The following is a 113,368-nucleotide window of genomic DNA, read 5'->3' on the forward strand; positions in this document are numbered from 1 at the left end:
TGAATGGTATAGCTAACACCCCAGCCCAGGGGTGTTGTTAGGGGGGTGCCCAGAGGTGCCCAAGCCCCCCCTAAATGTTTGAGGAGCCCCACCTTAAATCCCAAATGGCCCTACCTCCATAGATAATGGCAATGGAGGGCCCCCCTGTGATGCCACATAGCAAAGCCATCCCCCCCCTGGAAATTGGAAAGTCTATGCCCTTGGTAGGGAATCTTTTATACTAAAAAAACTCTCCCCCCCCCTCTTCAGTCTGAAATGGTATACACCAGGATTGGCTTTATCATTTGATTTGGCTCTGCACAGCACAAGTTTCTACATTCTTAATTGCATTCAAGCAAGCGGTGTGTTTTATAAGGAGAGCTCTTTAAGCAGGTTCCAATACCCAAGAACAAAATGCATGCAAATAATGCCATGAAAGATGTACTCAAAACAACATTTTCTTTCAAAATACATGTTAATAGAAAGAAAAACCCATGATTTATACCATTAGTAAATGAAGAAAGTGGTATCAGAACTCAAGTGCCAAATTCTTATAAGTACCAGCATTTACATGTTGCAGGAATGTATTGGCAGTTGTGTTGAGTTCTGCACATAGCAAAATGTCTGTTTGTTGCACACAGTGATGTACTTGCAAGCCACGCAGTGTCTCATACCAGAGTGATATGCACAGAGGAAAACTGGTCTTTTACTACATTGCTCTAAAGTATTCATATGTTAGGGTTACCAACCTCCAGCTAGTGACTGGAGATCTGGAATTACAGCTGATCAACCTACAGAAATCAGTTTCCCTGGGGGAAATGGCTGCTTTGGAGGGTGGACGTTAGGGCTTTATACTTTGCTGAACCTCCCCCTCCCCAACCCTTCCCTCCCTTAGCTTCACCTTCAAAATCTCCAGAAATTTCACAGCCTGGAGCTGGCAACCCAGAATGTAGCAAGTACACACATGTATGATATAAACACCCATATTTCCCTTAATAGCTCAAAACTATACTAATAGTGCAATCCCTAACAGAGTTAAACCCTTTTAAACCCACAGACTGCAATGGACTCAGAAGGCCGTATCTCTAGAAATGTAATGCATTTAAATGATAAGGATTCCTTTACAGTTTATACACTGCTTTAAAGGGTTGGGAAACTGGCAAAGGATTACCTGTGTGTTCCAGGATTGTCTGTGTCTGCAGAATGTGTTTTTCAGTGCAGGCCTTACTGTTAATTATCTGTGCACAGAGCATGTTTGTGTTAATTTTTTTTAAAAGACAAATCAGTAGCGGAGCCAGGGCTTTTTTTCAGCTGGAACGTGGTGGAACGGAGTTCCGGAACCTCTTGAAAATGGTCACATGGCTGGTGGCCCCGTCCCCTGATCTCCAGACAGAAGGGAGTTTAGATTGCCCTCCGTGCTGCCGAGTGGAGGGCAATCTAAACTCCCCTGTCTGGAGATCAGGGGGCGTGGCCACCAGCCATGTGACCATTTTCTCCGAGGGCAACCCACTGAGTTCCACCACCTCTTTTCCCAGAAAAAAAGCCCTGAGCAGAGGTGATAGTATGCAATAACATGTATTTGAATTAGATAGACTGTGAGCTTGTTGATGTTTAAATGATACAGTTTCTGGTGGTTTAAACAGTTGCTTTATTAAACAAAATTTATATCCTTGTATAAATGTAGTGAAAAAGGACTAGTATATTTTGTGAAGATTTTGTGGAAGAGGCCTGGAGTACTTTTCACATCTTATGAAGAATTATTACTGGTTCACACAATATACATAAATGTACTTCCTGTAATTTCCCCCCTAAGTTTTCATTAAACATGCAAAATATACAAAGTTTTATTAAACATACCAAGGTCACTAGGGCCGGGGGGCGGCAGCTTTTCTCATTTAAAAGTATCCTACAGGGTCTTCCACAGGAGACAAATTGCTTCCAGTCCTGGTTAAAGGCAATTATCTTAATCTCTGTACACTAAGTAGAGAGTAAGCTTTATTAAACTCAGGGGAATTTCTGAAGTAACTTGTAAATGATTGGGCTGCACAACCTAGTTCCTAAGCATAAGGAAAATGAGTTTAAGATCGGGACCTAAAACTATGATTTTAAGAACATTTACTTTGAAATAAGCTACATTTGTTTGCATTAAGGTGGATGTCCTAATAGGGATGTGATAAGGCAGATAAAAATGCTAAAAGGCCCAAAGAATGAATGCAGGTATATGGAACCTGCACACATGGTTAGAAATACAACTGAGTGGAAGGGCAGGACTTGGGAAGGAACAAACACATTCCTACCTTAAAGAAGAAACTTATATACAGCGTGGCTGTTATCTGAGGATACTTAAATCTGGAGACTGGAGCCATGAACAGACAAGACAGATCTTTCTACACACCTGTAAAAAGCCTCAGATTTGCAGAAAAATTTGAAATCTAAAAAAAAAAAGTTAAAAAAAACCATAATGAAAAAGGAGCCCCTATAGTTTTAATCAGATGCACTCAGTGGCTGTTGCTAGGCAGCCATAACGGTTAAGTATTCCAGGTTGGTTTCTGTCAGTAAAAGACAGGTGGAAGGGGCAAGGCAGTTTACATGGCTTTGGCCTTTGAGGGAGGAGTTATGGGAGCAAAGTGCAGAAGCAACTACAGGGTAAGTTGATACCACATGACTTGCATGACATACCCAGGTCTGGCTGCTTGCTACTGCTCAACAGCACCCCCAAGCCAGTGTAGTGGTTAAGAGTTTCAGAGTAGAATCTAGGAGACTCAGGTTTGAATCACCATTCTGTGGTGGAAGCTCACTGGGTAACTTTGATCTACTCACACACTCTCAGCCTAACCTTCCTCTCAGGGTTGTTGTGAGGATAATATAGAAGAAAGGAGAGTTATGTGAGCTGTTTTGGGTCCCCGCTGGGAAAAAAGGTAGCATATAAATAAAGTAAATTAAGAAATGCAGGTGAAGATGGGGGGCATTTTGCTTCCTACAAAATGTTTTGCTATGTACTTGACTGCAGATGATCTGGGAAAAATATAAGCATGTAGTGCTTGAGTTATGGAGAGTATATGCATTATTAATATGGCATTCTACTTTAAAGTACACGTGGCTGGTGACCAGGATAGGATCACTTCTCCACTCTATATTTTATAAAGAAAAGCTGCACCTTCATAACTCTTGCATTTGTTTTGTACTCATATATCTGTACATGCTTGAGTGAAAACAGTCTCATAAAATATGGGTATCAAAAAGTCAGACATTCTGACTTTACTATAAGTCATTCCAGAAGAAAAGGTGTGTTTCACAGGAGATCTTCTTCCGCTTGTCATAACAAATTTCACACTGGAAAACCCAGGATGGCAAAACCCTGGCAAAACCCAGGATGAATCAAACAACCAAGGAAAAACAGTCTCCTACAGGAAAAGTGTTTTTGCTATATATCAAAGGAATTACTGATCAGATGGGAAAGCTTATGAAAAAGCATAACCTTCAAGCAGTATTCAGACCCACCAGAAAAATACAACAGACGCTACGATCAGCAAAAGACAGTAGAGACCCCCTCACCTCTGCAGGAGTATACCGTATACCCTGCAGCTGTGGACAAGTGTACATCGGGACCACAAAGCGTAGCATCCAGACAAGAATAAAAGAACATGAAAGACACTGCAGACTTGGACAACCTGAAAAATCAGCAGTGGCTGAACATAGCCTAACTCAAACAGGGCACAGTATCTTATTCCAGGACACCAAAATACTGGACAACACTTCCAACTACTTTGTCAGACTGCACAGGGAAGCCATTGAAATTCACAAGCATAAGCAAAACTTCAATAGGAAAGAAGAAACCGTAAGAATGAACAGAGCATGGTTTCCAGTTCTGAAAAACACCAGGCTAACAAAACACTCTATACCCGACAATAGCCCTGCAGAGAAGATTAGCACATCAAGTACCAGTCCATATGCAAAAGAACCTCCTCAGGATACAGTGAAACCTCCTGCCATTAGCATTCCACACCCTGGGAAACTCTTACAGGATGACTCAGCTCAACCCCACCCCTCCGGAGTAAATATAAATGACCTGCCAACACCTTTTCCACACTGTGACACTGGGAGATCTCTGTCTTTTGGTGCTACACCTCTGAAGATGCCAGCCACAGCTGCTGGCGAAACATCAGGAACTACAATGCCAAGACCACGGCAATACAGCCCGGAAAACCCACAACAACCATCTTTGCTAAAAAGCTCAACAGAAGTCTGATTGCAGGGGAGACTTCACGATGGGGAAACGCAGAGTATGACACATTTGTGGTTGAACCCCCCCCCCCAACCATTCCATTGGCAATTATAAAATCTCACTATGGCCAATGGGGCTTACTCCCAGAATTGCAACCTCACGTTCCATTAGGCGTATCTTGTCTACAAAGGATTAGTCTGTAAGGCTGCAGTCTTATGCTTGCTTAGCAGTAAACCATTTTCTCTAATGTGCTTCTGAAAAAATATTCTAAGAGGCACTCCTAAACATTCAGGGAAATGTACAGAAGAGCCCTGATAGGCTATGTCTTTGACTCATAAGTAAAATCTAGTCTATGGGGCAGAATGGTTGAAGAAAGCCTGGCAGTTAGTAGGACTGAGCCAGTTTGGTGTAGTGGTTAAGAGCGCAGGAGTCTAATCTGGAGAGCTGGGACTGATTCCCCACTCTTCTGCTTGAAGCCCAGCTGGGTGACCTTGGGCTAGTCACAGCTCTCTCAGAGTTCTCTCAGCCCCACCCACCTCACAGGGTGTTTGTTGTGGGGATAATCGTAACATACTTTGTAAACTGCTCTGAGTGGGCATTAAGTTGTCCTGAAGGGTGGTATATAAATCGAATGTTATTATTATATTATTATTATATTAGTTCAGTCGAAAAGAGCAAGCGTCCAGTAGCACTATTAATTCAGGAGAGAAGTAGAGGATCACCTTTTAAATATGCAATCACTCCCTGGAGGTAAAAAAAAAACTAACCCAGGCAGGGAGTAGATGTAGACCAGACTACATCCTGCTGTCTACGGCCAAGAACATGCATAGGCAGGGCCAGATTCAGATGCGGGGCAGGGGCTATCCTGTGCCCTTTCTTTGTAGGGATCATGACGACTCTTCCTGGTAAACAAGCGTGGGAGAGATCTACTCTCATTTCCGCTAGCCATTTATTGAGAATCTCTTTTCTTCACAGGAAAGGCTTCTCTTTGCTCGGAGAAAGCGGAAGGCCCTTGTCTTGCCTGGCTTTTGCACGGCCTTTCCCGGCAGCATCTCCTTCCCGCTCCTCCCGCATCTTTCCCGGCCGCTTCCTTCTCCTCCCCGCGGCCGGACTCCTCCCGCTTCTGCTCCGCCCGCCGCCGCCTCTTGCTTTGTTGATGTTTCACTTTGTTTTAATTCCTGGCTCCCAAGATGGAGGCGGCGCGGCGGCCACGCGAAGTCCTTCGGACGCTCCCTGGGGTCCTTCTTCTGGTGCTTCTGCCCTCCTACCTGGCTTTTCCAGAGCCTCCAGCCGGCTTGTCCCAAATCGTTAGCCAGGTAGGGAAAGGAAAAGCCTTCTGCCAGTACGGGGAAGGGGCAGAAAAGGATTGATCGTGACTTGCGAGCAGAGCGAGAGATACGTTGGGAATGAGCGGGAGGACCTGAAGGCTTGCTGGGCACCTAAGGCGGCCTGAGGATTTGGCCGTGGCTGTTTGCAACCAACGTGTGTAGATACAGCGTTGCGGGGTGTCTTTTGTGAAGTCCCAAGTATGTTTGATTCAAGTATTATGTGCTCGAGGAACTATATAGGGCCATCATGGCATGTCATTATGGGGCATGTGTGTGTGAGAGTGAGTGAGAGAAATGCCAAGGTTTGTAAGGCTAGATGGGGAGTTGTGTTTTTTTTAACAAATAGACCGTTTATATATTAATACACATGCAGAATTAATAACATCCGGCCTTGTGCAGTTCAGATATATAAATGTTTGTACGAAGAAGAATGTATATGCAAGTGACTGAATGAGGATGGTATATGTATATTTCCAAAGCAGCAGACCTCTTCCTATAGATCTGTCTATATATTTAGATGCAGATATATTTTAGTAATTTATTTGTAAAATGATTTGGGATTGAATGTTTGATGTAACAAATCTCTTCTGTATTAAGAGAATGACACCCACCCTTCTATTTCTGTATCCAAATATTTACAGATAAGGTAATAAACAATAGCAAAAGAGTTTTCAGATGGGAAACAGAGACTGGCAGATAGAAAGCTTGTCATTGCATTATGTGATTTGTGGATGTTATCCTGAAGTGTTTTGTGTTACATTTGTGTTAGTTTTGAAGTTTAAAGCTACAGTGATGATTTTGGAGCACCATAATTTACAGGCACTTATGACTGCTTTCGATCTCCTAGCTAATGCCTATGGGAGTTCTTGAATACAGCCTCTGTCATGAACAGCTGAAAAGTATACTCTTACATTTGATTAATTTATCCCTTGGTTTTGAATGGTGTGTATTTAGGTATAGTTCTGCACAAAATAGATCTCAAAGGTGCATTTACTAGCTTCATTCCTTTTTTGTTTTTTTATATTGTTTTTTTGAGAATCTAGTTTCACATGTAGTTTGGATAAGACATTGCAACAATTTTCTTTCCCAGAGCAACAAAGCAGGTTTCCTTAAAAATTAGGGAAAGTTAGAATAAGAATCTGAAGCATTCTTGATTTATTTGTTCTTGCTTACATACTGCACCTGGTCCCATTTTTATTGTAGAAAGGATAGTTGAGAGCCAGTTTGGTGTAGTGGTTAAGAGCACGGGACTCTAATCTGGAGAGCCGGGTTTGATTCCTCACTCCTCCTCTTGAAGCCAGCTGGGTGACCTTGGGCCAGTCACAGTTCTCTGGAGCGCTCTCAGCCCCAATCACCTCACAAGGTGTTTTGTTGTGGGGATAATAGTAGCATACTTTGTAAACCGCTCTGAGTGGGCATTAAGTTTTCCTGAAGGGCGGTATTTAAATTGAATGTTGTTGTTGTTGTTGTTATAGTTGCTTTCAAGAAATACAGGATTCTGAGATACTTCCCCTGGCTATGCAGAATGTGATCTTCAGAAGAAGGGGAACATATATATAACACTCATCATAGTACTGGCATGAGAGCTGTAAAGGAAGTGTTTATTCCTGCACAGCCCCAACCAGATGTTGTTGGCATGAACATAGGAGGCAAAAAGAATAACTAGCAGTCATGAATTGGTATAGCTTTGGCTTGCCAGGAGCCAGACATAGGACTTGAGGTATTTTGTTTTCCTGAAGAAGTGCTTTATTGGGCCCATAGGCCTTATATTGAGAAAGGTGAACTGTTAAGCATCCTAGAAAAGGCACATTTTTTAGGCAAGGCAAGAAGCAGCAGGTGGCCTCAGTCCCCCTGCTTTGCTCCTGATCTGAGTAATTCTGCCAGTGTGCAGCACCTCCAAGCTCTCTCTCCCCCCCACATTCCCTGAAAGTATGCCAACTGAACTGATCTTGCTCCACTTGACCCTTTTGTCCTGCCTGTATTCTGCCTGGCTTAATATGCTACCTAGCTCCTTGTTGGTGTGACCTTGTCAGGTTTACCTGAAGGGTCACTTTGAAAGGTATGGTGAAAGAATGGATTGCTGGCAAATTCTGGTGACAGGTGCCATCTTTCTACACACTTCCCTTTCATGTAGGGCCAACAACAGGAGGGTCAGTTGTCATCATTCAGGCAGCTTGATTTGACCCAGAGTCTCTAGTTGCTGACCCCTGCTGCACAGAAAAGAATTCCTTAAGATAGAATGAGTTCTGTTAATTGATTGCAGCCAAAATAAACAGGACTGTTGTGGCATTTGAAAGATGAACACTTTTATTCTGGCATAAGCTTTTGTGAACTAGAGCTCCCTTCGTCAGATCTCCTCTTTATTATTATGCTTCTGACTACAATTATTTTTGAACTTTTCTTCTTGAAAACTGCTAGCTGAAAGCTTAAAAGACCCTTGAAAGATACCAGAAACTGTGTATGCAATTATTCACTTTTGATGGACTACTCATACATGGCCATTGTGCAATCCCTGTCTTTCCAAATAGTTACTCAAGGCAGACTTTCCCTTTTTGCAATGGCCATGAACTGTCAAATGCTCCACAGCTGCTCCCTTTCCCTTTTGATGCATTTATCTGAGTCAGTCATTCTGTACATTCATCACAAAGAGAATTCTGCAGCATCTAATATTGTTACCCATGCAATGATGATGAGAGGGCACAGGGAGTTTTCAGATGAAAGTAAATTAAGAACTACCAGGTTTACTTCTCTCCAGTCATGCAGCAGATGTGCTTATCAAAGCAAGAAATGCTAGGGGACAGTACCGGTAGTCATTGCGATGTAAATATTGCATGTAACATTACTTACTAGTTAAGGCAAGAGATTTGGAGTTACAATCCAGATCCTCACATTTTCATTTTCTCCTACCCTGCTTGTGACTTCTCACTGAAATGAAAGAGGCTGCAAGTTAGCCATATGTTTGACTTTTGCCAGTTTTTGGGCAAGGAGTTAAGCCAAAGTTGCCGTAATACTGAATGGATTGAAATCATTTGCATACTGCTCTGTACGTATAAGAATAATCAGGTAGAAATCTCATAATGTTTCTGTTTATTTACAATAAATTTCTTACATCTATAAAGAGATTCTCTTTAGGTCTAATACATGGGAATGTGCATTAAGTGTCTGTCTGCTGGGGTGTGTCATGTTATACGATGTACTTCCTTGGTATAGTAAATACTAGAAACAAATTATATTTTGTAATATATATATAATGCTTCCCAGTATAAAGGAAAAATGGAGAGTCTCATTATAAATGCGGACAAATACTTGTATCATAATTTTAAAATTATAATAAAGTGGTTATACTTTGGATTATACTTCTTTCTGAAAGATTGACTTGAGGAAATAAATAGGTTCTTGATCTGCACCTGTCACTTTCGGGCTTAAAGCAAGAATGCAGCCTATGTGCCAAGTGACTTCTGTACTGAGGAATCTGGGGCACACTTCTTTCCTTTGCAGTTCTTTCTTCTCTTTACTATCTTGCAGGAGAGCATCAAGGTCCACGTTACTATGTTGCAGAACAGTGGAGACCATCAGGAAAGACAGGTAATGTCACTATTACTTTACTTGCCATAGGGTGGTTAGAGTGCTGGCCAGGAACCAAGAAACCGAACTGCAAATTCTCACTCAGTCGTGAAGCTTGCTGGATGACCTCTGGTCAGTCACGCTTTCTCAGCCTCATCTACCTCTCAGGATTGTTGTGCAGATGTAATAAAGAGGAGTGAAGAACACACACATCAACCACTCTGATCTCTTTGTAAGAAGGTGGAATAACAGTGTAGTGAAAACACTTTTTCCTTTACTGTGATACATCAGGAGAAATTGTGCATGTGTATGCTTTTAATACTGTTGCAGATTTGCCAAACACTTTACAAGAGTATATGAACAGTCCAAGGGACAATTCATTACAACAAATTGCCTCCCCCCCAGTTAGTAAGGATTTTTTATTCGTCAGCAAGGTTATAAGTTTATTTATCTTCAGAGTTCTGAAAATTAAGTGATGACAACTGAGGCTGAGAAATTGTGGCTACCTGCTCTGTTCCAGGCAGAGCTGGAATCTGAGCTGAGGTGCCACTAGAGCTTTGTCCACTTGACCTCTCTGCCTCTCATATAGGTTTTATAGTCATACTGGCCTATATTATTTTCATAGAAGGATCTTGATGTTTCATGGGATATATTCTTAGAGTACAGCCCACATCCAGTGTGACATGGATTTCAACCTTTTAAATGAATGATTTTTTTCTAGCTATTATTGTGGTAGATATCAGCCTTTTAGTAGATATCAACATACATTTTTAAAAATCAGTTAAATGTTTAGTTTCTTTAATTTATGTCTGATCACTGCTATTGTGACATTTATTCTAATTTATGTCTGATTGCTGCTCTCATGACTTACTTATTTTACTTCCCCCATCTGGTGTTGGCAAATGTGTACATTGAATGTATGTATGCCTCTGTTGTTTTCTTTAGGTTGTCCTTAATATCACCTATGTTAACGGCCACGTGTATGTAAATGACTTTCCACTGAAGAGTGGGGTTACCAGGATAAAGTGCCAGACTTTAATAGGTGAGTATTGCTTAATCCTTTATCTGAACTGTGCACTTCAATGTGACCCACAACTAATGAAAATGCTGTAATGAATAAGTGGTGTTATACTCTTTACATGTCTGATGCCAGAGGGCTATCCATGTCGGTGTGCTGCAGTTAAAACAACAAAGAACCTTCATAGAAGATTTTATGGTGTTATAAGCTTTCGTGAGACAGAGTCCACTATGTCAGATACTTCTGACGCAGTGGGCTGTGGCTGACAAAAGAATATTCCATAATAAATTATTTAGTCTGTAAGGTTCCACAAAACTCCATTAGATTCACAAATCAGGTATATTTAAAATTTATAAAAGACAAAATCTGATATCCTATCTATGTCCTGTCTCATAGTACTGATGTGTTCTTTCTGAGGGGGAGACACACATACTCAAACTGAGACCAAATTTTGATTTTATGAAAAGCCACTACATTTGTTTGTGGAAGACAAAGAATTTGTGCCACAGACTGAGCAGTCTAAATTCAAGGATGTGACTCCACCCTGATAAGGCTTGTCTGCCGCCTCCTTTTAAGCTGGCATGTATCCAAATGAATGGGCGTAGGAGAAATAACATATATAAAATAGTAAGTGTCTTTCTGATAATCTTTGAACATTACTTTTCAGATGTTTTCTTAGTTAACATTCTATTCTGGGGTTGGAAATTTTTCTTAAAAGGTAGTGTTGCCCAGTAATGGCAAAATGAATATTGCATCTGGGATAAAGATGAAACACTGCTGTTTGTGTTGCACAGAAACATCGTGATTGGGAGCTATACACAATGCCTTATATATTTAATAAAACCTGAGCAGTTACTTGCCATTGAACTGTTTTGTTTTTTTTGCACAGAGCTGTCTCTTGATGCACTGGTTATTGCCAGCCTCAAGGTTAGCTTCTGAGATCATCTATCCTTTATGATCAGCTTTTGTGTTAAGGGTGTGCTAATGTGTTTTTAAAATTGGCTTTTGAAAGTCTAAAACATTATACATTAATAACTAAGCACAATTTCGTTTAGAGAGACCTGCAGTTGTTCCATATGACTTGATGCAACTATACTTTATAATGTGAGTGTAGATTGTAAGGCTGCAATCCTAACAGTATTTCTAAGTAAGTTCTCTTGGGACTTACATTCATGTTTAGGGCTAGGCTATAAGTGTATTTCCTTCAGGTTCGAGCAATACAATCAGAAGATACCATGGAATTAATATAATGGGGGGATTATTGGGGTTTTTACTTATTCTGTATTTTTAAAATTAGGATTACTAAAACTCCTTGAGAAAAGGTGAGATATGAAGATTTAAATAAATGTGGGGTCTAGCTCTTCACCTTTGTTGGCTTTGCCTTCCAGGGGATGTCCCTGGCAGATTACACAATCCCGGGGAGGAGCACTCCTCAAAGCATGCACACCTTTGACTGCACTTTCTACTCTAACCCCCACCCCCACCCTTCTGGTAACGAGGGGATTGCTCCTTTGCTGCCGAATGATTCCTGGGATCTGGACTTGGAAGATGTGCTTCTTCTGAGACCAGCCCCCCCTCCATATTTAATAATGATTTTGCAAACTAGTAATATAGGTCATTACCTAGGAAAACAGTGACTTTTTTCGAGTATATTTTTTCGAGATTATGCTTTTCTGCATGACCGCTCTGTGATATGCAATTTTATTGTTGATAGTGGAGAGTGGGAATGCTGACAACCTACTGAATCAGAAGCGATTAGGAATTGTTAGTGTTCGCATTATGATCCATGAGTGGCCATTGTCATCCAACTCCAACTTGCAGTTGATTGTGGTTCAGGAAGAAGTGACAGAAATTGATGGGAAACAGGTGAATATCTCTTTGAATGATTTTATTTGCTAGCATGCTTTGAATCCCCAGGAGCATGTTTATGCTCCAACTTGAGTATGTAGTTTGTTGTTGATCTTCTGTGCAGTCCCACACTGGGAACTGTGCAGGTGCAGGCCAGCCACAGAGAAAGATTCTCAGGCTCCCAAAGTATAGGAAGTGCTCCCTTACTCAGTGCACATGCACAGGCTTTTCCTGCTGAAAAACAGCATTGTGTGGTGGAGCAACCTCCTCTTCCTCATTTCCTTTTCGCTGCTGCTGAGAAAGGTTCTTCTCTTGATTGCTCGTCATTGTTGCTCTTCAGACTCGACTTACATCTGCTGTAAAGCAAAATAAAGCTTTGTAAAAACAAACATGTCTCAGAGAGCATTCTTTAAAAAGTGTGCCAAATGTGACACAAAAATTCCACATACGAATGGGCATGAACTCTGTCTTCTCTATCTGGGGGAATTGCATAACATTTCCACTAGTCAGCACTGCCAGCAATTCACCCCAAAGGCCAGAACTGATTGGACCTCCCGTTGGAAGGGAGTGATGTGGGAAATGGTGTTGTTGAGCTCCAACAAGCCGGTAGCAAAGCCATCTGCCAAGCATGGACCCGACCCCTGACCCAAACAACCTTCCTCAGTTCCAAAGGCTCATACACTCAAACCGTTCATGGGCTCCGAGTCCAACTACACCGCACGCTGAGTCCTGCCCATCCCAGGCATCAAAACACCTGGGATCCAAGTATATTGTTTCCATCAACATCGTTTCCATTTTTCTCGGTTCTGATGATCCCTGCTGCAAGTACAGGTGCCATCCACTCAACTAGAGTTTAGTTTATTCAGCTTAACAGCCCATAGGTCATACACTATAACAAAGTTTAAGAATTAAGTATGCACATAAATGACTTGGAATTAAGGGCAATCCATTACTCCCTTGCTTTCTTTGCAGGTCTCCTACACTACAAAAGAGTTCAGGTACACACTGACAACACAACCACACTTTACTACCTGAACAAGCAACGGAAAAAGGCTTTGCTGATTTTGTGTGCCGAGGCTTCAGAACTATAGCAATGGGCCATATGGAACAACGTCCTCCCACAGGCAATACACACAGCAGGCACCACATACGACAAGGTAGACTCTCTAAGCAGAGTATTCAAACCATGCCAGGATTGTCGATCGACAACTACATACTACTTCCAGCTACATACTACTTCCAACTACTTAGTCAGATTGCACAGGGAAGCCAATGAAATTCATAAGCATAAGCACAATTTCAACAGGAAAGAAGAGACTTTAAGAATGAATAGAGCATGGTTTCCAGTCCTGAAAAACACTAGGCTAACAAAATACTCTATACCCAACAATAGCTCTGCAGAGAAGATTAGCATATCAAGCACCAATCCAGATGCAAAAGAACCTCCTCAGGATACACTGAAGCCTCCCTCCATTAGCATTCCACATCCTGGGAAACTCTTACAGGATGACTCAGCCCAACCCTACCTTCCTGAGTAGATATAAATTACCTGCCAACTTCTTTTCCACACTGTGACACTGAGAGATCTCTGTCTTTTGGTGCTACACCTCTGAAGATGCCAGTCACAGCTGCTGGCGAAACGGCAGGAACTACAATGCCAAGACCACGGCTATATAGCCCGAAAAATCCACAACAACTGACAACTACATACCCCCATATTCCAGAATTGGGATTTCTGGATGTGAACCTCTTTGCAACCTTTGGTCGATCAACAACAACTACATACCCCCCATATTCCAGAATTGGGGTTTCTGGATGTGGACCTTTTTGCAACCTCGTCCAACACCAAGGCCAGAACCTTTTGCTCCTTGCCAGGCATGAATCCCAATTCCCTGGGGGGATGGCTTCCAAATTCCCTGGAACCAAGGTCTATTCTAAGCTTTCCCACTGACAGTGCTAATACCCAGGGTGCTGTGCAGAACCTGCCATTTCCAGACACCATGTATCCTCATCATACCTTTCTGGCCACACAGAGACTGGTTCCCGACCTGGTGGGTCATGTCCCTGGGCTGATTGATACTCTTACTAGATGTTTCAGATCTCATACACAGAGGCCAGATCCATATACAGAGGCCAGACTCAGAGCATGGTTACTATTCCCCAGACCACTTCCTTCTTGAAGGAGGTAGCCCAAATCATATTAAATGCTTGTAAACCCTCCACAAGGTCCTCTTATGGGCATAAATGGAACCATTTTAGTGCCTAGATAGCACACACTACATTCTATCTCTTTTCATGTCCACTAACTCTTGTCTTTGAATATTTGCTATCACTACTAAGAAAGGCGCTGGCTGCCTCTTCCCTTAAGGTACACTGGCAGCCATTTCTGCTTTTCCTGAAACCAGAGATGACAAGAGAGTTTTCTCACACCATGCATCTAAGCAATTTCTTAGGGGTGTAGTTAACACTTCCCCCCCCCCCTAGAAAGTCTCCAGTACCTCAGTGGAGCCTCTCACTTGCACTAGCACAGCTCATGCTGCCCCTGTTTGAACCATTGGCCCATTGTGCCCTCTCATTACTTCCCTGGAAAGTAGACTTCCTGACAGCTATCATTTCTGTTAGAAGAGCTGGGGAGTTGACTACCCTCCACACAGATCCTTGCTTTACACAAGTTTTTCCTCAAAGAGGTGATCCTATACCCAAGTTCGGAATGCCTTCCTAAGATAGTTTCCAGGTTCCATCTACAGCAAAAGTTCATCCTGCTCGTACTTTTTCCAAACCCAACCTCTGAATTAGAATGTTCCAATTTGTGAAACTGGATGTAAAGAGAGCTTTATTATATTATCTACACAGAACAAAGCTTTTCAGAAAGTCCAAGGCTCTTTTCATCTGTTATGCAGGCTCTCAAAAGGGCCATCCCACTGCTAACCAATCCCTTTCCAGGTGAATAGTAGTAGCTATTAGAATGTGCTACAACCAGGCCAAGGTATCTTGTCCAGTGATGAGCAAGGCTCAGTCTACCAGAGCACAGTCATCATTGACTGTTTTTCTCTGAGAGAAAACCCCACTGAGAGATAGCTGTCAAGCCGCCATGTGGTCCTCAGCAGACACCTTCATCTGACACTACTCAGTGGACATGCATGCGAGAATGGATGCTGCAGTTGGGACAGTTGTCCTCCATTTGCTGTTCAGCCATACCTCTCACACCCTCATCTATTGGTAGCTTGCTATACTCCCAATGTGGGGCTGCACAGAAGATCAATGACAAACACAGGGTTGCACTTACCTGTAACTGTTGTTCGTCTGGTGTTTTCTGTGCAAGCACGCATCTGCTCCCTTCTACCCCACTGTGAGGGTCTCAGGTTTGACCTGGGCGGCTTAGGGGAACTGAGGGATGGGGGCAGGGGTCACTCCACCCCACAACACTTGTTTGGTGGAAAAAGCCTGTGCATGCTCATTGAACAAGGGGAGTGCCCCCTATACTTTGAGAGCTTGAGAATCTCCATGACTGGCTTGCACCTGTGCAATCCCAATGTGTATCTGTACAAGACACTAGATGAACAATAGTTACAGGTAAGTTCAGCCCTATTGTCTGTGGCACATCCTGTCCAACCAAACCATTCTGCATGCCTGTTTTCCTGCTCCAAGGGTGGCATACATGATTCTCCTCTCCATGATAAGCAGGTGAGAGGTGACTTGCCAAATATGAGCTTCATGGAGAGTGGTCTCCCCAGGCCTGCGCTTCAGTTAACATACCACATATGGTCGTGCTGCTGCCTGCAGCTCAGACTACTATGTATCCTCTTTGTTCAGCAAATGTGGGTCCTTTCATTACTTCATATTTACTGCAAGTCTTTCTGGAAGTACATACCCTCCAAGGAAGATAAATATGTATATTCGGAAGTATGTGGCTCTTGTGTGTGGCATTTTGTTTTAATGTAGAGATTTTTTTAACAATCCTTTTTGTTTATAGATTTGCCTATTTTTTTAAGCTCTTCACCTATTACATGGGTCCAGAACTGAATATTGTGCATTCTCATTCTTGATTTAGGCTGTAGATGGCAGTTATTCTTAGTAAGTGTTGAAGGATCAATGGCTTATGCCATTGAGCAAGCCGCTATTATGCACTTTAGAGGCTGTGACATTTTTTGACTTGCTGCTTTATTTATGGAGATTGCATATCCTTTTGAATTGTGGTTTTTGTAACTGCTTTGAGAAAGGGGCATCCGGAAACGGGAACCTCTTGCTGGCAAACTTGTCAGCAGTTACATGATGTACTTTAGAAACATTGTTAAAAATTGATGTCTGGTGGAGTTGATTGTATCTTTGCAAGTCTTGAATTATTTATATTAGTATTAGACCCTTGATGGTCTCTTTTTGAATTTCTTCACGCCTTTTGAGATTGTTTCAATTTGTTGTTGCCTGTATGCAACGTATATGATTCTGCTTACTCCGGGAGCAGCCTTGTGTGGAGCTGAAATAGCTAGCTGCTACATTTAGAGTAACATAACGAAATTAAATAAAGTTTTGTTCATTTCACTTTTCATATATTTGGGTTATAGTATGTTTCACTGAATTTCAATAAGCTGGTCACGGTTTGGTATTCAGTTTGATAGGATCAATGGCAATGGGCAAGTAAATATGTAAATAAGGTAGCTTCACCTCACGTTGTGGGCAAATTCTCGTATGTCTCTTGCTAGCTCATTCTCTTTCAACATTGAGATGGCATTGAGAACAGGGATGCCTGCAAGAAAAGGCCTTAAAATCTGTTTTGTAAGATCTAGCCTGTGTTTTGTGTCATCTTCATTGCAGGTATCATGAATCACAGATTGTCATTTTAGCCCCATTGGCTTTTACAAATTGCATCATAAGGTTGCAAGTCATACATCACACAAAGACTCAACAGCTGAGTGGCAGATGAGATTCATTTTAAGTGCAAAGTGGCATAAAATGTTTTAAATAAACGTTTGTTAACTGTTGTCTTTTGCAGGTTAAGCAAGATGAAGTGACTGAAATTGACATATTAGTGAAGGATTTAAGAGTACTTAGGCACTCAAATTACACTGTTCCTTTGAAGGAAAGCATGCTGTTTTCCATCCCTAGAGACAACGATGTTTTATTCACACTTCCTAACATTGCAAGAAAAGGTACACAGTGTTTAGTTCTGCTGTTTTTGCTTTGGTTTTCCATTCCTGAGGATGTTTCTGCAATTCATGTTTTTGAATGCTTTTTCATTGCCTCCTTTTTTTTAGCATTATTATTTGCTGTTTTGTTTTATAATTTTATCTTATGTTGTTGGTTAAAGTAGCTTACAACTTGTATGTTGGAAAACGAACCTATAAATGCTATGTTATATGGATTCTGAACAATATTCTTGGAATATTAAAAGAGGAGAGTTAAAAGCAGCATCTTGAATTGGGCCATGAAACCCACAGACAGCCATGGAGTCTGTGCAACAGTGGTTGGATATGCTTCCACTTTCTTGTGTTTGTTAAAAGGTGGGCAACAATATTCTGAGTTGTCTGTAAAGGCAGTCCCACATACAATACATTGCATAGTCGAGTTTCTCTCTTCAGATCCTGAATTAATATCTTGAGAGAATCTCATTTCCTTCTATCATACTAGGCATCGTCCTTACTTGAAGTGATCTATTCATCTGAGCAGAGAAGTTTTAAAAATTATTTGTAAAGCAATGCAAGAACCAGAGGGATGTGGAATGATTCATTTGAGAGGGACAGCTTCTTTCTCTTTGTCTCTCCAGTCCCTGCACGGGAATAGAACAGTGTAGATAGTGTCTACTGTCCAGTCTCTTATCCTGTGTTAAACAAGCCCTTAGAAGCGTCATGCTGGCATCATACTGCTAGTGTCACTCTCACTTTTTTATTGTGCACTTTTATTGTAAAATAAAACATATACCAAAACATTTTCAAATGTAGTGCTGCTTTATAATTTTGTCCACAGTCTGCTTCTCTCTCTCTAGTAGCAGTGGTGTAGTTCAACAAAAAAGCCAGAGGCAGTTAATACGTTAAGCCAATCTGTTCCTTATATTTTTTGTAAGTAGATGTTGGAAGTCCACTGCAAACAACTAGTCACTATCTTCTCAGGCAAGTAGAAACCACAGTAGATGAAGAGACATTGCCTGGCAAATTACCAGAGACTCCTCTCAGAACAGATCCTACATCCTCTTACAAGGTATGTCTTCTCTTATTACCCAAAAACCTAACTCAGTTCTTTACAGATGCTGTCATTGTGGAAGACACTGGGTAGAGACTCACATCTGAGTTGTTTGTGGGGAAGGCATCTTAAAAGCTGTGTTCAATACAAGTGACAAAGTATGAAGTTCTAAAGCTAACAAACACATTACCAATTAACAACTCACGGGTCAGGTAGTATGAATCTGAGAACTCAAATGTTAAAATGTGGCTTTTAATAAAAATATGAGAGTTAAAATTTCCCTCCTCATTTGAGAATTCAAAGATAACCAATGCAAAATCCATTTTTTTTTAAAAAAAGGACCCATTGAGAGGTCTGGAAAATGACTGAACTGTCAGCTTAAATCTTGTCCTAGGAAATACCAGAAAATACTATTTAAGGTAAAATTGTTACTTCCTTGTTGAGGAAGAACCAGCAAGGAAGTCCTGCACCAACTTTTTGGAACTGAGAATTTCATTAAGCATGTAGACAAACTGTATGACAAACATCATATACTTGCATTTCAAAAACTTTTTGACAAAGTACCTCACCAAAGGTATAAACTTATTAGTCATATACAAGGAGGGCAGGTCCTCTTATGAACTGTAATATAATCACATCAAATTACTTGTTTTGTTTTAGCAATGTCTGGTCTCTGTATTCATATACTTGAATTTTATGCTTCTTTTCAAGTTTTTGCTTTGCATACCCTATAGTATGGTATTGAATTTTACACTTTTGTTTATTGAATGTCCCAGCTGTTGATTACATGTACTTAACACTGTAATCCATCTTGGGTCTCAGAGATAAAGGTGAACTATAAAATATAAAAATAACATTAAAAATAGGAAGCAGATACGAATAAATGGGTTCCCTGTTTAAAGAAATAAGCACTGACCTCCCTTAAGGAGATAGTGCTGTTTAACATTCCTAAACGAACGAGTCAGAGAGGTCAGTAACGAATTAGTCAAGTTTATGAATGACATCAGATTATCAAGAGTGGTGAAATCTAAGCCAACTGTGAAGAACTCCAGGGGGTCTCCAAACTATATTGAATAGATAACAAAATGGAGAATGGGAAGGGGTAATGTAAATAGAGATACATTAAGGCAAAAAAAAAATTAAATGTACGCTGATGGGGCTCAACAGGCAGTGGCTAAAAATGGAGGATCTCAGGATCATGGCTCCCTGAATTTATTTATTTATAAATGTATAAATATAAATGTAATTCCATTTGGAGTCTTATTTATAGTTCTGGTTTCTTAATCTCAGAAAGATTATTGTAGTAATGAAGGTGGTACAGGGAAATGCAGCTAAAATTATTGCTAAAGCACATTTCCTATGAAGAAAGGCCGAATGAGGATTTGAGACACAAAGCAGGAGGAAATGTGATTCAGCAAGGTGGGACAACGGCTGGCAATTCCACCTTTTGACTAAAGCCCACCCCCTCCATTCTACTCCCAAGAGCTCCCTGTCCCTTAGGAATGTCTTTTCAGTGCAGGATGCATTCTGATAGTATGGTGGTAAAAAATCTCACTGTGAATTTACTCTATTCACAAGTCTTTAAGATCTAAACCACTTCATGTTTTGTGGATCAGTTGTCAGAGGATTCATATGCACTGTTGCTACATTTGCAGGTGATGTGTCAGTGGGTGGAAGACTTGAGAAAAGAGCTTTGCAAGTTCTGGCTTCGGTCATTTCCTGTATTCTTTAATTTGATGGAAGTCATTGTGGTTGGAGTTATAGGAGCAGCTTTAATAATAAAAGTATTAAAAGTGTTTTGCCCATGTGAGCCCAAGTAAGTGCTACTTATATTTCATCCTGTAAAAGCAAACGTATCTTAGTTTTTAAATTAGTTTTTCCTTTCCCCCCCTCCCTGCTTTATAATCACATTATGTTCTGTCAAATGTCATACATGTAATATAATGTTGCACACTTTCAAAATAACTTTTATTTCACATTTGGCTGTAGTGATTTTAAGAATTAAAACTTCTTCACATGTGTATTACCCAGCCTAATAATAAGTTTTCCTCTAGGTCAGTGGTATTCCCTTATTCTCTTCTTGGTCAACTAGACTTTACTTGAGGGTTATTTTGAGAATGATAGGTCATACCTGTCTAAGATAACAGTGAGCATTCTGCTCTAGTACCCGTCTCTTCATGTTCACGCTTTCTTCCATCTGCAACATCAACTAATTTTCAAAGGGAATAAGAACTAGGTTTGGTAACATGCAAGACCAGAGCCAAAAGTAGCTGATCTTAATTTTGTATCTATTTAAAGCCCTCCCCCCAGTTGTTTTCAGTAGAAAAGCTGAAACACAGTTAAAAGTACAACAAAAATCTTAAATGTCAGACATCTGTTCTAATAACTTGTTCTTTTTCCAGAGGAATCCTCCATCTTGATTTCAACGTTATACCTGTGGTTGCAATCAACTTACTTCCAGATATGCCAGAGAAAAAGGACAGTATAGAAGAAAAATGTATTTGAAATGTTCACCTCAGTGTGTGTATGAGTTTGATCCAATATTTGGCATGAGTCTTAATATATTGTGTAATGTTAACTATTAAGAAAAGGCTACAGATTATAAGTGTTTTAAAGGACACCTAACATTGAGGTCCAGAAGAGTTCATCTGGTTTTACTTCAACCACCTTAATATCTTCACACACACAAAGCACAGCACTTTCCTTATAGAAGGGCTGCAGTAAATTCTAACTTCTATGAAGTAATTTTTCGATATACAGTTTAATCAGTCCAAGCACACCAGCTGTATAAACCTACCATGCTAATCCAAATAACCTCTACCTTCAAATATTTTTTACAAATTTTAGTGGGACATGTTTCCAAGTAAATACTGAGATTATAGCTTTAAGCACTACATAGTAATAAAGAATCTAAGTGATTAGTCCCTATTAACAAGGAATGGAATTTTGTAGGCTGTACTGTATACATCTGTAACAAAAAGAAAGCCAGTTTAAGTTGGATACCCTTAAGTGTGCCTTGGGGGAGAAATGGGTGGAAAGGATCCTTTGTTTCGTTCTTAGAATAAATAGGCTGGTGGTGTAATGCTTCATTGAGTGTACAAAATGCAATCTGACATTACAAGCACTTTATTTGGTCCATAAAAATAAGGCCTCCTAAAAGGTGTAAGCACTTTTAAAACTGTGCTTTTTGAAGCTGCAGTAAACTTCTCAAACAAGAGCACAAATGCCTTTAAAATGGTGATTTACAAAGCAGTTTTCCAAAAAATTGTGTATCACAGCTTTTCAATAAATCTTTACATGTTGAAAGAAATTAGAGATCATTTATATTTCTTTATGTAGGAGTTGTCTGACCATTTCATATTTTCTTATGATACCTTAAAAAACATCACCATGTATTTATTTGAGAGGCTGTATTCTATGATCCAGTGTAACTAAGCAGCAGCTGAAGCCAGGTGTATAACTCTGCTTTCGAAGAAATGTGTTCCATGGTTCTAAACAAAGGACAAGATTCCTCAAATATGCTGTTCTTCATTTTTTCCCTAGCTAACTGCAATACTAGAATCCAAAATTCTACCTATTTATAATACTGAAATTGTGTTTCTGTTCAGTCAAGACAAGGCAACCATTTATTCTTATGCTGTATTATGCCTGTTGGTTACTGAATGTAACTTGGCACCCCACACCTAAACACTGAATATTTATCCAGCATTTAAATACCTTTGTAAAGAAATTCTGTGTACACACTCAGTAACATTATGGCTGGGAACGGGAATTGATGCAAGGGTGGAGGAGAGAAGAGCGGAAGTTTAAGAAACAAACTTTATTTAAGTATTGCTTGTGTAATTATAAAAGTTAAAAAAATAACACACAGTGCCCTAGAGCACTACTTTTTAATTACTTCTGGAATTGTTTGAAGACTTACAGCAGATTTCTTAAGACAGGAAGGCTTAGCATGATCCAAATTCAAGTATCCATTTCTCATATTTTTCAATGTCCGCAGCAGAGACTGACTTGGAAACTTTCTTTAAAGCCATTTCAAAATCTTCCATTGTTGTTGGCATATGCATTTCATCTCTGGAAAGATTTCTGATTTCTTCAGGTGTCAAGCCTTCAATACGCCTTCTCATAGCCATCAGTGAAGCATCCCTGTTTAGATGCAAGAGTGAAGTTTAGTTAGAATATACAGATCCCAACTGGAACTAAACAAATATGAAACAGCAGTAGATGAAAACTGGATAGCTTAAATGATCAGATGGATCCATTTAGAAAACTTTCAGTACAAGTTTGGAAATACTTCCACTATTTATGTAGTGTTAACAGATTCTTAGGGTAAAGGATAGGTTGCCAAAAAGCAAACACATACATGGTGTGAACTAAGAGTTGTTTTAGTGAAGCAATTTACAATTACACTACCTATTACAGCCAGTTGATCTTGGAGGTAAATAGACTGGCTAGGCATAATTACCCCTCAGGACAGCATTCTTGACCCTTGTAAGTTATATTTATACTGCTTTTAAAAAGCAACAGCTTTAAGCATACTTCCTTTTGGATTATGTATCTCCTACACTCTGTACTAAGCACAAGACATTCTTTTCACCAGGCAGGTGATACATCAATCTTTTAACTATAAAGTACAAGAGGTGTGCCATCTTTGCTCACTCAGTGTTGATGACTCTTTGCTCCAGTTGAGCTTAAAGTGGTCTAGGTTAAAATAACAGTGAACCTCTTTCAGTACACCAATTGATCTTTTGCAGCAATCCAGGTTCTGTATTCAGTAAAAATTTCCAAATTTTGCCTGATTTGGTAAAAATTCGGTATTACCATGCTTAGATCTGTATTCCCAAATAAATTTGGTAATATCAAACTCAAGCTTTCCAAAATAATTTGGTAAAATTCGGTAGAATTCATAAGCGCAGTTGTGCTGTTCCTTGCTGTTCCTTTGCTAAGAAAGAACAGTAAAGAAACACTGCTTCCCACCTTTTTGAACCAGATGGGGGAGTGAGGCAGAGGCAAAAGGGAGGGGGAAAGGAGGGAGAGTGAGTGGCTAATCCTTGCAGCAGCTCTTTCTCTGGCCAATTGGATTTTCAAGAGAGCCAGCTTGGTGTAATAGCAAAGAGCACGGGACTCTAATCTGGAGACTCAAGTTTGATTCCTCACTCCTCCACTTGGAGCCAGCGGCGTGACCTTGGGTCAGGCAGCTTCTAGCTCTCTCAGCCCCACCCACCTCACAGGGTGTTTTGTTGTGGGGATAATAACATACTTTGTAAACCGCTCTGAGTGGGTGTTAAGTTATCCTGAAGGGCAGTATATAAATCAATTATTATTAAGAAGAAGAGTAACTTTTTTAAACTGCTGGAGATTGAGACACATTGCCTGTCATGGATCAGTGAGGCACAGCCAGCCCTGACGAACCACACAGTTCAGAGGAAGAACACAAAACAACCACCCTCCGCCAGTCAACAGCAGCCCGTCTGTCTCGTCCCAGGACACACCAACTAGTTTCCTACAACCTACCGTGCCTCTGCTGGAGCGCAAGCGGAAGAGGGTCTGGTGTGAACTACTGGAGGGGGGGGGATGTGCGTGATTAGTAATTCAAAGGCACATGGAGCTGATCAAGGGCATGGGGAGCGCACATGGTGCAGCTCAGCAGCAAAACATACACCTTGGTGATAAAAGACAGAAGGGAGGGAACAACTGGTTGTGGAAGCCACAAGTTGAATCACTCTTGACCCCATCGCTACGGAACCTGACTGCCTAGCCCCTGCCACCTCAGACTGCTTTAGACTGCAACTGGATCCTGCCGCCTATTTAGTGGATTCCTGGCTGCTGCTGCCAGCACTGAAACCTGCACTAAGGACTTCTGGTGGTGCTTGGTTTGAGTGTTGTAGATTCACTGGGGGTTTTCTTCTATTTGCAGGGAGAGAGGAAGGGAAAAGGTTTTTTTTTTAAACTTTGCGTTTTAAGAACTGATTTTTTCTTGTGTGTGGTGCATGCTTCGGTTGGGTTTTTTGTACAAGAGGGCCTTTGATTTCCGGCTTTTGAAGTTATGTTTACTGTTCATTTTGCTGCTTGTTCTTCTGGGGAGGGGGGCGGTTGTTTCATCCTGTTGTGGGTAATTTGTTGTTTGGTGTTTTATAGCTTCTGTAAATTTTATTAAATTCACTTATTCTTCGGGGGGGGGGGGGAGATGTGCTTTCCTTAGCTGTTGGGACTTGTTCTTTCTTTACAGAAGTTTGGTTGGTGTTTTGCTGGGTTCTGTTTTCTGTTGGTATAGAAGTTGGGTTGGCATTCAATAGTTGTTGTTGGTTGTTCTTGGGGGAGGAGTATTTGTTGGGGTGCTTGGTCCATGTGTTTCTGCAGTGGGAGTCAGCTTGGAGTTTTTTCTCCATGATAGGAATAGGCTGGGGGCACCTTGTTCAAGAATTGGACCTCAATGTCCAATATCCCTGAAACTTGGGGAGCCTTTAGAGGACAGTCAGGAGTAGGTCTGCTGAAAATTTGGTGGACTTTGCTTTCATAATTCAACCCTCAGCCTCCTGGATAGCTCCCATGGTTTTCCCTGTAGAGAACAATGGAGATTGGAGGTAGCTGGGGACACCTTCTTGGGGGAAGGGGGGCTATAAAATGGCCTCTGGGGTCCAGTCTTTTTGAAACTTGAGGGGGTTGTCAGAGGACAGTTAGGACTAGGTCCCCTGCAAATTTGGTGAAATTTGTTCAAAAAATGACACTCCCACAGGCCACCGGATAGCCCCGAATTGAGTCTCCCATAGGAAACGATTGGATTTTACCTTTTTTTTTTTTTTTTTGCCAAACCAAACTGGAGAATGAATTTGGTATTGGCGGATGCTGAATTTTTAAAAATTCAGTATTACCAAACTGAATCAACTGATTTTTCCCCCTGTGCACACCCTTATCATAGGAGTTCTTTGAGCGAAGAGTGTTGTATGAATTCAAGTTATGCAGCTGAAAAATGTTAGGAGAGGGAATGAATGGGTATGTAAACATAATGGAGATGAATAAAATAAATGGAAAAAAATGTAAGACAGAAAAAGGAAGATATGACTGGGATGGAATAGAAAACATAGAAGGAAATGAAAATTGTGACAGTGGTACAAGCACCAGGTGAACACTGATGGTATAACATTTCTGCAATGATAGTATTAGGACTGTGATAGAAGGCCCATTTAAATGAAAATTTCAAGTATTGTGCTCCAGACTGTGGCCTTCATAGAAATGATTTTTTAAAAAGTTTAAACACACCTGCACACATTGGTAATATCAGCACCAGAATAACCTTCCATATTCTGTGCTATAGTTCCAAGGTCAACATCATTAGCAAGCTCCAACTCTCTCAGGTTTATTTTTAAAAGTTCTTCTCTTCCTTTAGCTAGACAGAACAAAAACGAAACAAAATGTTAACAAAATACAACATCAGGCATATACTGTGAATTTTAATTAAAATCTTGAGTTTTTAAAAAAAGGTCCCCTAAACATTACTTTGGTCCTTGCCATTCTGAAACTGCTATATGAATCCAAATTCCCCTGCTGTTTTGAGACGTTTGAATGTAAACTCTATGAGTGGTGGTCGAGTGCTCTCAAGTCATAGCTGACGTATGGCGGCCCCAGGTGGGGTTTTCATGGCAAGAGACTAACAGAGGTGGTTTGCCATTGCCTGCCTCTGCAACCCTGCTCTTCGTTGGAGGTCTCCCATCCACTAAAGCTGACCCTGCTTAGCTTCTGAGATCTGACAAGATCAGGCTCACCTGGGCTATCCAGGTCAGTGCAGGCTCTATGGGACACAGTAGTAATTCCACTGTAATGGGGAAAGTGTTTTGTGTGAATTGTAGTATTTCTCAAACAGTCTCCTTCATGTACAGCAGCTACAGCTATAACTCAGAATGCTTAGAGACTGTGTTTTCCTAATATAAGATCTTTATACCTGATGGCAAAGGAATGTAAATTCTCTTCTCTAGCCGTCGTCTTAAAGCCTCATCAATATCCCATGGAAAGTTAGTTGCGGCCAATACCATAACCATTTTTGAAGGGTCATCATTTTCAAAAGCCCCTCCAACACCTATATTAGTGAAAATTAAAAGCAGCATACTGGATTAAAAATTTAATTTCATAATACATGAAGTCATAAAGTCAATTCATATGAAGTCAATACATGAAGTCATACATGGTAGATAGTGCTGGGGAGGAGTCAGCGGTCGTGGTCCATGTTGGAACCAACGATGTTGGGAAATGCAGTTGTGAGGTCTTGGAACAAAAATTTAGGCTGTTAGGCAGGAGACTCAAGGCCAGGACCTCCAAGGTAGCCTTCTCAGAAGTGCTACCTGTTCCACGCGCAGGGCCAGAGAGACAAACGCAGATCAGGAGTCTCAATGCGTGGATGAGACAATGGTGTAGGGAGGAAGGGTTCAAGTTTGTTAGGCACTGGGATTCTTTTTGGGACAAGCGGGAGCTGTACAAGAGAGACGGTCTCCACTTGTCCCGAGAAGGAACCCGGCTGCTGGCACTTAAAATCAAAAAGGTGGCAGAGCAGTTTTTAAACTAAATGCTAGGGGAAAGCCGACAAGAGATAAAGTGTCTCTGGTTCAGGATGGTTCATCTCAGAGAGATGAAGGGCTAGGTATAACACTTCTACAGGGAGATAGATTAGAGTTGTCAACTGAGATGGAGACAAACAGTGCAGATGACCTAACTACGTCTCGAGGCAAAGTGTGCCGGGGAAGTTACAGGTGTTTATATACAAATGCTAGAAGTGTCCGAGGTAAAATTGGGGAGCTGGAATGTTTAGTGTTGGGCGAATCCATAGACATTGTGGGCATATCAGAAACTTGGTGGGATGAGGAAAATCAGTGGGACACGGTGATTCCTGGATATAAATTATATCGGAAGGATAGGGAGGGAAGGGTTGGTGGTGGGGTGGCTCTATATGTCAGAGAAGGTATACATTCCAGTAAGATTGAGAAGGTAACTGAATTAGATTCGCTTCTGGAAATGCTATGGGTTGAAATTACGGGCCCAAATGGAAACTTAACTGTGGGAGTTTGTTATCGCCCTCCAGATCAGAAAATAGAGGAGGATTATAAAATGATGACAGGATTAAAGATGGCTGCTAAACAAAAAAACTGTGTTGTAATGGGTGATTTTAACTACCCACACATTGACTGGGCCAATGGGTGTTCGAATCGGGGGAGAGAAAGTGAGTTTCTAGACTGTCTCAATGACTGTGCTATGGAACAGATGGTTACAGAACCTACTAGGGGAGAGGTGATCCTGGATTTGGTCCTCAGTAATGCTGAAGACCTGGTGAGAGATGTAAATGTGATTGCACCACTTGGGAACAGTGACCATAATGTTATTGAGTACAACATATGTATAAATAGGAAATTGCCAAATAAGACCAACACAGCCATGTTTAACTTCAAAAGGGGTAACTTTTCTGAGATGAGGGGGTACGTGAAGAAGAAACTGAAAGGGAAAGTAAAAAAGGTCAAAACACTTGGGGAATCTTGGAGACTATTTAAAACTACAATCCTGGAAGCTCAAATTAAATATATACCGCTGGTTAGGAAAGGCACAAATAGGTTTAGGAAAAGGCCAGCATGGTTAACAAGCAATGTAATAGAAGCTGTAAAAGGTAAAAAGGATTCTTTTAGGCAGTGGAAAACTAGTCGGAGTGAGGTTGATAAAAAGGAGCATAAGCTGTGGCAAAAAAAGTGCAAGTCTGTGATCAGACAGGCAAAAAGGGAATATGAGGAGCATATTGCAAAGAACATAAAGAAAAACAATAAACAATTCTTTAAATATATTAGAAGTAGGAAACCAGCTAGGGAGGCAGCAGGGCCCTTGGATGACCAAGGCGTAAAAGGATTACTAAAGGGTGATAGGGAAATGGCCGAGAAGCTGAATGCGTTCTTTGCTTCTGTCTTCACTGTGGAAGATAAGAAGTGCATGCCCACTCCGGAAGCACTGACTTTGGGAGGGGTTTTGAAAGACCTGAGTCACATTGAGGTGACGAGAGAGGAGGTTATGCGACTGCTAGATAATTTAAAAACTGATAAATCACCGGGCCCAGATGGCATACATCCAAGAGTTCTGAAAGAACTCAAGTGTGAACTTGTAGATCTCCTCACAAAAATATGTAATCTGTCATTAAACTCTGCATCTGTTCCTGAGGACTGGAAGGTAGCTAATGTTGTCCCCATCTTTAAAAAAGGTTCCAGGGGAGATCCGGGAAATTACAGGCCAGTCAGCCTGACGTCAATACCGGGTAAGTTGGTGGAAACTATTATCAAAAATAAAATTAGTGGGCACATTGATGACCAAAAGCTGATGAGGAAAACTCAGCAAGGGTTCTGTAAGGGAAGATCTTGTCTCACCAATCTGTTAGAGTTCTTTGAGGGAGTGAACAAACAAGTGGACAAGGGAGACCCGATAGATATTGTTTATCTTGACTTCCAGAAAGCTTTTGACAAAGTTCCTCATCAAAGGCTCCTAAGTAAGCTCAGTAGCTATGGGATAAAGGGCCAAGTCCTCTTGTGGATCGAAAACTGGCTAATTAATAGGAAACAGAGAGTGAGTATAAACGGGCACTTCTCACAGTGGAGGGTGGTGAGCAGTGGGGTGCCACAGGGGTCGGTATTGGGTCCAATGCTTTTTAACTTGTTTATTAATGATTTGGAATTGGGATTAAGCAGTGAAGTGGCTAAATTTGCAGATGACACGAAATTGTTCAGGGTGGTGAAAGCCAGAGAGGATTGTGAGGCACTCCAAAGGGATCTGTCGAGGCTAGAAGAGTGGGCATCCATGTGGCAAATGAGGTTCAATGTAGCCAAGTGCAAAGTAATGCACATTGGAACCAAAAATCCAAAATATAAATACAAGTTGATGGGGTCTGAACTGGCGGAGACTGACCAAGAGAGAGATCTTGGAGTCATGATAGATAACTCACTAAAAACGTCAGCACAGTGTGCGACTGCCATAAAAAAAGCTAATGCTATGCTAGGGGTTATTAGGAAAGGGATTGAAAACAAATCAGCCGGTATCATAATGCCTCTGTATAAATCGATGGTGAGGCCTCATTTGGAGTACTGTGTACAGTTCTGGTCGCCACACCTTAAAAAAGATATCATAGCACTGGAAAAAGTACAGAGAAGGGCAACTAAAATGATTAAAGGGTTGGAACACTTTCCCTATGAGGAAAGATTGAGGCGCTTGGGGCTCTTTAGCCTGGAGAAAAGACGACTGAGGGGAGACATGATAGAGGTTTACAAGATAATGCACGGGTTAGAGAAGGTAGAGAAAGATGTGTTTTTCTCCCTTTCTCACAATACAAGAACTCGTGGGCACTCTATGAAATTATTGAGCAGTCGGGTTAGAACAGATAGAAGAAAATACTACTTTACACAAAGGGTGATAAACACATGGAATTCGTTGCCACAGGAGGTGGTGGCAGCTACTAGCATTGCCAGCTTCAAGAGGGGACTGGACAAATATATGGAGCAGAGGTCCATCAGTGGCTATTAGCCACAGGAGATAGATGGTATTCTCTTTGTGGGGAGGTGGTGCTCTGTTGTCTTGGTGCTGGAAGGAAGGCAGTGGGAGGGCTTCTGGTGTCCTGGCCTCACTGACAGTCCTTTAGATGGCACTGGATTTCTAGCCACTGTGTGTGACAGAATGTTGGACTGGATGGGCCACTGGCCTGATCCAACATGGCTTTGCTTATGTTCTTATGTTCATCCAAAGCAATTAATTTCAGTATAAGATGTCTTCCAACAGCAACAGAACTGCATCACATTTAATTGTTTGACCACCATCTTAAATACCACCGAACTATAAACAGGCAGCAAGTAACGCTTGGCTACCAGCCTAACAGCAGTGTTTGTATGAAGTATCCTTTGGCTACTGAGGCACTTTTAACTACTTTTCAAAAGGAGGAACAGAACTAGGACAACTTTGTAAGGAGGTAAATACTTTAAAAAAGCCTGGTTTGTAAATTCAGATTGCTTAATTATTCAAAGAACAGAACTAAATGTTATTCAGACACTGAATGTTTATTTAGAAAATTTATATATAGCCAAAAAAGGGAGGACCCACACCACCACACCTTGCCTAGGTGACAAGCAGTTGGGAGATGCATAACCCGCAGAATGCTGAACAGGCAGTGTAGAAATCTCCTAAATAACCTACAGAGTGGCCCTTAGGCTTCTGCATGCTGAATAAATGCCTCAGGAGTTGTGAAAGAAGGCAGCAAAGAACAAAAGTGCAGTTGGATTCATTTTCATAACGTAAGAAAATATGTGATGTGACTCTTAGATAAGGGATCTAGAAAACTGAGAAAGTATGAATTCTAGTATCTCACAGAAACCTGAGAAAAAACTTACCACCTACAAAAAAATAATCTGCATACTAAATCTGGCTTCAGAGTCCACTTTGGGATGGAAAACTAGTATCCCATAGTGATGGCCTTTACTAGAAGAGAGAAGGGGGAATGTATCCTAGCTTTACTTTCTTGGATCTCTCAGCAGTGTTCAGTGGGGTAGATCCTACCACTCTCAAAGTAGCCTCTCCACTTAAAAATGGTTCCTCCAATAGAAGAGCCACATATTTGAGGAAGGCTCCAAACTTGAGACAAAAGGAAAGGTGAGGCATAAATATTTTAATTAATAAACAAATAAACCAACTTTTGCTCACTGGGATGGTAGGATCCGCCACTGTATCACCAACCATTATACTGTGGAAAGTGAATTTAATGGACTAAGATATTTTATGTGATTCTCTATTTTCATGTAATTGAACTGTATTTTTACTGTACAAAGCAGAGAGTGTATACTGTAGCAAAACACTAAGGCAAAAGACATATGAATGTATGCCAGTGACTGTGAAATGCTTGCTGTTGTAGTTTAAAGAATGGCAATCCGCCTATGTGTATTGGAGTGGCGCATAGATAGTCAGATGCACCTGATAAGAGAAATCTCCTTTTGAATTAACCATGCCAGAGGTAGCTGTCGAGCAGGACAGACAGAAAAGAAGCCAGCTGCGAGTAGGAGAACCAGGGAACATAGCTTCAACTATGTTGGATTGCTTCCCTCCCACAGTATCTAAAAAGGAATAATCTCTAAAGCACAAGGTTGCTAAAGCGACATTTAGACGCCAAAGGACAGGAAATAATGTGACCTTTATGAAAGGGAAAGTGTGAGAAAGACAGAAGATGTTCCTTGAGCATCCTTGAAAAGATGAGCAATGTTCTAAATTGCTAAGCAAAGCTAATGCAAGAAGATGATCCTTGTAAGATATTGAGAAGTATGCATATTGTAATGATGTCTGGAATTGTTCTACCAACGTGAGACAGGCCATTGGGGCTGGTCATTTACTTGACCAATGCAGTTTCAAGATTGTGACTTACATAAACGTATGTTAATTAACCTAAGGGTATAAATCCTTGGATTGTAGCATTATAGCTCCAAAGAACATATTAATTCAAGGAGCCTTTATCCTGGTAACGGTATTGTTCTTCCTTTGCTTGTGAGCAAATAAAAGGCCTATGTTTATTTCCCTCAGTAGGACTCCTGTGTATTCTTCTTTACCAATTGGGCTAAAACAAGATAAGGCACAGAATATGCACAACAGTAGCATTTCAAATTGCTTTTCAAACTTGGGACTAAGTGACACCTATGCTTCCTGAGAGATAATTTCCAGAAGGTTATGCTGGAAAACTATTGTTCCCTTCCATAGGAGTTGTCTTATGAGGTTTCCTCAGAGCTGAATTTGTTCTCAAGCTTTTTAACATCTAACTGAAGCTGCCAGAAGAACATGCTCAGATCTCTCTCTTTTTTCCACATCAGCTGAACATAGCAGAAATGTCCTCGAATGGATGCCTGGAAACATTAACTGAATGTCTGAGGGTAAACAAAGTTAAAGTTAATCCAAATAAACTAGAGCTCATGATGACGAGGGACTCAGGCTGGGAAATGGGTTATTCTTGATGGGATTGTTCTCTCCCTAAAGGATCGGGTTAGCTGCTTTGGGGTGCTACTGGATTATTCTTTATCATCATCATCATCATCATCATCACCACCACCACCACCACCACCACCACCACCACCACCACCACCACCACCACATTCAATTTATATACTGCCCTTCAGAACAACTTAACACCCACTCAGAGCTGTTTACAAAGTATGTTATTATCATCCCCACAACTATCACCCAGCTAGCTTCAAGTGGAGGAGTGGGGAATCAAGCCCAGTTCTCCAGATTAAGAGTCCTGTTGCTCTTAACCACTTCACCAAACTGGCTCTCAGCTTTGCTTCTAGAATTCCAAGTAGTGGTTGTGCCCCAAAGTGCCTTTATTTAGCTTCAACTGATTTATATCTGTGCTCACTACTGGACCATAGAGACTTGGCCATTGGCACTCATGTTCTGATAACTTTCAGACTGAATTATTGTAATGCATTCTACAGCTAACAGAGCTTAAAGATCATCCATAAACTTCAGTTAGTTCAAAATGCTCTGGGATCTTTTTTGGCTGGACAACTCCTCAGCTGCAAATGTGTTTCTGAGTTCAGTTGAAGATGGTGCATTGATTTTGTCCTTTAGAGCCCTACGGTCTCTGCTATCAACAAGGCTCTCTTGCAGATACTACCTTCTGCAAACACAAGGCTAGCATCCTTTAGGAACAGAACCATTTCTGTAGTTGCCTGATGTCACAGAATGCTTTTCAGTAGTTGCAACCAGCTACGTCCCTAGCCTCTTTTACAAGTCAACAAAAGTCTCTATCCATCAAACTTTTGAGAGGCCTTTATTTGAATGCTGCATATAAATGTGCTATTTGCTTAAGAGATCAATAAAACAACCTCAGTATAATTTGCACTGCTGAAATAATAAATAGCTCTGAATATTAATATTCAAAGGCAGTAAATAAATATATTTACCATCCATTTGAACAAGTAATTCTGCCTTCACCCTTCGGCTGGCTTCATGCTCTTCAGAAGTTCCTCTGCGGCTACAGATAGAGTCTATCTCATCAATAAATATTGTTGTTGGTGCATAGAATCGAGCCTGGAGATAAAAAGAAAATAAAGGGACACCAACTTATCCTAAGCTTCATTAATGACATTTATGTTGTTCTATACTGCACAATTTACTTCATAAAAAACAACCAGTCTTGACCTGAAGAAACTGGCTTTGGGAAGAACTCTCAGCTGTCAACAATTGACTATGCATAACAATTTGGATCTATAATCCTGTACAAACAACGTAATGGGTATGCCTATTCAAGCAGAATTTTCAGCATATGTTTGGAACTCCATTTTACACAAAAAGGAGTAACAATATTAAAGTTTCCAGACTAGTTCAGAAAAGACTAAATCATAATACAATAAAAAAAATGGCCAAATGATAAGTAGCGCCTTCAAAACACTCGCAGTGTTGGACAAAACTCTATATAAAATGCTGAAGAGACAGCACAGTGGCATTTGGAGGGGAAGCATTCAATTTTGAGCCAAAAGTCTACCTGTATCTATCCAATGCAACTTTCAGAAAACCAAAATGCTGACTACTTTAAACCAGGGCATATATTGCCATGCATTTCAAGTTAACTGGCTAAAAAGCATATTGTGCATGAGAAGGGAAGGTTTGCTGAATATCAGAAGCAGGTTTCATCACATAAGTTATTTTGCAGTGCAGGGCTCTTAAATGTCTACATTACTGTGAACAGTTGTCCTACAGCCACAAACTAGGAGAGGCCATTATTATGTTCACCATTCCCTAAGGCCAATGCTGCAAAAACCTAATATAAAATCAAAAGTTCTAGAACATTTTAGTATTTCACTATTTGCCAGTTATAAGCTACTAGTAGTACTCTAAAACTATTACAATGAATTGCTAGTGAGTTCTAAAAATCACCATTTCAAATAGTAGGCGAACCAGTTTTTCAGATTCTCCCCTATATTTTGAAGTGAGTGTTGATGAGGATATATTGAAAAAAGTTGTCTTGCATTCAGTAGCTACAGCTTTCGCAAGAAGGGTTTTTCCAGTACCAGGAGGTCCAACCATCAATACACCCTATTAAAAAAAGAAGTGTTTAGAATAAAAATAATGTGAAGGCTAGCTTTTTAAACTATCTAGAATACATTTGACAGCACACTGTAGTATTTTGCACCATCAGCTTCAATGCTTAACAGTGGAATAAGAAAACACTTCTTTGAATTCTGCATGCTCTTACATGATTTGTATTTAATTATTGAGATTCAACTAAATTAAGCGGAATATTCAATTTATTTTATTCAGGGTCATAGTTAAAACAAAATTACACACAAATAAAATCGAGGTTGTTCATTACAGAAAAACACTGGGTTGGATTAAGCAGAACAACTGACATTAGAATACGAATAGGTCTTTTCCCACTTGATCCTTCTTCAGGAACCTACTGCTTGAACTGAAAATCCTTGGAGGGGAGGGTGTCATAAAAATGCAGCGCAATATGGGGGAAGGAGCTGCAGAGAAGCAGTCTCCTTTACTAGCACAAGCTACCAGCAGAAGAGGAAACAGCAATTTTGCCTGCTTCTCCCTCCTCACTGCAGCTAGCCACCCCTCTCCTGGTACTGTACTGAATTTTGTTCGTAAAGATCTCTTGACCCTCAGAAGGTTTTAAAATGAGAAAGATGCTACTAGGAAAGAGAAAGATAGGAAAATACCTAAACTGTCAATTCTGTAAGTAGCGGTCAGGAATAATTTTCTTTTTGTAGTCACTAAGCAAATAATCTTTAACTAGGATATATATATACACACATCCCAGTTAGGAGGACACATCTTAAAATTGCAGTAATGTTTCTAAACTATAAAGTTATTTTACCTTCCAAGGCCTTCTAATCCCCTTAAAGAATTCTGGCATCCACATAGGTAGGACTACAGCTTCTTTAAGCAACTTTTTAGCTTCTACTAAGTCAGCAATATCATCCCTAATTTACAAAAAAAAAAAAAAAAGTAAAAATGTATGACAATGTACCAAACACAGTAATTACTATTCAATTCAAAATTCAATATCATGGTTCCTAGAGTATTTGGGGTTTGTCTACAACAATATGGGTTGTTGTTCTACAGCTAAAATAGTAGCCATTTACAGCAGATTATCAAATTCTCTTCACATTTAAGAACAAATTCCCATGTGCCAGTATTGTCTTAGGTATGCTTGTACGTTGTTCTGTAATTGTTTTGTAGGCAGAGGACATTGGTAAACCAAGAAAACCATAGTTACACTTCCATGTTTTTTTAAAAAAAATACAGAAGTAACTAATCTTACAGGTGGGGGCCTGTGAAAATGGTGGGAGGGATTCCCCCATTGCAAATACCTGCCTATTCAACTATCCCTTCCCATCTTGAGTTCAACTTGACTGTTCAACTATCTCCTCCCATCTTGATGTATCCTTTCCAAAGTATCTTTCTCCCTCCTCCCCCTCCCAAAAGACTTCTCAGTTTCCCCACCACCACCTTCCCAAGTCCCACCTGCCAACCTTCTCGCTCCTCATTCTGGTCTTGTTAGGCGCATCACTGCCTCCTTGCCCGGGCCACATAGTGGCTCGCCACTCCCGCTCTTGAGTTTGAGTCAGCTCACCAAGGCCTGGGTGATGAAACAGCAACCTGATCCAAGCCCTAGCTTGAGGCAGCTTGCCACCTACACAGCAGTACCAGGAACAGCTCACCATCTCATCACCTGGGCCTCACAGTGGCTCACCAACTAGGAGTTGGCTCTAGTACAATCACCTCATGGTGACAGGAAAAAGAGAGGGAGCAACTGCAATGTTTCTTTCTCTACCTTTTGGTCCTTCTCACAAGGGGGAAGAGAGTTTCAGGCTGCTACCTTCTGAGTGTTCCATCTACAGGCTTACTGACCAAAACAGGCCAAGGGTGGTGGTGGTGGTTACAGGCACAAAAGACTATGCCTGTTATTTCTAAGACCCACACATCCTGCAGCTGGGGTCAAACCAAGTCTCCCACCTACAGCACTAGGACTGACATGCTCTGGCTGCCTGAAGCACAGGAGGCAACCAGTGGACCCTAGACCTGCCACCTCACAGGTATGCGCTGCTACTGGATGAGTCTAAGCTGAGCTCCAGTGGCAATGCTGGCAACTTCTTCAGCCCAACTGACCTAACTGAGTTGTTGTGATACAAAATGAAGATGAAAGAATGAGGTATATTGTCCTGAATTCTTTTGGATGAAGGGTATGATAAAAGTGACCAAATGGTCAGTGATAGCCTATGTGTTGCTCAAGCAAGCCAGCCCACATATCCTTCTCTCCAATACTGGCCAGGCATAAGCAGATGAAATGTCCAGCCAGCTTCCCACTTAGGGGCAAATCACACTTCCCTCTGTCCTCCATCTTTCCTGCAAAATCCTGTTTCTTCAACTAAGAAAATAAGAGGCATTTCACTCATTATATTTTTACGTGTGTGACTAAAAATGTGGTTTGAGTTCACAAACTTGCAAGTGAACACTGGACAACATGATCAGCAGGAAAGCGTGAATGGCTGCAGTTCCTACCAGGGATGTGCAACAAAAAAAGATTCAGGGTTCCAGCTTCGAAATTTCTAAAGCGGGAAAGAGCTGAAAATAAGCAATTTCCAAAGTGGCAAGCTACTTCAGAAATCGCTTAATAGCCTGCTTCAGAATGCTCCGTAATGATTCAGAGCACACCAACAAAGTTCCCGCCTGCCACTTACTTCACCCGATGGGAGGGGGACGAGAGGTTCCCTCGTCCCCCTCCCATCTGGTAAGGGGGAGGAGGAGATTTCCTCTTTCCCCTCCCATCACGTGAAATAAGTGCCAGGGTGGGAAGTTTGCCCCGCCACATGCTTCAGCTGACTGGAGGAGGAGGAGGTTCCTCCGCCGGTCAGTGGAAACAAGCCATGAGGCGCTTTAAATTCAAACCCCGCATCTTGCTTCAGCTGATCAGCGGAGGAGCCTCCTTCTCCACCTGTCAGCTGAAGCAAGCTGCAGGGTTTGAAAGAACCCCTTTCTGACCTGAAGCCTTCCAAAATGATCTGAATCACTTTGGAAAGCTTTGATTCGGTATTTTTGAATCAGAACCACAATGCTGGGCCCGATTCAGGAATCCGAATTTGGGCCCGATTTGGTTTTTTTTCTGAATCGGAATCCTGAATCACACACCTCTAGTTCCTACCAAGCATATACTCAGTGGTAAATTTGGATTTTCTTCTGTATAGTCTGCAAATGGCCATGAAATACACCCTGTTCAATACGGCTATATTTATTTATTTTATTTCATTTATACCCTGCCTTTCTCCCCAGTAGGGACCCAAAGCAGCTTACATTATTCTCTCCTCCATTTTATCCTCACAACAACCTGTGAGGTAGACTAGGATGAGAGTGTGTGACTGGTCCAAGGTCACCCATTGTGCTTCCATGATAGAGCAGAGATTAGAACCTGGGTCTCCTAGATCATAGGCTGACACTCTAACCACTACACCCCACACTATAGATTTATAAGTATTCAAAATGAAAAATATCTTGTTCGGTATAAACTGATTAGAGATTCTTGTATTTTATGACAGACAAACACAAAGTAGCATGAACTTACCTTACCTTCCAATTTAATCTCAGAGAAAGTTTTACAAGTGGATCGAGTTTGAGAAACAATGATCTAATAATTTCACTGAGCTGATATACCAAGTTAGTATATCAACTCAAATATAAAGTTGATAAATTGAACTGGATTTCTTTTTATTTGTAAAACTTCAGTCACATTAAGTGCTCGTTAAAAATACTCTACATTAAAATAGTATCTGAATGTAATAAAATATGTATTAAAGCTGAGTTTACATTCAACCTCATAAATTTAAAACCAAGACTCTCTATCAAACAGACTGATCATGGTGATCCTATGAAGTTCCATCTCATGAGATTTACAAGGCAAGAAATGAAGCAGAGATGGTTTGCCACTACCTTCCTCTGCATAGCAGCCCCAGTATTCCTTGGTGGTCCCCCATTCAAGTACTGGCTCTGCTTAGCTTCCAAGCTCAGAAAAGATCAGGTTACCCTGGGTTCTTAGGGCTGCTAAATGTGAACACCACTGCAGTCTTAATCATGAAATTGGTAGTCTTGCTCAATGGCTTTATATGTATAGAGACAAACAACCCATTGATTTCCTCTAAACAAGTAGATAACCTGACATGCAAAAGTCACGTAGGTTGCATGACCTGAGGTTTTGAATTATTTTCCTGGGTAGTACAAAGGTTCTATTTAACTGTAAACAGATTATTTTAAGCAACCAGTTCACATTCATGCTTGTTCAAGAAATACAATATAGAAAGCCATGTATGTGATTGAGAACTGGTCACTTTACTTAGTTATCTGAATTAATCCATCCTACCTTTGGAGATTCCCATTAAGATGTGAACAGTCTAAAACCATAGATTTGGCTTCAATATCAAAAGCCTAATTGCCTTTTTCTGTATCACACATCTTCCTTCTCCTGCCCCCAATGCTTCAGGCAAACTGTCTGCCCTTCCCTCAGTTGAAAAGCTGAGGTAGACCAGATGGCTTTGTGACTGAAACAAGGGTGAGCTAATTAGCACTGCATAAATCCAGTTTCTGCTGCAAACCAGGAGGACAGGTTTTACTGAGCTCAACTGGAGGAGAGAAGGCTATGTTGTCCAAAATGTGCTTAAACAGTAGGTTCACTACCAAAGTGATATACTTTGGCAGGGTTTTGCAAAATTCTACTAAGGCGATTCATTATTCTTTCCAGAGGCTGAACTTCAATACTAGCTACAACAACCAAGTGTCTTCAGAGAGTTTTCATTCCGGGTGTACAAATGTGTATGTGGGAAGGCAGGTTGGTTAAAAAAAAAAAGATTTTTGCATACTATCACACACTTCTTCACAAACTTGCTCTACACTCTTCAAAAGAGTGGTGTGCTGCAGGGTTGATAAACAATTCATAAGATGTGCTGATACTAGACCAGTTCATGTTACCGCCACAGCCTGAACCCTGCTTCTGGGTCCAGTGAGTTGTCAGATTCCAACAAACAAGATGACCCCATAGTACTGACTCTCTTATACTGCACTGAATCTTTTGGTCTGAGTTGCCTTATCATCTTGCTGTAAAGTGACTGGGAAAAAACTCAATGAAAGACATACAATTCCATATCAGAATTAATTTACTCACAGACAGCAGATATGTTTTAAAAAGAGAAATTGCTCATGCTTACCATCGAATGTTGGGATTTTGAGAAATGATATCTTTTTCCAAAGCCTCTACTAAGTCTTTATCATATCCAGTGCTATCAAATTTCTTTGGCTCAGGTTCTGAAATGTCAGATGAAGACTTACTCTGCATGACAAACAAAATGTGCATATTGGTTAAAGGATTTTTTAGACTTCTTTCCATAAAATCTTGTTGTGAGCATATGTCCCAGCTAAAAGCACAAATATTACAGTAGCCTTACTCTAGTGTTACAATTCTTCCTGCTGTGATATCCTGCAGGTCAGCTAGGTCTTGGGTAGGTGAGAAGGGTCAATGAGCAAAGTATAAACATCTTCTTGTTATGATACCTTGAATGAGCTTCTTCCCAGAAGTATTAACAAAAATATGGCTCCAGCATTTCAAATGTTTGTATAATTCATTTGTCACTTAAACTTGTCAGATGTCATGCATTCTGGGAAATGCATCATTTTGTGTCATTCTGATAAATTGTTTATATTAACCTTTTTGATCTTTTACTCTGTATACAAATAGCAATTATTCTGTAAACAATCAGTATGAAGGTATATAACATGCTCTGATGTAACTGGTCTTTATGCATATGTGGAAAAACACCATTCTGTTGGTGGAGTCAACTTTCTATGGGCTGCAGAGGGGAGGGGCCAGTTCTGGAATAGAATTTGATTGGAGGGAGAGCTAGTCATTTGGTGGAGGGGAGTTGGAAGTTGACAGTTGGTGGCTAGAGTTGAGGGAGTGATGGCTCTGAGGGGAGACGTAGATCTAATGTAACCCCAGGTATCAAAGGATCGTGCCTGACCTACACAACATCTAATTAGAGCATGAGGGAGATAGAGTAGGGGTTTCTGTTTATATTTTATTAGTCTGTCCATTCACTGCATATTTGCCTGTGTATAGTTAGAAGTTAAATAAATGATTTTTTTTGGAATTTATGAAGGAAGAAAGATTTTCTGTTCCACTTAGTCCCCCAACCGCTTGGCCCCGTTTCGCCACAGCATATATTCTAGAAAGGATACGCATCTGAGGTTTCTTGGGAAATAAAGCTCATAGCTCTTTATATCACTGTGATTGGTGTCTTGAATATATTTGGGTAAGTGGAACGTAAGTAGGAGAACATAATTTGCAGCAGAGTACTATTACAAAAATTCCCCTATCAATATCAAGCACACAAAATTATTTTAATGCTGCTTGTATTTAATATAGACACTCCTTGATTTAACACCTGTACATTACTGTAAAGGTATGTAAACATGGATAGTATTTACATGGTTTACAGCCATACAAAAAGAATGAAAATTCAAAAAAAGCTTATTGATGAGTAGCATTTGTGCATAATTGCATAAACACATGTTCCCCGCATAGAAAGGAAGCATCCTAAATATTCCTCATGGTAATATAACAGTAAAGAAACACAAATATTTATGTTTATGTTTATTATTAGACTTATATCCCGCCCTCCCTGCATGCAGGTTCAGGGCGGCTCACAAAAAAAACCCCAGTTAGCTAAAGAGTTTAAAATAGACATTAAAACAAACAGGCCTGCAGTAATCAGAGATGTGCAATGAACAACAGTTTGCAGTTACTCCATGCTCCAGAAACACAGTTTAGAAGGGCAACAGGTCACTAACTCTTTAGATGTCAAATAGGGATCCTGGCTCTATAGCAGGTTACACTAGGGTAACATTATATGATCTCATACAACAACACAGGACCAATTTAAAAGTTCTTGTCTGAAAAGCATTCTGGTCAAAGCAACAAATGCACAAAATCATCAACACATATTCTAGAAGACAGCCAGCCCAGAAGACCAAGTCAACAAAGCAGTAACTGCAACAGTGAAGACCAGTGTTCAAATCCTGACACTGCCATGAAGCTTCAAATCAGTCACAGTCTAATCTATCTCCTATTACTGTTGAGATGATAAAATGAGAAAGGGAGAAACAGAAATGCCACGCTAAGCTTCTTTGAAGCAGGGATAAAATATGATAGATTATGATAGCACTTATCTGGGTTTCACCTACAGGCACTGGTATAAGAGCGTGCTACACAGTATAAAGCTATGTAGTATAAAGTCTTCTGCAGTCTACTTTCTGTAATATACTTCCCACTACAGCACACTAATCTATCACAAAAGCTAGTCTTTGGTTTAAACTCTACATACCATTTTCCAGCTTGGAACCATTGTAGGAAGAGTTTGTTCTTTGCAATATAATGGTTATATAACTCCTAGTTTTGAGGAGCTTTAATTATTATTATTGTTCATCTCTTGGAGCATTATACAGAAGTGTCCAGCTTGCGGCCATACAAATGGATCAAATTTGGATCCAAAGACCTCCCATTATTTTTTGTAAAGCAAACTCATAGGCTGCAATCAGCAAATATTGCTTCTCCCACTCATGCCCCCTCCCCAAGCTTCATTCCTGCAGTACAGAAGAAATTTATCTGCTATTCGAGCCCAGTCTCATGACATAATCCCTTTCTTGCCCTGCAAGTAATATGACTACACTTGAGAAATCGGAATCCATGGTGTGTCTTGTAATAAATAGATCCTCTCTCTACCTTTGCTAGTTCTGTACTGTAAAACAACTAGTCATTACATGTTAGATTAAAGTTCCCTCAACTTAGTTACATGTTCCTATACACTAATACATAAGAACTAATTTTTCAGTCACTCAGCTTTCTTCCATTCCCTCAATTAAGTAAAAAGTTCAGTAGCACCTTTAAGACTAACCAACTTCATTGAGGCATAAGCTTTCAAGAAGTCCAATTGCTGTGGGGGTGAGTGGGGGTGAAGAGGCAGCGGCGCTCCAGCTGCATCGCTCTGTGGGGGCCGGGCCATGGAGGGGGAGGCAGTCACGATGCTCTGGCCCACCCTGTCTGCCACAGCGCAGCCTGGAGCAGCCAGGTGTGCCTGCTCGGCCAGGCTGAGCTCATTGTAAAGCCGCGGTACAGAGAGGGAGGGGGGAGCAAGGGGCAAACGCTCCTGCCGCCTGATGTGCTGCCCTGACGGGGAAGGGGAAGTGCTCCCCACCATGCCATCAGCAGCACTGGGAATGCGTCCCTGGTTTGGCAGGAGAGGGGCCCTGAAAACCCCACACACCCAGTGGAGGGGAAGGGGGGGCACCCGGTGAGAGCCCAATGCCTGCACTCCCCTCCTGACCCCATGTTCTCTCTCCCATAGACTGCCACTCTGCAAACTTCAATTAAATGGGCTTAAGGAGAGCCAGGCTGCAAGACCAGGATGCCTACACTTCCCATCAAAACTTGAGGGAAACTGACACGTGTCCCAACTCATGTCAGGCGTCACTTGTACCTTGGCTCTAAGGTGCCACTGGACTCAAAATTCTGTTGGGCTACTTTATGTTTTCTAAAATAACTTCCATGAAGCAACTGGACTTCACTCTCCTATTTCTCAAATCCAGCCTACAAAGCCTCCTGGAACAGGCAACGTAACTTGGATTTGGAAGACTGCATTTGAATCCAGCTGAACCATATATTCACTCAGGCCATTTATTTGTAAATTAAAAAATATTACCTACTTTAAAGTAGGTAAAGCTTGCATAGCAGTTTGCAATGTAAAAGTTCCATTAAAGTCTCATATAATATATATAGCTGGTATCTACAAATACCAGAACTTCCAGACTCTCTGGAAAGTAACTTTCTCAAAAAAATGATGATACTTTCCTTAATTTAGCTCTCATAACTAAATTATATTCACAACACTTACTTTTTCCTCTTTTCCTTTATTTTGAGGATCCTTCTTTTCTCGGCCACGAACTATTTTGCCTTTATCATTAGTGTTTCGTGAGGAGGGACGATGGGGGACTCTGGCTGCTGCGCTTGCTCGGTTATTATGACCCCTACAATCACTGCATTGGGTAGACTGGCGTTTCCGTGGTCCTGGTGAAGACCTGCTTAGTTAGAAAGCAAGAAGGGAAATTAAAATTTAAAGTTTTAAGATATTTATCATCAAACCTAAAAGCAGAAGTTTCTTGCACATGTTCAAGTACACAACCATTTTCTTCAAGCCCTCAAATATCTGCTTGTTAGGAGGAGCATTCTGTGCATTCTAGGGCTCCCAAAAATAGTTTGTACATCTCAACAGAGTTCTGTGGCTCCATATAGCTTTAAACTCGTTTCCTACAGAAGAACCTACCAATTATTTACAACACAGATACCTAAGTTATGATTCAAAGAGACACTACTAGGTTGTGATTCTTTCATGTAAGAACTAAAAAACAGTGTTCATGAGTGACAGGGGAGATGGGTTTGGAATTGGAAGTAATATGTGGGCCCACATATATAATATTAAACTAGCAGAAACTTTTCAGTAATGTCTATGTACCCCTGATCTACTTTACCATCTCAGTATTTCTTACCTGCGTTCAGCAGGTACAGGCAACGACCAGACTTCTCCATCATGAGCTGGTAATTCTTGCTGTGCAGCTTTCAAGGGGGTGCTGTCTAATTTAAAGCTTTCTAGTGTTTTCATGATATCCTTCACATGCTTAGCTTCTACACTTATCTCCTGCCTAACCTGATCGAAAACATGAAATACAAATAAACAGTCAACATGTATAAACGTGTTACTTTAAGAGGTGATACTCCTCATCCAACTACATTATACATATAAAAAATGTGTTGTAAAGAACAGATACATTGCCATACTCTTATCCTTTAAATAAATAGAACTTTTAAGCAAACTTGTAACCTGGTAATATTTATAAAATTCAAATTCTTGTATTAATTAGCTTGATGGTCTGTTTGTACATATCAACTCATACTAAAAATTAATTATTCTATTAGTCATTGCTCAAGATCATTTGAGCATAGCAGCTCTGGAAAGGAAATTGCCTCGTATCAAAACAACAGCATTACTTCTTTGCGACAGCTACTCTTCCAAGATTTATTCATGTCCTATGTCTCCTTCAATGGAGACACTACAGGACAGAGCTCTGAAATCTAACATTCACAGCAACAGTGAAAACACATCTGAGAAATAATCAGACTAGTGTTTACCATAGGCCTTCTAAATCCATAGACAGACCTATGGATTCAATGGGAATGGGATAGCTCACCTGTTGCCATTTCTGCTGGAGATATGCATCTTTGACAGAGGAAAGGTATTTGTTTATTTGGTCAAGTACTCCCTGGTAGTAGACCATAGCAGAATCATAATTTCCTAGCAAGGCATATTCACGGGCCAGCTTGACATTCTCGCTTATCATGACAAGACTCATGCTCAACATAAACTGGGGAAAAAAGAGATTAACATTCTGCAATTGCAAGATACAAAACAAATGTCAAATATAGAACTGATAAAATAATGGAAAAATAAAACAGATAAAGTGTGTTTCATACATAAATAATTATTTGGAGAGAACAGTTTTAATTTAGTACATTCCAGCTCTCATGCTCCATTTCTGATTTTTTAAAAAAATTATGTTAAAGGAAGAGACAAGACATGTATTCTGTACACATCATCACCATACAATTAACAGTATGTACATAATCAAACTGCATGGGAGAAGCTGAAAGTAGGTACTTACACACCCTCCTCCTTTTCCTTCCCCATTTTATTGTCTTCTTCTTCAAAGGGAGGATTTAAAAATTCATGTAATCCCTTCCTTCATTACTTTGTCTATTGAAAAATTTCAGACACCTAGCTATGTTAGTCTTCAACAGTAGAACACACTCAAATATTCTGGAACATATCAGACACAGTGAACTTTGACTCACAAAAGCTTATACCTTAGGAAATTTTGTTCATCCTTAAGGTGCTTACTGGACTCACATTTGTTATCATGAAAAGCTTTTCTCTTTTGCTTAGATCTTCCAGTCCTATCTTGAAGTATGCCATTTCTTTAATCATAGAATAACTGCTACATACTAGTGACTTATACTGATATAACACACTGCCAGCAACTTTCAAAGTGTCGTTTTCCTGATGCCAGCTTGGTTTCCCACTGCCCTACTTCTCAAAATTTTCCACATTTCATGAAGACTGCCAAAGAGGGGGAAACCATCACATCCCTAGGCAGCCAATTCCACTGCTGAATTACTCTTAACGAATTGGAATCTGAAAACCAACAGCTACTTTGTAACCTGCCATTATGAATTTAATTATCATCATCTTGCTAACCTTGTAATTTTAAGATGGCTTAGTCATCAAACTAGCAAACAGGTGTATCAGGTATGAGAACCTCACTTACCTACCCTCAACTTTCATAGGGGGAGAGGTGGCCATACAGATATGAGGGTCAAGGCCATAAAGGGCTATGAATATGATATTCATGACCTTTTATTGAGCCCAGTAACTGACAGGAAGCAAATGGGAGTGGCTGCAGAATGGGCATGATATGCATGCTCCATCTAGTTCCTGAGAATAAGCGAGCTGCAGCATTCTGCACCAGCCAGAGTCTGCGGTGTACCAAAATTCAAGACATGTCACACTACAGAACCTGAAATAAGCTGGAGGTTTAATTAACATCTTTCTGCTCAAACGTCATGCCTCCTATGCCAACTGACCCTCTTAAAAAGCTAGAAACCCTAATTTAGTCTTCCCTCCATGCAGAATCCAGGATGGAGTCAAGGGCTAAAAAGACACAGGCCCACTGTTCCTACAGGTCCATCATTTTAATGACAGACCCTCCTGCTTTTAAGAGCGCTTTAGAAGACGAGCCCATTCATTTCCCTTCCAAAGGATGCATGGGGATACTGCTCACACAAGCCCACTGTTTTAGGCAAGCAAATGTTCAAAACAGCTCCCCAAACGCGCACAAACACGGCCGTCTTCCGAACAAGCACTGTACTGAACGCGCGCAGTCTCGACGCTACATCACCCCTACGGAAGCGTGTGCAACGCTCACAACTTACCACAGTTACTATACCACCCCCACCCCACCCCCGGCGCTCACCTTTACGGGAAACAGCCGAGCAAGCCTTGGCCACTACCTAGTCCAACTGCCCCCCCCCCCACCACTTGAAAGCTGCGATCCTCAACGACTCGGGGCACTTAACGGCACTCATTCCAGCGAGCCGCAGGATACCGACGGGCCTGGAGCTGAGCCACAAGCGCTGTTGAGACAGGCGCTTAGAACCCAACGTCAAACCTAAAGGCGCTTGGTCGCAACAGAGCCTGCCCCGCCTCTCAAAATAAGCCGTGCGTATTTCCACCGCCTTTTTATCAAGGCCAACGGGACGCTACAGCCGCGGGCCGAAGAGCCGGGGGAAGCAAAGCACTCTTCCCGGCGCAAGCCATCTTCCCTTCGCGGCTGGGCGCTCCATCAGCGGAGCCTCTGAGGCCGGGCAGCGCACCTGTCCCACTGCCGCTCACCCCCACGGCAGCCCACGACCCCTCGCCGCAACGTCTGCAGACGCGAGCGCGTGGGACGCGGGGCAGGAGGCAAGAGGGCAAGGGCCTCCCGTCCCTCTCTCACAGGCCCCGGCGGCCATTGGGAACACCTCGCCCCCCCCGCCCCGCCTCTCAGCGCCGTCGACGCGACGCGAGGACCCCCAAAGCCCGCTCGGGGACGGGCAGCTGCTGCGCTCTCCCAGGGCTCCCTGCGTCGCGCGGGCGAGCTGCCCGCCCGCCCCCGGGGACCTGCTGCTCCAGAGACAGGCCGTCGCGGCGAAGCTCCAGCCGCGGAGACAGCAGAGGGACCCGCCCTGCGGCGGCCGGGCGGGCGGGCGCCCCTCGCGGGTACGCTCCCGGCTGGCGCACAGGCCCGTCCCGGCGCCGAGGGAGAGTTGGCCTCAGCGCGGAGCGCCACGCGGGGGCTGGCGAGTAACGGCCCCTCCCACCCGGCGGCCAGGACAGGGCGCGGGGCAGGGGGCGCGCACAAGGGGCTGCGCGCGCCCCGGCCCCTCCTCTGGCCTCTTCCCTCCCTCCCTGGCACAGGCACAGGCACAGGCACACTCACTGCGGAGGTTGTGGATGAGCTCGGAGTGGCTGGCGCCTCCTGACTTCCAGGCCATCGCTAGACAGACTCTGCGGAGCAGGTAGAGAGCCGCCTTCAGCGCCGCGACTGCGCACAGGAGTTTCCCCAGGAAGGACACAACCTCCAGCGCCGACACAGGCGCCGCCTCCTCCCCTCCCGCAGCGGCAGCGGCCGACGCGCGCCCGCCGGAGGGAGGGACTGCTCGGCCGCCCCCCTGCGCGCTAGACATTCTGAACGGCCGCCGCCGCCGCCGCCGCCGGGCAACCCAGGCCGCTGCGCGCAGGCGCGCTCCACGGAATAAAGGGGCTGTGAGGCGGGGGGGGCGCCTTGGTGATGGGGGCTGCCGGGGGGGGGGGCTGCCAGCCTACTGCGACGGCTTTAAGCAGAGCCACGTGACCGCTTCCTCTGCCTCCCTGTGGAGAACGGGGGTGCCGGACCCAGGCGAGAGGCGCGGGCGAGCGCTTAAGATCAGAGCGAGGCCTTCAGAGGCAGCTTTTTAGAGGGCCGCAGGGGCCATGCTCGAGAGGCCCCGCCCCGGACAGTGCTTTTAGAGGCTGGGAAGTTTCCTAGCTTACTGGCAACACCGGTATTTTGCCGCGGGGTTCTAAAGCATCCAAGTGGACTCGGATGTGCGGGGACGTCCAAGGCTGCTTTCTTCGTTAGGTGGGAAACGTTAACGCTTCCTCCCCTCGCTGGCGGTTCCTTCTTTTGCCCGCAGCTAGAGTGCCATTCCAGGGGTCTTGTGCAATGTAACAAGCACGCTTCTATTGCTCTCCCACCCATGGACGTACTCCGTTTTAAAGGATCTTCTATTTTTATTTGCTATATTTCATCTGCAAGAGAGTATAGCATTCATAAAAGGGTTTGGTAAACTCTGGTACATGCTTCAGTAGGAGCACATAGGACCGTTTGCTTGGCACCCAGGACTACGTTTCTACTAAAGTAACCAGCAGCGTGGGAGAACTCAACAGCCCTTCTTGGTCTGAGCTACACAAGGCAAATTCCTAAGAAGCTGGCAGCACCACTAGGATCACGTTTGCGCCAAGCGTCTCCAAATAAAAGCACCCCTTACCTCATTTTGCTTAGGCCTAACAACATCTCAAATAAATGCACTTTTTCAGCACTAGAGATAAAAAGTTGCCTACCTATGCTTCACCTAGCCTTTAAAAAAAAGAGTAGCTAATACTAGCAAGAAAAACCTCTGCGTCCTTTTAACTTCTGTCAGAGCTAGAGTGCCTAAATTCCTAGAAGGCTGAAAAAAAGATTGTGAAGTAGTAACCATGTTAGTCTGGTCTAGCAAAATAAAACAAAAGTGCAGTGTTGTCAGTCTTTAAAATGCCACTGGACTTTTCCCCACTCCTCCAGCCAGCTGGGTAACTTTGGGCTTGTCACTGCTCTCTGGAGCTCTCTCAGACCCGCCCACCTCACAGGTGTTTTGTTGTGGGGATAATAATGGCATACTTTGTAAATGGCTCTGAGTGGGCATTATGTTGTCCTGAAGGGAAGTATATAAATCAAATATTATTTCGTTTTATAGAAAAAATATATCTATTCCATTGCAGCAATGCTTGCTGCCTTTGGTTGGAGACAGACTATTGTATTATTGGTGCTGCAATGGCACTAAACAAAAAGTGTTTTTAAAATCATCTTCAAAGGTCCTTGATCCAGGCTTTTCAACCAAGCCAATTAAAAAAATCATTTCCAGCTTCTACATAGGCCTAGCTACCAAAATGTGTGCCTTTTGAGAGAAAACAAAATACTAACATAGCACCTATTACTGTACCAACCTAAGTGTTGGAAATTAAAATTCATCACTTCACCACATAGAAAAGCAAATGGGCTCATGTACTATGTTAACTAAGCATTTGCAATTTTAGCACATGGTGCATTAGGAAGGTTTCTTTTACAGGTAAGATATTTCCTGTTCAGTTTTATATATGACAAGATTCTTTTTTAATCAAAGCATTACACAAGATAAAGAAATTTAAAAGACAAGCAATGCTAACCTGTATGTTCTGTTGACTTTTCCTTCATACCATCTGTGAATGTGAATACACAGAAATAAATATTTAATTTATAGTTTCTATGTAAGATGAGCAATCTTACCATCATGCTAACAACAATTAGTACTCTAGGGATGCAGTCCTAGGCAGAGTATAGCACACTAAGACCATTGATTTCACTACACTTTTATGCATTTGATCACATGCTTAAGTCTATTGATTTAAATGGGTTTAGGTGTGTTTACCTTTTCCTTAGGATAGGAACTGCATCCCTGTGCCTTTCATTGCCCTGTTTTCCCTATAGTGCTATTTTCACAGGAAGTGCAAGGCAGGGGAAGTATAGAAGAATAGCTGTAATGGCAGACAGTGACTGCATATAAGTATAGCTGCACCATGTAGCTTTTGCACAGAACAAAGTAGCTGTCAGAAAGCTATGTAACAACAACTGGCTATTTTACATGTTAGTGTTAGGCACTGAGGTATGCCTAAGCACAATGGGCAAATCCATTGTTGGACATGAGATCCATCATTACCTCTAACTATAGACCAAGTTTGTCGTTTAAGGACTTAGTCCAATGCATGCCAACTAGAAAAGTGCCTAAATAGCAGGATCCATGTTTTCCATATGTGTAGTTTTCCTGTTGCAGCTGCCAGTACAATGCAATGGCCACAGAGCTTCCACATGGCAAGTTTTCCAATAGTTTCCATGTCCCGGTCCTCCAGCAGCCATCCTGCACTACCGTAGCCTTTTCATTTTTTTAAATTGGCAATATTGCTGTATCAGTATAATGTTCTAGCAATATGTATAACATATTGTCTTTTCATCTTTTAAAAAGTAAGTTTCTTATACCCCTGCAACATAAGATAGTAAAGATTTTCTTTTCTGAAATGAAAGCTGAAGATTCAGAGAACCTGTTACACAATGATGTTTCATCTGGCATTTGGACACTGATTCAGATATTTTTATTGACTCCATATGATTTATTTATTATAGACAATGGGCACGAGTAGGATTTAGTGATAGCACTGTTCTTTTAGATGTATGGGTTTTAATGTTTGTATTCTACTGCATTGTTGGTTTTTAATGTTTGCATTCCTATTTTAATCATGTATTGATTTTAATGTTTGTATTTATATTATTTTAATCACATTTTTATATGTATGCTGTAAACCACCTCAAGCACTAAATATGGAGAGGTGGTTAAATAACGTTAAATAAATAAATGAAATAAAAATAACATTGTTATAACATTATAGCAACATAACAATATTCAGTGGCCAATTAAAACAAAAAAGCCCCCTCCTAGTGGCAAGAAAGAGGAAATGGCTGCTGTAAAAATCCAAACTTTCCTGTCCACACAGTAGCCGTCCAGACTTTGCTGCAATCTATACCACAACTTTGGAGTAAAGCAGGTTTGAGAAGGAACAGGGATAAGCCAGGGAAACCTGAGAAGTGCACAAATGCACCAGGATGCTATGGGGAAGTAGGGGAGGAGCACCCCCGGCTTCTCCAAAGCCTTGAACCTTCCTCAAATCATCTTTGTGGAAATGGTCATATATGCCCAAGCACACTAGTTTGAAATAAGGTTCACTGAACTGCTTGCAAATCAACTCCCTTATCACATTTAGTATCAATTCTGGCCCTTGCTGATAAGTACCATTTTCATGTTTTCCATTTATACATACATATATGCTTTGTTCTTTCTCCCAGAACCGTGGATCAGTTTTAATTACTTTAAAAGAATAATGCTGAATTTGTACTACTGCATATATTCGTTCCAGCACCCACACACTCCAGTACATGTGATGCCATATGCTAAAGAAGGGAACCATTGATCTTAACTATCCAGGTTTCGCTTTTTCTTAAAATCAGAATATATCAGAATACAAAGTGCCTAAATGAATAGCGCAAATTCATTATCCGAGTCCTGTTTACTAGCTAAGCAGAAGCACAGTGTTAAACGCTCCACTGATAGTGGAGAGTGATGGTAAAACACTCCCGAGGTATTTCACGTCCAGTTTCCACATTCTATATCCTTCTAGTTTCTGAGAAACGTATTAGAAATGAAAGGTCTAATCCTACCACCTCGTCCCACCGGCACTCGCGTGTTTCTCCTTATGCAAAGCTTCTTCCGCTGACGCAAAAACTTCGCGCTGGAATGTAATCCCTCTATCAACCAGCAGCGCCGTCCATTGAGCGAAGCCGTGTTTCGTACATATTTGATCCCATGCGAGCGCCGTCTCTTGTGGCTGTTGTAAGCCAATCAGAGGAGCACGTGTGAATAGCGGCGGAGGCGGGGAAGCTGAAGGCGGGAGCGTCTCAGTCCCTGCAGGGCCTCCTAAGCATGGAGGACGTGGTGGCTAAGTATGTCTCTCAGAAAGTCAGTAAGACCCGCTGGCGGCCCGTCTCTGCTACGGCCCTGCAGCCTCCCGAGGTCTTCGTTACCGGCTCGTGGGACAACGAGGTAATATGTGAATGCTCGCTCTCGTTTCCTTTGGGGTTTCCGAGTCAAGCCTCTTTCGGTTTCCTTGTTACAGGAAGAGCCGTCAGCTCGCTTTTGCCGTCTCTTCAAGAGGTTTTAAGCACGCTGTGCACGGCCTTTGCTGGCTTCGGTGCTACGGTTTCGTTTTCGGTGGCTGTCTCGTAGCTGTGGCACGCATTTCTCACGGAGGTCCCTTGGTCGGACTCCGTAGTGGCTCAGACTAGAAGAAACTGAATTACTTTTAATGTAGCTGGGTCATTTGTTTTGGTTTTGTGTGTTTGTTTTACTGATGATAATTTCCTGCCCCGTCGGCAATGGGCAGGATAGAGAAATTGCGATGTATGGCTCACAAAGTAAATTGCGATGTTGGCTCACAAAGTAAAAACAACATAAAATTGTTAAAAACAGAAACCCGCCGAGTGCATACACGTTTAGCAGTGTAAAATAAGTCTCCTAAAGCTGTTCTGAAGCTAGAAGCAGACTGTAAAAACAATTTTAAAAGTTTAAACTCTTAACTTAAAGCCTGGTGTCTAAAAGAGAGTTGGGTACATGCCGGGCATGCCTTAAGGGACATTCTTCAGGTGAGGTGTGACAGTTGGAAAAAGCCCTGTCTTTGGTCACTGCCTGATTCTTCTCTGCAGGGGAGGGCTTGGAGAGGAAAGTTTCTGAGGAAGATCATAATTATAGAGCTGGACAGTATCGGAGGAAAGTTTGGGTGTTATGAGGCTTTTGGATTGGGATGGACTAGGAATGATGAATATGAACTGACAAGCCTTCTCTTTAGTTTTCATTGGGCAGCACAACTTCATTGAAGTTTCCTGATTCTGTTTCCCCCCCCCCCTTTATTTCAGTCTCTCAAAGATTTCTGGGCTCTTATTGTTGTATGATAATTCAGTATTTCTATCTTTAGCCAAAAATTGACTCATAGAAAAACCACAGAAATCAGACAAAACATATTACAATTAGAAATCAATGTAAAATGTTTCCTGGAAAGGGGATTCTCTGCCCTTTTTCTTAGGGTCTCATCTAAGGCAGGTGGAACAAATCTAGAAAGTTTGTGTTTATATTCTTTTCAATGGCTATGTGATGTTTAGACAATATTCCATACTTTGAACCCTATGAATATGGTGAATTTGAGATGATAGCATCTGTTAAATGGTCTTGAGCCCTCTTAAACTTGGCTGGTTAAAAAAATAAAGGCATGGCTAGTATATATGATTGTAAACCTGGGAAGTGATGTATAGCTTTCTATACAATATCATGATTTTAAATAAAGATGGGGGTGTGTACTCTTTTAGGAAAACACTGTTTCCATTTGGTCTGTTGGAGATTTTGAAGGCTTGGGCTCAAGCGGAGACTATCACGGAGAGCCGCACCTGCTATGTGATATCCAGCATAGTGGTGACATTACAGATTTGCAGGTAAAAAGTACAAAACAATGGTTTTTAAGTGACTGAAAGTCACTTAAGTAAGATGCAGGGTAAGTGCAATTATTCAAGTAAGAAAAGGGGCTCCTTATTTTTATTGTTTGGGAAACTTCCCCCATGGGATACTTGCAACTGAGTTAGTTGTGAACTAGTAAAGTAAGATGGGAATCTTTAACATGCCTGAGATTTGTGTTTTATTAGTTCTTGGATCAGGAGAGAATTGTGGCTGCTTCATCCACTGGAAGTGTGACTATATTCAGGCATCATCAAAATAATGAGGTAACATTTCTTTTTAGCTGTTCTGGCAGTTGTGCCAGTAATTGTATGTTTTTGTAGTTCCTAGAATAATTAAGACATATAGGGAAGTTAAACTTGAAAATTTTACATGGTAAGAATGTATATTTTAAAATGTATTGTTGGATAGGACCTAGACATTCTTCGATTATTACTTTCCAATTGCTTTCAGATTTTTAAATGAGTAGCAGAAACAAGTATCTTGGTCACAACTGTTAGCTGACACTAAATTATTACATTCCTGAATTTTAGGGAGGATTTACTGAATGTATTCCTTCTGTGGGGCGGGGGATTGATACAAGCTTGCAGTCATGCACTTATCTTTGTATAAATTTCACTGACCAGGATTTTCTTCTGAGTAAGAATGCTTTGATTTGAATTGCAGAGACAAAGTACTGAAAAGTTGCTACTCTGTAAGCTAGTTGCTCAGTAGTTGTTGAATTTAAGATGGAGTAGAATGTGTGTGATGGTTCAGCTGACTATTAAATGACCTGAGGCTTTTGGTGGTTTTTATTGGGGGGGGGTGAGGGGGTTAGTGTTTTGGACTTGGTAAAATGGTAAGGTTTCTCATCAGTGTTCCTGAATATGGCAGCTGTTTTGATTCTTTCTCATTTGTTTCATAGACTCTGTCTCTAAACCGTAAATGGGAGAAGGCACATTACTATAATCCATCGTGTAGTAGAGCATCATGCACTGGAATCATCTGTAATAGCCCTGAAATCTTTACTGTTGGTGAAGATGGCAAAATAAATTTGTTCACAGCTGACCGTATGGATGCTATTCGTACAATAGGTAGATAGTTAAGATTCCTGCACTCATCTTAAATACTTGTTCTGCCATGTTGTAAGCTTCTTTGTTCATCTTAAAGGTAGGGATGAAAGTGCCATCAGTTGCATTTTTCTGCATTTTTCATTGTCATCCCTGAAGTGCTTGAGTATCATTGTCTATGTTCAAGTTAACAGAAAAATGACGCCCATAACACTGTATGAAGTTATAAAACATTTTAGAATCATCCATCACAATCTGCATAAGCTATCCACTGAGGCCTGAGAGACTATGAAATGAGCAGTGCAATCTGGTAGCTCTCCGTCTTTCAGATTCATATCTTAATCCAAGTGCAGGTAGGCTTTTGGAGAAGAGTACTCACAGATCAAAGAATATTGTAGACAAACACTTTTCACTGATGTATCCTAAGAACTCTTCAATGCTGATGCAACAGATCTTAAAGAGTGAGATCTTTGTGGATTTGTTGGTTAAAAGTGTGTTTCTGTAGTTGTCAAAATGAAGATGAATGCAAAACTTAAAATGGCTTCACTGGAAGAGATATTTTAGATGCAAATGTAATAATGTTAAAATTTAAATTGGCTGCCTGATAGTTAATGTGTCTCTGGAATAAGTCTTTGTTTACTACAGCAGTTGACACACAGAGTCTTACATATCGAATGATTTGGCTGCTGAACTAAAAAGGTTTCTTGATCTTTTCCCCCCACTTGCTGAAGTAACTGACCATCTTGCATGTCCCACATTAGTACTTATAAGAGGCCTTATCCCTTTTTTATAATTTTCTGGTATTTTTTCTTGAGTGACTTTATATTTGAATAAATACATATTGTACAGGATTTTAAGAGGCATAACAAAAAAATAACCACAGAAAGTAAAGGGCAATAGATGAAGAAAGTATTTCTTTATTCAATATTAATGAAACACCTTCCTGTTTGTGAATAGTATAATCTTTCCCTGTACTGTGATATAAAATAAAGTTGGAGATAGAAGAACTAGACAGCTGGTACTAGACAGTCTATTATAATAGGCCCACCATTATATATGGAATGCAAGACTTTTTGACAGAAGAGGACTTGCTTATTCTTGATGGCCCAACCTTGCTTGTCCTGAGTGAAAGTCTCCATACGCAACATTGCACAAAGACACCTTCCCCACAGGTAGCTAGATATGTTGCTTGGGAAAGGAGTGCTTTATATGTGTGTTCAGCAGTTATTTGGATTTTCTTGAATATCTGAAGGAAACATTTTTCTGATGTCTTAAATAGAGCATGATATGATTCAGGAGGGCTTTTTTTTGCACAGGTTGGAAGGCTACACTGTAAGTAAATAGTCAAAGAGATGCATTGGTAAAGGGATAGGGACTGTAGACTAGTACTATGTTCTGCCTGTTGCTGTAAGTATTTTTTTAATTTATTTATAGTCCACCTTTCTCACTGAGACTTAAGGTGGATTACACAGTATGAGGTTAAGGTAGGGGTATCAAGTACATTTCAATACAGTACCATAAGGTAAACAGATACAAGTTTAAAAGACATAGCATTAGCAAGGATCCAGGACAGAGTAGAAAAAATACTGGAGCAGAACAATCAATTCTAGAACTAACATTAGACAACATGGAGTGCTGGTTGTACTTAGGAGTACATATTTAAAGCAGCAGATAATATATAAGGCAAAAACAGTGATGAAGTCTATGAAGTATGTTCCTACTGTGTCATTTCTGCTTCGTTTGATGTTTCATGTTTAAATGCTTATGTTTTGTTTCAGGTTCATTTAGGCTCTGTTTTAGATTTTTGCATTCCAAACCCTATTGCACTGTTCATTGCATGTCCCATCCTGTTGACTGTCTTACACTGTGTAATCCCCTTTGAGTCTCAGTGAGAAAGGCAGACTTTAAATGACATAAATATTGAAGAAAAGCTCCAAAGGCACTGAAAACTGTTCACAGAGTAATTTTAGTACACCCCAAAAATGTATTGTATGCCATGATCATAGTTTATCCACCCATCCATTTCAATATTATTTCTCTCTTCCATGGAGGTCACTAGGGCATCTCTGTTTTTCTGTTACTCTTTAGCTTTACTGGTTGGTAATTCTACCATTTGGGAAGTGACCTATAAATATTCTAACTTTGGTTTTGGTTTGTCCTGAATCAGATTAATTCATAACTGGTTTTTATTTGGATTATTATCTTCATTTGAAGTTTTATTTTTCTATCACTCCCCTGGCAGAAAAATCAATAAAGCATAAATGTACCGTCTCATTCAATTACAAGGGATAATCACCTGAAAAACATTAATTACAACTTTGAAACTGCCAAGTGTGCCTAATACTGTATTGGCAGTGACATCCATTTGTTGTTAATTATATGAAACAGTCTTTAGAAAGGATAAATTTCTACCTCATGTATATGGTGTTGAGTATATTTGGTAAAAATTTTGCATCTCAAGGATACCTAATGTGTATCTGTTGTAATTCTTGTTACAGATTTTCAGTGTTGAGATATGATGGATATTGCTGCTAATAAGAGAAAAATTTCTTAGCTATTTTTCTTAGTGCCAGTTTTTTGTTTTCTTCTGAAATAGGTTTAGCACAGCCACTTTTAGGTCTAATTTTAAATATAATTTCAAAATTTTGTTAATCTCCTATTATTGACATTTAGTGGCGATAATGTGCATCACTATCCTCTTGTGCTTTTGTGCCACTAAATTAAAGCTTTTTAAAGTTATGCTAAGGTTTACTGTAGTCACTATGGGCATTGGGAGAAAGTCTGGAATGATATACTATCATGAGGAAGTTTAACCGTTTATATGTGGGCTTCCAGCTGTAGCTTACATGTAAAAAACAGTAAATCAACTGGGGGAAACCGATAGCTGGCACTAGGAGAAGTCATGTTTTAGATTTATCTACTCCTTGTATTGCTGCTTAAAAAAAATGAAATAAATAACATGAAAATATTTTTGATTATCTGCAGACAATGCTGACAGCAGTACACTCCATGCTGTGACATGTGTTCGCACAACTGAGATCCTGACAGTTAATTCAATTGGTCAGCTCAAAATATGGGATTTCAGACAGCAAGGAAATGAGCCATCACAAATATTTTCATTGTAAGCCATTGACTTTTAAATTAAATTGTTAAAAGTCAGTATGTGACATTTAATTAATGTTTTAGCTCAATTTAATTTGACAGTTGTACCTGGATTTCCCTTTCTCTTCTTCCTACCTTTTCTAGAAGCGTTTTCTTTTAATATTATACATTGGTGCTTTTGAAATAACGAAACCTAGGTCCATTAAAACTGTTAATCTTTTAAATTAACAAAATGCCAATAGTTTTCTGTAAAAACACCCAGCTTTTATTCTAGACACTTTTCCAGGTGGTTCAAAGTACAATTCTGTGCATGTCTACTCAGAAGTAAGCTCCACTGTATTTAGTGGAATTTATTCTGGGGTAAGTGTGCATAGAATTCTAGCCTTGGTATACATAGTGCTTTTAAGTTTTTCTTTTAAAAACAAAATGACTAGTTAGGCAATTATTAAGGGCTGAAATAATTTAGTAATTGTTTTGAACTCTGTATGCAGTTTTTTCTGTTTAACAGAACATCACCATATTAAATACATTTAGTGTGCTTGCAAACCCTGACTTAACTACTATGTATCCATAGGCAGAAGCAAGGTGTCAGCTGAAGCTTATGAAGATTTGTGTATGATGGTGACTTATGCTAAACTGATGCTTTGATTTATCAATAGGCCAGCAGATTATGTTTGTGAAGCATTGTCAGACCAGGACCTATAAAGGACTTGCTTATTTTTAGAATCTCAGCTACTCTCAGGACTCAGCTTATTTCCGTCTTAATAGACCCAGGCTATATTTGACTTAAATCATCAGCTTAGTTTTGTGTATCCTTGGTTTCTAGTGTCTAGTCTGTCAAAGACTTTTAAAAAGAGAGTGTATTGTTCAAAGAGGTTTTACTCTCCCTTTGCAGGTCTGGGGAGAGAATTCCCCTACACTGTGTTGACAGACATCCCAATCAACAACACATAGTAGCTGCAGGTGGCCAAGATGGAGTGTTGACTATTTGGGATGTAAGGCAAGGAAGCATACCAGCTTCCTTACTAAAGGCTCATGAAGCAGAAGGTAAGCATGGAAACCAACATTTGTAATTTTGGGTCCTTTTTATTGTTGTCATGTTTTTTAATTATGAATGTGGTCCTCTTCTGTGTGCAGAGTCCTTCTCTCTCCTCTTCCACCTGTGGGGAAGGACACTTGGGAATAAGAGGTTGGGTTGTGTCTTCTATATCCCCATTCACGCTCCCTCATCTACTCAGTCATATTTATGAGTGTAAAACTTGACCAAGCTGAAGAGAACTGAATATGAAACCAAGTGTTAGTGCAGTATGTTTGACTAGGATCTGGGACACCCAGATTTGCATCTCCACTCTACCAAAGAAGCTCACTGGATGACCGTGACCAGTCATGCTCTCTCTGCCTAATCTACCATACAACATTGCTATGTGAATAAAGTGAGGAGGGGAATCTGATGAGGGGAGCTTTAACTCTCAAAAGCTCATATTTTGGAAATATAGTTGGTCTTTAAAGTGCTATTGGACCTGGATCTTGGGAAGGCAGCAGCGCCACCATTTTGGTCCTCTCCACTGCCTCTCTGGCTACTGTAGGGCCTTGGGAGGGTCATGTTGCCATGCTGGACCTCCCTGCCACCTCCGCAGCCCCTCACGCCTACTGTAGGATGGATTGCCAGGTTCTCTTACACTCTGGATGGAAGACCTAGCAGGAGTGCTGCCAGAGGGGCATATAAGGGCCCTGGAGTGCATCTGTGCTCTGCAGCTGTCTGATTTGGCCCCAATTCAGGCCGAATCGGGCCGCTGTGGAGCCTGGGATTGCTGCTGGGGGGGTGATGGGCCCTGGAACGCTCCTGCACTCCGCAGTAGGCCGATTTGGCCCAAAATGGGCTTGATTCAGGCAGTTGCAGAGCACAGGAGCATTGTTGAGGAAGCAGAATGGGCAGTGGGGCCGAGAGGGACCTAGAGTGATCCTGCACTGCACAGCCACCTGATTTGGTCCTGATTCAGGCAGCTGCAAGGCCTGGGTGCACTGCTGGCGGGGGTGGGGAGAGCCTGAAGCTCTCCTGCGACTTGCAGCCACCTGATTCAGCACCAATCTGGGCTGAATCAGGTGGCTGTCGGACCTGGGAGCAAAGCTAGGGGGTGGAAAGGGGGCTGGAGCACTATTGCACCTCACAGCCATTCTATTTGCACCTGATCCGGGCTGAATTGGGCAGCTGCGGGGCCCAGGAGCACTGCTGGGGGAGGTAGAAAGGGGCCTGGAGTGCTCCTGTGCCCCGTTGCTGCCTGATTTGGGCAGCTGCAGGGCTCAGGAGTGCTACCTGGGGGCGGGGCCCGGGCTACCAAGGGCCGGGGGAATGGCCCTGGAGCAATCCTGCGCACACTGTGGGCCGAACTGACCCGTTTCCAGCTGAAAGTGGCCGACTTTGACCTGCAGGAGCATGCCTGGGAGGCGATTTCCCCTGTTGGCCAGGTAAGCGGTGGTGGGGGTGGGAGTGAGGGATCATTCTGGGGCTTCCTCAGCAAGCCATGTTGCCAAGGACTCACCTATTTTCCCTGTGGAGGGGCGTGTCAGCGCGCCTATGTGGGGATAAAAGTGAGTCATCACCAATATGGCTTGCCTTTTATATGGTAAGATTCTCCCTTACCTCCTGCTGAGATAAAATTTCACTGTGCTTCTGCCTAGGATGGAGTACATAACCTTGATCATTTGGTGCCTTCTACACCATAAAGTAAATAGACAGCCAGAGATAACAGTTTTTAACCATTTTAGTTGTTGGTGCTATTGCCACTTGCATAGCTTGGCTGTCCCCACAATCCAAAATGGAATAAGAAACTAGGAGAAAATAAAATAAATGGTCAGTCTTGTTTATATGGAAAAATTAGAAGGTTGCAGATCAACGTCACTCGTTCTTTTCATCAGATTATCTGTACCCACCCTTCGCAACAGTTTGCCATGTCTCTTTAAACACTGCACAACACAAAAGTTGTGTTGCTTAATTTTGCCCTTGTTCAAAGCATCACAAATGAGACAGGCAGTGCAAGTGTTGTGTGTGCCATGAGCTCTCTATTTTACTCTTGTGCAGTAACTACTTTTATGTGTTAACTGGATTAAATTACAAAATCTGTTGCAATGTGTTTCATTTTTTTCCCTGCTGCTTGAGAGGGCAAGAGTTGATCTAATGAGCTTAAACTACTGGGTGGTAAGTTTGAGTTGAATGCTGAGAGAAACTTTGGAATAGTGAGGCCTGTTCAACGGTAGAACTACCTGCTAGGTGTCTTCAGGCAGAGGCAAACCAACAAATATTTTTCCCTATGTCAGGCTACATTTCTGGGCAAATGGGAAAATAAAAATTTAAATTTCAACTGTGAAGATGAAAAAGCTAATATGAGAAATTATACTTGCACAAAAATCTTTCCTTGAGCTCTCTGAAGTTTATCCATTAGATTCCTTTTACTAGTCTGTGATTACTAGAATAGCAATTGAGAAGTAGCTTCTGTTTTTTCCAGGCATGCACTAGTAACAGCCAATAACCATAAAGTGTTGTGTCTCTGTGTTCTTTACAATGCTTTTATGTGTATACTGATCTACTGTGCAATAAATATGTGTGTTTTCTTTTTCAGTGTGGGAAGTGCACTTCCATCCTTCCAGGCCTGACCATCTGTTCACTTGTTCAGAAGATGGATCTCTGTGGCACTGGGATGCATCCATGGATGTGTCTGGGAAAAAATCTCTGCTGCATACAGGTAAAATTTAACTTACATTTTGTATTAGCTTGAAGGAATCTTGTTGCTGTATTTCAGTTCCTTAACAATGAGAGACTTATTTTTCATATTAAGTCATTGTTGGTTAAATACTCTAACAAAGCATATTAATTCTTAGAATATCAATTATCTTGTGCTTCTGGCAAATTACCACAAAAACTACCATGAAACACTAGGCAGTAACAGAAAAATTATAGAATATGTTATGTTGATTTTATGCTCCAAACACTTGGTCATGTATTACTCCACTTCTTTCCCTACATCATTTGAATGTTTGTCACAAGTTGTTTTATTTTTTAAAATTATACAACACAGAAATACGCTACAGAGATTCATACAAAGCAACAGATAAATCCTGTCCATTGTTTTCATTCCATAATATGATAATTAATATCCAATGTTTGTTAAACTTACCAGAATCACTCCAAGCTTTTTGTTATGTTAAAAAAAACCTGACCAGATTTTATTGAATGATTAATTCATAGAAGGAAGTTCTAATTCCACCTTTCAGATACACTTACAGCATTACCTTGGGCTCAAAAGGTATATTATTACCTTACCCTTTGCAAACAAACTGAACAAAAGTTCATGGTGGTTCTTCTGTGCAGGCACATATTGGGACTGTGCATGTGCAGGCCTGCCGCGCGAAGATTTTTATAGCTTCTTAAAAGTGCCATTAGGAGTCGCTTCTCCAGGGAGGAGCAACCCCTTTCCTCAGTTCTGTCTTTGCCACTGCGATGAGAGGATCTTTGCTCTTAGCTCCATTCTTTGTTCTTTATCTCAGTGAGTAATTCTTTGGATTGATTCTCAATATTTTTTGACTTCGGACTGTTTTCTATTTTTGATCTTTGCTTTCTGGACTGTTGTAGTTGTGATTTGGCTGGGTTTTTGGATTTGGACTGTTCAACTTTGGCTTGCTGTAACTTCTGATCGCGTTGCAGAAGGCACTGTTTAAAAAGTGCATGAAATATGGCATTAAGATGACACATTCTGACCAGCATGAGCTGTGCTTATTATGCCAGGGAGAAGGCCATAATGTTACTGCCTGCACATTTTGGCAGCAGTTTACACAAGACAAAAAATAAGAGAGCCTTGCCCTTAAAAGCTTCTCTATGGGAGAGGGCATTTTCTGGCTCCGATGATCCAGCAGCTAACAAATATGCTGCAAAGGAGCATGTCTCTCAACCAGGTGCAAAGGTGGCAAAACCTTCCGCCACTCCCGACTGTTTATCTAGGGCAGGCTCTGTGGTGTCATCTAAGTCAGTGGTGAGGTCGGATCTGACCGCTGGGAAATCTCAATCTCTCTGCACTTCGTCGGATCTGAGGCACTTTTCGGAGCCTCCTGTTAAGTGGCTAAGAAAGTGAAGCACTCCTCACATTCGGAATCGAAGGAGGGTCAGAGCCAAACCCCGCCAGTCATGGAGCTGGCTGAAGTGGTCCTCACTGACCCTCGGACTCCTTCTCCACACTTTAGTTCACCTGAATGATCCGTTTTGTAGGGCAAACTTCAGGAGATTGAGTTGCCTCGCAGGCGTAAGTATAGTGTGGAACCTGAACATGGATCTGCTTAGAGGGTGGAACCAAGAGCTGATCAGATCTGGAGCAGGTCAGTAATGTTCCAATCATCGACTGTGACAGACCACAGCTGTCATGCTTTCGGCAACCAAAAACCATCAGAACCGAGGCTTTCCTATGTGGCACAAAACCATCATGCATGCTGTGTATCTTCACTTTACCACTGCCAATGGCCTGAAGACTTGATGGGGTTTGGCAGCTCACATCCAAAACCTTCTACCTCTATGGGTAGGGGTCAGCTTCAAGTCGCATATTACCTGGATGAGGAGGAGGAACTGGCACCAGATTCTTCAGACATCAGATTCAAGACCACTTCGGATCCGTCCCCAGACAAAAACGTGGGTCCTGCAGTAGGTTCTCCGTTTGAACAATTGAGGATATATGTAGAGCAGATGAGAAGGATGGCGAAAGCCCTCGACCTGGATGTCTCCTTCTCAACACCTATGGTGTGGGGCAAACTTGTGGGCAGGCTCTGCAGTGATGCCTCTTCTGCAGTTGCTTTCCCAATTGTTGAAGGATTGGATGATGTAATTCTTAAAGCCTGGGAACAACCAGCAGAGCTTCCAGCAACCTCCAAGAAAATAGAACTGATGTACAAAATCAAACAAGACACATGGCCCTCATTATTCACTCTCCTTCATCTTCCCTTGTCACCAAAGAGGTTCAACGTCAACACTGCCCTGGTTCTCATTCACCACCTCCAGACAAAGAAGGAAGGAAGATAGATGCATTGGGCAGATGACAATATTCAGTGTCTGCCCTTAATCTGAGACTTTCTAACTACAATATGTTCATGGGGAGTTATCAACTGTGTCTTTGAGAGAAATTGGGTTCATTTGTGATAGACCTGTCAGAGAATAAGAAGGCCATGGTATCACATTGTATCTGCTGCTTAGAGAGGCGATTCACCTCTCTAAGCAACAGATGAATGCTGGTCGGCATGGTGTCAAGATGTTGGCAAGAAGAATGGCTGGAGCCATCCTGATGAGGCGTCACTTCTGGCTCAGATCTATAGTAAGTACTCCCACCAGAGACTAAGGCTAAAGTAGAAGAGATGCCCTTTTGAGGCCTCTGCACTATTTGTCTCTGGGACGGATGATGTTCTGTCTTAGAAGAAGAATTGCCAGACAGCAAAATCCTGCCTGAACAATGTAGCTTCAAACAAGGTACTTTCTGAGGCACCAGTACTAGACTTACGATGGGCCCCATGGGCAATACTACTAGCCACAGAAACAGTCTCAGCTGTCTTTCCAGCCTCCTCAACAGTCTAGGAGACAAGGACTGTATAAGGCCTTGCAGTCCACTCCTCAGCGCAAGGAACCTCAGGGTCATGTGAAACAGTTGACTTCTAAGTGCCACTTCTACCCTGGCCCCTACTCAGGCAGGCTAGCAGCATTTTTCTCTGAATGGGAGTCAGTAACATTCTGACTCTTGGGTGTTAGCCATCTTGCAGAATGGCTACAGGTTAGAGTTTGTAGCGCTACCTGATAGCATTGTGCCTTCATTGGCTGTCAATACTACTACCTGAACTAGAGGATGAAATTCAATCCCTTCTTAAGAAAGGAGCTATTGAATAGATCCAGGATCTCTTTTGACTTTGTTACAGGCATGGCCTCTCTGCTACTTGAGGGAGCAAGGACCATTAAATCTTTACTGGGAAGTTTCATCAAGACAGGTTCCAACCAGTCTGGAAGATACAGACGTTGTTGGGACACATGGCAGCCACTACAGCCGTGATTCCCTTCGCATACCTGCACATGCAGCCTCTCCAAAATTGGTTTGTCAGAAAGTTTACAATTCATTTGCCTAGCAGAAGTTGTCAGTACCGAGACACATACTAAAATCGCTATTGTGGTGGACTGATGATGAGAACCTGTTTAAAAGCATGCATTATGGTACAAAGCATCACCAAATTCCAGTTACAACTAATTCATTATCCCAGGTTGGGGCGTACATTGTGGTACTATGTCTATACAAGATGAGCGGTCCATCGGGTAACAGACCTTTCACATTAATGTGCTAGAACTCAGAGCCATCTCCTTTGATCTTATGAATTTTACAGCTCTTATCAGGGACAAGAACGCGCTGATCCAGACAGACAACACCAGTGCTATGTACTATGTCAACAAACAGGGAGGCATGGCTTCATTGGCCCTTTGTGTAGAGGCTATGGCCATCTGGAATTGGGCAATTTCCAACAATGTTTCTCTGGATGCCATTCACATTGTGGGCTCAGACAATTCAAGAATAAATGTGTTAAACAGGGTTCTGGGTTCCAATCACGAATGGTCTCTGAACAGTGTGTGTCAAGGAGTTCCAGACCCCTGGGGCCCAGCCCAGCTAAGGGTAAGGGACACAGGCTGCCTGGAAGGTCCTGTTGCAAATAGCAAACCAGATAAGCTGCCACCAGCTCCACAGTCTATCCCTAGGCTAAGGAGTTAGGGAGCAAAGCTCCAGAGCCTATTAGGGAATTTAGCCAAAGCAAAGTCTACCTTGCAAGGGTAAGCTTGCAGGCAGAGTACTACAGCAACGTTTAAGTCTTTGATGGAATGTCCTGGTAGATTGAAGTGTTCTCCCACTGGTTTCTGGAACTAACAACAGAACACCACTGGTTGTCACCTATAGCTCCCAGCTCAAACCCATCCAACGTATCATTACTGAGCTACAACCCATCCTGGAAAATGATACCTCTCTCTCAGAAGCCCTGGGTGGAAGACCTTTCCTTGCCTACAGACAGCCCCCCAACCTTAAACAACTTCTCACTTACAATCATGAATCGGCTAGCAGAGTCACCAGCACAGGTACCAGGCCCTGCAACAGACCCAGATGCCAGCTCTGCCCCTATATCTATCCAGGGAATACAATTACAGGACCCAATGGCATCAACTATACTGTCTCTGGCTCTTACAGCTGTTCATCCTCCAATCTGATATATGCCCTCATGTGCCAACAATGTCCTTCTGCTCTGTACATTGGACAAACCAGCCAACCTCTACGCAAAAGAATAAATGGACACAAATCTGACATTAGAAATGGCAACGTCCAGAAACCAGTGGGAGAACACTTCAATCTACCAGGACATTCCATCAAAGACTTAACGGTCGCTGTAGTTCAACAGAAACCTTTCAAAAACAAAATCCAACGGGAAGCTGCTGAATTGGAATTCATATGCAAATTTGACTTTGTCAAGCTGGGACTGAATAGGGACTATGAATGGTTATCTCATTATCACAGGTAACTGATTTCCTTTACAGAGGCAGGGTCAGGGGGAGTCCAGTGGCACCTGGCGTGGGCTTTCGAGGACCACAATTCTCTTTGTCAGATGCATCTGGCGGGGAGGACTGTGGTTATCGAGGGCTTGTGCTGCAGTGCTGCTGAACTCTTTTTGATTTTGCTACTACAGACTAACACAGCAAACTCCTTTGAATCTTTACACAAGCAAACTTATCCCCACACCAAAAGGAGCTGTCTGCATCTCCATATCAAAGGAGTTGTTTACATCCCCCCTCTCCTCCTCTATATTTGGCCAGTTTCCTTCTGCCCTCCATGCATCTGACGAAGAGAACGTGATTCTCGAAAACTAATGCTACAATAAAATTGGTTAGTCTTAAAGGTGCTACTGGACTCTTTTAGATTTTACCCCATTCATGTCTCCGAAGATCATTATCTTCTTGAAAATTGAAAATGGATTGGAAAACAGTTTCATAAAAACTTTCTCTTGCATTGTGCATATATTGTTGCTAGTGTGTAAATTTTGCCTTCCAGGAGCCTGATTTTTCAAAATCAAATATCTTCTATCAGAGTCTCTTAATTCTTCTATAACATTTATTTGTAAATTGTTTATACAAACCGCAATACCTTTAAAAATGATAAATTCTTAATAAACACACTAATACATACAAGCAAAAAACAGGAACAAAGCCCCAAAGAACCATAGAAATTATACTATGATATAACAGGAAGGGTGGACAATCCTGTGCTTCATTGGCTCACATTGGCTCATGTGAGATCTGAGGGGGCTTGAGCCCCTTAGCCCCCACTGGCTGCCCGGGGGGGCTCAGCCTCCCCAGGCCAAATCTGGGGGGGGCTCGAACCCCTCAGCCCCCCATAGTTTACACCAGGGGTGGGCAAATGGCCACATGCGGCCCGCGAAGGAGTTTTTTGCGGCCCATCAAGACTGTCAGAAAAATCCCCCTTAAACTGAGATTTTACGCAATCTTTTCCAGAATGCAACAGTGCCGTTTCCCAAGCAAACTAGCTGCAACAGAAAAGGTCTTTTCCTGGGAGTGTGTTCTTAGGAAGGCAGAGCGGCGGCTAACTTTGTGCAACGCAGAGCAGCAGGCGAGGTTTGCCCGCGCTGGCCCCATTGCAGGAGTCCCCACCGAGGGCCATTTCCGTTTCTCCCCGGGGGATTGCGCTGCGAGCACCGCCTCCCGAGCGCCCTGCGCTGCTCCTCCCTCAGAGCTCTGCTTGCCGCCTGGGTAGTGCATTTCGGCTGCTTTAGGAACAACGCTGCCCTTCGTGGAGTTGCAGACTAGCCTGCAGCCCGGCAGTTGCCCTGCGACCTGCTAGCCAAGCTGTGCTCAGCAGTCGCCTCCATCCTCAATAAGCCTGTGGAGGTGAGCGGGGATCAGCGGCGAAATGCCGTAGGCAGGCGGGTGACCTCCAGCGGGCGCCGCTCCAGAGGTCACGCAAAAGGCAGCAAGCATCCAAACGAGCTCTGCCTTGCACATGAGCGCCTGGAGGGCAGCCGGCCTCTAGCTGGAAACGACCTACTCTGCTGATGGGGATCACAGACAGAACCACTACACTCAGGATGTGAAAATTTCTGTGCAACTTTCTATGTTCTCCAAAATGTTCTCATTTATTACTAAGGGCAGGATGGCAGAATTTAGAAAAAAAGGTCTTTTCCTGGGAGTGTGTTCTTAGGAAGGCAGAGCGGCGGCCACCTTTGCACAATGCAGAGCAGCAGGCGAGGTTTGCCCGCGCTGGCCCCATTGCAGGAGTCCCCGCCGAGGGCCAATTCCATTTCTCCCCGGGGGATTGCGCTGCGAGCACCGCCTCCCGAGTGCCCTGCGCTGCTCCTCCCCCAGCTGCTCACAGCCAGGGGCGGATGACCTTGGGCACGTCTCCGAATAGAGTTCTGCAGTGGGCAGAGCCTGAATACCCTCTCTGGATAGTCACGAGGCCTGTCCCAGGCGCCGGTTGTGCCACATAGGCTGCCAACCTCCAAGTGGGACCTGAGACCTCCCTGCATGTCAGCTGGTCTCCGGAGTATAGAGAGCAGTTCAGGTCTGCTTTGGAGGGTGGTCTCTATGACATTATCCCCACCGAGGTCCTTCTACTTCCCAAATCTTGCCCCAAGGCTCCACCCCAAATCTCCAGGAATTTCCCATCCTGGAGTCAGCAACTACAAGTAGTGCAGGTCTGATTCCTCTGCACGTGAATAAGGAGGGGTTGGGCAGCCCCCCCCCCCAATGGGAGTTTTTGTTTGAAGCCCAGGGGAAGAAACCGGGGGGGGGCAAACATTAGTCCCCCACTTGAATGCAATCATTTTAAAAGGTGCGGCCCTCCGCTAACCTCCGCTCCCACAAAGTGGCCCCTGAGACAAAACAATTGCCCACCCCTGGTTTACACCTGTGCCCACCACAATCTTCTCCATGTTGGTTAACAGCCGGTTTATATTGGTTCAAGCTGGAACCAAAGTGAGGCAAGCCTGACCACACCCACTCCCAGCCTGACCACATCACCTGACAAGTATGAAAAGGGACGTGTGACAAGTCTGCTGCTCTTGGCACACGACCCCAAACTACAGGTGTGAAGTTAATTACCAATTAGCCAGCAAGAACAGCTTATCTTGACTCAAGGACAGAGCATACATAACTTACTGCTAGCTAAAGTGAAAAGCCTCTCGAAAAAGGGGGGAGGGAATTTCTCCAGCCAAGGAAGCTTCCAAACCAGCTCTCAAAAGGGCTTCCCATACTCTTAAACGTAACGTTTTTTCTTTACAGTGTGTATTTAAATCCCCTGTTCTATCTTTGGGGTGTTCTGGAGGTGGATCTGTTTGCCATGGTCACAAACACCAAGGCCCCATGGTTCTTTACAAACACCAATGCCCATGGCAGGGAGTGACCCTCTCTCTATGGACAGTCCACATGTTTTACATGTTCCCACCTATCCCATTAGTACCAAGGGTTCTTTGCAAAATACAACAGGACAACACAGATGGTATCCTAGTAACTCCGTTTTGTCCAAGACAAATCTGGCTGCCAAGATTACTAGAGCTATCCAGGCAGACATGCGTGTCTCTGCCCTTAGTTCCAGACATCCTTCTTTGGGGGGATTTGTTCCACCACAACCCAGATGACCTACACCTGACAGCTTGGCACATTTGACCAATGTACTAGATTTTCTGGTAGAGGTACAACACATACTCTTAAATGCTAGAAGGCCTTCAACACAAATATTATATGGCCAAGTGGAACCGCTTTACTTTATGGGCACAAGAGAAGGGCATTTCTGCCATTGATTGCACTTTACCTAGTATGCTTGAATATCTTTGCACTTTAAAGGCTCAGGGTCTGGGTACGACTTCTCTGAAAATACATTTGGCAGCTATTTCTGCTTTTCATAAGCAGATTGAGGGACTGACTGTATTCTCTCACCAAGTTTCTTGTCAGTTCCTCAAGGGAATGTTTAAACTTTATCCTCCAGTGTCACCCCCTGTCCCTCAGTGGTCACTTTCGGTGGTCCTGTCACGTCTCATGCTGCTGCCATTTGAACCATTGGCAACTTACTCACTGAACCTACTATCTTCGAACGTGAGTTTTCTGGTAGCTATCGCCTCAGCCAGGGGACTCAGTGAGCTGTCAGCACTTAGAGCTGACCCCCCCCCCCCCATTCCTCAAGTTCCATGACAATAGAGTGGTTCTCATACCCAGCCTGAAGTTTCTGCCCAAGGTTCTACCCACCTTTCATGTGTCACAAGACATCACACTCCCTGTGTTTTTCCCCAACCCACAGTCTAAGGCTGAAAAAGCCCCCTATTTCTTGGATCTCAAGAGGGCATTAGCTTTTTATTTGGACAGAACAAAGGGGTTTCGTACTGACCCGCATTTATTTGTATGCTTTGGGGATCTAAACAAGGAGAAATGAGCTTTGGCTCAAACTATCTCAAGGTGGATTGTGTCAGCTATTTGATTGGCTTATCACCATGCAGGCATTCAGTGCCCTTTAAAGGTGAAGGCCCATTCAATCAGGTCTCAAGCATACCCAGCTTTTCTGAGAGGTGTCCCTGTAGCCCATATCTGTAAGGCAGCAACCTGTTCTTCAGGTGACACGTTTGTAAAACATTGCACCATAGATGTCAACTTGTCTTTGGACATGTCAATGGCTATGGCTGTGTTGCACTCTGTTTGTGTAAAAGGAAAGGCTATAAATGGATGCCAAATTATCTTGAATAAGCAGGTTTACACATACTGGCAGCACTTTATGATGCTAGTTATATTGCCTTCAATTCAGGATACTTAACATTGTGTGTGTGTGTGTGTGTGTGTGTGTGTGTACACGTACGTACATACGTAGTTAGCAGGTTGTATCAGCACTTTCTGGTGTTGTTTTTTCTACAATTGTTCATGCCTATTGCACTGTATTTTGCATTAACATAATGCTCTAAGGTTATTCTCAATAAAACTTTGAGAGATTCACCCCGCCTCCTTTGTGTGTGTGTGTGTGTGTGTGTGTGTGTGTGTGTGTGTGTGTGTGTGTGTGTGTCTATATCTATCTATCATCTATCTATCATCTATCGGTAATCTCCCGATGTGGGATTGCACAGAATAACAACAATGAAAACAGAGTTGTACATACCTGTAACTATTGTTTATCAAGTTCTCCTTTGCGGGCACACATCCCTCCCGCCTGCCTGCTGGGAACTCTCAGAATTATTTGGTTGCATCAAGACAACTCAGGAGAACTGAGGGTATAGGTCACGCCTCCCTGTAGTCATGTGCCCATTTAGGCAGGAAAATGGGTATCTGCGTGACTCGGGAGAAGCAGCCCCTAATGGAGCTTTTAAGAAACTATAAAAATCTTTTGAGTGGCAGGCCTGTACATGCACAGTCCCAATGTGTGCCTGCACAGAAGAACTCGATGAACAATAGTACAAACCTGTTTTCTCTGAACTATCTGTATCTTAGGGTAGAGCCAGAACATATGGAATATATCTGCCACAGATATACCACACCTAGATCTTGTACTGAATTATGTATCAGGGCCAATTTGTGAAGTGTTAAATACCACTGAAATAAAATCTGATAGGTACCCAGTTTCCTGGGGGTAAAGTGTAGATGACTGGAGAAGGCAATGGCAAACTACCCCATAACAAAAATGCTAAGAAAACATTGTGATGTGATGTCCCCCCATGGGTCAGTAATGACTTGGTGCTTGCACAGGGGGTTATCTAAAGTATCCAATGGTTGTCCCTCCAAATATTAAGAACTCCCAGAACAAAAATACCTTGTTTGTTCATTATATTATGTATCTATTTTATTTACACCCAGCTTTTCCCCCAGTGGGTACCAAGAGCGGCACACATCATTTTCTCTTCAATTTTATCCTCACAACAGCCCAATGAAGTAAGTTAGGCTGAGAAGGCGTGACTGGAGCTGATGGTTTTTAGCTGGGGACTGTATTTTCCCAGGAACAACTGTATGAACTTATGAATGTCATTTGATTAGCTCCTCAATCAAGGACAGGAGATCTCACCATGGAAAAAGGGAATGTGTTAAGTGGGGATGACTCTGCAAGACCTTTGTTGCACTGGACTCCTATGGGGCTGGCGGGACTGCAAATCCAATTGCCTCTTAATCACTCCGCATTCCTGTGCGGCATTCCATGCATGCCATGTTCTACCGGGCAGGATTCAGCAACTGTTGGAGGCTCTCTGGTGGCAGTACAGCAGCCATTTTACATTCAGAGGCCTGGTGATATTTTAATATCACAAGCAACCATATTAAAATGGCAGAGGCTGGGCCAACCGCTTACATCTCCCTCTCCACTTAATCCTCACCACAACCACCTTGTGAGGGCAGATTAGTCTGAGACATTGCAACAAGCCCAAGGTCATCTGGTGGGCTTTCATGGCAGAGGAGAGGATTCAAACCTGGTCATCTTAGGTCCTGGTCCAAAACTCTAACCAGAATACCATGCCAACCGCTGCTTCTCAGCTAAAGTTCTTAGAGTAAAAAAACAGCTCTGATTGTTGGATTCGATAAAAACCAGGCAAATAAAAGCAATATGAAATTCTCTAACACATCTAAAACTGAACTGGTTCCTAGTTCACTTGCAAGTTTCCTTTTGCAGTCTCTGGATCCTATCATCTGGACTAATCTTCCATATGTGAGAGCACAAAGCTCCATTATCATCAGCCCACTATGTTTAATATGTTGGGAAAACGTGTGCCTGAGTTTCTTTGTTTTGTACACTTTGTGGTTCTGATTGGGCTCCATTTTCTTGTGTGGTCAATCATGAGCTAATCTTACCCAGGATGACACTGACTGGAAGAGGAAGATTATTTTCTTCTTAAGTAAGAATGAATCTGTATTGAGCATATGACCCCTTGGCGAGGAGTCAAAACACTAGGGAGGCACTCATGGGCACTGAAGAGGATCATTCCATAAATAAAAAGCTCCAGCAGACCAGGAAAGGCAGCAAAAAGGGGGAGAGGATTCTAACGAATCTGTGGAACCCATGCTTACAATGCATTACAAATGTCTTGCATAATGATGTTAGACTGGAAAGTTAAAGAGGACAGTATTATGACTGGATTGGGGCCTCCTAGCCATAGGTTCCAGCAGTAGGCTGCCATCACCAAACTGAAAGGCTTAACCCCTCAGCCACCATTTGGGAGCTAGTGAACCCTCTATGGATGTGCTAGGTTCTATCAAGTGGCTGACCAGGTGGCTCGTAGGTGAGGAAACCTTTGACAGAGCTTTAACTAAAAAAGATATTTGTTGGATTATAATAGAATATTAAAATTAGAGAGTACACAGTATATAGGAAGATGGAATGCACTAGGCATAGCAACTAATAAAAAGAAAGAAAAGGAAAAGGCCTAATATCTAATTATCCTTTGAGAGTTACAAAAAGTACCTGGTCATCCATGCTGGGTGAGTTAACATCCCTTGCAGAGGTACAGGATAGAGGCAAACCTCTAGCCACCTTCTTTCCCTATCTCTAGTGAACCGTGCACCTAAAAGGCTGCAGAGCATTTTTAAACCTCCTTTCCCTAGGTGGGGAGGGGGTGGATGGGATTTCCTTCCCTCTTAGGAAGTTAGGAACAGTGTTATAACTTCCTTTATTTTGTGTAGTTCAATTTGGTGCCTTAAACCCATTTGTTATTTCACCCTCTGGGTCAGTAATGCTGCTACAAGGAATTCAGTTCCAAACTAGTTAATTTTCCCCTGGATAATGTGCCCAAGCATTAGGCTTCTTCGTGGGACTATGTGGCCCTGAGGATAAGGCTAGGATATATAGAAATCACATATATTCTGGGGTGAACAAAAGAACCCCAAAATAAACCTTTATCACATGAAGCTTATTGATTTCACCCTATTTCTTAAGCTTGGGGGTTTCAAAGACAGTTATCTGTTCTTAAAGGGTTTTTTTCATAGTGTCAGTCACAGAAATTTTCCACACAGGTCTTCTTTAAGAGAATAAATTCCACATAGACTTAAATTTGTTCAAGCCTTTCCACACAGCTTGCCTGACTTAGGAGGAATATTTTCTCTCAGAAACACACAGTTCAGACTTCACACAGATTGCCTTACTGAACTAGAATGAGAATCCTCTCAGGCTTCCACACAGGTTTCCTTCTTTGCCTAGACTGAATACTTCTCTCTCCACTCAGCAACTAAAAAAAAATTCAGTTCACTCCACCCCTAGAGTACTGCTACTGTCCAATCACATTTCACACTTCTCAACTCTGCTTATACTCTCAGTCATCAACCAATCACCTCATTCACTCATCCCTCTCTTCACTCCCCTTCTGTAACACACCAAGCATTTAAAGAAACACACACACTACAACCAATCTCCCTGTAGCCATGACCCAACTGCCATGCATCTCGATCATGACTCTCATGGCCCTGGTTTTATGATGGCATCGAAAAACTAGCAAAACCTACATTTGGCTATCACAAGATGTCAGATAACATCCTAAAGAGAAGTATCGGTGAGCAAATGGCGTATCGCCCTGCCAGTGTTTTGTGTACCTTCCTTCCCGAGAGCAGATGTGCTTTACCAGGGCTTGTTCAGAAAGGTGAATTACAGACGAATTTGATATTGGAAGGCCTGCTCATTAATCCTTAGCATGACAGACACAGGTTGGAATATGTGAGTACCAAGGATGAATTGCAGCTGCACTCTGATAGCTCAGGAAATGAAAATATCAGTTACTTGCAGCTTTAGTAGGGATACCTGAGATGAAGGGTGTAGACACACTGAACTGATAAAATGAAATGTTAGAGAAGGGGGAAGTACTGGAGTTTGTGGCATATCACATTGTCTACCCCAAATACAAAGACTTTCTCTACAGTGCTATGGAACTAAGCAGTGCTCTAGTAGTACTTGTGTACCAAGAGATGAGAAAATTAAAAGCTTCTGACTGAGTAGGATATAGATTCTTTGGGGAATGTTGATGTTGAAGTCAAACACTACTGACGTGACATGCAGAATTATATGCATTGCTTATTTCTCACTTTACGTTTTGAAGACTGAAATTGACTATCCTAGTTTTCCATTTATTACAGGTGGGAGAAGCAATACATTTCTGTCGCACAATGCTATTAACCAGTCTTTAATAACCCCGTGGCTAAGCAACGATCCTGCTAAAGACCGTATAGAGACTACCAATTTAATTTCAAGTCCAACACTCTCTGTTAATACTTTAGATGTTTTAGGATCATGTCTTGTATATGGAACTGATGCAGAATCTATTTATGTTAAAAAGAACCTCTTTGCATGACTTCTATTCCACTAAAATGACAAAATACTGTAATTGTGATTCTAATTTTTAAATTTAGGGTCCATAATACTTCAGTAAAGCCGTAACAAATTCTAGGGACATGATTTGGAATACAATACGGCTATTACTTACATTAATCTTGAAGTCTCTAGCCATTTGAACCTTCCATAAAGTAAAGAAATTGCCATTTAAGTATTGCACAACAGCGGTTCCTTTATTTCTACTAGTGTTCACAAATTGAAAGTAACTATATTGACAATTGTTCAGTAAGCCAATACAAGCAACAATAAAGACTGTCAAGTTGTCAAGACTGGTAAAGAAAGAATTGTGAAATGTATTTGACACCACCTTCATGGGACACAGATTTGCCTACTTTAGATGACCACAGCTGTGCTATGGATCCTATTTACACTGACACCTTGATAGACAGAATTTCACTTGGGATTTCCTTAAATGGGTCTCCATTCAAAGTCTTAATGAAATAAGTTTCAAAAAAGTATTTTTAAGGATTGTATTGTTAATATTTAGGTTATATTTCATATTGTTTTTATTAAAGTGCCATTAAAGGTTGATTGTTTTGCCTTACTACATTTTGAAAGTTAATGCAACGTTACAGATTCTGAACCATGTATTTACTGAAACACAAAAGTGCGGCTAAAGTTTTCTTTGCAGAGAAAATACTATATATACATTAGCACAAGTCATTGAAGGCTTTGTCCAGACGAGACCATATTCACATGCAGGGACAGTTAGTGGGTGACGTTTGTAGGTGGGATGGACCAGTACCATTTTCTGGAACAGCGTGATGCCGTGTGTGTTCACTGGACTTGCCCCACGAGCCATAAGACTGATGCCTGAGACTACACTCCTTTTATTGCACTGCTAAGGTGGCAAAGGTGAATGTTCTGCTTCCTGACTATATGCTTCTGCCTCAAGAAAGGATTCTAACCCAGCAGAGTGTCAGTTGGTAGGCCTAGAACTTGAAAGCTGGAAAATACCAAGTCTGTGTTTCCTTGATTCTCTTTTGCGTACTTCGGGATTATCGTTTATTAGCTGCTTCAGAAATGGAGGATACTGGCTTGCATGTTCAACTGGTCTCTCTCGCTAATTCCTGTGCTTGTGTTTTCCTAATAAAAGGTGCATTGTGTTGCTTTTTAGTATTTGTCAATTGAATTATGCCGCCCATAGCTGTGCTACAATACTTGGATCCTGGTGTAGCTCACCGGTCCCAGCTTGAAACTGGCCACTTGCCTCCTACAGCGCGCCTCTTTGCTGCATAAACAAAAGGTTATAATGACCACTGGAAATAGGGGGCTGAGAAATCCCTTCTGATATATTGGGCGCAAAGAATTCCAAGAGCCTTCACTGTGTTTCACTGAAACACGCTGAAATACTGCCAAGGTGCTGATAAAACAAGGAAAGAGATAATGGATTTAGTCAGTCATGATCCAGGGGAGCAGAACGAATACTCTGGATCAGGAACAAATAGCTCAATGGGAGAGCAATAATTAATCTGGAATGAAAGTAATCAGATTTTAATCTGTCTGAGAAAGGCATGCTATATAAATTACTAAAGTTTATGTGTATCGATCTCAAACTGGCTCTGGGCAGTGCAGACTGTTGTACTTTCAGGGACTAATTTCACATGTGGTGTAGTGGCGCTAAGAGTGATTTGAGCTAGGCCCTGGGAAAGCCAGGATCAAATCCTTCCTCTGCCATGAAAGCTTGCTGGGTGACCGTGGACCAGTCACACAAGGACGCTCACCACAGACCCTAACCTACCTCACAGGGTAGTCGTGAGGATAAAATGGAGGACAAGACAACAACATCATCCAATTGGGGTCAAGACAGGGTATAAATGACGTAAGTAAAATCGTTCCACACCTGGAACAGCGAGTGCACTCCCAGAATATTCTACCTCCAGGGGCTGTCACTAACAGCCAGGGCAGTGGTTAGAGTGCCAGACTAGGATCTGGAAGACGCAGGTTCGAAGCTTGCTGGGTGACGCTGGGCCTCTCACGCGCTCTCAGCCTAATCTACCTCACAGGGTTGTTGTGAGGATAAAATAGAAGGGCGAGTGATGTCCGCCGCTTTGGGGAGAAATGACACGGAACGCCGCTCCAAAGAACGATGCTTCTAACTCCAGCCCGCTACTTCTTCTCCCAGGGACCACCGATCCAGGCCTGGGGCGCTCCTTTCGCGCCTAAACGACTCAGCTCAGCCCCAGAGCCTTCGGTCGGCTCCCAGAGAGCGTCATTCCACTCGGCGGCTCACGTTCTTTTGTTTTATTTGCGCCGTTCCGTTCCTGGTTCCCATGCTGTCTCACAGACCCGCAGAGAACTTCCATCATTCCCTGCGGACATGCTTGTCAATTGCTAGGGAAGGGGCGAGGGAGTACTTGGCATCGGCCCCCTCCCGCTCGCCTGCGCCGCGCAAACATCTGCCTCTCCGTCAGACTCCTGACTGCGTTTGCTACCCGAGAAGCGAGGCCCAGCGGAGACCAGGCGTCCCCAGAACATTTTCAGTTCCCCACGTTCGGGGAGGTGGGGGGGAGAGACCATAGAGAGGTCTGTGGAGAGAGCCATCGGGCGCCAGGCACAAGGGAAGCCGGGAAAGAGTATCATATCCGGGAATCATGGGCGACGGGCCCACCGACAAAATGGCAGCCCGGAACTAAACCGGGGGGTGGGGGGGGGCGGAGAATTTGTGAAGACGGGAAAGGTACCGCCGCCGCCATTGACGCTGGGAGCCGCAAAGCCCGAGCAAGCCCCTGCAGGACGCGTCAGGGCACCGCCTCCCGGCGACTCCGCGGCTTCCGCCGCCTCTCCCTCGGGCAGGTGGGTAGGAAAGCTGATTCCCGCCCCGCCTCAGGGAAGGGAGCGCGGCGCCTGGCCACTGGGAAGTGACACGCCTCGGCCGGGCGGGTATAACGGGTCGTTCACCGGCCCTTCCCGCAGCCCCTGCTTTTCAGTGCCGCGCGCCGCACGCTCGCCCTCTCCCGTGCTGCCCCTGCCCGCGGGGTCCGGGGCCAGCTGCAGAGGCTGCGCCTGAGCCGCCCGAGGCGGGGCCGGGGTGGGAGACGCTCCCCCCCCCCCGCCGCCCTGCTGCCCAGCAAGCGACGCAGGAGGGGCTGCAAGAGGAAGCACTTGCCTTTTGCAGGCCGCCCGTGAAACCGGGAGGCGGCGGCAGCAGCGGCGGCGGCGGCGACGCAGGTCTGCCTCTTTCTACTTGAAGAGAGACCCCGTGAAAGGCTAGAATATCCTATCCGTTGACAGTGAACAAGCGTGTACTGTTTTTCTAAGCACGCAGCATTGCTGCGCACCAGCCTGTGTTTCAGGGCCGTTTTGCACATCGTGCAGAGGCAACCCCACACTTGCCATTGAGCTTCCCGAAGCCGCCTCTCTCTCATCTCCCTGAGAACAGATTGAGAACCTCTGCTTAAAAGACCCTGCTAGGCCAGCTTGTTCAGGGAGTCTACTGACCTAAAGTAGTACAAGAACAACAGAATCTCAGGTCTTTCCCAGCAAGAACACACACTCGGAGTCAGTTGCAAGAAGCATGGGTATGTTTTATGAGACAGCATTTCATCATCATCTTGCCTGAAAGTGAGGCTGTACTGAAGAACATTTTCCAGGTCAAATTGGAAGCGAAAATCAATGTAAAAGTAAATACTGCTGGATCAATAGCATTTTCCAGTCACATAACAATGTGTTTTTATCTATTTTTATTTAGGTTGCCTGCCTCTAAGTTGGAATCAGCTTGCACTACTAGAAGTGAAGTTGACAGTGAATTTTGAGGTTAGCTGCCCGACTTCTCTAACTGAGCGTGTTGAAGGTGACTCTTTCTTAAGAGGTTCTACAGTTACATGTTTTCATGAAGAGAAGTGAGAAACCAGAAGGATATAGACAGATGAGGCCTAAAACTTTTCCTGCCAGTAATTACACTGGCAGCAGACGGCAAATGTTGCAAGAAATACGAGAGAGCCTTAGGAATTTGCCGAAGCCTTCGGAGGCCGCAAAAGCAGAGCAAACTGGGGGTAAAATATCAAGTGAAGATCCCAGGCAAGGGCGAAATCCCCCTAAGTTTGTCACCTACCATAAAGCTTTGCAGGAAATACGCAATTCTCTTCTTCCCTTTGCAAATGAAGCAAGTTCTTCACTAAGAGGAACATCGGAAGTTAATCGACAGATGCTGCAAGATCTACAGGCTGCGGGCTTTGATGAGGTAAAAAACTAAAGTGGTTCTGTATTGCGGGATGCAGGGAAGATGCTCCCCGCCCCCCTTTTAGTATCTGAGGACTGTCCCTTTGTTTGGGGGTGGACATAGTGGGCGCAGAAGTGACTTTCTGTTTAACTTATTACAAGAGGTTTAAAAAACTTGACTGCTGCTCAAGGAATAATGTTAGATTCCAACCTAATTATCAGCACTACCTTTCATGGTGCTCAAAAAGTTACATTTTAAAATCCTCATTAGGAGCTTGGGGGTGGAGAATGCTGTCAAGTCATAGCTGACTTACGGAGACACCCGGTGGGGTTTTCATGGCAAGATACGAACAGAGGAGGTTTGCCATTGCCTGCCTCTGCAACCCTGGTCTTCGCTGAAGGTCTCCCATCCAATTACTAACCAAGGGTGCCCCTGCTTAGCTTCTAAGATCTGATGAGCTAGGGCTTGCCTGGGCTATCCAGGTCAGGGCCTTTGGGGGCTTAGCAATGGGTATTTGCTGAACTTTGAACAAAAGTCAGCTTGTTGATCCCCTTGATTTTATGCCTCTTCTTTTGTTGTGAAATGTCACACTTCTGAAACCTTTCTTCTGTTCTCCCTCCTAAATAGGATATGGTTGTACAAGCTCTAATGCATACCAAAAGCCGCAGCATAGAAGCGGCCATTGAATTTATCAGCAAAATAAGCTACCAGGATCTTCGACGGGAACAAATGGCAGCAGCTGCTGCTAGACCAATTAACGCAGGTTCAAAACAGCCAGGTACGCGTTTTCTACGTCTAGTCTCGGTAAAGAGAAAAGAAATTGGTTATCTTTTGTACATGTAAAAAGCTTTTAGGGGAAAGGGGATGTGGAGAAAATCAGAAATGTACAGTAGTCTATGTTCTGCGTCCTTTCCAAATGTTTAAACACTCTTCTGCAACGCAGTTTATAGTTAGGATATACACGTTGCCCACAATTCTGGATAACAGAACACCAACACCTTTTGTTTAACCGAAAAGCTGATGGGAGCGGGATGGCCTAAAGCAGATGGGAGAGTAAAGAAATGCTTAATCCTTTACAAATCTGCCGTTTCTTTAATTAAGTCCTGATGGGGGTTCCAAACCACATTTGCTTTCTCAAACAACCCGGAGCGCAGGAAAAAGGCCTGCTTGTTTACATAAAAGAACCAAACTATGGGGGCACAGCGCGTTGTCATCTTCCATGTGTGGGTGGTCGCCTGAGAAATACAGTTCGTCCGGGGGAATGCTTTCTAAGTCGGAAGTCAATCCCTTGTATGATTTATTTTGACGCATTTGAAGTTAGCCTCTCTTCCTCACGTGAGGGCACTTGATTATTTAAAATGCCTGAACTGATACAATGGTACAGGTGGCAGTTTTTAAAAAGCGGCACATAGTAACGTGACTGTTTCCTTTCTTTCAAAAAAGCAGGGGGTGCACAGCAATCGGTTAGCCGCAGACAGAGCTGGAAGGGTTCTAAGGAATCCTTGGTGCCCCAGAGACATGGTCCTGCACTGGGAGATGGCCTAACTTTCCACTCAGAAAGTCCTATGCCTCAGGCTGACGTAGGAAGACCCTTGTCTGGTTCTGGAATAGCAGCATTTGCCCAGGCTCCTCCTGGCAACGGGCAACGAGCGAATCCACCACCTCCACCTCAAGTAAGGAGCGTTACCCCTCCTCCTCCACCCCCTAGAGGGCAGACTCCACCCCCCAGAGGAACAACTCCTCCCCCTTCTTCCTGGGAAACAAATTCTCAAACCAAACGTTATTCTGGTAGCATGGAATATATGATCTCTCGCATTTCTCCAGTACCGCCAGGAGCATGGCAGGATGGCTATCCTCCCCCCCCTGTGAACCCATCGCCTATGAATCCTCCTGCACAGGGACAAAGAGGCATTAGTTCTGTTCCTGTTGGCAGGCAGCCAATAATCATGCAGAATTCAGTTAACAGCAAACTTAGTTTTTCCTCTGGCAGGGCTGGAATACAAAATGGCAATTGTCAGACCGATTATATTGTTCATCAAAATATCGTGCCTGCTAACTCAGCAAATCGTCAAGCTCCGCCTCCTTACCCCATGTCTCCAGCTAACCGGCAGAGCCCTACAGCTTTGCAAATGCAAGCAGGAGGATCTGTGGTCCCTTCAGCTTACCCTAATGGAAACATTCCTCAGTCTGTGATGGTGCCGAACAGAAACAGCTACAATATGGAGCTGTACAACGTCAATATTCCTGGAATTCCAACATCGTGGCCCCAGTCCTCACCTGGCAATGGACATGAAGTCTCAGCATGGCAACCAAATATTCCAGTAAGGTCAAATTCCTTTAATAATCCCCTCGGAAATAGACAGAGTCACACTACCAGTTCACAACCTTCAGCCACCACAGTAACTGCTGTCACTCCTGCTCCTATCCAACAGCCAGTAAAAAGCATGCGTGTGTTGAAACCAGAACTGCAGACTGCCTTAGCTCCTACTCACCCCTCTTGGATGCCGCAAGCAGTCCAGCCCATCTCCTTTCCCGAGGGACCGTGCAGTGGTATGACTGTTATGTCACCTGCAGCAGAGGCTCCAAATTATCAAGGTCCACCGCCTCCTTACCCAAAACACTTACTACACCCCAGTCCATCTGTCACTTCCTACGAATCTGTGGCAAAAGCTAGCAAAGAGGATCAGCTCAGCTTGCCTAAGGAAGAAGAGAGTGAAAGGAATGAGAGCAGTGAGGGAACCGATAGAGACAAGAAGCTAATCACAACCTCGCCTGTCCCTGTGAGGAAGATCAAGAGAGATGAAGAAAGGAGGGAGTCCCGCATTCAGAGTTACTCTCCTCAGGCTTTTAAATTCTTTATGGAGCAGCATGTGGAAAACATACTCAAGTCTCATCAACAGCGACTGCATCGTAAGAAACAGCTAGAAAATGAAATGATGCGGGTAATGCCTTTAGTTGTTTTTCCTGTTGTACTTCTCTATGTGTAAAGCGTTGTTCTTGCAACAATTCTGTGAGGCACGTTCAGGCGACAGATGATGAGTTAGCCAGGAGTAGCTCAGTGCCCAAGCCTGTTTAGTCAGAGATCTGTCCAGTTCAGCACGGCCCTCAGGACGTTAGATAATTTAATGTAAATATTTTCCGTTTCTCTGGTATGGAAGGTATAATGGCTTTCATCCTACCCGTTTGAAGGCTTCCTCCAGCTTAGGGGGCCTTCCTCTGGCAGACGCAGATCTTCCGCCGGAGGAAAACTCCTTGGGTGGGAGGAAGGCTTCCAACATTGCCAGCGGAATGCCAAAGCATCATGCAGTAGACAAGCGTTAGAGTGTCGGTAGCAGTAACGAAGGGGTGAACTTCAGAGAATAATAGGAAAAGTGAAAAACCAATCAGTTCTCAAAGTCATCATAATTCTCTAATATGACCGGTTTCGTAGAGGCAGATTATGAAGGAATAGCGGGACTAATAAAATTTTACACCCACAGAGTAAGAAACTGAAGGATGTTTCCTGTTGCTTTCCTCTGAGTCAGCTTTATGCATCTAAGGATTCTTCATCAAGCATGCAGATATAGGTGGGGTTTGTAGGGAAGAAAAGAGAATGTGGTTGCTTGGCTATATAGTTACGCAGGGCATCTAAAGATTTCTATCCAGCTGTGGCAAATTAAACTAAATTTGCTTTGTCTACCTTGCCTTAGGTGCTAGGATGCTCACGTGTGTCTGCCATGCGCACGATTAATTTATGTCAATCTCTATTTCAGTTTGTAGGCTGTTGTCATCTGTTAGGTGATACACAGAACCCTATATTGATTTTTGTTGTGCGCTTTCTTTCTTTCCATCTTTCTTTCTCTCTCTCCCCTCCTCCAGTCTGGTACTTCCTGGGCCTCAAGCCCCAGGTGCATGTGCCTTTAAAATGTTGTTAGCAGTTAGTGGCAGCTTCTGTTCTAGAGCATATATACAGAGGCTAGCTTTGTTTGGGGGTTTTCAAACTTGGTTTTGTTAAGAAATTAAGAAGTGGACATTTTGAGCCTCCCCAAGTGCAAGGAAGCCGGCATAATAAGAACTGCTCTGCGGGCTGCTTTTATTCTTGAGGGCAGTCTGAGGACACGCAGTTGGAATCAAAGGCTGGGGTTGGGGGCCAAGGAAAGGAATCCTATCAAGGATAAGAGAAACCTGAGAAAAATTGGAAAGCTGTTCTCCAGTGCTTTCAGTTAGGGTTAACAGCGCCCGAATTACGGTGTCTGGGTGGAGTCAGAGAAGAGCTTGAAGTTCTCGTGCCATTGCCTATTCCTTCTTTGTAAAGACTTATCTTGCGCTTCGAAAGAGGAGCATTTGGCTAAAAAGGTCCATTAAAGAAATTGCAAAAGGAAGGTGAGCGGACAGGCAGGATGCAGTGGGAAATGGGCTGTTGAATCAAAAGGCAGTCAGGTGTCCCGAAATGCAACAGGGCAATTTCTTTTCCATTGTACATTACAGAGAAAATGGCTGGAGGAGTCCTGAGAGGCAGAGAACCAATCGGAGCTGGTACATATGCGCCCAGCCAAAGGGGTGAAGAGAAGTGCACAGGGTTCTGCCGTGGACTTTAAGCATCCATTTTGCCCAAATACCAGTGATGCTAGTTCCTCCAGGACTGGTCTCTCTCGAAGTCTGATCTTGCTTCTGACGTACAAACTGTTGCTGTGTGAGGCAGAACCTGCTGCCATCTGGTACAGCAAACGTGGGTAGGCCTACCAAATCACTTGATAAATGCTGGGCAGTTGGGGTTGCTCGACTGAGCACCAGTAGGCTTTGCTTAATTTTTGTTAAGGCATGTGGTGTCATGTGGTAGGGCTCTGTCAGGGTAAAACTTGAGATCTCGTCATCAACGGATTGATGCTCCAACAGTTAGGTATCATCCAAATTCAAACTCAGGTTCTTTGTTTTGCTACAAATTGACACATGTTGGGGAAGCAGTGGAACACAGACTGTTTGGTTTTTCTAACGCCAGAACAGGCAGAAGACTTTCAGCTGCATGTCATGGATTTCTACTTTGCAATCCTTTGCTGGACTCTCGGGTGAAGTCCTTTTGAGTGCCTCTGTGCCGCCCTCTAGTTGTCCTTCTCAAAAGTTCTTCCTGTGAAATTGTGTCTTTATGAAATTGTAAGCTCACTGATGTGTTAAGTTAAAGTTCTTGCTCTTTTAAAATGTTCATTCTTAGTCTCTTTCCTTTTCACTTTTACTAACAGCTGATTTAAACTATTAAGGTGTTGGAAGCTTTCCTGACATCTGTAGCCTTCGTTACTGGGTAGGCAAGTATAGACCAAGTATTTAGAGACCAAGTATTATATTTAAAGACTGGCATGGACCCCTTCTTATGGACTCTGCATGCTTACCTGCATTTCAGTTAAGCATGCTTTCTTTCCCTATACTTGGATGTCTTTTTGTTACCGGATTACTAATTTCACTAATCTCACTTTTTGTATTTTGTAGCGCTTTATGGCTTGTGCTCTGCACAAGGGTTCATTGATACATTTACACTGCTCTGTTTTTTCATGCATTCTGCATACTTAAAGCGGTTCGATTATTTAGAGCTCGTGTTATTTTTCCTGCTGGATTTTTATTCATGACGTGTCTTAACGTTATTCAAACGTTTGGTTCAGTTTATCATCATATACATACTTGCGTTAAATCAGATTGTCTTAAGAGTGATGAGCAGATGTGGTTTCGCTGGCTTATACAGGAACATTTCCGTGAAGGAGAGCATTTATAGTCTTCCCTTCCCCCGTAAACGTGTGGCTTTGAGGGAGGAGCGGGAAGGCCTTGCCTCCAGCTTGCCTATTTTCACCAACCCTGTCCAGTGTCAGCACAGTTTTTCACTTGTCCTGTGTCTGTCGGTGCATGGCTTTTAGCGTTTGATCTCCTAAGAATCATCCCTTAACTAATCCCAAGGATCTCACATTTTGTGTCTTTTTAATTGACTCCTTACATGTTGTATTTTTTTTTCAAAGGTTTGACAACATTGTTCCTTACTAATACTTAAGGACCAGTGTTTTCATTTGCTGGTCTTAAACTTGTCTCTAGATGTTGCTTCAAACAGAAAAATACTTGTTCACTTGTCCAATTTCACCTTTGTTACACAGGTTGGGTTGTCCCAAGAAGCCCAGGATCAAATGAGGAAAATGCTATGCCAAAAGGAGTCCAACTACATCCGTCTCAAAAGAGCTAAAATGGATAAATCAATGTTTGTTAAGATTAAGACCCTTGGAATTGGGGCATTTGGAGAGGTCTGCTTAGCAAGAAAGGTGGATACAAATGCCTTATATGCAACAAAAACCCTACGCAAAAAGGACGTGCTGCTTCGGAACCAGGTTGCTCATGTTAAAGCTGAACGGGATATCCTTGCAGAGGCTGACAATGAGTGGGTAGTTCGATTATACTATTCATTCCAAGATAAGGACAATTTGTACTTCGTAATGGACTATATTCCGGGAGGAGATATGATGAGCCTGTTAATTCGAATGGGTGTTTTCCCAGAGAATATGGCCCGCTTCTACATAGCAGAACTGACCTGTGCAGTTGAAAGCGTGCATAAGATGGGCTTCATCCACAGGGACATAAAACCTGATAACATTCTGATTGATCGTGATGGCCACATCAAATTGACTGACTTTGGCCTTTGTACTGGCTTTCGATGGACACATGATTCCAAATACTACCAGAGCGGTAAGAGAAGCCTTCTGTCCAAAAACAGCCTTTAAAAAAACGAGTCCTTTAGCATGTTGCGACTATCATGATTTGTCCTTTAGCATTTGCCCACAAAGTGTTTACTGGTCTAAAGCTGCATGTTCTTGTTTGGCTGAGCACCGGGACGTTCTGTGGAATCATCAACAAGGTTTTGATGCCATCTTCATAATTCACTGTAGAACATAACACGGTCTTAGTAGTTAAAGTCCCCTTCTTAATGCGTGTTTCTAAACCACACGATTTCCTGAAACTCCATCTTCAAATGGGAGGTCACCTGAAAAGAAGGGGAGTAGAGGGGATGCCAGGAACTGTACATATGCGCATCAGGTAATGTGGTAATAAATACAGGTGCTGGAAAACAAATGCTTGAGCGCGGTCTTGTCATTAATAGAAGACTGGTCACCAGTATTGACTAGAAATTGCCTTCTTGGTTACCACACTGTACACAGCAGCATAGGACTGGCTCTTGAAAAGTATTATCAGATACTCGCTTGAGCATGGTCAGTTCACCGCTGATTGCTCTCTTAGCAGTTGTCGAGCCAGTATTTTCAGCACCACCTTTTGTAAGAGAACTCTAAAATGTGTATCCTTTTTGATCAAGACCTTGTAAATTAATATGGACTTGGGGAGCAACCATAAGCAGGTATACTCAGAACAGCGTAAGTCTCATTTTACTTAATGGTACATACGCCCAGGAAACTGTTCTTAGGATTACAACCTCGGTCTGCGAATTGTCCATGCTTTGTTAGTTGTCTTTGGGTTTGGGGGGTTTTTTTTAAACCTTTTCCTTGCCCTGAGGCTAAATCACAGTGAAAGACGCAGAATAAATTCTAATTAGCTTTTTGCTACAGCATAAACCTGAAGCTGCCGTAAGAGAAAAGTGCTTTCATGGGGAGTTTGAGGGCTATGCAAGACTGCTTACGGTTGGTCAGAGTACAAAAAAAAGTGTGTGTGTGGGGGGGGGGGGGTAAACTTCACTAAACCTCTGCAATAATCTGTTACTCCAGTTCTTCAGTGAGACCTTCAGAGTAAAAACCAAGTTTTGGGCTGACTTTGAGCAAACTCAAACTTATTTCCAAAGCTTGGATTTTCACCAACCCCCTCCCTGTAATGTATGACGGACTTTCTGAATGTCCCAAGATACCTTTAATGAAAAGGGTGGGGGAGCTTGTTTTTCTTTTCTGTGAGATCTTTTCTTAAAGAACAGTCAAAGGGCTTCAACAGATTCTGTGGCACCTGGTTGACAAATAAAGCTTAAAATTAGAAGTAGTTCTTTCTGCATTGTAGGTGACCACCCACGTCAGGACAGCATGGATTTCAGTAACGAATGGGGAGATCCAGCAAACTGTAGGTGTGGAGACAGGCTAAAGCCACTTGAACGTAGAGCAGCACGCCAGCACCAGCGCTGTCTGGCACACTCACTGGTTGGGACACCCAATTACATTGCACCCGAAGTATTGTTACGAACAGGTAAGACTTTCACTTATCCTGGTTCTTAGCTGCTGGTTTCTGAAGCCAAAGAATAGGGGAAGGACTAAGGCTCTCAAAAATCAAATCTCTAGTAATAAAGAAGCATTGCTTTGAATTAATCAGTTGCAGAAGCATTGAGCCATCCGTTTCTGTATGTGGCACAGTTATGCAAAATATAAGACTGTAAATGGCTGTAATAGTGTATCCATAAAGTACATCTTTTTTGGGGGGTGGGGGCAGAATCTGATTTGTGCTAGCATTCTAATAGAAGGGACTACCACCCTTCAACAATGCAATATATCCCAACGGAATGAAAATATATCCCACGGGGCTCTTATAAACTCCACGATAAGATCCTACATCTAGCTGATCAAAGAAAGTCAATAAGCTTCATCCAGTGTACTAGTATAGCAAGCAGTTCAGCTGCTAGCAATGCTGGATACAAGTGTTTTGGCGCAAGGGGTTGCTGTGAAGTTAATGTGTGTTGAAAGTTGAGCAATGTTTTTGTACTTATTTGGCACGTGCGCGTGTGTGACAGAACTCTGACTTTTCTGAATCTTTTCAACATAACGTCGTGTTACAGATATGTGAACTTTTATAATGTTGTACTGTATGTAGGTGAGCTGTTGTTTTTAGGTTCATTAATAATGGCAGTTGCCTGTTATTTGGATTAGTATTTGAAGAACAGCCCTTGAGCAGTGAATTGCTGAAAGCCAAAAGCAAATTATATGCCATGTAATTTTTATAGGAATGAATTCTCAAAGCTAAAAGGGATATTGCTGCATCTTAACTCCTGAGTGTGCTTTGCTTTTAGGTTATACGCAGCTATGTGACTGGTGGAGTGTTGGAGTGATTCTTTTTGAAATGCTGGTGGGACAGCCTCCCTTCCTGGCGCATACACCATTAGAAACACAGATGAAGGTAATCGAGAAAATCTGGTGTCGTACCTTTCTCAGACGTGTTCCACTAGCAGTTTGAAAGATAAATCTTCTAAACAGATGATATATACAAACCCTACAAGCACTGGACTTCATTTAAGTAGGATAAACTCTCTGTGATGCTGCCCGTCACAGAGCTTATTCGCTTTTCAGTTGTGACCTGGAACAAGCTACTAGGCTGGAAGTGTCTCCTCTAGGAAGTAAGAGTTGCTGGGCTTCACTGCCGCTTCTCACATTGTTTCAGATGAATGGGACTCATCCCAGTTGATTTGCTATCACAAGGGGTCATGTGCTGAGAGAGCTCTTTGGTCGAGAAGAACATGAATACACTCACAGGCGGTAGTGCTATGATCTTTCACTTGGGGCGCAGGCTCAGAATCACTTGATGACACAGCACAGAATGGATGTGTTGGGCGGGGGTCCGTATGAATTAGTTTGTATTGCACATTCTCTAGAATGTTGGCTATGATGAATGCTACATATCTATATAGGCACAAAAACTCTAGGCACACACTATGTTAGCAATGATGCATTTACCTTTGGCATGTGAGCAATGATGCATTTACTTTTGGCTATGCGGTGCCAGTATGTCTTGAGAAGTTCATTTGCCAATGAAATTAAGCTGGTGCTTGTTTTCTTTGGTCATCTTGTGTGTGTGTTTTACAGGTAAAACTTGTCTTCTAATTGTTGTCTGTCTGTTTTTTACATAAAGGTCATCAATTGGAAAACTTCTCTGCACATCCCGCTACAAGCAAAACTATCGCCAGAAGCATCTGACCTTATTATTAAGCTTTGCCGAGGTCCGGAAGATCGCTTAGGCAAGAACGGGGCAGATGAAATAAAAGCGCATCCTTTTTTTAAGTCTATTGATTTTTCAAGTGATCTGTGGCAGCAGCCAGCTTCTTACATTCCTAAAATTACTCATCCCACAGACACGTCAAATTTTGATCCCGTTGACCCAGATAAATTGTGGAGTGAGGATAAGGAAGGAAATGTAAATGACACACTTAATGGGTGGTATAAAAATGGTAAACATCCCGAACATGCTTTCTATGAATTTACATTTCGAAGGTTTTTTGATGACAATGGCTACCCTTATAGCTATCCGAAGCCTATTGAATATGAATATGGTAATCCTAACGACGTGGAGTCTCAGTCAGATGAAGACGATGAGAGGACCAGCAAAGAGATCCAGAATCGTGATCTAGTTTATATTTAGTAGAAAAAGTAAACCCAGGTGAACCACTGTTTGGGATTTCTCAGATGTGTGTGGCAAGAGAAGCTGAGATGTTACCAGCAAGCTGGGTTTTATGGACAAGGGGCAGGGGGAGAGGGGAAAGGAGACTATCATTGTTGGTTCACCACTTTTTTCCTTCTACCTTTTCTCCCCTTTACGAAGCAGTTAAATCTATTTCAAGCATTAATTTATTCCAGCATTCTTCGTGATAAATATAGAAAACAATAATGTTAGGAAAATAAATTATGAAAAAGCTTTTTGTAAAATATTCAGACTAGGAAATAGGGGTGTGTCTGTTTGTTTGTCTATCTGTCTGTACATAGAAGACATATGTTAACATTTTCTAGAATTTTACGCTGACATTTTTTTTCCTTGTCGTATATACTCTGTGCTTACAAAGTTGGCAGACGCTTTTTTTTTGCTACTCTTAGTGCTCAGGTCCCACTACAGATGAGCCTGGAAAGAGTAAATCCTGCTAGGAATTCCCAGATACAGTTGTAACTGCAGGGTTTATGACTCTGGAAGTAGGAGGCCTAGGTCTCGGTTCTTGTGACCGTAAATGTTGATGAAGACATACACGTTTATTTATTTTTATTCTTTTTAATTTTGCTGGACAATTTGTAAAGCATAACTGGATTGATGGTGCTATGCAATAATGCAGAATTGAGGCTGATCGGGGGTTTGTGTTTGAAGAGCAATATTGGCCTATCACCAAATATCAGCCTAAATAAATTAAGGGTTTTTTTTAAAAAAAATTCTTGTATCCTCAAGATTTTTTAGAAAAAGTTTTGAAAGTGCTCTGGGTTCTGCAATACTTTGTTAATAAGAAGACTCTTAACCCATCACAACATTAGCCAGTGAGATGTGCTCTAGGCTGTCAGTTCTTCTGCTGTTACTTTCCGGGTGCTTTAGCATTCCGACCAATCGGTTTGTTGTTTTAACATAATGTGCATCTTACCCCTTTCTCCCGGATTAATTAATGATTGAAATGAACTCATACCTAATGAGGGATAATGGTCGTGTAGGCTGGTTCTGTGAAAATTCGCTGGTGTCTCTTTGTGTATCGTCATCGTTATCATAAGAGGTTAAATACTGTTTTCTGTGTTGTTCTTGCTTTTACATCAGCCTCCACCTCATGTGTTTCCTGTGTTCTTAACGGTTGGTGCATCCATTAAGAGTTACAACTCTTTTTATGAGCTGCCCCGTCAAATCCAAATGTCATTGCTTTGCTGTTCTGTGTGTATATACATAAACTAGTAGTCCTGCTTCTCCAGAATCAACCGTCTCGACAGCCTGAGCTCGCTCTCATACCAGTGTTTAAGGCTTTGTATATGCTCTGTCATGGTGATTTGTTCTGAAATATTTTGACACGGAGAACTTTCCTCTTCTTTCCCCAAGCGGTGTTTATTCTTTGTCAAAAAATAATTATTCGCTACTACACTTAATGCCTTTTCCTCCGCAAAGACCCAGGCAAGTTAGGGAGCCAGCGGTAGAACTGCATCATATCCCTTCAGACCATTCTCTGAACTGCCTGTTATGCATGCTTACTATGAAGTAATTCCCGCAGTTTTCTGTGGATCTTATTCCCAGGTAAGCATGCACAGAGTTGCTGCCTTGCTCTCTAAATCCTTTGCATTAATATTAGTAGAACGTGTCAGAAGCGTGTGTCTGTCTTCCAGAAAGTAATTCCACCACATTTACCGTTATGATCCGGTCCTCTTTTCAGTGCAAGTCCTATATGTGATAGGTGCAGGGGAGAGCTTCCAGCCGCTCCACCAGGTGTAGAGGTTTCACTGGGAACCAGGGCATGCGTGAGAGCCAGTGTGGTGGTAGTGGTTAGGGTGTGGGGTCTAGGATCTGGGAGACTCGGGTTCAAATCCCCATTCTGCCATGGAAGCTCACTGGGTGGCCTTGGGCCCCTCACATACTTTCATCCTAACCTATCTCACAGGGTTGTTGTGAGGAGGAGAGGAGAATGATGTACGCCATTTGGGGTCCCCATTGGGGAGAAAGGTAAGGTATAAGAGCTGTAAAATAAAATAAATAAATTATACTGAGAGTTCTGCCTGTTCCCTGCCACATACAGGACCCGTGTGTAATTTAAGGGTTGAGGAGGAGGATGCCCTGTAGAATTACATCAGCTTCTGAGACTTGTTTCTGTAAAGCAGATTGAGGGCAGGGTGTCCTTTGTTTAATATTAATGGGAGATTTATTTTCTGTATTTGTCCTGCAAAAATACTGTGATAAATTCCTGATTAAAACCAAATAAATTTAATCTGTTGTTTTTGGTAAGTACATATGTGAAATTGCTTGTCAGATTTGAAATCAACATTTTGTTCGTCTAAACTCATTGGGTGCAATTCAGAGAAAGTTGACCATTCTTTGGATTGAGAGAAGTATGTTGTATGGGCACGGATAAGCAGCTAAGGACCGTTAATTGTCCATGTGACTATATGTCTCCCTGGATTATTTCCATCACGTTTTTCAGTTGTCGAGAGATGCTACAGAGGAACACGTTCATATTAGTAATGATAGCAGTGTTCACAATGGTGTATCCCAAATTAACTGTTAAGAAAGATACTTATATGCAGAGGAATCATGTCAACTCTGCCAGTTTTGAAACAATTCAGAAATAAAATTCGGTCTTGCTTATTTAAGTGGAGATCTCTGGCCAGACTGGGTTTATTGCAAAGTAGTCTTAAGAGCGGATCCCCAGATATGTTGGAGATTGCTCAGAGTGCGTTTTTTGGTCCTGTTCATTGATCTTGCAGTACGTGCAAATATAGAATGATCTCTGTAACGGGGCTGCTTTTTAATTAACAGGAAATACCATTTCGGAATAAATGGTTTTCACTTAAGCATCTCAAAGCTTTAATCTTCTACATACCTACATATGTTCTGTAGTTATGAAATATTTTGGAATCATGTGAATACTTTAGTATTTGCTTACATTCCATGCTAGGGCAGGCCCTCTTGCTGGATCTTTTGAAACAGAACCTATAGAATATGGGACTGAAACACCCCCACCCACATCCCCACACCCTTTTGGAGATTTTTCTTAAAACATCTACTGTAGCAAAGTCCAATGCCGTGATGGCGTTGTGGATATTATACATCTGCTAGGTAGAGAATGCAATGGGTGGGATCCCGGATGCTGCTGTGGTGGTTACCCAAGATCTCAGTTGACTTTCGGCTGCAACTATCTTTTGGTATTGGAATTGAGACATTAATATTTGCTTTAAAGCAAGCAAAGCAAACTGAGGGTATTTTGCAGCCAACGTTTAACAGTACTTCTTTGGAGCATCTTTAGATACCCACCTATAAAAGTCTACTTTTGTATTCCTTTTTGTATATATGCCTTTTATATTGTAACGGCAATGCGGATAAACACCACATTTTTATAAAAACAAAGTGTTACTCAAGATACGTGCCTGTTTCTGCGTGTAGTAATTATTTGGTAAATCCTTCTTGTGGATCTTTTTCCACTCTTCAAAGCAGTTTTCTCTAGTGTGCCTTTTGATGGAACAATAAATTTTAAGTTCAGTGAATGTGCTGCTGGTCAAATAGAAAATGATGTAGATGAAAAATGTTTGTTTGTTTGGATCCTCCTGTCGGTAAATTGGAATGCTCGCTTAATCTTATGCTGTATTTCTCCTGTTTTGTAATTTAAAAAGGGAGATTCCCATAGGTTTATAGGACAACTTGGTTGTCTCCTAAGGATAACAATCATTGTATTTTTTTATACTGAGCTTTCTTCCCCAATGATGAATCTGTAACTCATTTTAAGCAAAATTCCAGCTGGGCTGGCACTGTAGAACACAGCAGTGCAGACGGTTCAGTGAGTTGACGGTATAGCCACAGCTGCTTGGACACAGACAACACTGAGCACTGTCGTGTGTTTTGGCCTGTTCAAGCTCGGCTCTGCCATGAATAAAGCTATTCCACAGAACTGTGCCTGTGGTTTTTTTCTCCTTCAAGTGTTGATCTGTGCAAGAATCTTACTGTTCAGCTTAAGAATTACCAGGGGTCATTTCGTAGAAAAAGAGCTGGAGGAACTCATTAGCATATGTCACACCCCTTGCCATCACTGGAAGTGTCATTAGCATAACTGATTTGCATATGCCACCCACCCCTGACATCACCTATCTTGGCTGTTTTGGACCCAATCCTGGACATCCTGTGAGTTCTGCTCACTACTGCTTAAATGTGTTCCTTTTTTCAAATACAAAAATACAGTGTAAAACTTTGCTTTTGAGACATTATTCCACATCTGTTTTCAAAGTCTTTGAAAAAGTGTCAATTCTGAATAAGAGGCCTTTGCATTAACTTTATAGGCAGCTTAATACTGTCTTCCAAAGCACTGGTGGAATGAGCATGGACCCCTAGAGGACAAGGTAAGTTAGCAGTCCCATAGCACAATGATATAGCTTGAACCACCACCCACCGGGCTATGGTCTGAGAAGCTGCTCCTTTATCCTTCTTAGGGCCTGCAAAACACACAAAAAGATGGGAATCCAATCTAAATTGTCTGACTCTCTCTAGATAGAAAAGAATCGCACTGCAAACATCCAAGGAATGAAGAGCCCTCTCCGCCTCCAAACTCTGAGAACGGAAAAAAACTGGCAATGAAATCTCTTGCGACAGATGAAACTTAAGAGACAACTTTGGGCAAAAACTCGAGTTTTGGTCTGAGGACAACCTTCACGGTATGAACCTTTAGAAAAGGAGGGTCACAGGATAAGGCAGCCAATTCCCCCACCCTTCTGGCCGAAGTGATAGCCACTAGGAAGGCCACCTTTAAGGACAGGAACCTCAACGGGCACGTGGCCAAGGGTTCAAAAGGTCTAGTCATCAGCCTGGTCAAAACTAGAGGTAGCGACCATTGAGGCACTACTGGTCAGACCGGGGGGAAAAGATTAAACCCTTCAAAAATAGTTTAGCAGAGTAGTGAGAAAACACTGTCTTGCGATCCACAGGGGAATGAAAAGCTGAAATAGCTGCCAAATAATCCTTAACTGAGGAATTGGAAAGTTTATTCCTTTTTAAGTCCCATAGGAAATCCAGAACAGTTGGGAGGGAAGAAGCAAAAGGGTCCAAACACCTATCTCTACACCACACACAGAACCTCCCCCACTTAGCTTCGTAAGACTGTCTGGTGGACAATTGGCTGGCATTTTGTAGAACATGAATTACTTTGGCTGAGAAGCCGTGTCCCCCTCTATCAACCACAATGTCAGTTTGAGTTCCCCTATCTTGTGATGGAAAACTCCCTTCCAGGACAGCAAGTCAGGCACTCTCGGTAGATCATCTCTCTGTGAGTGTAGTCTGAGCAACGTGTGGAACCACGGTTGTCTCAGCCAAAACGGTGTCACCAGGATGATCCTGGTCTTGTCTGTCTGAATTTTGCTGAGTGATGCAACGACTTTGAAAACAGATGTGAAACTCTCCCAGCTGGGAAAAGAACTTGCAAGCTTCTGGCAGTTTTGCATCCATTTTAGGGAAGGGAATGACTGTGGTAACAGTTCTTGCTCTGGATACCTCCCTACTTATTCACACAGTTCACCAGAAACTCCTGACTGGGCTACACAGCTGGCCAGGAAGGAGGATATGTGATGAAGCATTCACATGGACTTAGTCCTAGCCTCTCAAGCTCCAGACTGAGAGAGAAATGACAACTTCAGTGATGGTGGCTAGGCTACCAAAGTAAGGAGAATAAGAAAAGAACGGGGGTGGGAGGAGGCAGCCCTCTCTCACATAGGCAGATTCCTCTCCACCAGTTGGCAAAGACAGTGGAAAGGAATTGTTTTTAGAGGAAATACTTGCTGTCATCTGAAGATTTGAGAGTAGTATGCCACTCACAATTACTTGAGAACCAGACAAAGGCTTCCTAATACTAACAAGAGAAACATAAAATCTGAAAATGGTATCTAATGCTAGAAACCCATCCCCCCATATGGATAGAAAGCCAAACAACAGGCCAGCTATGAAGAGAGAAAAGGATTCCACAGATGTGGAGAAGCCCAAAGCATACCGAAAAATACTGAATCTTCTCATTCACCACCAGAAACAGAATCCCACCCCCCTCCACTGCGGGGGGGGGGGGGGATTGAGGACTGCACTTCCTCACACTGTCTGTTGCAAAGCTGAATGGGAAGCCAGTGACTTGCCTCTTCCATTCACCTTTAAACACAATTGCTTAAATGGGAGCGCAGAGGCTCATAATAATGGCATGCCATCCATGTCTTTTTCTTCCTCCAGTGCTGGGCCTGAGGCAACATTATCTAAGGCACTGCAAGTTTTGGCAGGCACTCCCACAGCAGGGAGAAGCTGAGAACACAAGAAGATTGAGGTGGAAAACAAATGAGGAAAAAGAAGTTATTTACTATACTGTTAATTACCATGTGTGATTAATAAGCTTACACTTAGAAGAGTGATCTGCAGCCAATCAACCTGAAAACTGAACTGAGGCATAGTGGCAGCAACAACAGTGCCTTCATCAGGTGCCTCTGCAGTCCATGAGTCAGGTGGGAATGAGGAAGAGAAATTGGAGTAGCAGAAAGAGAGTGTTGTGCAGACTCAGAAAGGAGGAGGTCATAGTACAAGGGGATGTTAACGATGGAAGGTGAAGGGTAAGGTAGAGAGAAAGGCTCAGGCTAAACTATTTTTGAAGGGTTTAATCTTTTCCCCCCGGTCTGACCAGTAGTGCCTCAATGGTCGCTACCTCTAGTTTTGACCAGGCTGATGACTAGACCTTTTGAACCCTTGGCCACGTGCCCGTTGAGGTTCCTGTCCTTAAAGGTGGCCTTCCTAGTGGCTATCACTTCGGCCAGAAGGGTGGGGGAATTGGCTGCCTTATCCTGTGACCCTCCTTTTCTAAAGGTTCATACCGTGAAGGTTGTCCTCAGACCAAAACTCGAGTTTTTGCCCAAAGTTGTCTCTTAAGTTTCATCTGTCGCAAGAGATTTCATTGCCAGTTTTTTTCCGTTCTCAGAGTTTGGAGGCGGAGAGGGCTCTTCATTCCTTGGATGTTTGCAGTGCGATTCTTTTCTATCTAGAGAGAGTCAGACAATTTAGATTGGATTCCCATCTTTTTGTGTGTTTTGCAGGCCCTAAGAAGGATAAAGGAGCAGCTTCTCAGACCATAGCCCGGTGGGTGGTGGTTCAAGCTATATCATTGTGCTATGGGACTGCTAACTTACCTTGTCCTCTAGGGGTCCATGCTCATTCCACCAGTGCTTTGGAAGACAGTATTAAGCTGCCTATAAAGTTAATGCAAAGGCCTCTTATTCAGAATTGACACTTTTTCAAAGACTTTGAAAACAGATGTGGAATAATGTCTCAAAAGCAAAGTTTTACACTGTATTTTTGTATTTGAAAAAAGGAACACATTTAAGCAGTAGTGAGCAGAACTCACAGGATGTCCAGGATTGGGTCCAAAACAGCCAAGATAGGTGATGTCAGGGGTGGGTGGCATATGCAAATCAGTTATGCTAATGACACTTCCAGTGATGGCAAGGGGTGTGACATATGCTAATGAGTTCCTCCAGCTCTTTTTCTACGAAATGACCCCTGGTAATTCTTAAGCTGAACAGTAAGATTCTTGCACAGATCAACACTTGAAGGAGAAAAAAACCACAGGCACAGTTCTGTGGAATAGCTTTATTCATGGCAGAGCCGAGCTTGAACAGGCCAAAACACACGACAGTGCTCAGTGTTGTCTGTGTCCAAGCAGCTGTGGCTATACCGTCAACTCACTGAACCGTCTGCACTGCTGTGTTCTACAGTGCCAGCCCAGCTGGAATTTTGCTTAAAATGAGTTACAGATTCATCATTGGGGAAGAAAGCTCAGTATAAAAAAATACAATGATTGTTATCCTTAGGAGACAACCAAGTTGTCCTATAAACCTATGGGAATCTCCCTTTTTAAATTACAAAACAGGAGAAATACAGCATAAGATTAAGCGAGCATTCCAATTTACCGACAGGAGGATCCAAACAAACAAACATTTTTCATCTACATCATTTTCTATTTGACCAGCAGCACATTCACTGAACTTAAAATTTATTGTTCCATCAAAAGGCACACTAGAGAAAACTGCTTTGAAGAGTGGAAAAAGATCCACAAGAAGGATTTACCAAATAATTACTACACGCAGAAACAGGCACGTATCTTGAGTAACACTTTGTTTTTATAAAAATGTGGTGTTTATCCGCATTGCCGTTACAATATAAAAGGCATATATACAAAAAGGAATACAAAAGTAGACTTTTATAGGTGGGTATCTAAAGATGCTCCAAAGAAGTACTGTTAAACGTTGGCTGCAAAATACCCTCAGTTTGCTTTGCTTGCTTTAAAGCAAATATTAATGTCTCAATTCCAATACCAAAAGATAGTTGCAGCCGAAAGTCAACTGAGATCTTGGGTAACCACCACAGCAGCATCCGGGATCCCACCCATTGCATTCTCTACCTAGCAGATGTATAATATCCACAACGCCATCACGGCATTGGACTTTGCTACAGTAGATGTTTTAAGAAAAATCTCCAAAAGGGTGTGGGGATGTGGGTGGGGGTGTTTCAGTCCCATATTCTATAGGTTCTGTTTCAAAAGATCCAGCAAGAGGGCCTGCCCTAGCATGGAATGTAAGCAAATACTAAAGTATTCACATGATTCCAAAATATTTCATAACTACAGAACATATGTAGGTATGTAGAAGATTAAAGCTTTGAGATGCTTAAGTGAAAACCATTTATTCCGAAATGGTATTTCCTGTTAATTAAAAAGCAGCCCCGTTACAGAGATCATTCTATATTTGCACGTACTGCAAGATCAATGAACAGGACCAAAAAACGCACTCTGAGCAATCTCCAACATATCTGGGGATCCGCTCTTAAGACTACTTTGCAATAAACCCAGTCTGGCCAGAGATCTCCACTTAAATAAGCAAGACCGAATTTTATTTCTGAATTGTTTCAAAACTGGCAGAGTTGACATGATTCCTCTGCATATAAGTATCTTTCTTAACAGTTAATTTGGGATACACCATTGTGAACACTGCTATCATTACTAATATGAACGTGTTCCTCTGTAGCATCTCTCGACAACTGAAAAACGTGATGGAAATAATCCAGGGAGACATATAGTCACATGGACAATTAACGGTCCTTAGCTGCTTATCCGTGCCCATACAACATACTTCTCTCAATCCAAAGAATGGTCAACTTTCTCTGAATTGCACCCAATGAGTTTAGACGAACAAAATGTTGATTTCAAATCTGACAAGCAATTTCACATATGTACTAACCAAAAACAACAGATTAAATTTATTTGGTTTTAATCAGGAATTTATCACAGTATTTTTGCAGGACAAATACAGAAAATAAATCTCCCATTAATATTAAACAAAGGACACCCTGCCCTCAATCTGCTTTACAGAAACAAGTCTCAGAAGCTGATGTAATTCTACAGGGCATCCTCCTCCTCAACCCTTAAATTACACACGGGTCCTGTATGTGGCAGGGAACAGGCAGAACTCTCAGTATAATTTATTTATTTTATTTTACAGCTCTTATACCTTACCTTTCTCCCCAATGGGGACCCCAAATGGCGTACATCATTCTCCTCTCCTCCTCACAACAACCCTGTGAGATAGGTTAGGATGAAAGTATGTGAGGGGCCCAAGGCCACCCAGTGAGCTTCCATGGCAGAATGGGGATTTGAACCCGAGTCTCCCAGATCCTAGACCCCACACCCTAACCACTACCACCACACTGGCTCTCACGCATGCCCTGGTTCCCAGTGAAACCTCTACACCTGGTGGAGCGGCTGGAAGCTCTCCCCTGCACCTATCACATATAGGACTTGCACTGAAAAGAGGACCGGATCATAACGGTAAATGTGGTGGAATTACTTTCTGGAAGACAGACACACGCTTCTGACACGTTCTACTAATATTAATGCAAAGGATTTAGAGAGCAAGGCAGCAACTCTGTGCATGCTTACCTGGGAATAAGATCCACAGAAAACTGCGGGAATTACTTCATAGTAAGCATGCATAACAGGCAGTTCAGAGAATGGTCTGAAGGGATATGATGCAGTTCTACCGCTGGCTCCCTAACTTGCCTGGGTCTTTGCGGAGGAAAAGGCATTAAGTGTAGTAGCGAATAATTATTTTTTGACAAAGAATAAACACCGCTTGGGGAAAGAAGAGGAAAGTTCTCCGTGTCAAAATATTTCAGAACAAATCACCATGACAGAGCATATACAAAGCCTTAAACACTGGTATGAGAGCGAGCTCAGGCTGTCGAGACGGTTGATTCTGGAGAAGCAGGACTACTAGTTTATGTATATACACACAGAACAGCAAAGCAATGACATTTGGATTTGACGGGGCAGCTCATAAAAAGAGTTGTAACTCTTAATGGATGCACCAACCGTTAAGAACACAGGAAACACATGAGGTGGAGGCTGATGTAAAAGCAAGAACAACACAGAAAACAGTATTTAACCTCTTATGATAACGATGACGATACACAAAGAGACACCAGCGAATTTTCACAGAACCAGCCTACACGACCATTATCCCTCATTAGGTATGAGTTCATTTCAATCATTAATTAATCCGGGAGAAAGGGGTAAGATGCACATTATGTTAAAACAACAAACCGATTGGTCGGAATGCTAAAGCACCCGGAAAGTAACAGCAGAAGAACTGACAGCCTAGAGCACATCTCACTGGCTAATGTTGTGATGGGTTAAGAGTCTTCTTATTAACAAAGTATTGCAGAACCCAGAGCACTTTCAAAACTTTTTCTAAAAAATCTTGAGGATACAAGAATTTTTTTTAAAAAAAACCCTTAATTTATTTAGGCTGATATTTGGTGATAGGCCAATATTGCTCTTCAAACACAAACCCCCGATCAGCCTCAATTCTGCATTATTGCATAGCACCATCAATCCAGTTATGCTTTACAAATTGTCCAGCAAAATTAAAAAGAATAAAAATAAATAAACGTGTATGTCTTCATCAACATTTACGGTCACAAGAACCGAGACCTAGGCCTCCTACTTCCAGAGTCATAAACCCTGCAGTTACAACTGTATCTGGGAATTCCTAGCAGGATTTACTCTTTCCAGGCTCATCTGTAGTGGGACCTGAGCACTAAGAGTAGCAAAAAAAAAGCGTCTGCCAACTTTGTAAGCACAGAGTATATACGACAAGGAAAAAAAATGTCAGCGTAAAATTCTAGAAAATGTTAACATATGTCTTCTATGTACAGACAGATAGACAAACAAACAGACACACCCCTATTTCCTAGTCTGAATATTTTACAAAAAGCTTTTTCATAATTTATTTTCCTAACATTATTGTTTTCTATATTTATCACGAAGAATGCTGGAATAAATTAATGCTTGAAATAGATTTAACTGCTTCGTAAAGGGGAGAAAAGGTAGAAGGAAAAAAGTGGTGAACCAACAATGATAGTCTCCTTTCCCCTCTCCCCCTGCCCCTTGTCCATAAAACCCAGCTTGCTGGTAACATCTCAGCTTCTCTTGCCACACACATCTGAGAAATCCCAAACAGTGGTTCACCTGGGTTTACTTTTTCTACTAAATATAAACTAGATCACGATTCTGGATCTCTTTGCTGGTCCTCTCATCGTCTTCATCTGACTGAGACTCCACGTCGTTAGGATTACCATATTCATATTCAATAGGCTTCGGATAGCTATAAGGGTAGCCATTGTCATCAAAAAACCTTCGAAATGTAAATTCATAGAAAGCATGTTCGGGATGTTTACCATTTTTATACCACCCATTAAGTGTGTCATTTACATTTCCTTCCTTATCCTCACTCCACAATTTATCTGGGTCAACGGGATCAAAATTTGACGTGTCTGTGGGATGAGTAATTTTAGGAATGTAAGAAGCTGGCTGCTGCCGCAGATCACTTGAAAAATCAATAGACTTAAAAAAAGGATGCGCTTTTATTTCATCTGCCCCGTTCTTGCCTAAGCGATCTTCCGGACCTCGGCAAAGCTTAATAATAAGGTCAGATGCTTCTGGCGATAGTTTTGCTTGTAGCGGGATGTGCAGAGAAGTTTTCCAATTGATGACCTTTATGTAAAAAACAGACAGACAACAATTAGAAGACAAGTTTTACCTGTAAAACACACACACAAGATGACCAAAGAAAACAAGCACCAGCTTAATTTCATTGGCAAATGAACTTCTCAAGACATACTGGCACCGCATAGCCAAAAGTAAATGCATCATTGCTCACATGCCAAAGGTAAATGCATCATTGCTAACATAGTGTGTGCCTAGAGTTTTTGTGCCTATATAGATATGTAGCATTCATCATAGCCAACATTCTAGAGAATGTGCAATACAAACTAATTCATACGGACCCCCGCCCAACACATCCATTCTGTGCTGTGTCATCAAGTGATTCTGAGCCTGCGCCCCAAGTGAAAGATCATAGCACTACCGCCTGTGAGTGTATTCATGTTCTTCTCGACCAAAGAGCTCTCTCAGCACATGACCCCTTGTGATAGCAAATCAACTGGGATGAGTCCCATTCATCTGAAACAATGTGAGAAGCGGCAGTGAAGCCCAGCAACTCTTACTTCCTAGAGGAGACACTTCCAGCCTAGTAGCTTGTTCCAGGTCACAACTGAAAAGCGAATAAGCTCTGTGACGGGCAGCATCACAGAGAGTTTATCCTACTTAAATGAAGTCCAGTGCTTGTAGGGTTTGTATATATCATCTGTTTAGAAGATTTATCTTTCAAACTGCTAGTGGAACACGTCTGAGAAAGGTACGACACCAGATTTTCTCGATTACCTTCATCTGTGTTTCTAATGGTGTATGCGCCAGGAAGGGAGGCTGTCCCACCAGCATTTCAAAAAGAATCACTCCAACACTCCACCAGTCACATAGCTGCGTATAACCTAAAAGCAAAGCACACTCAGGAGTTAAGATGCAGCAATATCCCTTTTAGCTTTGAGAATTCATTCCTATAAAAATTACATGGCATATAATTTGCTTTTGGCTTTCAGCAATTCACTGCTCAAGGGCTGTTCTTCAAATACTAATCCAAATAACAGGCAACTGCCATTATTAATGAACCTAAAAACAACAGCTCACCTACATACAGTACAACATTATAAAAGTTCACATATCTGTAACACGACGTTATGTTGAAAAGATTCAGAAAAGTCAGAGTTCTGTCACACACGCGCACGTGCCAAATAAGTACAAAAACATTGCTCAACTTTCAACACACATTAACTTCACAGCAACCCCTTGCGCCAAAACACTTGTATCCAGCATTGCTAGCAGCTGAACTGCTTGCTATACTAGTACACTGGATGAAGCTTATTGACTTTCTTTGATCAGCTAGATGTAGGATCTTATCGTGGAGTTTATAAGAGCCCCGTGGGATATATTTTCATTCCGTTGGGATATATTGCATTGTTGAAGGGTGGTAGTCCCTTCTATTAGAATGCTAGCACAAATCAGATTCTGCCCCCACCCCCCAAAAAAGATGTACTTTATGGATACACTATTACAGCCATTTACAGTCTTATATTTTGCATAACTGTGCCACATACAGAAACGGATGGCTCAATGCTTCTGCAACTGATTAATTCAAAGCAATGCTTCTTTATTACTAGAGATTTGATTTTTGAGAGCCTTAGTCCTTCCCCTATTCTTTGGCTTCAGAAACCAGCAGCTAAGAACCAGGATAAGTGAAAGTCTTACCTGTTCGTAACAATACTTCGGGTGCAATGTAATTGGGTGTCCCAACCAGTGAGTGTGCCAGACAGCGCTGGTGCTGGCGTGCTGCTCTACGTTCAAGTGGCTTTAGCCTGTCTCCACACCTACAGTTTGCTGGATCTCCCCATTCGTTACTGAAATCCATGCTGTCCTGACGTGGGTGGTCACCTACAATGCAGAAAGAACTACTTCTAATTTTAAGCTTTATTTGTCAACCAGGTGCCACAGAATCTGTTGAAGCCCTTTGACTGTTCTTTAAGAAAAGATCTCACAGAAAAGAAAAACAAGCTCCCCCACCCTTTTCATTAAAGGTATCTTGGGACATTCAGAAAGTCCGTCATACATTACAGGGAGGGGGTTGGTGAAAATCCAAGCTTTGGAAATAAGTTTGAGTTTGCTCAAAGTCAGCCCAAAACTTGGTTTTTACTCTGAAGGTCTCACTGAAGAACTGGAGTAACAGATTATTGCAGAGGTTTAGTGAAGTTTACCCCCCCCCCCCCACACACACACTTTTTTTTGTACTCTGACCAACCGTAAGCAGTCTTGCATAGCCCTCAAACTCCCCATGAAAGCACTTTTCTCTTACGGCAGCTTCAGGTTTATGCTGTAGCAAAAAGCTAATTAGAATTTATTCTGCGTCTTTCACTGTGATTTAGCCTCAGGGCAAGGAAAAGGTTTAAAAAAAACCCCCCAAACCCAAAGACAACTAACAAAGCATGGACAATTCGCAGACCGAGGTTGTAATCCTAAGAACAGTTTCCTGGGCGTATGTACCATTAAGTAAAATGAGACTTACGCTGTTCTGAGTATACCTGCTTATGGTTGCTCCCCAAGTCCATATTAATTTACAAGGTCTTGATCAAAAAGGATACACATTTTAGAGTTCTCTTACAAAAGGTGGTGCTGAAAATACTGGCTCGACAACTGCTAAGAGAGCAATCAGCGGTGAACTGACCATGCTCAAGCGAGTATCTGATAATACTTTTCAAGAGCCAGTCCTATGCTGCTGTGTACAGTGTGGTAACCAAGAAGGCAATTTCTAGTCAATACTGGTGACCAGTCTTCTATTAATGACAAGACCGCGCTCAAGCATTTGTTTTCCAGCACCTGTATTTATTACCACATTACCTGATGCGCATATGTACAGTTCCTGGCATCCCCTCTACTCCCCTTCTTTTCAGGTGACCTCCCATTTGAAGATGGAGTTTCAGGAAATCGTGTGGTTTAGAAACACGCATTAAGAAGGGGACTTTAACTACTAAGACCGTGTTATGTTCTACAGTGAATTATGAAGATGGCATCAAAACCTTGTTGATGATTCCACAGAACGTCCCGGTGCTCAGCCAAACAAGAACATGCAGCTTTAGACCAGTAAACACTTTGTGGGCAAATGCTAAAGGACAAATCATGATAGTCGCAACATGCTAAAGGACTCGTTTTTTTAAAGGCTGTTTTTGGACAGAAGGCTTCTCTTACCGCTCTGGTAGTATTTGGAATCATGTGTCCATCGAAAGCCAGTACAAAGGCCAAAGTCAGTCAATTTGATGTGGCCATCACGATCAATCAGAATGTTATCAGGTTTTATGTCCCTGTGGATGAAGCCCATCTTATGCACGCTTTCAACTGCACAGGTCAGTTCTGCTATGTAGAAGCGGGCCATATTCTCTGGGAAAACACCCATTCGAATTAACAGGCTCATCATATCTCCTCCCGGAATATAGTCCATTACGAAGTACAAATTGTCCTTATCTTGGAATGAATAGTATAATCGAACTACCCACTCATTGTCAGCCTCTGCAAGGATATCCCGTTCAGCTTTAACATGAGCAACCTGGTTCCGAAGCAGCACGTCCTTTTTGCGTAGGGTTTTTGTTGCATATAAGGCATTTGTATCCACCTTTCTTGCTAAGCAGACCTCTCCAAATGCCCCAATTCCAAGGGTCTTAATCTTAACAAACATTGATTTATCCATTTTAGCTCTTTTGAGACGGATGTAGTTGGACTCCTTTTGGCATAGCATTTTCCTCATTTGATCCTGGGCTTCTTGGGACAACCCAACCTGTGTAACAAAGGTGAAATTGGACAAGTGAACAAGTATTTTTCTGTTTGAAGCAACATCTAGAGACAAGTTTAAGACCAGCAAATGAAAACACTGGTCCTTAAGTATTAGTAAGGAACAATGTTGTCAAACCTTTGAAAAAAAAATACAACATGTAAGGAGTCAATTAAAAAGACACAAAATGTGAGATCCTTGGGATTAGTTAAGGGATGATTCTTAGGAGATCAAACGCTAAAAGCCATGCACCGACAGACACAGGACAAGTGAAAAACTGTGCTGACACTGGACAGGGTTGGTGAAAATAGGCAAGCTGGAGGCAAGGCCTTCCCGCTCCTCCCTCAAAGCCACACGTTTACGGGGGAAGGGAAGACTATAAATGCTCTCCTTCACGGAAATGTTCCTGTATAAGCCAGCGAAACCACATCTGCTCATCACTCTTAAGACAATCTGATTTAACGCAAGTATGTATATGATGATAAACTGAACCAAACGTTTGAATAACGTTAAGACACGTCATGAATAAAAATCCAGCAGGAAAAATAACACGAGCTCTAAATAATCGAACCGCTTTAAGTATGCAGAATGCATGAAAAAACAGAGCAGTGTAAATGTATCAATGAACCCTTGTGCAGAGCACAAGCCATAAAGCGCTACAAAATACAAAAAGTGAGATTAGTGAAATTAGTAATCCGGTAACAAAAAGACATCCAAGTATAGGGAAAGAAAGCATGCTTAACTGAAATGCAGGTAAGCATGCAGAGTCCATAAGAAGGGGTCCATGCCAGTCTTTAAATATAATACTTGGTCTCTAAATACTTGGTCTATACTTGCCTACCCAGTAACGAAGGCTACAGATGTCAGGAAAGCTTCCAACACCTTAATAGTTTAAATCAGCTGTTAGTAAAAGTGAAAAGGAAAGAGACTAAGAATGAACATTTTAAAAGAGCAAGAACTTTAACTTAACACATCAGTGAGCTTACAATTTCATAAAGACACAATTTCACAGGAAGAACTTTTGAGAAGGACAACTAGAGGGCGGCACAGAGGCACTCAAAAGGACTTCACCCGAGAGTCCAGCAAAGGATTGCAAAGTAGAAATCCATGACATGCAGCTGAAAGTCTTCTGCCTGTTCTGGCGTTAGAAAAACCAAACAGTCTGTGTTCCACTGCTTCCCCAACATGTGTCAATTTGTAGCAAAACAAAGAACCTGAGTTTGAATTTGGATGATACCTAACTGTTGGAGCATCAATCCGTTGATGACGAGATCTCAAGTTTTACCCTGACAGAGCCCTACCACATGACACCACATGCCTTAACAAAAATTAAGCAAAGCCTACTGGTGCTCAGTCGAGCAACCCCAACTGCCCAGCATTTATCAAGTGATTTGGTAGGCCTACCCACGTTTGCTGTACCAGATGGCAGCAGGTTCTGCCTCACACAGCAACAGTTTGTACGTCAGAAGCAAGATCAGACTTCGAGAGAGACCAGTCCTGGAGGAACTAGCATCACTGGTATTTGGGCAAAATGGATGCTTAAAGTCCACGGCAGAACCCTGTGCACTTCTCTTCACCCCTTTGGCTGGGCGCATATGTACCAGCTCCGATTGGTTCTCTGCCTCTCAGGACTCCTCCAGCCATTTTCTCTGTAATGTACAATGGAAAAGAAATTGCCCTGTTGCATTTCGGGACACCTGACTGCCTTTTGATTCAACAGCCCATTTCCCACTGCATCCTGCCTGTCCGCTCACCTTCCTTTTGCAATTTCTTTAATGGACCTTTTTAGCCAAATGCTCCTCTTTCGAAGCGCAAGATAAGTCTTTACAAAGAAGGAATAGGCAATGGCACGAGAACTTCAAGCTCTTCTCTGACTCCACCCAGACACCGTAATTCGGGCGCTGTTAACCCTAACTGAAAGCACTGGAGAACAGCTTTCCAATTTTTCTCAGGTTTCTCTTATCCTTGATAGGATTCCTTTCCTTGGCCCCCAACCCCAGCCTTTGATTCCAACTGCGTGTCCTCAGACTGCCCTCAAGAATAAAAGCAGCCCGCAGAGCAGTTCTTATTATGCCGGCTTCCTTGCACTTGGGGAGGCTCAAAATGTCCACTTCTTAATTTCTTAACAAAACCAAGTTTGAAAACCCCCAAACAAAGCTAGCCTCTGTATATATGCTCTAGAACAGAAGCTGCCACTAACTGCTAACAACATTTTAAAGGCACATGCACCTGGGGCTTGAGGCCCAGGAAGTACCAGACTGGAGGAGGGGAGAGAGAGAAAGAAAGATGGAAAGAAAGAAAGCGCACAACAAAAATCAATATAGGGTTCTGTGTATCACCTAACAGATGACAACAGCCTACAAACTGAAATAGAGATTGACATAAATTAATCGTGCGCATGGCAGACACACGTGAGCATCCTAGCACCTAAGGCAAGGTAGACAAAGCAAATTTAGTTTAATTTGCCACAGCTGGATAGAAATCTTTAGATGCCCTGCGTAACTATATAGCCAAGCAACCACATTCTCTTTTCTTCCCTACAAACCCCACCTATATCTGCATGCTTGATGAAGAATCCTTAGATGCATAAAGCTGACTCAGAGGAAAGCAACAGGAAACATCCTTCAGTTTCTTACTCTGTGGGTGTAAAATTTTATTAGTCCCGCTATTCCTTCATAATCTGCCTCTACGAAACCGGTCATATTAGAGAATTATGATGACTTTGAGAACTGATTGGTTTTTCACTTTTCCTATTATTCTCTGAAGTTCACCCCTTCGTTACTGCTACCGACACTCTAACGCTTGTCTACTGCATGATGCTTTGGCATTCCGCTGGCAATGTTGGAAGCCTTCCTCCCACCCAAGGAGTTTTCCTCCGGCGGAAGATCTGCGTCTGCCAGAGGAAGGCCCCCTAAGCTGGAGGAAGCCTTCAAACGGGTAGGATGAAAGCCATTATACCTTCCATACCAGAGAAACGGAAAATATTTACATTAAATTATCTAACGTCCTGAGGGCCGTGCTGAACTGGACAGATCTCTGACTAAACAGGCTTGGGCACTGAGCTACTCCTGGCTAACTCATCATCTGTCGCCTGAACGTGCCTCACAGAATTGTTGCAAGAACAACGCTTTACACATAGAGAAGTACAACAGGAAAAACAACTAAAGGCATTACCCGCATCATTTCATTTTCTAGCTGTTTCTTACGATGCAGTCGCTGTTGATGAGACTTGAGTATGTTTTCCACATGCTGCTCCATAAAGAATTTAAAAGCCTGAGGAGAGTAACTCTGAATGCGGGACTCCCTCCTTTCTTCATCTCTCTTGATCTTCCTCACAGGGACAGGCGAGGTTGTGATTAGCTTCTTGTCTCTATCGGTTCCCTCACTGCTCTCATTCCTTTCACTCTCTTCTTCCTTAGGCAAGCTGAGCTGATCCTCTTTGCTAGCTTTTGCCACAGATTCGTAGGAAGTGACAGATGGACTGGGGTGTAGTAAGTGTTTTGGGTAAGGAGGCGGTGGACCTTGATAATTTGGAGCCTCTGCTGCAGGTGACATAACAGTCATACCACTGCACGGTCCCTCGGGAAAGGAGATGGGCTGGACTGCTTGCGGCATCCAAGAGGGGTGAGTAGGAGCTAAGGCAGTCTGCAGTTCTGGTTTCAACACACGCATGCTTTTTACTGGCTGTTGGATAGGAGCAGGAGTGACAGCAGTTACTGTGGTGGCTGAAGGTTGTGAACTGGTAGTGTGACTCTGTCTATTTCCGAGGGGATTATTAAAGGAATTTGACCTTACTGGAATATTTGGTTGCCATGCTGAGACTTCATGTCCATTGCCAGGTGAGGACTGGGGCCACGATGTTGGAATTCCAGGAATATTGACGTTGTACAGCTCCATATTGTAGCTGTTTCTGTTCGGCACCATCACAGACTGAGGAATGTTTCCATTAGGGTAAGCTGAAGGGACCACAGATCCTCCTGCTTGCATTTGCAAAGCTGTAGGGCTCTGCCGGTTAGCTGGAGACATGGGGTAAGGAGGCGGAGCTTGACGATTTGCTGAGTTAGCAGGCACGATATTTTGATGAACAATATAATCGGTCTGACAATTGCCATTTTGTATTCCAGCCCTGCCAGAGGAAAAACTAAGTTTGCTGTTAACTGAATTCTGCATGATTATTGGCTGCCTGCCAACAGGAACAGAACTAATGCCTCTTTGTCCCTGTGCAGGAGGATTCATAGGCGATGGGTTCACAGGGGGGGGAGGATAGCCATCCTGCCATGCTCCTGGCGGTACTGGAGAAATGCGAGAGATCATATATTCCATGCTACCAGAATAACGTTTGGTTTGAGAATTTGTTTCCCAGGAAGAAGGGGGAGGAGTTGTTCCTCTGGGGGGTGGAGTCTGCCCTCTAGGGGGTGGAGGAGGAGGGGTAACGCTCCTTACTTGAGGTGGAGGTGGTGGATTCGCTCGTTGCCCGTTGCCAGGAGGAGCCTGGGCAAATGCTGCTATTCCAGAACCAGACAAGGGTCTTCCTACGTCAGCCTGAGGCATAGGACTTTCTGAGTGGAAAGTTAGGCCATCTCCCAGTGCAGGACCATGTCTCTGGGGCACCAAGGATTCCTTAGAACCCTTCCAGCTCTGTCTGCGGCTAACCGATTGCTGTGCACCCCCTGCTTTTTTGAAAGAAAGGAAACAGTCACGTTACTATGTGCCGCTTTTTAAAAACTGCCACCTGTACCATTGTATCAGTTCAGGCATTTTAAATAATCAAGTGCCCTCACGTGAGGAAGAGAGGCTAACTTCAAATGCGTCAAAATAAATCATACAAGGGATTGACTTCCGACTTAGAAAGCATTCCCCCGGACGAACTGTATTTCTCAGGCGACCACCCACACATGGAAGATGACAACGCGCTGTGCCCCCATAGTTTGGTTCTTTTATGTAAACAAGCAGGCCTTTTTCCTGCGCTCCGGGTTGTTTGAGAAAGCAAATGTGGTTTGGAACCCCCATCAGGACTTAATTAAAGAAACGGCAGATTTGTAAAGGATTAAGCATTTCTTTACTCTCCCATCTGCTTTAGGCCATCCCGCTCCCATCAGCTTTTCGGTTAAACAAAAGGTGTTGGTGTTCTGTTATCCAGAATTGTGGGCAACGTGTATATCCTAACTATAAACTGCGTTGCAGAAGAGTGTTTAAACATTTGGAAAGGACGCAGAACATAGACTACTGTACATTTCTGATTTTCTCCACATCCCCTTTCCCCTAAAAGCTTTTTACATGTACAAAAGATAACCAATTTCTTTTCTCTTTACCGAGACTAGACGTAGAAAACGCGTACCTGGCTGTTTTGAACCTGCGTTAATTGGTCTAGCAGCAGCTGCTGCCATTTGTTCCCGTCGAAGATCCTGGTAGCTTATTTTGCTGATAAATTCAATGGCCGCTTCTATGCTGCGGCTTTTGGTATGCATTAGAGCTTGTACAACCATATCCTATTTAGGAGGGAGAACAGAAGAAAGGTTTCAGAAGTGTGACATTTCACAACAAAAGAAGAGGCATAAAATCAAGGGGATCAACAAGCTGACTTTTGTTCAAAGTTCAGCAAATACCCATTGCTAAGCCCCCAAAGGCCCTGACCTGGATAGCCCAGGCAAGCCCTAGCTCATCAGATCTTAGAAGCTAAGCAGGGGCACCCTTGGTTAGTAATTGGATGGGAGACCTTCAGCGAAGACCAGGGTTGCAGAGGCAGGCAATGGCAAACCTCCTCTGTTCGTATCTTGCCATGAAAACCCCACCGGGTGTCTCCGTAAGTCAGCTATGACTTGACAGCATTCTCCACCCCCAAGCTCCTAATGAGGATTTTAAAATGTAACTTTTTGAGCACCATGAAAGGTAGTGCTGATAATTAGGTTGGAATCTAACATTATTCCTTGAGCAGCAGTCAAGTTTTTTAAACCTCTTGTAATAAGTTAAACAGAAAGTCACTTCTGCGCCCACTATGTCCACCCCCAAACAAAGGGACAGTCCTCAGATACTAAAAGGGGGGCGGGGAGCATCTTCCCTGCATCCCGCAATACAGAACCACTTTAGTTTTTTACCTCATCAAAGCCCGCAGCCTGTAGATCTTGCAGCATCTGTCGATTAACTTCCGATGTTCCTCTTAGTGAAGAACTTGCTTCATTTGCAAAGGGAAGAAGAGAATTGCGTATTTCCTGCAAAGCTTTATGGTAGGTGACAAACTTAGGGGGATTTCGCCCTTGCCTGGGATCTTCACTTGATATTTTACCCCCAGTTTGCTCTGCTTTTGCGGCCTCCGAAGGCTTCGGCAAATTCCTAAGGCTCTCTCGTATTTCTTGCAACATTTGCCGTCTGCTGCCAGTGTAATTACTGGCAGGAAAAGTTTTAGGCCTCATCTGTCTATATCCTTCTGGTTTCTCACTTCTCTTCATGAAAACATGTAACTGTAGAACCTCTTAAGAAAGAGTCACCTTCAACACGCTCAGTTAGAGAAGTCGGGCAGCTAACCTCAAAATTCACTGTCAACTTCACTTCTAGTAGTGCAAGCTGATTCCAACTTAGAGGCAGGCAACCTAAATAAAAATAGATAAAAACACATTGTTATGTGACTGGAAAATGCTATTGATCCAGCAGTATTTACTTTTACATTGATTTTCGCTTCCAATTTGACCTGGAAAATGTTCTTCAGTACAGCCTCACTTTCAGGCAAGATGATGATGAAATGCTGTCTCATAAAACATACCCATGCTTCTTGCAACTGACTCCGAGTGTGTGTTCTTGCTGGGAAAGACCTGAGATTCTGTTGTTCTTGTACTACTTTAGGTCAGTAGACTCCCTGAACAAGCTGGCCTAGCAGGGTCTTTTAAGCAGAGGTTCTCAATCTGTTCTCAGGGAGATGAGAGAGAGGCGGCTTCGGGAAGCTCAATGGCAAGTGTGGGGTTGCCTCTGCACGATGTGCAAAACGGCCCTGAAACACAGGCTGGTGCGCAGCAATGCTGCGTGCTTAGAAAAACAGTACACGCTTGTTCACTGTCAACGGATAGGATATTCTAGCCTTTCACGGGGTCTCTCTTCAAGTAGAAAGAGGCAGACCTGCGTCGCCGCCGCCGCCGCTGCTGCCGCCGCCTCCCGGTTTCACGGGCGGCCTGCAAAAGGCAAGTGCTTCCTCTTGCAGCCCCTCCTGCGTCGCTTGCTGGGCAGCAGGGCGGCGGGGGGGGGGAGCGTCTCCCACCCCGGCCCCGCCTCGGGCGGCTCAGGCGCAGCCTCTGCAGCTGGCCCCGGACCCCGCGGGCAGGGGCAGCACGGGAGAGGGCGAGCGTGCGGCGCGCGGCACTGAAAAGCAGGGGCTGCGGGAAGGGCCGGTGAACGACCCGTTATACCCGCCCGGCCGAGGCGTGTCACTTCCCAGTGGCCAGGCGCCGCGCTCCCTTCCCTGAGGCGGGGCGGGAATCAGCTTTCCTACCCACCTGCCCGAGGGAGAGGCGGCGGAAGCCGCGGAGTCGCCGGGAGGCGGTGCCCTGACGCGTCCTGCAGGGGCTTGCTCGGGCTTTGCGGCTCCCAGCGTCAATGGCGGCGGCGGTACCTTTCCCGTCTTCACAAATTCTCCGCCCCCCCCACCCCCCGGTTTAGTTCCGGGCTGCCATTTTGTCGGTGGGCCCGTCGCCCATGATTCCCGGATATGATACTCTTTCCCGGCTTCCCTTGTGCCTGGCGCCCGATGGCTCTCTCCACAGACCTCTCTATGGTCTCTCCCCCCCACCTCCCCGAACGTGGGGAACTGAAAATGTTCTGGGGACGCCTGGTCTCCGCTGGGCCTCGCTTCTCGGGTAGCAAACGCAGTCAGGAGTCTGACGGAGAGGCAGATGTTTGCGCGGCGCAGGCGAGCGGGAGGGGGCCGATGCCAAGTACTCCCTCGCCCCTTCCCTAGCAATTGACAAGCATGTCCGCAGGGAATGATGGAAGTTCTCTGCGGGTCTGTGAGACAGCATGGGAACCAGGAACGGAACGGCGCAAATAAAACAAAAGAACGTGAGCCGCCGAGTGGAATGACGCTCTCTGGGAGCCGACCGAAGGCTCTGGGGCTGAGCTGAGTCGTTTAGGCGCGAAAGGAGCGCCCCAGGCCTGGATCGGTGGTCCCTGGGAGAAGAAGTAGCGGGCTGGAGTTAGAAGCATCGTTCTTTGGAGCGGCGTT

At 42.9% G+C, this 113,368-nt stretch overlaps 5 protein-coding genes across 13 annotated transcripts; 3 read left to right on the top strand and 2 right to left on the bottom strand.

Annotated features, from left to right (window-relative positions):
* Window positions 1-5,280: 5,280 nt before the first annotated feature.
* Window positions 5,281-21,446, top strand: GINM1 (glycosylated integral membrane protein 1). The gene is made up of 8 exons (XM_054969914.1): window positions 5,281-5,520; window positions 9,058-9,117; window positions 10,042-10,138; window positions 11,829-11,980; window positions 16,953-17,109; window positions 18,024-18,154; window positions 19,792-19,952; window positions 20,539-21,446. The coding sequence occupies exons 1-8, from the start codon at window positions 5,395-5,397 to the stop codon at window positions 20,639-20,641; spliced, it is 987 nt and encodes a 328-aa protein (XP_054825889.1). The 5' UTR covers window positions 5,281-5,394; the 3' UTR covers window positions 20,642-21,446.
* Window positions 21,447-21,937: 491 nt separating this feature from the next.
* On the bottom strand, window positions 21,938-51,469 carry KATNA1 (katanin catalytic subunit A1). 5 transcript variants are annotated; one of them, XM_054969887.1, is made up of 12 exons: window positions 51,422-51,469; window positions 49,339-49,371; window positions 44,471-44,644; window positions 43,772-43,929; window positions 43,120-43,306; window positions 39,382-39,503; window positions 35,004-35,109; window positions 34,055-34,213; window positions 33,082-33,208; window positions 26,076-26,210; window positions 25,397-25,523; window positions 21,938-22,282 (listed from the first exon to the last, which is right to left on the bottom strand). In XM_054969887.1, the coding sequence occupies exons 3-12, from the start codon at window positions 44,639-44,641 to the stop codon at window positions 22,084-22,086; spliced, it is 1,491 nt and encodes a 496-aa protein (XP_054825862.1). In that variant the 5' UTR covers window positions 44,642-44,644; window positions 49,339-49,371; window positions 51,422-51,469; the 3' UTR covers window positions 21,938-22,083. The 5 variants fall into 5 exon arrangements, with proteins under 5 accessions (XP_054825862.1, XP_054825884.1, XP_054825853.1 ...); XM_054969909.1 differs by lacking the exons at window positions 49,339-49,371; window positions 51,422-51,469 and adding an exon at window positions 47,315-47,578 and having other exon boundaries at window positions 43,772-43,924; XM_054969878.1 differs by lacking the exons at window positions 49,339-49,371; window positions 51,422-51,469 and adding an exon at window positions 47,315-47,578.
* A 170-nt stretch (window positions 51,470-51,639) lies between these two features.
* Window positions 51,640-75,914, top strand: NUP43 (nucleoporin 43). The gene is made up of 8 exons (XM_054991775.1): window positions 51,640-51,800; window positions 53,117-53,239; window positions 53,447-53,524; window positions 54,163-54,331; window positions 57,293-57,428; window positions 58,305-58,456; window positions 61,027-61,149; window positions 74,550-75,914. Exons 1-8 carry the CDS (start codon window positions 51,681-51,683, stop codon window positions 74,762-74,764), a joined length of 1,116 nt encoding a protein of 371 aa, XP_054847750.1. The 5' UTR covers window positions 51,640-51,680; the 3' UTR covers window positions 74,765-75,914.
* A 1,586-nt stretch (window positions 75,915-77,500) lies between these two features.
* Window positions 77,501-93,275, top strand: LOC129328995 (serine/threonine-protein kinase LATS1-like). 3 transcript variants are annotated; one of them, XM_054978368.1, is made up of 8 exons: window positions 77,501-77,601; window positions 78,497-78,988; window positions 79,595-79,745; window positions 80,411-81,909; window positions 85,078-85,660; window positions 86,969-87,151; window positions 87,966-88,072; window positions 88,802-93,275. In XM_054978368.1, exons 2-8 carry the CDS (start codon window positions 78,638-78,640, stop codon window positions 89,306-89,308), a joined length of 3,381 nt encoding a protein of 1,126 aa, XP_054834343.1. In that variant the 5' UTR covers window positions 77,501-77,601; window positions 78,497-78,637; the 3' UTR covers window positions 89,309-93,275. The 3 variants fall into 3 exon arrangements, with proteins under 3 accessions (XP_054834343.1, XP_054834361.1, XP_054834352.1); XM_054978386.1 differs by having other exon boundaries at window positions 80,411-80,640; XM_054978377.1 differs by having other exon boundaries at window positions 80,414-81,909.
* Window positions 93,276-98,637: 5,362 nt separating this feature from the next.
* On the bottom strand, window positions 98,638-112,793 carry LOC129329610 (serine/threonine-protein kinase LATS1). 3 transcript variants are annotated; one of them, XM_054979099.1, is made up of 8 exons: window positions 112,644-112,793; window positions 111,258-111,749; window positions 110,501-110,651; window positions 108,337-109,832; window positions 104,586-105,168; window positions 103,095-103,277; window positions 102,174-102,280; window positions 98,638-101,444 (listed from the first exon to the last, which is right to left on the bottom strand). In XM_054979099.1, exons 2-8 carry the CDS (start codon window positions 111,606-111,608, stop codon window positions 100,938-100,940), a joined length of 3,378 nt encoding a protein of 1,125 aa, XP_054835074.1. In that variant the 5' UTR covers window positions 111,609-111,749; window positions 112,644-112,793; the 3' UTR covers window positions 98,638-100,937. The 3 variants fall into 3 exon arrangements, with proteins under 3 accessions (XP_054835074.1, XP_054835083.1, XP_054835064.1); XM_054979108.1 differs by having other exon boundaries at window positions 109,606-109,835; XM_054979089.1 differs by having other exon boundaries at window positions 108,337-109,835.
* Window positions 112,794-113,368: the final 575 nt, after the last annotated feature.

The sequence above is a fragment of the Eublepharis macularius genome, chromosome 1 (assembly GCF_028583425.1).
Source record: "Eublepharis macularius isolate TG4126 chromosome 1, MPM_Emac_v1.0, whole genome shotgun sequence".
Taxonomy (NCBI): domain Eukaryota; kingdom Metazoa; phylum Chordata; class Lepidosauria; order Squamata; family Eublepharidae; genus Eublepharis; species Eublepharis macularius.

Bases quoted from the DNA above. Each gene is read 5' to 3' on its own strand.
- NUP43 (XM_054991775.1), top strand. From the start codon at position 51,681: ATGGAGGACGTGGTGGCTAAGTATGTCTCTCAGAAAGTCAGTAAGACC. The intron at 53,525-54,162 runs GTAACATTTCTT...TTTGTTTCATAG, and splicing joins GGCATCATCAAAATAATGAG to ACTCTGTCTCTAAACCGTAA. The intron at 58,457-61,026 runs GTAAGCATGGAA...TTTCTTTTTCAG, and splicing joins AAAGGCTCATGAAGCAGAAG to TGTGGGAAGTGCACTTCCAT.
- KATNA1 (XM_054969887.1), bottom strand. From the start codon at position 44,641: ATGTTGAGCATGAGTCTTGTCATGATAAGCGAGAATGTCAAGCTGGCC. The intron at 35,110-39,381 runs GTAAGCATGAGC...TTTGTAAATTAG, and splicing joins CAAAATCCCAACATTCGATG to GGATGATATTGCTGACTTAG. The intron at 33,209-34,054 runs GTGATTTTTAGA...TTTTATCTCCAG, and splicing joins TTCGCCTACTATTTGAAATG to GCTCGATTCTATGCACCAAC.
- GINM1 (XM_054969914.1), top strand. From the start codon at position 5,395: ATGGAGGCGGCGCGGCGGCCACGCGAAGTCCTTCGGACGCTCCCTGGG. The intron at 10,139-11,828 runs GTGAGTATTGCT...TATTGTTGATAG, and splicing joins AAAGTGCCAGACTTTAATAG to TGGAGAGTGGGAATGCTGAC. The intron at 19,953-20,538 runs GTAAGTGCTACT...TTCTTTTTCCAG, and splicing joins TTTTGCCCATGTGAGCCCAA to AGGAATCCTCCATCTTGATT.
- LOC129329610 (XM_054979089.1), bottom strand. From the start codon at position 111,608: ATGAAGAGAAGTGAGAAACCAGAAGGATATAGACAGATGAGGCCTAAA. The intron at 109,836-110,500 runs GTACGCGTTTTC...CTTTCAAAAAAG, and splicing joins CGCAGGTTCAAAACAGCCAG to CAGGGGGTGCACAGCAATCG. The intron at 102,281-103,094 runs GTAAGACTTTCA...CTTTGCTTTTAG, and splicing joins CGAAGTATTGTTACGAACAG to GTTATACGCAGCTATGTGAC.
- LOC129328995 (XM_054978368.1), top strand. From the start codon at position 78,638: ATGAAGAGAAGTGAGAAACCAGAAGGATATAGACAGATGAGGCCTAAA. The intron at 85,661-86,968 runs GTAAGAGAAGCC...TCTGCATTGTAG, and splicing joins TTCCAAATACTACCAGAGCG to GTGACCACCCACGTCAGGAC. The intron at 87,152-87,965 runs GTAAGACTTTCA...CTTTGCTTTTAG, and splicing joins CGAAGTATTGTTACGAACAG to GTTATACGCAGCTATGTGAC.